The 106,753-nt window shown below is 39.0% G+C and overlaps 1 protein-coding gene across 3 annotated transcripts; it reads right to left on the reverse strand.

Annotated features, from left to right (window-relative positions):
* Positions 1 to 6,260: 6,260 nt before the first annotated feature.
* RBPJ (recombination signal binding protein for immunoglobulin kappa J region) lies at positions 6,261 to 100,756 on the reverse strand. Of its 3 annotated transcripts, none has more exons than XM_010710320.4 (11): positions 100,610 to 100,756; positions 33,829 to 33,867; positions 29,468 to 29,563; positions 19,814 to 19,979; positions 18,090 to 18,264; positions 16,490 to 16,627; positions 16,184 to 16,296; positions 14,839 to 14,979; positions 11,832 to 11,987; positions 11,078 to 11,181; positions 6,261 to 10,967 (listed from the first exon to the last, which is right to left on the reverse strand). In XM_010710320.4, exons 1-11 carry the CDS (start codon positions 100,618 to 100,620, stop codon positions 10,652 to 10,654), a joined length of 1,455 nt encoding a protein of 484 aa, XP_010708622.2. In that variant the 5' UTR covers positions 100,621 to 100,756; the 3' UTR covers positions 6,261 to 10,651. The 3 variants fall into 3 exon arrangements, with proteins under 3 accessions (XP_010708622.2, XP_085079479.1, XP_085079480.1); XM_085223353.1 differs by lacking the exon at positions 100,610 to 100,756 and adding an exon at positions 65,341 to 65,454; XM_085223354.1 differs by lacking the exon at positions 100,610 to 100,756 and adding an exon at positions 65,113 to 65,228.
* Positions 100,757 to 106,753: the final 5,997 nt, after the last annotated feature.

The following is a 106,753-nucleotide window of genomic DNA, read 5'->3' on the forward strand; positions in this document are numbered from 1 at the left end:
GACAGGACTCCAGGTCCAGTATGAAACGAGAGAGAAAGCCACAGGGCTGTGACTTTGTCCTGTATTGGTTTTGTGAGATTAGTAAGGGATCGATGGGAGCAGTGGATATTCAGAGATGCAATGAATGAAGGCAAAACTGAGGGTGATGTTCCTGCAGCTGGAAAGGTAGTTCTGCAAAAAGTGAATACAGGGCTGGGAGAGAAGCTGGAGGGCTGGGTGTGAATGATGAGAAGTTCAGCCTTGTAAAGCAGGTGAAAATAAAATAAATAAAATCGCAATTATACAAAGGAAGAAAGGGCAATGTGAGACCATCGTTGCACCAGTTGTTGGCTCTGAGCTGTTGTAGCCATGTTGTGGATGAGAGAAAAGGAGCTGGGTGCTATGCGTTCCCTCATTCGAGGAATTTGAACTGCACTGTGTGGTACTGCTCTGTTCTAGTCTAGCTGATGGGCTCAGAATTACAGACCTCCAAAGATCATCGAGGCCAACAATTAACCTAGCACTGTGAGCATTACAGTCCTACATTCCCAGAAACCATAGCCCTGCCCCATCTCCAGCAATTTTTGCTAAATCCCTTTCACATAGCTGAGTGCTTGTGTTGCCCGATAGCCCACAACAGGCCCCCTTCCCACTAGCTGGCTTCACTAATAGCAATTTGCGAATGGAGATTTGGTTAAACCACAGTGCCATGTACATTAAATTACTCTGCTAACTCCACCCAGAGCAGAATGGTTTTAAATTAACATAACTTACCAAAATGCAATTTTATAACTGATTCATGTTGCGTCTGCACTCCCTCCAAATTTAGTTTGAGTAATGTTTCCTAATCTGGTGCTCCATAAAACAAACTGAGGAACTTTGATATTTTCCCCATCTGCCTGGGAGCCCAAATGCAGCCATCTGCGCAACTTCAGGCGCTGCTTTGGAGCCAGGAGCTGTTATCTGCTGACGTTGTCCTTGGTCCTCTCAGAGGAACACATTTGTGCTCTGAGTGTCTCTCTGTGGCTGTGGGATCTCTCCATCTGTGTGAACGTTATCTTAGATAGCAGTTGGAAGGGCTTTGAAAAGAAACCGGACTGGTAAACGTTATGTTTCTTCACCTGCCTGCTTAGAAACCTTTTTCTTTTTTTAACTGTTACGTTTCCTATGTGGCTGGAGGTCCCTTTGCCAATTTCTCAGTGTTAACTCTCTCTCTCCAAACCTCTTATCCCTCCTATAACCAGCCTCTGGTTTCAGTGATTTTCCTTTTCCACGTGCAGTACAACACAGTCAGTGCTCTCACACCCAGCTTGCTCACAATAGATCATTGTCAGCAATTTTGCCTGAGTATTTCCAGAAAACAAAAGCAATTGCTCCTGTTGCACTTTGGTGAGCCTTGAAAAGGGATAAACCTTGCAAGAAAGATTCCAAGTAGAAGTGCAGAACACCTGAGGTAGCACTGACCACTTGGAAACCTTGCGTGCTCCAAGAGCCAGTTCTGCTCCAGACACAGCTTGGGATCCCACCCAGTCCTGTTTGTTCTGTAGGTTCTGTTGTCAGCAAGAGCTTTGTCCGGGTAAGGATGGCAGAATAAAGCTAAGCTTGCCTTTCCCTGGGCATTCATATTAATTTTCAACTGTCCGCTTCCACTGGCCAGAGGTGCATCAGCCCAGAATCCTGCTCAAGCGCTTCCAGCAGGGACTGTTGACCATCAACTCATTTACAAAAGGGATGAGGTTTGGGAAGCTGCAGAAATTGAAGTCTCCTACCTGGCTGGTAGGAGTGTAGTAGCCCAGCTTCCCTCATACACAAATCCATTCCTAGGCATTTTTGTCTCCAGATCATTACTGTGGGCTGAAAGCACTGCAGATGATGGTTCCTTAATACCAAATTATTCATACTTCTCCAATGCAGGGCTATAATCCACTCCTAGAACACTGCAGATCAAATGGGAAATAAAATGGAAGTTTATCAAGAATTTTCCTATTAAAATACCTAATTAAAAAGATTTTGAAGGAAATGAACTAATGACAGCAAACCTTCTTCGCATGAAAAACGTATCTAGTCCAAGACAGAATTTGTGGTTTCAGAAGAGAGAGAATTTGGTTTTAGTTCTACGTGATCCTGCTTCAGAAAAAGGACTTAATTCTCAGTTTACCACTCCAGAAACTTCCACTGAAGGGTTACCTGGAAGACAGACTTTAAACCTCACTGATCCGAGGCTTTACCAATGCCCATGAACTGGAAAAAAGCAGGGATACAGATGATGAAACCCTACAGCAACAATTACTGTATTTCAGTGTGATACAGGAGTGGAGCTTGTGTCCATTTTTGCATTCAAAGCAAGTATCTCAATCAGACTTGCTTCTTTTCCAATCCCCTTCCACATCATTTTACTTTCCGTACAGGACCCAGTAAAACAGGAAATTGGTTAAGATCAGATAGGTTCAAGATGATCTCACCTTGGGTCTGAGTTCCCCCAGTAAATACCTTGTACATCATTTGGTATTTTATACCTGATCTTCCTGGCTATTCACCCATTGCCAGAGAACAAGGTTGTCAGTTCTGCTCGAGTCCAACAGCTTATTATGTTTTTATTATAATTTGTCTATTAAAGTATTTCAATTTTCCCCATTTTTCACTATTAGATTTCAGAATTAAGTGTTTCGTAAGTTCAGTCCATCACAGTGACTCCTTAACTAATATTTGGCAGAAGGGTTTCATGAGCAATCATTCCTTGTTTTGAACCAAGATCATCATCGGTCAGTGGAAAAAAAGCCAAAGGACTGCTGCCTATATAAGAGGTATCATTCAGACTTGAATGGCTGCATCTAATACATGACTCAATTACCCACACTGAAATTTCCATCTACCTGGCTTAAAAGCCAGCATTCCCACCCTGCTGTTACTCTGTTTTCTCCTGCCCTACGCAATGGTTTGGTGCTACTTACATTTAACTGAAGGTCTGAACTCACTGTTTCAGCCTCGGCCTGGGACCCGGACAAATGGCCTTCGCTTCAGGATATCATTGCATTGGGATTGTGAACTTTCTGCAGGCTAATGGAAAATGTCTGATTTGCACTGAACTCATCATACTTTGACTGAGAGCACTTCACCAACTGACTAGCATTGAAGCATTTTAAAAAGAGACATCTTCATAGATACGTAAATGATGCATTAATTGAAAATAACAAAATAGACATCAATGTGGTTGGTGTTCACTCCAGTAAGACCAGCTGCAAAGACTGCGCTTGTCACAACAGGACAAAAAGGACGAGGGAAGGAAAGAAGTTAGATTGTAACACAAGGGAAAACAGGTTCACAAACTTCTGAAATACCAAGAAATGAAAGGCAAGGTGCTACCCACATTTCAGACATTTTCTCAAGACAGCTGAAGGAACAAGCTGCAAAGAGAATTTTCACCATACAATTTTTGGAAGTTTTGGCTGCATGAAATCTCCTTGCTGCAAAGATAATCACATACAGGTACGAACTCCACCTAATCTATTGCATTGCCAGCCTAACTTCCTGTGAGAGAAGGATATTTTTGTTTTCTCATTTAACACATTTATACTGGTAACTGCTGTTCTGCATCATTCTACTTATCAGCTGAGAGAAAAAATTGTGCACAAATAGAACTTTATCAAAACGTACAATCCCAAGCTCTGAATTTCATAGGGCACATATATTCGAAAGCCTAAACATTCACCTAACTGGATTTTTCCTCACAGAATAACAAAAAAGAATAATCTTTATCAGCATTACCTGCAGGCTAAATAAAAAACAGGCCATTTTCCTGGACCATACAATTTGATTTTTATATCTATTAAATTTCCAAGCTAAAACCGTTTATCAAAAATTGATTTAAAAATCTAAAGCATCTGAATGTGCAAAATTGGCAAGCTGACCTCAACTTCAGACTCAAGCACTGAGCTCATTCCTTTGGGCAGATCCCAAACACCAGATGTCCCCTCAAACTGGAGCACACTGCAAAGAGAGGGATGGAGCAGCACAAGGATGCTCAGAGCACTTGCACCCTCACACCCACACAAAGGCCAGCCCACATCAGGCCCATCAGAAATAATTTAATTGGCTTGAAACACTACAATTTGTGGTCACTCATGCACAGCACAGACTCAAGACATTTTCACTTGGCAAAGATAAACCAACCTCCTCCCTCACTGAGAAGCTAGTTGCTTCCTTTGTCAATACCGGATTTAATTCTTTTTCAAGAATTAGTATTTGTTTCTTTTCAATGGTTTTGTACAACTTTCTGGTTTGTACTACAGCAGACTGTTGGGCTGTAACACCTCAGCACCTGTACTTAATCACAGTTCTCTTTGTCACTCTTGCAAAGAGATTCCACAGAATTATGCTCAACTGTGAGAAATCCTTGAAAACTCTTGCTTTCAAAGACAAAACATAGAAACACTTAATTAGAACCAAAAGGAGTACAGTAAAAAAATTATTGCTGAATCTCTTTCACGTTTTTTTGTTTGTTTGTTTGTTTGCAATTCCCAATTACTTTCTATGAGGCATCATGAATCCTGTCTGCCCTCTCCCAGTTTCCACAGTCAGATTGCTGGCAATGAGAGCTGAACTGAAACTTGAAGCACACACAGCTAAGAACAAACTGAAAAAGTACAAATACCAGAAAAGACGATTTAAGAAAGTACAAAAATAAATTACTGGGGATTAAAGGTAACAGTGGAAGTTAACAGAACATTTGTCGTTTGGGATTTTTGTGTATTTCCTTGGTGCTACATGGGCAGCCTTCTGCAAGTCAAGAAAGTACATGGAACTAAACTCTGTAACTACACACACACAAAGTACCACACAAATTTACCTTGAATAGAGACCAACAACAGGTTCGAAGCCCTTTGCTGACAGGTTTGCCGTGAGCATGCCAATGGAATTGTTTTAGCACATGCCATTTCACAGCACAGATACCTTGGCTGGATTAGCTCTGAACGGACACAATTCTATCAAAATTATCAAAGTTAAAACAAGCTCTCTTATTGGAATAAATAAACAAACAAACCTTGGGGCTCCAGACAGAATTTAGTACGGATTTTAAGAATAAATTACATGTTTGTGGCTAGTCAGCTATTAAGAGACAGTTTCCAGGCAGAAAACATAGACTGCACACATCTGTGCTTCTCTCCCTAACACAGCTGTTAAGATTTTTCAAGTACAACTATGAAGGCATGATATCAAATTCAGAGTGCAGTATCACCACTTCTTCAGACAGCATAGTTTTCATCTGCAGAAAATGAAGACTTCTTTTTATCAAGCATAATGAACTGCACAATTAATATTTAATACAAGCATATTTTAAAATAAGCAATACACCGTGTAGCTTCTCATACTACATCCAGAAGCATGTGCTTATCAGAAATAAATATTCTTTGCGGGCACGCTAATTAAGCACAGGGTATTGAGAAGAGTAACCCTGTCCCAGATCTGAAATAAAAGATATTACATGTAAACCCCCAAATGAATCCTTTCCTCTAGTCCTACAATCCGACACTACTGTTTTAAATCTGTCTTTCTTCATACAAGATGAACACAATCCTACTTCTTCCAACTCTGCCAACGTGAATGCTCAGTCAGCAACCATTCTTTTCACCAAAGCCTCAGAAAAGATCTGATTTCTTTTCCAGAAATGCCAGTTTATCACTCCAAAAACGGACTTCAACTGTATTTAGAACAGTCCTGAGGTATAACCTGATCATAGTATCTCTGTTTCAAACAGCAGAAGTTCTACCAGCGCTGAATTTCTGGCTGCTTGATAGCCAAGAATTGCATTTACCTTTATATATGTTTCAAAAATACATTTGAAATATTTTTTTATAGACAAAAGAATATGCTTATGTCATCAAAACTCTCCCTTTCTTGCTTCTCTCTACATCTTAACAACCACTCCAGAGCCCACTGTAGTCTTACAATTAAGTTTTGTACCACACCAGTAGTTCTGCAGTGGTACATTTCTGCCACTCCAAATTCTTCTGCTGCTGCGTCCATTTCCCTTCTCTAAGTCCTAGAAACTTTTCTTTAAACTCTCCACTGTGATTGGAAGCTAAAATAAGGTATCAATTCTAGTTATTTCTCTTAACCCTTCCAGAGTATTACCTCGAGAAGAAGGAATAAATAGCTTCCCAAATTTCTATGGGTCTTATTAACAGAGAAATGCCTGAAAGTCTGTATAGGTAAGAAAAGGATGAAAATAACCCAGGTCAGTGCTAATCGTAATAATAAAGTTGCTAAACAATTAAACACGGTTCTTTTTTTCTTATTTAATAAATAATATAAAAAAGTGAACTTTTGTTACATTATTGGAAAAAAACAGCTTCTTATCTAACTCCAGCAATTATACAAGCCATAACGAAACAGACTCAGATTTGGAAGCCAGCTTTTTGGGTGGACATTCCATATCCCGTTTAAGTGGAGTCCAGTGTGCATAGCCTCACAACTACTGATGACTTTTCCACTCCTGGGCTTGGTCTTCTTTACGTCGTTCTGGTTCCACAGATGACCTCACTGTTCATTTGCAACAAGAAACCCCAAAACAAAGACACTCCTTGGTTAAAATAAAAAAAAAAAAAGCCCACAAAAACGTGGCAAAGGTTCAACAGGTGATCAATCGTAACTACTTTGACGGAATCATCATACAGATGTTCAGTTAGGTTTGTCACATCAATAGTAACATGGCATTTTATCTTTAGCCTTGTAGAAAAAAATGCAGCCTGATATTATATGCACATATACACACACAGTACACTTGACAAAAAACACTTACGTGGTTTACACTTCACTTTTATTTAATCCTCAAAACTGCCCATATTGCAGGGTTTTTTTCTTGATGAAATATGGAACTGAGCAGTTAACTCTACAAAATTACGGTAAAAACTTGCTCATTTTTTCTACCTTATTGCTAAGAAACTTTACAGGTGCACAGTTTGTAAAAATAACCCTTTTAAGACTGAATGTATATACATGCTACAGAATTATTATTTTTTTTTAAATGATATTAGCATAGCACCTCCATACAGGGCAAATGCAATGTTGAACATAGAACATTTACAAAGTTAGAACAGCTCCTTTATAACCTCTAAAGGAAAGAAATAGTTCAGTCTTAAAAGGGTTAAGTAGAAACCCTAATATAATTCTTCTAACAAAGCTGCCACTCAATCCCACAGTACAGTGCTTGAAAACAAAGTCAAAAGTCTGGCACAGGCAAGTACACACATTTGTTCAGTACTCATAAACACAGCTGCTTTTGAAATAAAGTAAATAATATGGTTAATTATTGAAGAGATCTAGTTTCAGGATGGACACCTCTATGGAGTCATTTCATCTACAAGTGGGTAGTTTACTTCCCATAGATTATTTGTTTTACTTGGCATTAATATTTTGTATATGGGAATTCACAGATTTACAACTTGAGTTCATGTCTTTTCAGGTAACCATTCTGATCTCACAAGTCTGTGCAATGAAAAGAAGTACAGAATATAATTACTAACACGATTGTGGGATGCCCTCAGGGCAAATAATTAGGAAAGAAAAACAGCAGCAGCAGGTTATTAAAGACTATGCTAGTGTTGAATTCTGAAATGCAGTTCCAAACAGAAGAAAACAAGAAAAGGCAGAGCTAAATCTGAGCACATAATTTGTTTTTTCATCCTACAGTTGGAACTATAACAACATTCTGAACACAGACTCAGTTTCTATGCATACAGAATTAACAGCAGACTTAACAGCTAGACTTGAACAATTATAATTGTTCCATACTGAAACATTCTAAAAGTAGTTGTATCAAAATGTTGAGATATTGTTAATATTATGAAAATTGGTTAACAGCTCACAAGGCCAATAAATCTAACAGTAACACCCCACAGGAAAAAGTTCAGGAGGATAATGTATCTGAACAACAGGACATCTGAACAACGATAAGGATTTGGAAGACCACTTCTGTACTACAAAGTAACTACTGGCAAAAACGGTGCCACAAGCCCAAAGGAAAAACGGGGTTTTAAATGGTCTTGTAAGCACAACTTAGTAATCTGTTTTTCACCCAGACAGCTGTAGTGTGTAGAACAGCAGAAATAAGGCTAGGTCATTAGGTTCTTTACAAGTCAAGGAATATATCTATTGGGCAAAATTATTGCAAATAAACTGAATATAAAAAGTATTGCATTTACATGTAAAAATTTTAAAATAATGAGTATAAAAGCAGGTGTCAAGTGCTGAAACGCTATTTAAAGTATCCTCTGACAAAAGGACAAAAGACTCGTTATGGTTTGCCTATTGTGTGTATATCATGGTTTGTTCTTGAATATCCTTCTAAACTCAATATATGCACCACTTCAATTCTCAGTCTAATTAGCGATGAAAATCTGTGGCTTCTGAATTAAACAGTACTGTAAGATACTTATGTGCTTCAAACAAAAACACTGTGAAATGATTCCTGCCACAACAAGACTAACATGAAGTTTTATAGCATATACACAAGTAAACACATCTGCAAGTAAATGCCAGTAAACAGTTTAAAACAGAGATAAGGCCACAATGAATTCTGCCCTTGGTCACTGAAACAGAGATGAGGTGAGGCAGTATCCACTAGTGCTAAGGACCAGCATCGTGACTATGTCATGGGAGTCTGTTTCATAATACAGCAGAGCAAATACGAAGGCCTGTGGTAGGATACAAGCACGTTTCAGAAGGACAGTGGCACTGATTTAAACTATTAGCTAAATATGTTTTATAACCAATTTCCTCTTTTAACCACATTGTTCTCACATGTACAGTGGAGCACTAAAACAAACAAGTAAAATGGAGCGTCAGAGTACACAAATATGGTGCAGTGAAAATGCTTTAAAATGTTGGTGGGTGTTGGAACTGGAGTAAGTGGTCAGAAATAAAAACCCTATGAAAATGGCCAACAGGTAAGCTTGAAAGCAACGCAGTGTAGGAAGCCACAGGTTCACATTTACACAGCAGTTGTGGCTCATGCTTTAGGGAATAAAAAAGGCTGAACACACCATAAAATTCGTATTTTGGCATTTCAAGATCACACTATCAGAACTTGTCCTACGATTCTACGCCTAGTTCTGAGACTATGAATGAACTAGTGGGATATACTTTCAATTACAGATGAAGCAGGCAGGTCTGCAAGGAGAGCTAAAACACAGCAAAGTCAAAATGAAAAACAAACACAACAACCAACAAAGTCAAAGTGCAAATGAGCCTTAAATTTATGATGGAGAGAAGACTTGAATGTTGCACAAGCTGTTGGCAGGGAAAGAGAAACCCACAGGAAATAAGGATGGGAGGAGTTGACATCTTCATAGTGCTTTTATGATTTTCTATTTGCCCATTCCTACGTAATTAAAGTTTACTTTAGTTATTATGGTATGATCACTTCACAATGAAAGCACGTTCTCAGTACAAGTGTTACACTTAAGTTTGGCCTAATTTACCGAACACTATGGAGAAAAACATGCTTGTTGTGATTCTTAGCCATGGAGGGCATCACCTACCAATCCTATTTGTAGCATATACTTCTCATGATATTTTAGTTACATGCCAACAAGACAGAAGACATGCTGCCAAATGAAGTTATTGGGAACATTCCACTTTTGAAATAAAACATTTAACTTACACTTAATACAAATTATGTACAAGAATAGAAAAACCTGAACAGATTCTGAAACATTTTCAGATGCAATATGACTGTGAAAGGAAGAGGGAGAGTAACCCAGTAACAACCCTTCAAAAACACCAACGTATGCCTGTGACATGAACAATCATTAATATGACTGCTTGAGATGTCACCTTTAAAAAAACGAAACTCATGTAATGTTAGAACCTCATGAATTATCACTATAAATATATATTTAAAAAAAAGGAAAACAGAAATAACTATTAACAATGACTGAAAACAGAGCACTAAAGTTAACATACATTGCATGTATTGCAGGCAAGGCAGAGGCATTTTTTAAAGCTTTTGCACAGACTTCATATAATCTTAAAAAAAATATGCTGGCCTTTACAAGGTTCTACTTGCTGAAATAAAAACAATTTCAGTTCATAAAAAGTCACAAGACTTCAGTTTAAAAAAAGGAACAGTTCCAGCCACAGACCAAAAATATATATACTTTTTTTAAAACTGGAAGAGTATGGTAATTAGATTATACAAGCATGGTCAGGCTTGGAACCTGAATATACTTCGGAGCAAAAGCTCAGAGAACAAAAAATATAAACTATTTGGTAACAAAAGTGTACTATATGTTGTGATACAAAAAAGGTATGGTGAAAATGTACCTTTTATACTAAAGCTTATACAAGTTCCTTGGTCCATAAAAACTATGTTGTGTTCATGTTTTCTAGTTTGCTCAACATGTATCCCAGCCACATTTTTATTTCTTGCCCATTTAAAAAAAAACAGCTGAAAAATAGATTTTCAATAAAGTTCTTATGTTTTGGATGTTTTTGTGTTTTTTTTTTTTTTTTATTGTGGCTTCTATATTTAAGATTAGCACTTGCAGGTAACCAGGTTCGAAATATCATCACCTAAAATGGAAAGGTGTTTTCCCATGAAACCACAAAAATTGTTCAGTTCTCTTGAACGTAGCACTTGAAAGTCAGTTAAAGTCCAAACAAACAACGGTAGTTAGGAAACTACAGTTGCTGTAGATGATGTGACGTTGGTTGGATTTGTGCTGACATTTGTGTAACTTCCCTCGCTGTTTGCATTTGTTTCACTGGAAGCCATGAGGCTTGAGTTGGCTCTGAGGATTGCTCCAGCAGCACTGCAGTGTGGTCGTGGCCCTGGTTCTGGTGTGTATGTAAAGGTAAGGCTGGTGGAGTAAATTATGCCATCGTTACGGACCAAAGTTACTGGAACTTGGACTGGTTGACGGACCCACCTCCAACCCTCTCGAAATGCAGAAATATCTGGAACAACACATAGCATGCTCTCTGCACATCTGAAAAACAGGAGAGTCAACTTAGTAAACCAAACTTAAAGAACGAGCGTACAATATGAAAAACATCCCGTAAAATATAACCACCATAAAAGTAGTAGGAAACACCATACCTGTACATAGTTTCGGCTTCCACATCCCCAAACCAGACACGTAAATTTGGAGTGAAATTCTGTCCTGTAAGTTCCAACATTGCTACATCCCCGCCGCCATTCAACTGGATGAGAGGATGAGTATAAAAGAAGAAAACCCACAAAAAAGAAACACTTTAATTAAGAAGAAAAATACCCTAGAAAAATTCTTTTTAGTGCACATATGAACTCTAAACAATGCTACTGATATCAGTTGGATGAAATAAAAATAAACAGACCTACACAAGTGAACTGTAAAAAAGTAAACTCAAAAAAATACAAAAAGATACAAAGAACAACATCTTCCAGAGAACACTAGGAGAGCTTTAAGTTCTTCAACAGCAGATAGCACATTTTCTTAACACAGTTTCAGCCTCATACTGTTTGATGAGTAAATGGCTGTTTCAAGAGTCAAAATGCTTTTTTAAGTAACCAAAAAAAGGAAGTGAAAGTCCTAAAGATATCACCACCATAGTATTTTAAAAAATAAAATTCCTAATGTACAGAAAAACAATATTATTACTCAAGTGACCAATATTAATAGTATTCATGTGATAAATACACATTCTGAAATGTAGCTGAGAAAAATTATTGCAATGTAATTATCTTACATAAAGCTGGTCGAAATCTTCTCCTACAGTAGCCCACAAAAGTACTATAACATTTAAGTCAGTATGATAAGAATCATCTCATGTGAAAGAGTTTATGAAAATAAACAAACAAATACATCACTTACTTGAAGACTTTCTACAACAGGCACAGGTGTCACTGGAGCATGGACAGGTCCCATCCCCTCATAAAATGTGTACTCTGCTTTATCTGTGCTAATGATTGTCCAAGAAGCTCCATCATTAATCATTTCTTTATTTGGTTCTTTTGGGCATGGAGTGGCCTTAAAAAGAAATTAAGTTTGAAATCTGATCTGTAGAACTGTTTGACAATCAGAGAGCTAAAAAACATCTAATTCAGTAACAATACTATTATTTTCATCATATGTTTCTCCATCTTTCATCTCCAACAAAAAGCACTGAATATTTTTCATTTTATGAATTATACCTGGCCAAGCACCAAGATTTACTTATTTAAAACTTGTTATTTATCTACAAAAAGATGAAAAAAACAAGCTAATATTCCAATGTTTGTTCGAAGACATGGAAGAAGCCAAAATGAAAACCCTGCAAATAAGCTAGAAACTTTTGCTATCTCTGTGTAAATCACGTATCATAAGTTTTACATCTTTATGTACTATTTCTTTATGGCAGCAAAAGCCCTCTGAACAATTCCATTATTTTGCAATAAGAAAATTGTGCATAGGTTAATCACAGACAGAAAAAAAAACAGACTAGAAAACTTTTAATAGCTAAATTCTGCTTGCTTACATAAAGCTTTAGGGGCATCTTGATATACAACCATCCATCCAACCAGTTATATTACTTTACTCTCACATTAGATAAACTTCACAAATCTAACACAAATTGGCTAGTTGAAATGAAGTCAGGATCAAAGCTGAATTCTGACAGACTTTTTATTCTGATATGATCAGATTAAAAACCACTAATATAAAATAGCTTGCAAGACAGATAGCGCAGTGAGGACAGTAACCACTGACCTTTCTCTGCTTAACACCCAACTGATATTTTTATTAGAAGCATATGAAACTTATAAATTACTAGCCCAATTTCAAAAGAGAAACTGTTATATACTATTTTGACAAAGGACATTTTCCTGCTGGCATGAGTGACATGCTTTAACTCCTACCAAACAAAAACAGATATCAGAAGTGAATGAGCCTGTACAATATCCTTGGCTAGCTCCATCAGTTCTGCTAAACACCTGACATGAAGAAGAAAGAAAATGCCACAGAGGGTGATGAGGCAATGGCACAGGCTGGCCAGAGAAACTGTGGATGTCCCATCCCTGGAGGTGTTCAAGGCCAGGAAGAAATGGGGCCCTAAGCAACCTGATCTTTTAGTGGCAACTGAACATGCAGCAGGGGGGTTGGAACAAGATGATCTTTAAGGTCCCTTCCAACTCAAGACATTCTATGAATCTATGACTTCATAAAATGACCAGGTCTGTCTGTTTCTATAAACAGCATCTACTAATGCTGCTCTTAGACACTGACTACACTCTGATCAAGCACGGCATTATTTATAATCCTTTCTGTAGCCTGCAGAGAATGAGTCTTTGAAAAGAGATCTGACTGGTACATTCGAGTAAACTTAATCTCAACTCTTTTTTGGTAGGTTCATGCTGAACTGTTGGCTTTTTATATCCCTTCTGCTTTAAGTCTTCTATTTTTTTATACAGGGATGTTTTCATTCACTCATGAAAGAATTGTGGTTTTTCACTCATGAAAAAGTGGCTCTTCTTCCACAAAGTGAGCACAGACTGGCTAGACTCTACTTCAGAAACTAAACTCAGCAGTCAATATTCACTGAAAGATGTGATTTCTTCTCAAGTCTTGGTCTTCTGGTCCAAGGGAAGAAACAGATAAAATGAGATGTCTTTCCTGACATTGGCAGAAAGATTTTATATTTTGTCATGATTCCAGTTACCAAAAAGTGATTACAGTCTCATGTGCATGTTAACTGATTTTATTCAACAAGTAGAATAAAAAAGAGTGGGGTGTCCTCCTTTCATCCTCCCACGTGGAAAGTTTGGATCTCTTTTCAGATTGGGCTCCACAAGTATCATGATATTAAAGAGTGTTAGTATGTCCCTGCAGTTCCACAGACATTTCCAGCAGCTGTCAGAGTAGCAGGAGTTCCTAGTTCATTCAGTCCTTCCCACAGAATAGTTAGAAAAAGATCAAACAATAGCAGGGCTGACTCTGAGAAACTGCAGTTCCTGTTTCACTGCTTTCTTTTCTTCCTGGCAAAGATCCATTCTGCTTTACAAGAAAATACATTGATAGGTATCTCTGCTATCTCCTAGTGGAAGAAACAACAGACCCTGTCCACTTCTGACCTTTAGGTTATGAATGTTTCCTGAAATACGAACAAAGCTTCTCATATTCTTTTCACTATCACAGTTTAGGATAGAAGTCATCTGAGACTTGACCAATCTTTCTTGCCCCCTCCCTTAAAAACACTAGCTTTCCACTTCCCTGCTTCTACCTTTCTTCCTCTGGAAACTAGACCTGTTCTAAGAAATTTCTGAGTCTTCACCAAGTTCGTTGCTTTTCCTGGAATACAGTATTCTCTCTCAATACCCTTTACTACTTTAAAGAGATCTCTCAGTTGAGATTAAATCTGATTACCACTCTTGCTATTGTCTAGAATTACCACAGTAGAAGTCTGCTAAAAGCACACTAACACACACAAGACTAAAGCAGCCTGCTGCCATATTATGAGACATCAAACCAAAATGCAAGCTATTATTATTTTTTTAGGCAGCTACTCCTTCGGGTTGATTCCCATTAAAGTAACTCACTGGGGACGATTTTCTCCACCTACTAGAGAAAAATTATTGAAGACAGATCAGTACATTCTTTATTGACAAATCAAATTTCTGTGGCTTTACTCTACTTTTTACACTTAGCCAAGAGTAAGACAATTCAACACAGCTAAGTGCATCATGAAAGGCTATAATGAACTCTATTTGCAAATATGAGAATATTTTCAAAAGAAATATTCTCATTCAAAACCAACTACAAAACTGACATTCATACATATTTGTAAATATTTGGGAAAAGTCTGCAACCATGCTTTTCATCTATCAAAATAAGATAAACAACTCACTTGAAATTGGATTATTCTCTCCTGGGAAAGGCACAAATACATTCTCTCAGTGTCTTTAAGGTAAAATGCACATTTATGGAGCTGTGATACTGGATCATCTGCATCCAATAATGCTGTCTGCTTATCTACTTTTCGAATTATCTGTGAATGAAAGTTGTACGCACATTTAGGACAATATCTGTACTTCATTACACTGAAGATTACACTGAAAATTATGTATGTAATGTTAAGTACAGGAAGTGAACAATCATAGTTTTCAAGTTTCCAAGCCTCCTGTTTTAATAACATCAGATTCATAATTTCTAATGATTTTTCATTAAGTACACAATATTACAGTTACAATCAGTACTACTCCTTCAAAACGCTGTGTGCATATATATTTCACCTTTTTCCTCATTCCAACAGCAAGAAAAAAAAAGTCTGAGCTTCAAAATCTACTTCTGGTTTGTTTCTTGACAATGAAAGAACAGTAGGTCAACTATCAGTAATCTTCTACAGAAGCACATGCTTCCAACACTGGTAGTATCAATTACAAACTATGGCAGACTGGCTGCTGAACCAGAGCAGTTGAGAAATAAGGATCTACTCTAAAGGTATTGAGATGGCCTTAAACATAATACTGAAGTACAACAATCATTGGTTATCTTAACAGTTACCTTTAAGTAATATTTAATGACCAACTGAAAAGAACAATTGTTACTGACAAACTGACAGTTCAGAACAAAAAAATATGCTGACTTAATTCAGAGTATTATTTTATTTTTAAAAATTAAAGTATTCCCTTACAGGAGGTGGAAATATGTTGGAATACTGGAATTTTATCTCAACTTCTAGAAAAAAAGTTCATGTGAAATATGCAACATCAGCAGAAGCAGCAGCCATAGCACTCAAAGATTTCTTAGCTAACTATCTTCTGGCTTCAAATCAGTAGAATACTTTTAAATCTAGGCTGAAGTCAAAAAACAAAATTGTCCTACTGGTCTCAAATCCTTTAAGTATTGATACAGAATAATGGATAAAATATTTTGCTACAGTGGGACCTACATCACTGTTTTTAAAAAAGACCTACCTTTTTTTTAATGACAGCTTGCAGATTAACCTACTTTGGTAGGTTTGAATTTTGAAAGGTCCTTGTGCTTAATTTACAAGCTGCCCTTTACTTATAGCATTAATCAGCATATATAAAAATATGCTTTTATTGAAACAAATGTCATTTTCATATAAAATGTGTATTACTAAAATGAAATGTATAAAGTCAAAACTGTAAAGAGTGAAAACCTAATTATAAATTACACTAAGCAGCCACATACAAGTTAACTATAACAGTGGAGAAATTAAACATTACCAGTCTTGGGAGTGCCATGCCAGTAACGGAGCACACAAGTTTGACAGTCTGCCCATAATGAATGTAGCCATCTCTCACTGTGAATTCTTCTCCTTCCGATTCATCATCATCCACTGCATGAAAAAGGAAGTTCCACATTATTTGTTTAACTGAATGTTTTTCTCAGTATGTTTACTCCATCAAATATACACTCGGTAACAAAACAAATCTGTGCTTGGGCACTTAATAAGGAAGAAAAACAAAGGACTTTTTTGTGGGGATGGAGGGAGGGAAGTTAAAAATATATATTCCTTCATTTTTACTTACAGAGGTGAATGTAAAATGCTCCCCACTGTTGTGAACTGGCATGGAAATTACCGCCTTCTACGTGCAAATATCTGGTGCTAACTGTTTGGGATCGAAGTCTATTAAATAGTGCCACTTTTGTCCCTGATGCAATACATACTGCAAGGAATACATACAGACTTCAGATTATAAAATTACTTCGTTATCATTACAAAGAAAAGTAAGAAGTCACAAATACAATAAAATAAGCCGATGAATATTGAAAATCAATAAATAATTCTCAATTATTGATTGAATTACATGATACTTATATTTGTGACAATCCAAAAATAGTTACAAAATTATAAGAGGGAAACATAGAGAGGCTGATCTCCAAAGGCATGCTAGTTCACTAAATTCTGCCACTTGGTCAAATGGGCCAGTGCTTGCCGAAAATTCTCCGTTCACAGTTTTCAAATAATTGATTATTTGAACAGAAGCATTAGCTTACCCTCGAGAAATATTTAAGACTATTCTCAGTGGTCACTGCATTTGAAGTATAAAGAAAAATTATTCTTAAAAATCACAACCAATTGAAATGAAAACAGATAAATATATAAAATTGTAACCATGCAACTTGAAATTTTCTCAGATCTGAACTTTCTCAGGATTCAAGAGGGCAAAAAGCTAAGTCTGTGCCCCTAAAAAAATTCAGCTACTATCACTGTCATCAAAACAGGCACGTTTCTTCTACTGTTGGTATTTACTACTGAAAATGCTTAGTTCATATTCACTGTCCATCAAAACCATTTGTCTGAATACAAAGTCAACAGTGCATACTCTGAGCCCACAGGCATAAACTGCACAGCAACAGACCACCTTTATTCATGTGGCAAGCTAGCAGCCCCGAGATCCACATTCCATAGGTGAATGGGTTCCAGCCCAACACAGATGGAAGAGCCCTTTAAAGCACTAGTGAAGAGAGAAAAACAAACAAAAAAAATAACGGCATCTCTTGAGGTGCTCCAGTGGTAGCAGGTAAAAACTTCGGAGAAAAAGCAAAAATGCTCCCAATACCACCAGAGATATCTTCAGTTAAAAAACAGGGTAAGCAAATTAACCTGGGTGAAATACCATCATACAGATTTCTTAACCAACTATTTAAAAGTGACCGTGCAAAATATATTAAAAATAAAAGTACAAAAATGGCATGAGACAGAAAGAAGGTGGTTGTGACATGAAGAGGTACAGTCTGGGAAACACGAAATATTCCTACCACAATCTGAAAGTTCTCTCTTCACTACTGATCAAAACATCCTAAGCACCAGATCAAGGCAGCTTAAGGGATTCAACAGCTTAGAAAGCTGGGACAGAGCATTCTTTATGAATTTGTTTATAAGGATTTACTCCTCAGAATAAAGGTTTTGGGTGAATCTTTTGTATTTACTAAATAATTGTGACTGTATAAAACTAGACATCATAATCAATATAGGAACATTTTAAAATATATTGCTGGGCATAATCCTAAAATCATTTTTTTTAATTTAAAGTTTCATATTTTATACTGTAGTCACATCTCAATAGATTAAAACAAAATGGAGACAAAATTGCTACAGAAAGAAAAGAACTGTAAAATACTTACAGTCTGCATTTTTCAGCGACTGCTTCTTTTTAGAAGGCTTGGAGATGACTTTGATTCGTTTACTGAGGAACACACCGATGTCATCACTATTGCCATAGAACATTTTTACTGATAGCATGAAGTGCTTTCTCTTGTCTGAATCTGATATGTATAACGTTTTGGCAGTGCAATAATTCTGTGGGTAAAAACATATTATTGTTCCCTTTTTCAAATTAGCTCAGTACAAGAAACTCCATATGTAATTGTGAATGAAAATGGTGTACCAGTTCCTCAAGCAGATCAAAAATCTTTCTCCTCTCTTCCCCATTAATAACATCACTTTTTTTTCTAATACGTATGGAATCCTTCCGTATGGAAATCATTTATAAACTACTTTTTAGCTTTGTGAAGTACAGCATCTTACTTCAGTAATTCAACTCCTTACTAAGACCGGAAAGCAAGTGATTACAGACTGTAGCTGTACCAAAGCCACATCTGAGAGGGTAAGAGCACCACTAAAAGTTACATTCGAGTACAGTTGATATGCACAAAAAATTGCTTGTGTAAAAAAAAAAAAAAAACCAAAAAAACACAAATGAAACACTACCAGCACCAAAAACAAACATTAAACCAAGCTTTACTTGAAAGCATTGGAGAGGATTGGGTTTTGAAATCAGTGGAAAGTTACGAAGATCTAAATGCTTAAGATAGGCAACAAGAAGAGATTAAAGACCTCCAGAAAAACGTCAACTATCTTTCATTTTGAGAAACAAATATATACAAGAGCAGTGTCCACCTTGGTATAACAAACATGTTTCTGAGAAGTTATACTAAAAAATCTTTAAGCCATACAACCTGTAGCAGGATTCTGTGAAATCACGTGCTTAAGCTGCAAGGCAGACATGGCACGTATTTTGTGAAAACTCCTGCAGTCAGTAATTGCTCATGGAAGTAACAAGTCAGTTTTCAGAACCATTCAAAGAATCTGTTCAAATCCAAATAATCTAATCCATGGTGACCTAGCTTGATCACCTTGATCTTCCATGGCAGCAACATTAAGAGTAAATGCAATATGGAATTTAGATGGATTCCATTGTATATTTGGAAGAAAAAAAAAAACAACACACACGCAGTAACACACAAAACATTTCTAAGGAGATGGTGCTACAAATAAAATTGTAGTAATCAGCTAGATAATACTGCATAATTAGACAGCCAGATAAAATGAGCTCTTACGTGCTGCCAGACTTACTCTGGTTGTTTAAGTCACTACAAAAAAAATCTGGTAGCAATTTATATTATTGTACAAAAACTGTACTACACATATAAAGTGGCACTTAATGTATTTTTATGCAAAGGAATTTTATGACCATTTCAGCAGCAGATGTTGTTCAGATGCTTCCTTGATATTATCCATTCATGCAAACCAGTGAGACAGACAAGGAGTTCTGGCAAGCAACCTTACTTCAGTTAACCACTGAGGCCTACCAAATGACCTAACAGAATTGACTGAGTTGAGACCCTACAGATGAAAAGTTAGCACCATGCTGTAATTCCATGAACCACATCCATTGACTCCATCATTTTGTATATCTTTGAGGCTTTTTTTTTTTTTTTTTTTAAACAACTCATTTAGTATCTGCTACAGAAGAACTAAAATTAAAATAAGCCAATGCATGTCCTGAAAGGCATTGCGTAGTTATAATGTCCTTTGTGGAGTTCTTAATGCATTATTACACTTCTACCTTTCCTTCCAAGTTCAGCTGCTGCATTTCTTGGTCACTGTTTCCTATTCCAATGAAGGCGCAGGGTTGTGACTCTTGCTCAGTGCAGCCATCCCGTTCCATTTGCTCTTTTTTTTTCTTCCATCCACTGCCCATAAGATACACACATGGAGGGGGACAAAAGAACCTGAAAATGAAAAACATTACGAAATTACATCCAATTTTTAAGAAAAAAATTAAAACAAGCACTCAAACTGTTGCAGATCCAAAGCTTTCTCAGTCAACTTGCCATACAAGTCAAGTTTATGTATGTATGCTTTTCATTAGCCTTAAAGATTTTCTAACACACAAATCAAAAAAAGAGAAAAAACAAGGAAAAACAGCATTAGATGCCCTGTCACTGAGCATGTTTCCACTGGAAATAGGAAACAAACTCCATCCCTACAAAATAAAAATATTTTTTACCCTCACAAAAAGGAAATTCTCTTAAAGAAAGTAGAGAAGTCTTCCAAGTGATGACAATGTTTTGCTTTTGTAATCAACATGATTAAGACACATCAGTACTACCAAATAATTTAAAGAATCTAGCTCTAGCAACTGCAATTTTTAAATATTTAGGCTTTTATCATTAGCAAAGGAAAAGGAGGGAGTCTATTCTGTTCAAACAAAAATTTATTTTCTGTTTATAAATAAATCAGGTGCCTTCAGCAGTAATTGTTAGATATTATTTATTCTTTAGCAGTCATTCTAGATGCTATTTTAAAGCAAAAACTTCAAAAGAAAAGCATTTTAATGCCATGTATTGGTCTTGAAGTTTCTGCAAATTGTTAAAAGGACAGCCTTAAGTGCTTCTGGTTTTAATTTAACCTAGAGGTGCAGTGTTTTTAACATTATTTAGTTAAAATCAAAGTTGAAAAAGCAAAAGAACTATTAGCATACCATAATTATAAGAAAGCTAAAGAGGCATGAAAGGAAAGGAAAACTGAAAAAGTTTCTTATTCCATTTATTTCACATTGAAGTGTAGTACTTAATTTGACAATTCTGACATTCAATGACATCTCCTACTGTATTCCTGTAAGTAGGTACAACATTTCCAAAATGTCCTCTGGAGCAACTGAATTCATGCGTAATTCTTTAATTCTTAATTCTTTAAACACTATGTAAGCTTTTATTAGCATAAATCAGCTTTAGTTTGAAAATTAAATTTAATAAACTTCACCACTTCAGTCCATCAGCACAATTATCTTTCAAAGACATAAGATGCTTTTTTAAGTAACAGATTTCTAAAAAGAGAAAACCAAAATCCTGACTTAACAGACATAATAAAAACATAAACAGTAAAAATCCATAAAAGTAAATGCAAAGATTGGTAATCATTTCAGTTAGGCCACATAGTCAATATTTATTCCTTGTTCATAAAACGAAAAATAACTTTTAAAGATTTTGCTACAATTCAAAATTTCAGTGGTTATGATAACCAGCAAAAATAGACCCTTGCAGGCAAACACCAAGCAATCTTGAAAAATTTTCACTGTTAATTTATTTGGCACTTCAACTTCTCACTCTTTTTAAAATACATCCAAAATTACTATATATAATATACTATATGGCTTAAATCTCTAAGAAAATCTTTCAAACCACAACACTTTCCATGGTTTGAAAAAAAGATTGCCTGCAAAACGGAATTTATAGAAAGTAGACTTCTATATGAGGTCAAAAAAATCTGCATGTTTGAAAAACCCATTAATTTCATTAGTGGAACTGCTCACACAGATTGCTTTTCAAACTTAATTCAGAATCAAATGCTGTATTTCCTCCATTACAATAATCCACTTCACCAGAGATGTACCATAACAATTATTTGTTCCTTTTATTGCCTTCACACTGTTGTCAAGGATATAAATGGAATATAAAATTAACTATGGAATTATGAGTTAATGGAAATCTGTTTGTAGAAGCAAGTTACTCAAAGTTCACCAAACAATATTTTTTCATGTGCTTATTGCATCAGTGTTAACTATTTGCATTTGATTCTCTGGAGGTAACTATGGGCCAGATGAAGGCTCTGGGATTTTTTTTCCTTCCAATTGAACATGCAGAACACAGAACCAACACAACAGGTAGCAACTTGCCGATTTGCAAAACAGATGTTTCCTGACCTCTCATGAACCTGAAAACCTACACAACAAACTAGCTCAAAAGTAAAATGTAACACTTCTCCAGCAGTTGCACAAGACAATAATTTCAGTAAACCAGTAATGAAGCAAAATGCTGGAGTTTATAGTTATCTGACACCAGAATGCAGTACTTTACTGCTGTAAGCACAAAGTGGAGAAAAGAAGGCTGCAGGATGACCTCATTGCAGCATTTCAATACCTAAAGGGAGCCTACAGAGGGGAGGGGAATCAACTCTTTGAAAGGGTTGATAACTGCAAGACAAGGGGAAATGGTTTTAAGTTGAGGGAGGGGAGATTTAGGTTGGATGTCAGGGGGAAATTCTTTACAGAGAGAGTGGTGAGGTATTGGAACAGGCTGCCCAGAGAGGTTGTGGATGTCCCCGGAAGTGTTCAAGGCCAGATTGGATGGGGCCCTGAGCAGCCTGGTCTGGTATTAAATGGGGAGGTTGGTGGCCCTGCATGTGGCAGGGGGGTTGGAGATTCATGATCCTTGAGATCCCTTCCAACCCTGGCCATTCTGTGATTCTGTGAAGTTGAAAACTACCTCAAACAGAAACAGTAAATAATAATAAATATTTCTTATGAAACAGCATATAACATATACCACTTCCTTAGCTTATTACATGTATTTTTCTCACTTTTTGCTATCCGACATCTGTTCCAGCTTTCTTAGTGACAATGCTGACTGTCTCTGCAGGGCATATTTAATATCCTTATGGAAATCTCTTACATACTTAGCCAAGTATTTCCCTCCCTACTACAGAATTTTGATCACCGAACCAGTAATGCATTCCCTACTTTTCACCTGCACTCATTTCATAAATTACATCAATACAGACTACGTAACCTAATTTCTCTCAAGTGCTTACCAAATAGGAAGGACAATCTTAAGAGAATTTACATTTGCAAGGGAAAGTACACAATGACAATGGCTAAAGTAACAGTAAAGTATCGAAATTTAAGGTGTTTACAGAAACAACATAATTCATATTACATTTTTCAGCCCATACCTAGATGCAAATACCATAGCTGTTGCTAAAAACCCTTTTCTGAAGATCAGCTACTGACGGCTGAAAGTTCTGGACTGTTGTAGGAAAACGGGGGAAAAAAACCCAAAAAGCTAGCACAATGATTATGGCCATATTATTATACTCATCATGTCATGTGTAGGAGGCCTACTTTTTTCTTTGAGAATCTGGAAGTAAGAGGTCCATCAGTTCAAGATAAAATCTTGTATTTATATTACTGGTTAGAAGACAAAAAAATCCCAAACTTTTTTTTAATCAAACCGATTTTCATTTCGACTTTATTCTAAATCAAGACCTTTACATACCTACGGCCACGAGGTGGCAGGGAAGACCCATTAGAAACAAGTTTTTCGTCTTTATAAACTAAGACAGAGAAAAACACTGGAAGACTCCATATTACCAAACAAAGAAAGAAACTCTCACTTAGATCATTTCATGACAGGCTAAACCTACAAAACAAGGAAAGAGCGAGTGATCACAGTCTGAACAAATTTCCTTCTCTGTCACTTCACATTTACAACCACAAGCACTCATGTATAGAAAAGGTTAATTATAAACTTTATTTCCAACAGTTTTCCAAGTTTGAATAATAGCTGCAAGTATTTTATTTCTAATTATCAGAGGGTATTAAATAATGTGACTTAGGTACGTTTAAAATAACTATTAGAGAAAATTTCTAATTAATAAAACACTTTCCATGTAAACAGCATTATAAACGTTCACATGAGAGGTTGGCTTTCAGATACCCATGAAGAGGGAAAAAAAAGAGAAAGAAAATCACCTCCCCAAAACAACCCATGTAGGTAATTTCCAGTATTGGTGATGGGAAAAATGGTAGGACAATGTTTGATGGAACAAATGAAACTATTCTTCCTTCAACTTTTGATTTACAGAGCCTACCTCTTTTTTCTTTAACCACAAACTAAAATAAGACTGAGTGGGAGGCAAAAATTCTTCTGAAGTATTAATCTGACCTGCAGTAAGAAGAAAATGATAGGTGCTAAGGGGAAAGGCAGCCGCCTCTGGTTGCTCTGAGTTTGGTCAGAATTTTTAGTACAAGAAGTAATGGTGGAAAATCATGAAGGATGCAACTGCCTATCAGGATTTATAACATCTTCTTACTAACTTTTCTCTATGCTGCAAGTAAACTGATAACTCTATTTAATCAGCAGTAAAGCAAAAAAGTACATTCACCCATGATTGATTTGGAAACCACAAATATCTATTAGAGATGAACTCTGTAAGCTCTTCCATTAATCAAGTATAGCAACCAGGAATATCTTTTGTGAACAAAACCCATTCTGTGTCTGTTAGTGTTTCTGGACAAGATGCTGATTCAGTATCTCCTATTTGCTGATTTAAAACACAGTAGTTGACAGACTGAGCCAGGATAACACTTTCAGATGCCAGGTCTCCGAAAATACTTCGTATATTTAATGACAACATGTACTTAGTGCTCTTGTAAACTCATAGTTTACCTTATGTAAGATGCTTTCCCTATACAACTTCCAATAATTAAAATGATGAGTAGTTGATGTTGTCATCAATGGGTAGTTGATGCTGTTATCAACTAAGCTGATGTTGTGAGACATTAGTCAGGAAGGATCAGGGGATCTACCTCAAAGGAGAAAAGGGCTTCCACAGAGTGCTGTCTTTCAAGGGCCTAATTTCATAGAGAACTTAGCCAAGAAAAGGCCACAGCATTACCAACTTCATGTTAAGCCACTAAGCTTAGAAACTCACTACAGGAAACAAAAGCAAGCTGGTATTCATTTTTTTCCTGACAGATCTGGTCCATCAGACCAGAAAGTGAATGTTTTTCCATGGCAAGAACACCAAGCTGAGGTATCTAAGGATGCTCTCTTTTATTCCAAATGTCTTCAAGGGAAAAACAAAATTTCTAATGGTTTCCGAGCCTTAACAGTAACAAGCAAAAGTGGAATAGATTTGAGTCTTTGGCACCACCTGGAATATTGTTTTTAATTAGACAATCACGAAGGAGAAAAAAACATTCCCCCAGCCCCTTCAGTCAACTAAAGCCAATAAATACAGAGAAAATATGATATATTAGTAGAGAAGCCATCCTTATTGAACTTACCAAGGCTGTAAAGGATAGCAAGAAGCTAAAATCAGCTCATGTCTTTGCTAGCTACTTCTGATATACTCAGTTCTATTTTCAAACCACAGGATTCTGCTCACAAAGGTTAGCTTTTTCAAAATATCCAAGACCCTGCAAAGGGTCCAGAGGAAGGCCATGAGGATGACCAGAGGGCTGGAGCACCTCTCCTATGAAGACATGCTGAAGGAGCTGAACTTAGCCTGGAGAAGAGAAGGTGGCGGGGATACCTCATTGTGCACTTCCAATATTTATAATGAAATTATAAACAGGAGGGAAATACATTTTATACAAGGGTAGACAAGGAAAGGGGGAATGGTTTTAAACCCCGGCCCTGGAGATGTTCAAAGCCAGGTTTGACAGGGGCAAGCTGATCTAGTACTTGATCTAGTGGTTGGCAATTCTGCCTGAAGCGAAGGGGTTGAAAACTTGATACTCTTTGAGGCCCCTTCCAACCCAAGCCATTTTAGGATTCTATGATAAGACATTCCTGAGGTCATCTTTCAGAAAACTGTGCCTACCACCTTGTCTTCTTTAACTTCACAGTGACAACAGCAGGGAAGATGGTTCTTTGTACCAGTCAGTCAGTTTGGAGTCAGTCAAGGCAGAAATTGTTTGTCAATTACCCACATTATTTTGAGCATGAAAACACTGTCTTCCTTCTTAGGAAAGCAGAATGAACTGACAATATCCATTAAAAAAAAAAAAAGAAACAAATGAAACATAACTAGGTGCTAGAATGCTACGGATAAAGCAGTGGAGCCACAGGGTAAGCACTAGAAAAGGCTATGCTCTCAACAACACAGTGCAGGGAAGGAAAATATTTCAGCAGAAATTGCAGAAGCTCTTACACTAACAGCAAGATGCAACCAGAACATTCTCAAGGCTAATCAGCAGTGAGAATTTTTTTAATGCTGAGTAGCATACAACCCACAAGTACCAATCTGGCTCACAATCTTTGACAAACTACATCTTGGAATCCAAAACACTTCAGTCCTTCAAACTGTTGAATGTTCATGCTGTTCAAACTGTGACCGTTATACTAGTAGGATAACCACTGAAGAGAGAAATCTCAGCCAACAGTAAGTACACATGAGTGGAAGAACACAAGCACACGTCAAACACCTACACTCATTAGGTCTAAAGGTGACCTGAGCGCCTCTATCAGTTGAATGCCTCTGAAAAATGACAGCCACCCAGCATGAAACATCAGACAAAAATTCTTAAATTCAGCTCAAGGCCAGCACTGGGCTTCTTACTACTGAACTTCTTAATTCAACTAAACAACATTAACTTAGGAAAGAGCAAGGCTAACAAGGTGCCCTCAAAGAAGAACCCTCCCTTCAATAGCACACCATTAATTAGGGACAAGTATCAGGAGCATTCTCAATTTAACACAGGAAGTCTTCACTTAAGTTTAAACTACACCATACTGCACTAGATCTGTACAGGTTACAGAGAGCGTTCAGAGTAATTTACTTTATATTCATAAGAACACAGGAAAACCATTATTGCGCTGGACTTTTGAACTGTGCCATGCGAAGTTTAATATGATAAATACTTTTCATCACCTCCCAGTATGCAAAATTTAAAGAGTGGAACAGAAGGTGGATGGCAGTTTTAGACCCTGTATTTACTTAAAGGATACATTACTTGAGAAATAGTGTCTTTTGTGAGTTAATGCTTACTTACAAAGACAGCGCAACATAACTTACTCTTTATGGATCAAAACTTAACTAGATTATATGCATGCCATACTTTGGAAAACCTGGAATTCTGCCTGTTAAAGGGGTAGGCTCATCTATAGAGATGAATACTAAATAACTCACTTCAGAAAAGCCATTTTTAGCATAAAAAGAGTGAATATCTGATAAATCAGTTGAATACAGCAGCCTTAAAATTTTACTAATTCTCCTCAGTCCAGCAATACGAAAAAACAAAGGAACTTTCTGCTATGAATATAACAAGAAATAAAAAAAAAAAGAAGCTAATCAATCAGTTGCACAAAGTGCATAACTTGGGGGCACACAAGGATGCAAACAATAACTAGCATTCCTGTTTATGCTGAGCATCTAGATAACAAGATGCCAATAGTCATGCTAACAGTCTATCAGAAGGAGCTATCAGAACTGTACCAGAGATAGTCTAAAAGATGGTTTAATAAAATAGTGAAAATAAAAATGTTTTAACTGAAAAAAGAATTTTCAGCATATATTCCAAACATCTATTCCATCTCTGTACCAGAAAGGCAATCAGGTCATCATTATATTATAACACACACCTGTTTTCCTGACTTATTTTGCAAAACTCCGAAACCCCCTAAATTTCACTGACATGCTTCCTTTTCTGAGCAGTGAATCTTGTGAACAAACACAGTGGTGCTAAGTTAGACAACTGAATTGTGTTTCATGAAATTGGAGACAGTAAAAATGCCTCATTTTAGTTTTCAAGCAGTGAAAAGCTAACTACTAATTTACAGAGTTATCAATACCTGAAAATTTAGGCAATGTATGTGTCAAAGTGACTACAGCAGCATCAAATGTGGTATACACATATATTCCAGGCAATGGGAATTTAAGGCAGCATTGACTATGAAATCTACATAGGAGTTTCCAAATAGTATTAGCAAATATTTTGAGGCTCTGCCCTATGTTCTTCAGAACATTTGAAGATTTCCAAACTCCAGTGAAACTTTCAATAATCAAAATTAAAAATGTGCTTTATCTTTTTATTTTATTCCTTCTTTTGATGCAATTTGATCTCTAGAAAAGACAGGGCAGGTTTGCAAAATGTTCCTGCTCTCATAAACTGACCCAGAAGAAACAGACTGAAGTTACAAACACGCTGCTTGGAAATTTGTTTTTTTTTTTTTATCAGCTGGCACACATCTCATTTTAGGTAAGTAACATGCTGAAATCATATGCAGTGAGTCTTAACTATGCACATCTTTTTCATTCATTCATTCTTATGCCTTCCTGTAGATTGTTATTTACCCATTATGCAAATTGTAACAAAACTCAAACCACTTTGAAATTACTTGGGGAAAAAAAATCCTCCACGAACAGCCACGAACATTCACCATATCTACTCCAGACTTAAAAATGGAAATTTTAAAAATATATATATTAGGAGTCTTATTTTTTACTATAAAACGATGAGGAATTGTTAAATCATTTAGGCTTCCTCAGTTTGTATTTCTCTTCCCTCCAATATTTGACTTAAAGTTAGACAATAAAGTGAGATCATCATCAAGCTAATCTGCAAAAAAAAAAAAAGTTCAATTATACCTTCAATCATCACAAAAGGTTCTTTCTACTCTTCAAGAAGATGCCTATAATTAAGAAATCCAACCAGTGAAAGACTAGACAAGCAGCTGTACGGTGTACAGTTCTACTACTGAGATGGGAGGTCAAGAAAGGACCCAGCTTACGTCTTCAGTATCCCTTTTGGAAAGCAACGAAATAAGTAAGAACCTCCTTGAAAATCACATCACAGAATCAAAGAATTGCAGAGGGTGGAAGGGGCCTCAAGAGACCAAGTCCAATCCCAATGCTAAGACAGGTACTCTACAATAGGTCACAAAGGTAGGCATCCCGATGGGTCTTGAATATCTCCATAGAAGGAGACTCCACAACTTCACTGGGTAACCTGTTCCAGTGCTCCATCACCCTTACCATAAAGAAGTTCTTCCATGTGTTTGTATGGAATTTCCTATGTTCAAGTTTCAGGCCGCTACTCCTTGTCCTTGGCTATGCACCACCGAGAAGAGCCTGGCCTCATGCATTTGCTTCACACCTCCCTTTAAGTATCTATAAACATTGATCAGATCCTGTCATCTTTTCCCCAGACTGAAAAGACCCAGGTTACTCAGCCTTTCCTCATATGAGAGATGCTCCAGGATATTTATCATCTTTGCAGCTCTCTGCTGGACTCTTTCTAGGAGATACCTGTCTTTTTTTTTTTTTTCTTCAACTGGAGAGCCAAGAACTGGAAACAGTATTCTAAACTCAGAAGGGCAGAGTAGAGGGAGAGGGTCACCTCCCTCGACCTGCTGACCATGCTCTTTTCAATGCATCCCAGATCCATCAAAGCACCATTAGAGCCATTTTAGTCCAATGGAAGAAAAAGCACCCACAGACAAGAAAATCTGTAGGCAGAAAACAGGCATAGCTAAGTTGAATGCCACAATTATGTACCGTGCTGCAAGCCTGTAGCATTTATCTGTACACCTTTCATCTCATTTAATCTTCTTCTGACTACAGTACAACCTGAGGAATCATGTAACGGACATCAGACCACACACTTCAGTTTCCCTAGCTTGCAAATGTGGATGGAAGTCAGAGAGGGACTTACCTTTTTTCATTTCCATATGATTTCTGAGCAACTTTTGCATGGAGTATTAGTACTGTTTGATCACCTCGCTCCTTAAGGTAATTTCGCATTGCTTCCCTAAAAATTAAAGGACAAAATAAGTTTTGAAAGTTCTTTTGGTTTTATTTATAATTACAGTAACTCAAGGTCAGCTTTAGGACAAAATAAAAAACAAAAAATTCACCTGGAATTTAAAAAAAAAAGACAACTGTCTGTATATTAATAAGATAGATGTGGGTTTTTTTTTCCTAAGACAGTTGCTTCCTTTCACTCTGCAATTATCATGTATCAAGACAGCACCGCAGCAATCGTTTGTGGTCATTTATACTTACCACTACATTTTTCAGAAAAAAAAAATTTGTGACATAAAATCATTTCAATGTCCTTCACTACACCACTCTCAATGTTTGATTTTATAAAATGCCGTGCTATAAATACTTGATTAGAACACACTTTCTATATTGGCTGAACAGAAAACATTGTGGGGTTTTTTGCCTTTTTTTTTTTTTTTTAAACATTATTAACTGAATTGATGCTTTTGTCATCCGTGTCAGTTTTCTTTCGGTTATGAAGTAAAAATTTACATTCTTTGTTTGATCTAGATTTCTAGAGAAAGATTTCAATTTCATGCATACAATCAAGTAAAAAAAAAAAAAAGATTAAAAAAAAAGATTTTCTATCATTCATCATCACTGTAGTGACAGAAGTCATATAAAAGCTATAATTACATCAGACACACCAAAAGACATTCCTTGAGAGAAATAAGAAAACAATACTCCCTATCATTCTTCCGTATATCAATCTAACTATTCACAAAGGATCACGCCAAATTCAACAGCCTGGGGTTTAGCTGTGTAAGAGTGCTGACAGATTATTTTTAAGTCCCTGGAGGAGCTTTTTGCAGGTTGAATGCCCATCAGCACACTCATCTTCAAAGTTACCAACCATAGAAACAAACTCTGAATTTAACAGGAAGTCATAAAGAGATTAAACCTTACAGAAGAGGATTTTTTTTTTTTTTTTTTTTTTTTTTTTTTTTTGCAAACTGCACCCAACTGTTGAATTCCCTTTAGACAGGTCAGAAATACCAAAATAAACCAATGTCTTGGAGTCTTTGTAAAACTTTTCCAGTGAAAAAAATCCACAAATTTTTTTTCCAGAAGAAATCCCCCACATACAGTTTCACAGAGGAAAACAAGTAGATGTACTCATTTTTGGGAGCCTCACTGCAAGAAAGACATCGATGCTCTGAAGCACATCCAGAGAAGGACAACTAAGCTGGTAAGGGGTCTGGAGCACAGGCATTAAGAGGACTGAGGAAGCTGTGATTGTTCAGTCTTGAGAAAAAGAGGCTCAGGGGAGACCTTATCAATCTCTGTAACTACTTAAAGGGAGGTTGTAGTGGGCTGGGGGTCAGCCTCTTCTCTCATGTAACCAGTGACAGAACTAGAGGGAATGGGCTCATGTGGCAACAGGGAGATTCAGGCTGGACATGAAGAAATACTACTCTTCCAAAAGAGTGGTCAGGCACTGAAATGGGCTGCCCAGGGAAGCGGTGGAGTCACCGACCCTAGAGGTGTTCGAGGAATGTTCAGGTGTTGTGTTGAGGGACATGAGTTAGTGAGCACTGTTGGTAATCAGTGGATGGTTGGACTGGGTGATCTTGTGGGTCTTTTCCAACCTTGGTGATTCTATGATTCTATGAGAGGACAACAGAGGAAATTACAGCCCAGCTTTGCTAATGATGTTTTGTAAACTCTTGCACTGGCCATGTCTGCCTAAGACCTGGATCAGTGCGCTAGATTCTTTGTGAACAGGAGAATATAGGAGCAAAGATCCCAAAGTTGGATTAACTTGATCTATTTACACTTGACATTGGTAAAACTGATGTTTATCCATGACAGCATAAATTACAAGAACTGCCTTAAACTATACAGATACTATTTACAATCACTGTACACAAATGTTTTAAGGCATAAAATGTATTTCATTGTGAAGTTATTCTTATTTAACATATTAGCTGCATTTAAGTAAGTTAGCAACTTTTCATCTGACAATTTGAAATTTTCTATGAATAACACAGTCACACTAAATAACAACTGTCATATTAAAAACCTTTGGCTTGACTACCATTAAACAGCAGCTCAGCGCCAGCAATCCACTCACTAAAATGCTAGGTGCTACCTAATGTTTCTTTAGCACTGTGTTAGGAACAAATACTGCCTCTTCTATTAATGTGTTGCTACAGCATATCTGTACAATCTGAGCTCCTAAGAGAACCAGGAATGTTCCCCTCCAGCTCCTCCCACTGATAAAAGAAAAACATCGCAATTCTCACAAGGTTTCTTTTGTTATTAAATGACAAACCTCTCCACAAAGGCTCTACTATTGCAATTTACACCTTGTCACAAAAACAACTAGCTCAGAATGAATGGAAGTAGTATTTTTATTGTCAAGGAACTTGTATAACACAACGAAAAAGAAAGTTTCAGCATTTTCTATGAAGTACATGCCTGAAAATATGTTCCATGTTACACTGGAGAGTTAGCACGAGGCTGAATACATTATTAGGCTAACAGGACTGCCTAAACAAAAAAGCAGAATAATCTCACAATAAGTGAATTAAATGCCTTTAAGGGTTTACACTTTTTTTTTTTAAAGCATTACAGAAAAATTGCACTCTTAAAAATGGGTGACTCCTTGTATTTTTAGCATTTTTCTCTTCAAGAGAAAAAAAAACTTAGGCTGCTTTTGCTTCTAGCTCCTCTTTATCAGCACAAAGTTTATATGTTACTGCTTTCCAGGATGGCAAGTAGCTCCTAGATGCATATCCTTTGACAGCAGGAAAATCTACTTGGCATATCTAATAGCTGAAGTCCTGCATATAAAAGAGTTCCTACACTAACTAATCCAACTCATCACAACATAAGTTAAATGACATGACTAGATAGTCAATTATGTCGTTGTTAAATCATAGAAGGTAAATGTTATCATTAACTTCAGGTTGACACCAACAGCTGTTAATGCTCGAAATGAAAATAGATTTTTATGACTTATACCAGTATGTTTAAATATCCCTGAAAATAGTTAAGTCAAAAGAAAACAGTACTGTTTGTTCAATCGCTTTTAAGTCATTACAGAACAGTTTAATAATAAGTTAAATAATCACACAAGCTAATCTGAAACTTATTCAGAAAGGCAACGAGAAATATTCCCAACACAAATGCTTATGTTTTCCTGCCACACTTTACATAAAATATCATAATTTGATAGGATGAAGAGAAATAGTTTCAAACTAAGAGAGAGGAGATTTAGAATTGATAAAAGGAAACAGCTTTTTAGAATTAGGATAATGTAGCACTGGTACAGGTTGCCCAGAGCAATGGTGGATATTCCATACCCAGAGACATTCAAGATCAGACTGGATGGGGCTCTGAGCAACCTGAAGACCAGGTTTTAGACCTGTAGGTGTCCCTGTTCGTTGCAAGGACTTGGGCCAGAAAACTTTTAAGGGTCCCTTCCAACTCAAATGACTCTGTGATTCTATAATTTCATTCAAAAAGATGTAGGCCAGACAAACAATCGGCTTCCATGTTTTTATACAGCAATACTATCACATCAAACAAAGAAACTGCGAATCTTATACACTGCAGAGGATTTTAAACATAGTAGCTCTTTTGATGGGCACAGTTTGTGGCACAGAATAGTAAATGTTTGCACTGACTGTATTATTACAGTTTGATAAGTTCTGACAGCATGTAGTACAAATGCTCCTCAAACAGCCAAGAAGCAGTTGAGGCACACTACTCCACAGCCTCTTTGATCTGATGATGGTACTATTCAATGTTACCTCTGTTTAGGCTTTACCAGAAACTGGTTAAGACCACTCCTTGACAGCACTGTGTTAATTTTGCCCATACCTGGAGCATGACAGCACTGAGATAATAGCCGAATTTTGGCAGTAAAGAATGCCATTTTGTATGGCCTCACAAATTACTTTTACCCAGTAAAAGATATCCAGCTCATTCCTGGTTATTTAAAACTAAGCAGATTCACATCCAACAGAATAATCTACAATAACTGATATCTGAATCCAATACAATTTAAAAAAAAAAAAAAAAAGGCATTTTGATTATCATATTAAACTACTGACTGTTCAAATTTTTAGTTCTGGCTGCTGACTGCATACAACGATTACTTTTTTTTTTTTTTTAAAAAGCTTTCACATTTTAAATTCTAGGATAAACAATTCACTTTTTTTTTAAAACTTGGAAATCCTCTGGGGGATAGAGAAGGTAACTTGAGAATACTGTTCAAAAAAAATGAACTGCTTTATTGCTTACCTGGTGAGCCGTTTCAGTTGAGGTCGCTCTCCAAATTTCCTGAAAAAAGAAGAAGTTGTTAATTTAAAACCAAAATGTTTAGTCATAGTTTTTCAGTGAAATATTAGCCCAATTTTACGATCTCTGAAAACATACTGGTGTATTTTCATTGTAGTTTTCTAGCTAGACTATGCCTCCTTCCAACTGCTTTTCCAGCAAAAGCAGAGGCACTTTTTAATCAGAACAGACAAATTTCCCTGCTGAATATCCACAAATAATAAAAAAAAATTCATTTACATTAGCTGTACGCAAAGCAAGTCTTTCATTTATCTTAAAATTATTTAAAAAAACGTTTCCAGCATCTCCCTCCTGACTTTTTATTACACTTTCTGCAAGTTACTTTTTCTCTAAACTGCTTTCGCAAAGTTAAGATATCACAACTACGTAAATAATCAGAAGCTCTCTGCCACAGCATTAACCAGAACAGGCAAAATTATCTACAAATAGAAATTAACAGGCCAAACTGACAAATTGTCGTGAATTCTCCTTATTAGGGTAACTTCTTAGAAATCTGCTTCTTCTTACTACTTCTTGCAAAAAAGGATTGCAAAGTATTTCATGCGTGTTCATACAAAATTATACCAAAAAATCTCTCTTGTGAAACATAGCAAATTATAAGCAAGAAATATCCTGCTATATATTGAATGCTTTTTAGTCATAAAGTGTTTTCAGGCAGCTGTATTTCCTCTAGTGCTTTTATATCGCTCTTGAGAGAGACTATGTTCTTTATGCAAGCTTTCCAAAAGTTATCTTACGCTAGTTGAGACTGAGTTCCATCAGACAGACCCATTTTCACTAACAAAAAAGTCAGGTAAAAGACCTGCAAAAATAAAAAGTAAAGCTGTAGCAGCAATGTACATCTGCGATGTACATCTGCTCAACCTGCTAAGGAAGTACAACCACAAGCTAAAATGAGGACAAAGAAAAGGGGAAAAAAAAAAAAAAAAAAGCACTTATCAGCTTTAAGACAAACATCTAACAGGCTTAGCTTAACACTTTTCTATCTAAAAATAAACCAGGGCATAAGAGAACGCATCTGCTGCCAGCGCTCGTAAATATCGCCGCAACTTGCCCAGCTCTTTGATACGCGGGCATATCTTTCCCTTTGTGCTTCCTGGCTAATGAAAAACCCACCTCTGATATTTCCCTACGCCAGCGCTGGAGGCTTCCCAGGCCAAGAGCTAGGATGGGGAACTTCTTCTTGCATCATTTAACCATTTGCACAGTCCATCTGCCCTGAATGACTTGATACATTCCAATTTCATTTCAGTAATTCTCCAGATGTGCAAAGTGTAAATACATAGCTCATGTAATTTTCACTGGTAAGCAAAACAGTCTCTGCTAAAAGGCAGTGACAAGAACATTCAGCAGGGTGCAGGGTTCTAAGTTATTTTTCATGTCTCAAGAAATCTGCATTGTGGTCCCTCTATACAGAAGAGCTAAGTAGAAGATTAAGACAAATTAAGGGTGTTTTTTTTTTTCTTTTCAGTTTAAACAACAAAATTAAATGCATCTGAACAGACTTAAGCTCCATTCATATTTTATTGGTGTATTGCTCACTTACTTGCCTTATTTTAAGCTAAAAGAAAACAACGACAAATTCTTGCTGCACAACTTGTCCAGCGGATCTTGAAATTTAAAATACACAAAAACATGTACTTCACATTTTTCTCTGTGGTATGCATCACTGCATTGTCACATTTGTTATGCAGAAAACTAACTAAAAATCCCTAACAGCTTTGAACTTTGGCAACAGCATCAGTTATATATGCATGGGCAGGTGCTATAATGAGAAAGTCAGGCTCCCAAACCTTAATGTCTCCTACCACCTATCTTTTGCAGGCATGCTGACCTTCACCTCCCAGGCACATCAGAGCCACTGACACCTCCCCCCACCCCTCAACTAACAGAAGGTGTGTGCCCCCACCCCTCTGTGCCTCTGTAGTTCCATCCCCTCCATAATGTGGGAGCAGTACATATGGCAGAGGATTCATCTCTCTGTGACTCACCGACTAGACAACAGATTACCCTTAAGCTATTCTCTACAGACAAACAAAACCCCATAGATTAGCTGTCTCACTTTGAGTAGAATGACATTCAATCACTCTGCACCTTTTAATTCATAAAGAAAAAAGTGAAGAGGTGCCTACATGAAGCAAAGGAGGCAATATGCACATGGTACTTGCACCACAGCCAACAGCTCCAATCCAAGATGAGGACACAAGGACAGCTGAAACCACATGACACACAGAAACCACAGACAAGACTGCTCATTCTTTAAGGCAACATCTACTCATGCACAGCTCTGTAAGCAGTAGATTAATTCCCCTTGCAAGTACACTAATTGCAGCCTAAAAAAACTGTACAAACCTACACAGAAACAGAACAGTTGCAATTACTGCAACATAATAAATCCCATCCTCTAAGTACCAACAGGCCCCTTCCTCAGAGACAGCACTGAGTCACACCAGAGATGCACAGGGTCCCCCTGCTGCCCACCAACAGGACCAGAAACCGAGCTCCAGTTACTGTACTGCACCACCATCAGCCACATACCAGCTTCCCCCAGCCTGCTCATCCAAACTGAATTTAATGGTTTCACTCTAATCACCTTGTGAATACAGGCGCTGCCTGTAGCAACATGAATCTTCTGAACAGTCACAAACTGAGTTCAGTGAATCTTTTGCTACTCTTTCACTGTCCATATGGGGCAAGGTAGAACAGGAGGCAGTCACAAATATTTACTGTGATTCAGTTTTTGACTAACTAGATTCAGCTTCTACCTCTTCAACAATGTCACCTTACAGAACATCCCCAGTTGGAAGGAAACCACAAGGATCATTGAATCCAACTCCTGACTACATGAAGAACCACCCCAAATTCAAACTTTATGTCTGAGAGTTGTCCAAACACTTCCTGAACTCAGGCAGCTTGTTGACCTGGGGAGCCTGTTTCAGAGGCAAACCACTTTGTGGTGAAGAATCTTTTCCCAATCCCCATCTAGACCCTCCCCTGACGCAGCTCCACACCATTCCCGTGGGTCCTGTCACTGCCACCAGGGAGCAGAGATGCTGAGCAATGACTGGTCATTGTGCATCCTACCCTTGATATTAATAACCAGCACATTCCTGTACCATCCCACACACTGACATGAACACAATATATCCCATACCAGCCATTATATCCAGATACCAACTTTTTAGTCACACTGCATAACACAAGATAAATAAATAAGACATGAAACAAGACAAAGTAGCAGGTGTATTACATAGGTTGCTCTAAAAGTAATGCCTCCTATTTATTTCCATGGAAATAACAACAGATAGAGCGTACATAATAACACTACTTGATAGAGCAAATTCTCAGCTATAAAATACTTTTTCAACACAGTCACCACCATTAGCTATGTATTTTTGCCAGCAATGAACAAGAGCCACTCATAAAAATCTGCACCAGGGGAGGTGACCCACTGTTTCACAGCTGCTATAACAGTGTTCTTACTAGGAGAACATTGCCCATACAGTCTGTCTTTCATCAGCACAAAGAGACAGAATACTGAAGGAATCAAATCCTGGACTGTACAGTGGATGTGGTAGGACAGTCCAAGACTGGCAATCTGCTCCATGGTCTTCAAACTGGAACATGACCTGGCATTATCGTGTTGCAATAAAGGTTGTCTTTTTCTCTGGCCTGACTCTGGAAGTTCAAGTCTTCAGCTTAGTCAGCATTGTGATGCAGTCAAAGTTGACGGTTTGTTCAGCGACCAGGAAATCCAAACGAATCACCACTTTCCTATCCCAAAAGATAGTGCTTTACCTGCCGAGGTTATCTTGAACTTTCTCTTCAATGGGGAATTGTCACACTCCATGGACCACCGTTTTGACTCAGGCTTGTAGTGGTAATAGTATGTCTCGTCACTGATAGTGACATGATCCAGGAAACTGGTTTAATAGGTCCAGACAGACTTGCGTAAGGTGTTTTCTCAGACCCTGTGTAAGTATTCATGGGATCAGGCATAAAGAACTTGTGATATTTCAATGTTGCTATCTTGTTTCAACAAACAGAAGCCAACACTCAGCTACATACACAGCTGCCTGGTCACACACCACCTATATACATGGATGAGCTGATCAAGAAAGACACTCTTCATTTTGTGGTGCGAATGACCATCAAGAACATGATTTGTTCTATACATTGCTGTCACCACTGCTGAAATGCACCACCCATCATCACACTGTTCATCCGTTACTGGGTCTCCATAAACATTCAGCAAGAATTGATGAATGTCAGTCAGTGCCAATTTTTTCACACAGCAGAATTCAATGACACACCTTTGCTTCATACACACCTCTGTGTCAGACGTCATAGGTCAGACTGCCCCCTGCTGCCATCTGTCACACAGCAACAAAATGTAATGGAATATTGGTGGGAAGGTTCAACCTCTACTGTCGTAACACCAATATCTGCCTCTGACATTGTGAGCCAACATCATAAGACAGGAGGCATTACGTTCAGACTGTCAGAGCAGCTCTCATGCATTTAATTGTTCATCTGGTTTGCTCTTTCCATACATTTTCAATTTGCTATAGATACTTGTATTAACAATACAACCAGAAGTGAAAAAAAACCACCAGTAACTGCCATGCAGAAGGTTTTTTATTTTGTGTTGGTAAGGATTTGTAAGTGCAAGAAACACATTATCAGCAGTCTGGGGCTAAATGACAGACACTGTACAGCTATGACTGCCGCTATTTTAACCTTTCATATGTGACTGGCATGTTAAAATACCAGTTCAGTTATTTCAAGGGTACCTGACAAACTTGGCAGCGATTGCAATCTTTTCCTCATGTCGGATTTTTCTTGGATTTCACTCTTCTGGGATTTCTTTTTATATTTAGCATTACTCTTACTCCTCTGTCTACAACTTGAAAATATGCAGATTGATGGATAAAAAAAATATGAAGGAAACTACAAAGATATCTTTTTCTCCTCTAGTGGTCATTAAACAAGCAAAAAACATGTAATGTGTAGATCTAAGTATAAGCTACATATAACTGAATGTTCACTTTTCTTTCCAACTTTACTATCCATGACTGTTTCAGGTGTGATGTTCTGAAAAGCCTGACATACAGTCAAGTTAACACTACAATTCATGGAACAAATTCAGTGCAAACTGTTTTCCCAACATACTTGCAATTGCAAACATGAGCACAAGCATTAAGCTCGCCGTAATCTTCTGCTGCAGACAGCTGCACCTGTTCAAACTATTATTTTCCCAGTTCTGTATTTTCTCCAACCACCACTTTATATTCTATTACTTCATGTATTTTACTAATGACAGTTTACACGAATTTCACTTGTACCTTCTGCACTACAGAAATAACTTTACTCATACATCAGGACCCAAATCATTCCTCTTTTCAAATCTATCTTTTACATTTAGCAATTCCCAGTTTCTCATTACTTAAACTTCTCCACTGAGAGATGCAAGCAATGGGAAACAAACTTATTCCCTTTACATGCTATACCTGCCTGCCTCTCAATTAACTGTGGAAATAAAGAAGTGCACTAATATTAACCTTGTTTTGTTCCAGCTTTAATATTTTCAGGTTAGGTAAAACAAGACACAAAATACATGGTGCATTTCAAATGTTTTCAGAAAATATGAGAATGTCAAATCCTATTTGGAATCCCCACTCAGATACACCAGATTATAGTTTTCTATTGCTGAAAGGATGGGAAACCCCAGCATTTCTAGCATCTACACAAGAGCACAAACAAAGAAAATTTATCTGTTCCTCTATGACACAACTAACAGTACCCAGCTTTCTTCTGTTGCTAACCTTAACTATTCTGACCTCTCCCCCCTCAACCAGTGACTGCATTTCAAGGCTTTGGAAGGAAAAATAATTTATTAAAATCAACAACGTTCTGCCATTTGGAAGAACAAAACTATGAAAAGATCCCATGCTGTTCCAATCTCAAGTTTGAAAACTGGTGGTCACTAAACTGCTCGAGCATCCTCACGCCTAGAATATGAACTTCGCATTTTCCCAGCACCAGCTTTTCACTAAGAACAAAGTTTTTATAACCCTTGAGAAAGTCCATTCACCTTTATTTACTGAGCTGGTTAGCCTACCAAAAAAAAAAAAAAAAAAAAACAACAAAAAACTTCCACAACAACCAGACAGAGAGACAAACTTGAACAATTTGCCTTAAGAATTCTGTCTTCACTTAGCCGATAGCCTGACATGCTTTTTGGCATATAGCATGGATGTTATTGATTAAATAATGGTCTCCAGAGAGGGAAAAAGAAAAAGGGAGCTGTCATATTTGAATACAGTAGGAGTAACAGCTGAGCAGAGAGTGTTGGTGAGGCCAGCATGGGGGGGAATACTAGGAAGAGAACTGAAAATGGGAAGACATAAGCAGCAAACTGAGACTTGCTAGGTGAGAATGGGCCTGAAAAGCACATTATGGAAAATTCTGATGCTTCCAAGGCATCATAAAAGCCTTGCTGAAAATAAAAGCAAAACGCTTACCCTGACTTACCCTGAAGAACTCCAAAACACATGACAGCAGATATCCCTGTGGTGATACTTGCATGAGCAACTATTTTTGCCTCATGCAAGAATCTTCACGGGTATTGTAAGTTAAGCCCAGCAGGGAGTTAAGCGCTGTACAGCTGCTTGCCCTCTTCTCCCAACTCCCAGGGGAACAGGGGAAGAGGTAAAGAGGAATAAGAAGCAAGAAAACTTGTGGGCTGCGATAAATACTGTTTAATAAATGAAGGAAATGTAGAGGAAGATGAAAGAAAACAAGAGAAGCCATGCAAAGGCAATCACTTGCCACCTCCCACAGGCTGATGGATGCCCAGCAAGCTCCCACACAAAATACGTCTGAACTGCCTAAGTCCCCCTCTCCCTTCCACTGCTGAGCATGACATTAAGTAGTAAGGAATACATCTTTGGTTAGTTCAAATCTGCCTGCTCACGTTCCCTCCCAGTCCCTTGCATACTCCCAGTCTGTGAGGTTGGGTAAGCAGCAGGAAGGCCTTGACGCTGGTCAGCAACAGCTAAAGCACTGCTGCGTTATCAGCGCTGTCTTGGCCACAAATTCAAAACACAGCACCATACCAGCTGCTAGGAAGAAAATTAACTCCAGCCAAGACAGACCCAATATAATGGGAAAACTAAAGGAAAACCACATGTTCTCTGCACAGGAACCAAGTGTGAGATTTCGAACAAGCACAAAGTGCCCATTCTATTGGTGAAGTTTCATTCCCAAATGTCCAGCTGTCAAACCATTTCCAACTGGACCTTCAAACTTGCTGGTGTTTTAGACTGGTAGAGCAAAGGCCTATCATTTTTCCTGAATAGCAAAACTAATTTTTTTTATTTGTCTGGCTCCATGACAGCATGTATCACTGCACTTGCAGAACATTTCATAGGAACTCTTTAATAAACTGTAGTAGATGGCTGTAATCCCTCAGCATGGATTCTGGAAACAATCCACAGACAAGGGTTCAGAAGGAAACCTATCCAAAGAGTTATCATCCCATGGCTGTTCAATACAACAGTTCCAGCTCCTGCACTCCTGAAGCACAAACCTCTCATCACTGTCAGACATGAAATACAACAATCACTAATCCAAGAGAGCATAAGGCCCAGAAACTGACTAAGTGGCAAGTCTCACTTGCCTTAAACAAAGCCATCAAATAATTGGCTTTGAGACACATACAAGATACTTATTAGGGGATAGTGATGATTAAGAATACCAAATTAAACGCATAAAGTTTTACTTCCTCAGAGAAGGTCTGGGGAAAACAAGGCTTGAAATAGAAGGAACCTAATGAAAAGATCTTCAGGTTTTTATAACATCTCTAGAGATGTTTCAGAATACACCAGGCTAGCCAGAAAGAAAGAACATAAGAAATTCCAACCTCTGCTCGCCAGCAACATGAAGTGACAATGAAGTCTGATGAGAGGTTAAAGTTGAGTGCCAGCAACTCTAATTTCTACGGAACAGTTGGTACCCCAAAAGCCATTAAACGCGACAAGAGGGGATAAGAAACATTTCATAAAGGTTAAGCAGTATGCTGCAATCTACATAGCAAGACTCAACTATTCTGGGTCAGCCTCATTTTGTCCTTATATATTTCTAGCTTCTTCATGTGAAAATTTGTAGATTTACTACTTACAACTTAAGCTGCATCAACAATATTAGAAAAAAAAAACAGCAGATGTAGGTTTAAAAACAAGGATTTTTTTTTTCTTAGTGTAAATCTATTTTCCTGTGAACTCATTTCTGTGAGGACAATATGAAAATACTGAAAATATTTCTTTGCACTCACCTACACAACCATATTTTCTCACAGACATTAGAATACAACTCCCTAGAGAAAAGATCATCTATCACTAAACAGCAATATTCCATCTGTTGGTTTCACAGACACAAAGAGAATTCCTAGGTATTAAAGAAGGCCATTTGTGATCCTGCATAAGCTGGCATAGAGAAAAGAATACAAGATTTCATACAGTGGTTTCTTCTATGATTGGTCTGTTAATTACACATTAAATATATCTGTTGATTCACGTCATTTTCCATATTTGCTATTGGTGGTACCTGATACATTTGATTTCTTAAGTCCACCTCATTTCTACTGATGATTATTATTGAGGTTGGAAATGCAGCATTGTTACGAATTGCCAACTCAGTGATGTTCTGGAGGATTGACATCAAAAAAACCAACAACTCAATCACCCCGAAGGACAGAGTTTTTAAGTGACTAATACAAAAGAAATTGGATACATAACACAGTTAAGCTGGGGAAAAACACAGTTAATAATATTCATGTTCAAGTAGAACATTTCACAGTTAACTTTTACATGGATGCAAACAGCAAATAAACAAACAATAAAAACAGTTAAAAGAAGGATGTACAGAAGGAAAATCTTATCTCTTCCAAAACAAAAATATGTTCACTATCCACAAGTCAGCTCACAAAATGAAACAGAAGGCTGTACTACCAGTAACATCCAGCGCTAAACAAACAGCACACAAGAAGCATTAACTAAAAAGAAAGAATCAAAACAAAATTAGACTGTTAACAGATAGGACAGAAATAATTATTTTCTCGGTCACTCTATTCACTCAGCCCATGATTCCACGCATCCTTATTATTCACACAGTTCCACACAGAGTCACTTTTCTCATCCCCCAACATCTCTCAGGCATTTTTCTTCTGCCCTCCACTGATCTTCGTAGTTTGTCATCACATAAAGCCATATAGCCTAGCACAACCTAACCTACACCATGGCTTTATCTACACAGCATTTTAGAGAAAGGAGTTTTCCATTCCTTAGACTACTCATATCCTAAATATGATACGGTCTTCTATCCTAATGGTCTTCTATTATTTCCTTCCATTTTGCAGAACCACAGATGATGTTGCTGTGCTACTTCCTCAATGAAAATATTGCCTTGGCCATTATTCAGTTCCATGAAAGATACATAAAACACCGAAGACTCATTACTCTGCAGTGATGCATGCACCTTAAGAGCATACATTTCTTTTGCTAAGAACATACAGAATTTACATTAGAAGACATAAGTATCTAAAACCGAAGATAGATGATGCATTTCAGAGGCTCTAATTTCTTCAATCAGATCACACATATGAGGTACAGCAGCTAGTGAAAAAGTGACGTGTCTTCCCTGTTGCTCCCACCAACTGCAACAGTGTTCAGAAGCCCCATCCCTCAGAGCCACTGTAGCCATCAGCACCAGGCTTTCCTCAGCCACACAGCAGGCCCCAGACTGGCACACCATTCAGGACAAACGCAAGAACCAGCAGCGTGGCACAGTCATTAGCAGGCTCACGCTTCCACCAGCCAGCAGTACTTAAGCCCTGAACCCAAACAGAGCATCTGCTAGAATAAACGCTGCTACAAAGACTTTGTTCTGAAGTTTGATCTACTTTTAAAATCAGCCATGGTTTTCACATCCACACATAACGTACAAACAGCCAACTTCAAAAAACTTGCTTTGAAATATTACTCATCCACTTTACTGTCTTTTCCTATCCACTCTACAAAAGGAGATAAAATTAATCAAAACCTCACCACTTGACAGTGTTTAAGGGATGTGAACAACACTAGCATTTCTGCTTCTCCTGATGTTCTCCCTTGCAAAGAGCACCCGATGGGCGGTCAAGCTGTGCTCTGGCACATTGGCAGCAAGAAGCACAGCAGACCTGAAGTCACAAAACCAGCAGGATTTTTGACTGATACACTAAGCACTCACTCTCTTGAAAGAAATGAAAAAAGACCCACCTGTTCCAGGGTGAATGCCACCAACCACGCACTCTCACGTCTCTGTACTGCATGATCCTGTACTGCTCTGTATCCTAACTAGTCCTCAAGCACAGGGAACATGTTATGTGCATGTAACAAATCTACTGTACACCACTATATACACTTCTGGCACTATATCAAATAATAGGACATAAATACAATAGAAAAAAAATGGTTCACTTAGTCACGCCCTCTCACTGGAGGTCACTGGTTCAATTAGAAACTCCCTCTCCCTTTTCTGACCTCTTTCATCCTCCCACATTGCTTTCATTATTGTCCTCTCTCATTTCCAGTCCCCATAAAAAGAAAATCACAGAAGTACAACTGCAATTTAAATACAGCTTGCACTGTCATCAGTGAAAAGGCTGAATTCTGAACAACTTAGAATAGTAAGCAAACTCACCAGTTTGCACTAGTCTAGCTGCATTTAGGAAAAAAAAAAACACCTTCATTTAGTAAATATTGTATTCACGATTCTAAAAATCAAAGTCAAGTCCAATTGAGAGAGAACTCGCACAACTGTGCCACAATAAGGCAAGAAAACCAATAACGACAACTTATAACGACAACTTATTCAGGAATCAGAAAGTGACTAAATCTATTTTAGTAGATGTATTTTCCCTGCTTTGATATTTGCTGTAGGTACCTGTTGCAAGAAGATATAACATCTCAAAAATCTCAAGTATACTAAAGAAGTTAAAAATAATCAACTTAAAGCATGTCATCAAAATGGTAGGATGGTGCGAAGTACAAGAAACACCATCAAAAATGACTCCATTTATAAAGATTCCATTAAATACACGTTATTTCTTTTTGACTAATTCCCTGATGCTGGCTCAAATGTTCATGGAAAACTACAATTTGCACAGGTTTACCTTAGCAGCTGAAAGAGTTAACATGTTGAAAAATCAGCATAACAACAGAAACTCAGTCTCTAAAATATATCTGGCTCAGCTATTGCAGCGGCGTAAGGAATGTGTATTATAAGGCTAATTACTTTTATCTTCATCCACTCAAAAAAGAAATGACTTAAGAAAAAATAAAATTAGTGCATGGTGTTCACACAGCCACTAAAATAATGGTAATCTGCTAATACAAAAATAGTCTGAAGCAGAGTTTCACATTCACAGCTTTCATTGACAACTACTTTCCTGAGTGTACAGTGCTTAGGATTCCTATTTTCCCTCCAGCCCTGTAAATTTCCCACTGTATCTCACCTTGCACATTATCTGCAAACCTATTTCAAACGAGAGGTTGATTTTTATTTCTTAAGGAAGTGATTCCATGTCCCCTACTCAACCATAATTCAAGTTACCAGCTGGCCTTTAATAACAACAACAAAACCAATCCCGCTCTCTTGTCCTTTTAATAAAGTAACTTTTAAATACATTAAGAACACAGCTATTGAGTAATAGAACAATGCTTTTTATGGCTACTAACTGACCATGATCACAAACAAATAAGATTTAGTCTGAAGCATAACAGTTTTAGATGCATGAAGAATCAATTTTTAAAAGCCTACTGACTGTTGCTTCTGATGCCTAACATTTGATAAAAGTCACAAATTAGACTCAGAACAATACTTTTTAAAACTAAGCTCCTGCCAATATAAAAACCTTTCTCTACATGATCGTATCTGAGGCTTTGCTCAACCTTCCTTTCTCTCCCTGTCTGAATCAATGTCTGCAGCATCCAGAGAACAGCTTCCTTTCTCTAAAGAGACCTTCCAGCCCATTCCTAGCTGGGTGAGCAGCATTCATCATCTGTGCAGAAGGCAACTTATAAAAAATAAGTTAAGAAACAAAAAGCACAAAATAGGTTCATGGTTTTCTTTGAATTGCCACTTCACAGTAATGCCAAAAGTACCTCGCAGAAGCAGAAATTGTGAATGACTTACAAGGAAGTGGTAAAGAACCATACCAAACTTAAAAAGGAGGAAGATCCTCAAAAAGCCAGCCTAACCTCACTAACCATAAAGGCATGCATGTATTTCTTTTGAACAGTTCTTGATGAAATAAGTGGTTCTTGACAGGGAAAGTCACTGGTCAGCTCAACATTTCTAATTACTGTTCTATAAAATAATAGGTTAATAATCCTGTGTGCTTTTTCTTACCCTTTACTACATAAGCTGAGGAGCTTCATTACTTCAGCGACTGCTTCCTATCAGTAAAGGGCCAAGGAGAACACACTAATCTGTCCCTAAGGGGCTTACACTGTCCCTGGCTGCCAGGACCACTCCAATCTCCTCAACCAGCTTCCACCACACTGCGTGCAGAGCTCAGCTCAGCCCACCCATCTGTCACACCCTAATGCACTGGGAAGCAGGAGACAGAAGGAAAAACAGGAGTTTTGGTTGCATAAAGTTGTTTGCTCATCTCAACAAACTTGATTTAACAGAAGCCAAAGACGACACTCTAACTCTCATAGAGAGGAACTGCGTGCAAGAAAATAAAACACAGAATAATTAAGTTTCCTAAAAGTTAAAAAAGTGAGTAACTCACAGTATTTTAATTCTTGAGTGACTCAAATCCATTGTTAAAAAATCAAAAAAAGTTAACCCTTTTGAAAAGGAAAATGATTTCAAGAAAACAAGTCTTAAACATAATTAAGAGATTAGTAGACTAAGACCCTTAGCTGAAGTTTAGCTTCGCACAGTACGGGACTGTCACCCAAATGCAGCCAAAACTGAATGCAAAATGACAGTGAAGTGTACTAATACCTTCACAGTCTCAACAGGCCCATCAACAAGTTCTTCTGTGACAGCTGAGTCACTACCTCTCCACTGTCTCTGTCTGTATTAGGTCAGGACAAGCAGACATCTACTCACGTCTCAGCTGCCCCAAATCTCAGCTGGACCACGGCTTCGCAACAGCTGCGCTGCTCTGTCACCACCAAGCACAGGTCCCACCAGCCAGCTTCCTTGGAGCTACCCTGACCTTCCCACACACACCCAGCACAGCACCTGGCACAGCTTCCCACACATCAATTCAAATCCAGCCCAAAAACTCCTGAGTGGAGGGGGGGAAGACAAGCGAGCTGTATTGATTCAGCAGGAATGCACTAAGCAGTAGCACTAACCACAATGCAGCCAACAGGAACAGTGAGAGGAGAATGTGACCTCCCATGAGAAAGTACAGACCATTTTATATGTAATTACATAATAAAGAATTTGTACATTGCATTTACTGATCTCACTTTAGGAACTGATACAACTCTCAGCCCACCAAAGCGAAAGTTTCAAACGCCATTTATAGAAGTCTTTACTGTACTTCCATACTTCTAAAGAATACCTTTGGAATATACCCTACCATCTTCTTGCTCCAGCAAATCAGCTACATCAACCTTCTACGTTTTAGAAGGTTCTGTAAAAACTAAAGAACAAAAGAACGCACAACGTCATCATTTCTGTTTCCTCTCTTCTCATTTCTTTTCCTCCTCCAACTTCCATACCGCAGTAACGCTTCCAAATGTAAAATGGAAGCAGCTCCTTCTAGTCATTAAAAGAAAATTACTGCAGTTATGTAAGCTTACATCTATGCAACTATGTCTCATCCACTGCTTTTAGATTTGTAGAACAATTCATAAATAATTATCAGTGTTAAATCAGAGAAGAGGTATCAGCTCATAAGCAGGTTTTCATGCACACAGTGTTCCAAACTGTCAAATAAAATTAGTCTCTTCAATAGATGTGATGACACAAAACCTGTGAACACACATACTTTTCAACGAAGCTTTATTTGGCACCAACCTGTTTTACAAAATTACAGGTTTTCCTCGATTTCAGGCATTTTCTTCTTGCATCACTCAGGAATTATGTGGTTACATTAACATTAACTGGGAGCAGTTGCAAAATGAGCTGTCAGTATCCTAGAATTAATCAATCTCAAGTATATTGTTTCGTAATTAAGCTTATGAATACTTCATCCCATGAATATAAAAACGGCAGCAATAAACACACATTCCAGAAAAGAGGGAGAATTAGAGGCTCTTTTTCACTTTCTAGGACAGCTAAATCATGCAGAGGCCATTCTTAGTCAATCCCCCTGTGCTTGTGCTAGCAGCGTACAGCCAGGGAGCATTTTACATAAACAGAGTATTCTTAAACCTTTAAAGTCACACAAGATGGCAAAATTAGGTGCTAGTCTGCCTGCAATTTATAAAGCTGCATTTTAATAACAAACATATAAAAACATCTAAAAGCTTTGGTGGGTTTTTTTTGTTTGTTCAATTGACTCATGGGTAAATTAAGTCATCGATTCAGATGACTGCCACAGCAATAATAAAGGAGTGCTCCCACACAGGAAAGAGACAGAAACTCATATTCCCAGTAAACAAATACTTGACTTTTAAAAGAAAGAGAGAAAGTGGGCTTTTATTAAAAAAAAAAAAAAACAACACAAAAATGCATTTCTGATCAAATAAGCTAGAAGTGACTTTCAATTACTGCTATTCTTAATTGCATAATTCATTTTTAAAAACAAATTCCACAATGCCTGCTATCAAATACAATAATATTTTTGTAACTGTTATTGTAAAATGGGTCAGGGGTTACTGAACAGGGCAATTAAACTGACACTCCAAAGACACAACTGCACTCCTTATCACACCACATTTATAACAATCAAATGAAAAGTTTAGGTTATATGTCTGAGATGTCAGCAGACTAACACCTTCTTTTCCTTTCCTCTGATATTACAGTATTGCAGTTCTCTTACAGAATTACACATTTCTCTTGTGCCAAAATAGCTTTTATAGGCTATTTTTCATAAGAAAAAGAATCCGAAGAGCACAAAATGCAGAACAGTTATTATTGTCCTTTTTTTTTTTTTATGGAAATTGCGTGAATCATACTTAATTCAAGTAGGCTTGCTTTTCAGGTTTGTCGAGTTTAAACTCCACACAGATGCAAATTACTGGTAAAACTTCTCCCTGAATCTTAATGAGGTACATTATAAACTATGAAGCCAACTTAAAAACAAGAATGTTTTTAACATGAATTTACCAGACCGAGGTATTCTAAGCCATTAGTAGGACATTAGAAGGAAGCTTTCCCAACAGTACTTAGATTCTACACGATCTTGTGCCCCAGTCTGCCACAACACAGATTTCCCAGAAAAATGCTTGTGCTGGCACAGATTTGTGTGTGAGGATTTTACTGCATGATAAGCGTGCCTAAGCAGTGCTGCGAAGGCTCCCAACTGCTGAGTTCTGAACCCAACCTCTTTTCAAAACATTGTCTCATCCTTTCAAGTACATTCAGCCAGAAGGGAAAGTAAATTGTCAAAGCTGTTTTGAAGTACAAAACCACCAAACTTAAGAAGGCATTTTAGTTAGCAGCTACCACTGCCTTACTTATACCTTGCCTGGTTCAAAAATGATAGTCAGCAAGGGAATGCCAAGAGTGTAGTATGTGGAATGCACTGCTTGATGGTGAGATTTCCCTTCTGCCATTCCTGCTTACTGCTGCTCCAAACAGGGCAGATTGAGCTCTCCAAGAAAAATGGGAGTCATGGACAAACGCAATAATTAAGGGCCAGAAATCAGGCAGGCAAGCTGAATTCCTGGGTTAAAGTGTACAGATGCCCACGCAGCCAAGATAAATGAAGAGAAAAAGTTTCATTCTAAGCAAATTCTGGGGGTGACCTATATTAGGAACTGTGGCTTAGAGTTAAGCACTACAGAGAGGCAGGCAGTGTCTTCTTCCAAGCCACTAATGCATTCTGGAAAATACAGACATGCTTATTAGCCTACTAACTGCAAAGAGTCCTTCGCCACTTTCGGTTCCCAGTTTATTAAAAAATTAATCTCATGTTAGAGAACTGATTATCCATCCTCGCTATAATTTTGGAACCCATAATTCAGCTCTGTACATTGCTCTGAGTTCTACAAAAATTAAGGTCTGGGCAGATGTTTCCAAAATATTGATGTCATTGAGAAAGACAGGCAGAACTTGAAAAGTGACCAGCTATAAAACAATTTGTCATTTCCATGTGCCATCCGGACAGAGTAAGCACATGTCTCTGTCATCCCACACACGAGACTTTGCCCGTTAAGGATGAAGAAACTCATGGTATTGTCCCATCAACTCTCCTCATCATACAGGAGGAAAGTTAAATTCATTAGTCCTGCTGTTAGCAGAACAACACGACAAAAAACTATTACTTGGCAATAACACACACAAAATACAGTCTGAACAAAATCCAGGTCAGTTCTGAAGGCACTACAAGAAACTGTACAAACTATCAGAATCAATTTCGAGCATACAGAATACTCTGTTTCATCATCTAAGTCCTAAATGTGTTATCTACATGTTGTTCACTCAGGCGTAAGAAACATAAAACCCTACTGTTAGCTCCACAGTAGGTTACAACGAGAGGGTCTTTAGAACATTAACAACAATAAATTCTGAAACGTAACTTAAGTATTGAGTTGCACACAATTTTAGGGAACCAGCATCAAGTGAATTTTTAAATTAAAAAAAAAAACAAACAACAACATGGGCTGAATACTAAATCTACTTATGACTATAAACCTCCTGTAATAGGGATTAAATTATGTTATGCTTACTAGCACAAAGAAAGTCCAAATTCTGGCAATTTAAATACCAGAAAATTAATTCACTAGGTAATTTTTTTATTTTTTAAATTTCCCTAGTGGCTAACAGGTTGTTGCAATAATTTTGTGCATGTGTCGTTACCTGCCTTATTAGCTAGGATGGTAACTCTTTACAGAGTTGGTATTGCTGTGGAGACAGAGGAAGAACTGCAGGGCTGTTTCTAGGAGGAGGGTAGTGGGAGAAGTGAAATGCGAGCGGTAGGTTTGGAAGCCTGAGGTATCTTTCACTTCTGCTTTGTACTTTTTCCATATACACAGGAAAATCCCTTGGGGGAGGAGAAAGACCAACTTCCCTACAGCTAAAGACATGAACACATGTAAAACAGTAGGCTGTAAGCCTTAAGTGTTTCCATAACTTTTTTTTTTTTTTTTAAGTGAAATATTAGACAAAAACTTAAAAACTGAGGTAGCAAAATGCATTTTTTCCACCTCCAAAATACTGTCAGACAACAAAAGCCAGTTTTACAGAAGTAGGAAACTCACAAGAAGCAAAAGAAAAGATTGGAATGCCATCACACACAAGTATGTACATCAGGATCTACTTCGGTATTTACACATCTCAGCCCCGTCCCCAGCTCCAGTCCTTCCCTTCATTTTCAGCAGTCCTCTTTCTGATGTTGTAGAGTAAAAGTAGCACTGAGGAGGAAGAAGGGTAGAGCTGACGAAGTACACCTGAGGCTCAAAGCCCTCTGCTCCCACTGCTATGGAACACGTGGGTTATGTTGAGTCCAGCAGACCACTTGCTCATCTCCAACAGCAGGATTAATGGACAGCAGAAGAGTAAGAACCAGACAAGACTAGTTGGTATTTCTTCTGAAACACTCTCCTTGTCTATGACTATTTTCAGTTCAGGGGATTTCTGAGCCCAATGCTGACGTCAGGAATGAATACAGCCTTTATTAATAACTGTACCCTCACATGATCTAAGCATGCTGTAGACAGCAAATGATGTATACTATGTGCTTCGGGGTCCAGAGGGGCAAAGAAGAGACTAATGGAGCATTCAACTACAACACAGGACTGCCCTGGATGTACAGGAGAACCCCAATGCAACAAAGCACCCTCAGCATGATCAGAGTTCAAAGGTCATCCCATCTCAGAACTTTTAACATGCCAGCAAAGGCAGTTCCACATTGAAGCAGCACTTGAAAAGCCTGCAAATGACATGGCTCAGCAGCTGCAGGCATTGACCTGAAGGCTGCAGCAGGATGCTACAGCAGATGGGAGGCAAGGCCCGGTGTCAGGTGCGGGATGAGAACACAAAGCTTTCAATAACTGCAATTAGCAGCAAAAGAGGAAAGCACAACGAGGCTCAACTAGTCACTTATTTGTTTTTCAAAAAGTCAATTTGACAGAGCTTCTGATCGTTCCATGCAGTTCTGCTTTGTTGCCATGAATACAGTTCCTTTACCAGATATGTCTAAATTTTAAGAACATAGTAAGACTTTTTTCCTTCACTCTTCACAATACACAAAGAGCAGCGAGAGGACCTGTGAGCTTCAGTTATCCCAACTGCTCTTGTAATGAAAAACTGAACATGGTCCATCAGCTCAGGTAAGCAAGCACCACTGCTCTGAACCTGTATGCCACCCAACAGATGAAGTTTCAAAGTTTGCAAATGAGTACAAGCTACTCACAGGTATGATACCATGCCAGGACCAGGGGCACTTGAAACTCCCAGTCCTCAAGATGTTTCTAACAGTTACAACTAACTGTAGGCACTGTACAACACATTTAGAATAAGGAATCATGAGGAATGAGACAAAGGCAAGAAGCAGGTGGACAATGCAATAAACGACCTCAGGCAGAAGAAAATTTAGTGAATTTCATTACAGATATCTGGCAAAGGAGAAGTCAATAAATGACTCAACTCTTAGGAGAAAAGCATGAAGCTACTTTTGGCTTCCAAGACAGAAATTAAGAAAGCAGTTGAAAAAGGAAGAGATCAGAGTCACAAGGAGCAATGAAGATCTGGGACAAAGCTTTAAATGCTTGCTTCCTGTTTCTACAAATGTAACCCAGTGTTGCAAGTTTGAATTTTCAAAGGTTCCTTTTATCAAAGGAGAAACACTGCAGACATCAAGACTGGGTGGCCAGAACCAATATTCAATTCTGAGATCTGCATGCCATGCCTACTTAAATTTTCTTGCAAAATGAAGAGGGAAGGAGTGCTTCAGCCAAGAGCCAGATTAGCTGCTTCATCAGAAAGTAAACTGAGGCAGCAGTTTTGCTGCTGGAAAAAAAAAAAAACAACAACCAACAGCACCATTGCTGCACATCAATTTGAGCAACACCTTGATGTTAGCCTTCAAAAATGAGTGACGCAACAACGGCAGGAAAGGTCATGAGAAGTGCATCACTAAATCTACAAACTAATAAGGATTCCTTCTCTGATGAGAAAGACAGATGTTGAAGAGAAATAATACAATTGAACTTTAAGTTTTTAACCTACATCAAATCACCCCTGCATGAATACTGTTTCTGAAAGGTTCTGAAAAGGCACAACTAATGCTTGTATTCAACACTGATCCAGGCAAAAAAGAAAAGCTACAGTTTTACTGATAGTTACCCCTTTTAACCCATTCTACGTTGGGATAAACTTTCTGTAGAGTAAATATCAATTCAAGCTGCCAAACAAAGCTGTACAACAAACTATCCGAAGTTGATTCACACTCTCGCACAAACATTTTGGACATTGCTTAGTTACAGAATTTAGCTCTCAAGAACTGCTCTCAGTTTTACTTTGCTTACTTTCAGCATTTCAAAAACAATCCTTTCTCCCATTTCTGTTGTTCTGAAATACATCAGAATACTAACACGGTTCTTACTAATACATTAGTAAGAACAAAGTGTTCCCTTTCTTTCCTACTTTCAATCCTTTCCCTACAAAGGGACTAGCAACAGCTTGCTAGTCCACTCTCAGTCCATTTGAAGTTCTATTTTATCCATCCCTCTTGGAGTAGTAAAAAGATAACAAAACAGTATTAGCTTCCTAAGCACTTCTAAATCATGAAATGAAATCATGAACAGGACTGCAACGAGACAAAAGAGACAAGGGTAGAGAAAAGAAATAACAGAACTCCTCCAAAATAAAGCGATCCTCTACTGTTTCTATCCCTCCCAAAGTTCCTCCCTTCACATCGTTAAAGTTTATGATTTTTCTTTTGGCTTTCCCCATATAACTTAATTCTCTGCACCTCTCTGCATACATGTTCTGCTACAACAGATACTTGGGGTTCTTGAATCTATTTTCTCCCCAATCCTCACAAGTTCTCTACGTTACGGCAGTGAGGCCTTCAGCTGGGAGACAACAGCACAGCAGTGAGAATCACTCTCAGGATCAAAGATACCAATCTGGCCAAACTCTAAGTTCAAAAAAGAAAGAAACAGGGTTTGGACTTAACGAAACATGCAGCTGATGCTTATTGTATTGGCTGAGTCATAACAGTGACTTCCTCGTTCCACAGATAGTGGTGGTGATGCTATAAGCACACCATGAGACTCACAGCAATAGCAACAGCTGACACGACAGATGAACTTGATGGATTCGGAGTAAGAAACAGCATGGTTGGGAAGTTCTCTGGAAGTTCTGCTCTGAACAAATGCAACTGAATACAGAATGCCCAGAAACCGACTTCATAGAATAAAAATGGGAGAGAAAAGAGAGATGTAAAAGCAAAATAAATTGACATCTGGTCACAAAAGTGAGGCAATAACTAAAAACAACAAATAACATATTATTTCAATACGCTTTTATACATAATAACAAAAAAGCAGGGTGAGTCTTAATTCGAGTTAGAGGAAAGGAGTGTCAAGTAGTGGCTATAAACATCTTTCAATTTTAATTTTAAACAAAAGGATAGAGTATAAAGAAAATAATTTGGACACTGCAAGGATCATAGAATCATAGAATAGCTCAGGTTGGAGAAGACCTTAATGATCATCAAATCCGACCACAACCTAACCATCCTACCCTAACTCTAGCAACCCTCTGCTGAATCATGTCCCTGAGCATCACATCCAAATGGTTTTAAAACACATCCAGGGATGGGGACTCCATCACCTCCCTGGGGAGCCTATTCCAGTGCTTAACAAAATAGTATAGTATAGAATAGTATCTTTCATCTAAATAAAAAAAACAATACTGATCATTTCTGAATGAAAACACCTGAAGTCTGGACATTACATAGGAAAATACTGAAGGTAACAGAAACAGTGACCAAAATTGCAATCAGTAAAATCTATGTTTAAAAAGTACCTTAAACAACAATATTCCTAACTTGAATGCCACGCACCAGAAGCACCTAGGACAACTTCTGGTCACCAAAGAAGCCTCTTAACTCTGCAGATGTAATACTAATCACTGCCTAAAAACTTCTGGCAAATGTTGGCCTGTTGTTCTAACTGAAAAAGATGAACTTCTAGATTTGAATTGATGCAATACAACCTTCATGACTATGCAAACTGACAAGCTGAGCGTTGAGTAGTCTACTGATAACTTCAAGTGCCATACAGCAATAAGGTAAAGCAGTTGAGAAACAATCAGTTTTTCTGATTGTACACTAAGTGAGCAGACAAAAATGACTTCGTCCAAAAAATATCTGTATAAATTACTGGATATGTCCAGCATTTTCTTATACATCTTATTTTCATACAGAAATTCAGCCTATATATATATAAAATGATTTTACTCACAGCTCAAGGAATAATTAAAAAAAAAAGAGTTGCCTTAAACTTCCTAGCAGCCTCAGACATGGCTGTAAGAACCTGGACTGTTCTTCCTTTGCTACCACTTGAAGTATGACTTATCACTTCAGCAAGTCAATTACGAGCAGAACTCCTCAATAAACCTTTCTTTAAACACTGTTTCATAACTGCACTTTTGTTTTGCCCGTTAACTATTGTGAAACGCAGGTATTCTACCACTGCAAATAAAAACACAAAAAGTCCTGACGTTTGTTTTAATGCAGCTCAGTATTTCCAGTGCTGCTATCTATGCATGAGCACTGCAAGCAATTTGTTGGCCAAGTTAGTGTTCAGTCTTGATAATACAACATCTGTATTATTAAAACAGATATTTTAATAAGATTTTATGCATTAAGATTCCTATTTCTGATGTCCTTAACAGTCAAAACATTCTTCAGATCTGGAGAACTCATTATCTCCTTTATCTATACAACATATTTACCTATTATACAGACAAACGAGGAGCCCATTCACCCCCATACTTGGCAGCCAAACAACGTTAGAAGTGATGGCAACACTTATAAGTTCAGCACTTAGGCAAAGATCTCTCAAATACCTAAATTTTATATCATTAGGATTCACTTGGTATCACCTGTGCAGACTGAAACAGACTGTCACAATGCACAGTGTGCCATAAGCCTCCTCCCAAAGATGAAGCCTGGTCTTAATACTTCTTTTTATTAACTGCTCAGCAAAGTTCATTACTGAGATTTGTAATGCACGTGTCAACAAAACAAAAATAACATCAATCATACAATATTAAATAAAAATTTGGAATGCAGAAAGGAAAAAAAAAAAAAATCAGTAAAAACAACACTCCAGGACTCAGTGCTAGCATAGAAGTGTTGAGCAGCAGAAGAAAAAAGTTTGGCCAGAAAAATACTTGGACAGAAGAGACACATCCAAAATAGTTTTTGCTATATCCCCCCACACTTCTGGAAGATATTACATTATGAAGGATTTTACTAGTCGTCACTGTGTATCTACTACAAAACTAAGAGAGCGTGAAAAGAAACACACACATGCAGAAGAATACCAGTCCTTCAATAAAACTTTCTTTTCTGACTTCTTACTACTGAAGCCAGTGTTGGCTGGTTGAATCGGAAAGTTGTAAAGTATCCTGAATTTAAAAATAAATACTTACATAGAATGATTTCTTTTGTAGTATAAAGACACAGCTCCAGCACACCATGGCACGCACCACTTTATCTTTTTTCAGGCCCCATTTATCCACCAATCATGCCCCATCCATCCCTTACGTTTCAGTTACAGAAGAGTAGCATTCTTCTAGTGCTTATACTAACACCCTTCACCAAAACACATTAATTACAAATATAGTCACACTTCTTCGCCATGTTTTTTTTAATCATGCAAACTAAACACCTCAGGGAGCTTGACACCTTCTGCCCATCTCTCACCCTGTAACACATCTGCAGCAGGGACAGAAGGTACGACACCGCCTGGTGAAACCCCACAAGCACTAACCAAAGCCCGGCCTCCAACCACACAGAGCAACAAGAGCCAGGCAGGAGACAGCAGTTCTACTTCCACCTCACCTCTCCACAGTCTCTACATCTGATCTTGGCAAGTCACTGGTTTTTTCAACTTGTTTTCTCATGTTCAGGACATGAAGGACTTCTACACAGAAGGCGAGAACAACAACAACACAACCAACTTTAATTATTATTTATTCTATTATGCCAGCCTTAGAACCCTCCGCTGTGGGATAAGCTCTGAGCGAGTGCCAGCCCCCCTCTGGTTGTCCAGACCTTCAGTCTGAAGGCCTCTTTATGCCACAACACTGGTGAAAGCAGTAAACAATTAATAGAGACTCCTCTTACTGCATCAAAATCTGATGAAAGCTTATTTTCACTAATTGCTCAGCTAAGCAAACAAGTTTAACCTTATTTTCTGCACTGGCCATTGCAAATCTATGGCTTGCAAAAGAAGCTCTGCCTGCAAGATTCACTGCTCCTAGCCAAAATGAAATTACTGAGTTAAAATAAGAGCTGCCAGGAAAAGAAAAGCAGGATATTGCCTAGAGTGTATTTTTCACTCTTTTGCCAGACCGTAGTAACAGCACAATTAGGCACCAGTATTTTGCAACATTCGATTCCTTCTCTCAGGCTTCGAAAATTCTAAATTTCATGGCTGCCTGATCAAGTTTCCTTCTGATACCAGGTTTGCTGGTAATCTCCCAAAGCAGCAGACATTGGAAATATGCCACCAGTATAAATGAGAAAAAAAGTGCAGATTAAATGTTCTACAGACTAAGCAATCTTATCACAAATACCAGTAGAAAGATCGTTTTATGGCATGTACAGAAAAATGTCTACACTTCTCTGTACTCACAATGGAAAAATTAAAAATATTTGTGTAGCTACTCACATAACTATAAATAATTAGATTAACACTGACTAGGACCTGCTGCAATACAACTCCTGAATCTCACTAGAAAAATTAAATGAAGTAACAGGTGTAATCTCACACTGAGCAGTCAGAAACTACCACTTGCCAATACCACTTGTTGCCTTTTACCACAAAAGCTGTGGCTTTAGAGCACACTGATTAAATGTCACTTCACAAGTTAATCATACCATTATAACAGAAAGGAGAAAAGATTTACTTCTGTACAAACACATTTGTCTTCGTGTTTTCCTAATTAATAGCCTTTAATCACAAGACTGTACACGGTGAAATCCTGCATTCTTTTTCTTGGTGAAAGAGTTTATCACTGCAAATACACCATTTACACACTGACAAGCACAAGAGCATGAACGTGTGTATCACTATCTGGTTAATCACTCCAGCTGAAGCAAATGAAGTATTTTTTCAGCACAGAAGATTATTTTAAATGGTGTTCCATACACTGCCTCTGAGAAGTGGTCTGTGACGTCGCAAAGAAATAAGCAATGAAAAAGTTTCTTTAGGCTGGAAAGAGCACTTAACATTTCAAAAAATAGCAGCAACCACAAAATACACACAGGTAACTTACAAGTAAAGCACACCACAATCTAAGCAGAACCCCAGGAAATGAGATAATGTCAAACTCTGAATTTAGAGCTTACTTTTCCACAACTCGATAAGAACATCATGACATGGAAATTACTACTTCTACTAATAATTTTTGCTTAAATTTATCAGCTGTTTCTGAGGTTTTTATACTGGAAGGAATGACCTTAAGTTCAGCCTGGAGAAAAGGCCACAGGGTGACCTAATTGCAGCCTTTCAATAACTAAAGGGAGCCTACAAAGACGAGGGGAATCAACTCTTTGAAAGGGTTGATAACTGCAGGATGAGAGGAAACGGTTTTAAGAGGGAGGGGAGGTTTAGGTTGGATGTCGGGGGAAATTCTTTACAGAGAGAGTGGTGAGGTACTGGAACAGGCTGCCCAGAGAGGTTGTGGATGCCCCATCCCTGGAGGTGTTCAAGGCAAGGTTGGATGGGGCCCTGGGCAGCCCGGTCTGGTATTAAATGGGGAGGTTGGTGGCCCTGCATGTAGCAGGAGGTTGGAGATTCATGATCCTTGAGGTCCCTTTCAACCCTGGCCATTCTGTGACTCTGTGAAAACCATACTATCTCCTCATCTCACACAATCCTAATCATTATTTTCTGCAATTTTGTTCAAGATCAGTATGAAAAATGTGCAACACTAGACTACAAGCATGTCACATAAAAAACTGAAGTTCACTAAGTTCAATAATACAATTTTACATCTATAATTGTAAGCTTTAAAAAAACCTAAATAGAGCAATAATAGGTTAAGATAAAATACGCCTAGAAGTCCATCTTCTCTGTTAACGCGCTCGGGAGGCACTGATTCAGCATACTGAGTGCCATACAGGTTAGTTAACAACATGCTTGCAATTAACATCCAAAGCATTTCAGGTGATGAGTACTGCAAATACAGAAAGCGTGTCCCGAAAGTTTTAAATCACGCTGATGTGATTTCTCCAAATGAGAAGCTAATATATGGAATAAACTACATTCTTGATTCTCAACAATCATATATTGCATAAAAACACAATACTTGTTTGTGCTAAATGTGTATTTTATTGATCTAAAATTACAATTTCTCTGTTCAATTTTATATAAAAACAGAACAAATGTAATACAGAGTAGCTACGTAATGCAACCTAACTGCACCCTCCACTAACAACAAATTACCAACTACTAAGCTGGTTTTGCAGGTCTTTACCCTTGAAGACGCTTGCAGGTCTTTCAGGAAGCCTTTCTAAGTCACTGCTGCTGCGGGCTACTGCAGCTTCTTTCTGTATTCTTTTCAAACGTAGAAATTACTTCAGCTCATAATAATGATAAAAAAGATAGAATGAATTGCTACTGCAAAGTAGAATTTAGCAACTCAGAAGGAAGGAAGAGTATCCACCCCCACACACAAACCCGTGGCTCATTTATGTGTCATTCATGGCACAGAATCACAGCTTTCTCAACGCAAAGAGATACTGGTAATGGACACTGCCTTTTACATAGAAGATAAAAACACACCAAGCACATTCCTCAGATTATTTTTACAGAAATCAATCTATGAAAAATTATTTCTTTGAGCTCTGAATCAACTATAGTTAAGAAATGACAAAGAGCAACTTCAAACAATGAGTAAACAAATAAAATCCAAATCGAGAGCTTAACTTCATAAAATTACTACTACTGAAACTGAGCCTTAAAAGACACTTGAAAACATGCTGCTATCGGGAAACATTTCCCAATACCCAGCATTAAGGCACTGACACACTCCTTGATAATGATTTAAATGTTAGTCACACAAAACCATCTACCCATTTGGTTGTAAACGAGTTTTTCCCAACAACCTTTAACACTCATCATGTGTTATGATACACTGTGTTATACACAGTATAATAGCCGCAGTCAGGCTATTACTCAAATCTTAATAAGCACTACATGTAAACCTCCAGTGAGAGTAAAAACTGTAGCCTGAAGATCCTATCCCTGAGATGTCCTTCTGCAGTCTGTCTAACCCAATTTCCAGTCCTTGATCTCCACTGACACATTCTCAGTGAGAACTTGTGCAGCCAAACACTGTGATGAGCCTCAGAACCAAAGAGCAATTCATATCCTCCTAGACATGCCAATCAGCCATGACTATCAGCAATGCCTCTTTTCCAGAAATGTTACCCGATTTCCTTGCAACTGTTTCTCTTGATTCACCCCTTCCCATTCTCATTGTCTTTTCTGTGCGTCTTTCTCCAGTATCATCATTCACCTCTACTATTTCACTGATCATTTAAAAAGTTTTTCTTGCATTCCTTTCCATTCCCCCTAACTCGGCCTAGTACCAGGATTCACATGAAATTATTATCTTACTGCTACCAAGTCAGAAACATACCTTCAACTTCATAACTGCTGTGTTTCGCCAAGTTAACACCTCAGCTTACATCTCCAATTTTTCATACAGACGCCTTGCTATCACAGCTTGGTCTCAGCACAGACAAAACACGGGTCTTTACTCTATCACTGCTTCAGTCTCCTTTCTACCACTGCAAGTCATTACCTTTCAGGACTCTTACCTAAGCATCAGCTCTAAAACGAAAGTTCTCTGCAGAAGATAAAAATAGCCAGCTTCGGGGAACCTGGCAGTATCTACCATGTCACGATTTTAATAGCTTGGATTTTATCTCGTGACCACATCAGCTCACATCAGAACTATTGAAAAACCTTTCTCCATCCTCCAAAATCCAGAACTGACCCTATTCCATTCTTTGTGAACATTCCTCTCTGGACAGTTTTTGCAAACTAACACCAGATCACGTAAACCTTCTTTCACAGTACTTCAGCAGCATCTGCTCCACCCTCTGCTCCAAGCCCCTTACTGGTCAATTTCACCCTAAAATTTCCAATCACACTGTCAAACGTGCAGGTTTAATGAGTTGCCAGTGACATTTGCATCTCTGAACTCCTATTCTGTTGCCCTCGTGGCTGGGAGGGCTGCATTTAACATCCACAAAGCAGCACAATTTTATTCTAAAAGCTTCCTACAAATTTTTCTACCATTCTCATTAAAAACAAAGCAACTAGATGCCTGGCATGCCCAGACCACCACCACTGCACTAAAATTCACCCCATTGGTGCCAACATCTCTCTGTGTCATCACCAACCTGATTCATCTTCCCTTCCCCTGAAGCTGGGTCAGGAAACACCTCTTAACCACACAACTTCGCAGTGACTAAATCAGGCACACAACTTGGTCTGCAACTTTGAAAAGTGGTACTGAAACACTTTCCAACTTTATGGAGCCTCTGGTAAACATCATAGTGATAAGCTTGTTCCGTTATCGGCTTTTTCAGGGCTTCTCCAAAAGCTGTGCGAAAAATAATCCAAGTACTATCTTGCTTACTGCTATTATAAAGGTTTTCACTGATAATCAAGTACGCAAAGTTATGTCTAGCATTTGCCACTTATACCTACCCTTTCTAAATGATTTTAGTTATTTGCTGCTACAGAAATCTTTGCAAAGGTTTTAGGCAATGACTTCTTGTGGTATTGTCTATTTTATAGATCGTCTTATCCCAGACTCAAGTGAGAGACACAGAAAAGACAACTCCACATTTTAAGCCATTTTAAAGTGACAGAAAAATAAACTCTTAAGAGCAGAAATTCTGCCGTGCTTCTGCAGCACAGCTATTCTCAAAGTAATACAAAGCAGTATCACTACTTAAAGTGTTTTGAACTCAAAATGCGCATCTCTGGTTAAATAACATTTTTGTTAATTTTACTGTCTTTAAATGATGAGTTCCCATAAAGTATCCACAAGTAAAATCAAAAATACCTGACAAAAGCCCAAAAGACAATTCTCATATTGCAGTCACAAATTACCCACTTCACTGGAAATTATAGTACAAATACAATTTCAGTTCTGTTCACGATTCACACTTCTGTGTACCTTATTACATCAAGCTCTGATACAGGCAATTTAAGTTCAGTCATATTGTCCACACAAGTATTTTTGATCAAAACACTCCTCGTGCTACAAGTATACAACACACTGCAAATAATAAAACCATAATGTACTAACTCCCTCCAAAAATCACTACAGTAAATTCTTACTGTTCCATCCAGCGCTACAGAAACCACAATTCAGGCTCAGGCATCCAGTTTTCACAGGAAGAACTGTGTTTTTACACTCAGCCTACACTAGCTACAGCAAAGCCATATGCTTTATCTCAAGCTCGGGCACCCGTAAGAACAGCAAGCCTCTCATTAAATTACGATGCAGTATTTGGGTACTACACTCTTCAGTTACAACTTCTTAATTTCAAGCACTTCTTTTTCCTGTTCAATAACACAGCTTTTACAGAACAATCTAGAAAGAAAGTGTTTTCACAGGTTATTTTGAAATAAAATTTGTTATTGGAGAATCATCAGATTTCAATGCTAATATAAACAAACATCTTGGTACCAGAGCTGTAAGCCAAAAACAGTTCATACATAAAAACTGCACGCTCCTTAATGCAATCTAGTTATTATAATCATTGGTCTTAACATGCTTCTTTTTATCAGAGCTAAAAATACTTGACAGTGAGAAAATGAGAATACTTGTTCAGAGAATCACTTAATTTACAGATTTTAAACGATAACTTTGGGATTACAATCCAAAATCATACACAACTGTTTGTGCTCCTGTTAAAATGCCCGTATTCCTTCCTACGGTTCAAATTATTTGACCACTCACATGAAAAAAAAAAAAAAAAAAGATTGTTATTCTCAACATTTTAATGTATATCCAAGAAGGGTAAATGTAACATCATGAACATGAGAACGTCTGACAAACCTATAATAATCAACAAACAAAAGGAAACAAAGCCCAAATATTAGGATGAGTAAACTAATATAAATGTGGAAAAGCTTAATTGCTAACTAGAGCACAGACTACTCCTCACAGCAAACTTTAAAAGCATTTATTTCATTCTTTCAACTCTAACCTCTAAAATAGCACGCTCCAGGAACCATAACAAATAAGACCAGTTTCCCCATAGAACACTTAATTGTGAAAACGTGTATGAGCCGCAAGATGCCTTTATCAGGAGAAATCAAGCAAAAGCTACAATTTAGTTTTCAACAAACAAGAATGAGGAATTGGAAACACTGCTGCAGCCGAATAAAATATCCAAGTACCATAATGCTACCTTCTCCACAAGAACAAAAGCACCAACCACCAGCTCCACCCCACCCCCAAGCAGGCTGTTGCTCTCTCTAACCACATAGCCAATGCTGCAGACAATGTAATCCCCACAGGGAAGACAGAAGGTCAGGGACACACTGTGAAATCATAAAATAAGGTCCACGTTTCAGAAAGAAACAGCAGTGCTTTCACCAGTCGGGATTTCATTTGGAACAAGCAGGTGGAGCATGGACACGGCCTGCTCTTTTCCGGACCGTCCCTTCCCTTAACACACAGAGGGAGGTTGCAAGTGTTCAGCACAGTCCAAAATTAAGGGCACAGCACTTTGAGCAAGCAGAAGTGCAGATGTGGTAAGGGTGGCAATATTCAGCATAATGCTGCAGGTGAGACTCCGTGCTGTATGGCTGCAGTGGGGCTGTTATTATTCACCAGCTGTAGGTGGCTACGAGAGTGTCACTTATTACAGTGACACGCCACAGCAGGCTAGCCATGATTAAGTATTACCCAGTGCGGTTGGAAGAGACGGCAGCTATCATTCATTGTGATCCACTGTGGCTTAGTGGGGTGGGAAGGCTACTACCCTTCACTGCAACACCACGCAGCACAAGCAGGAAGGCAACTAATAAAGCTCCGCAAAGCCCAGAGAACGGGGAACAGCACACGGTACAGAGAATGGGGAGCTCGACACCCTGCCCCGGGACAACGGAGCCCTTCCCGCAGCCTGCCAGCTCCGGCCGGGGCCGGGAGCGCTCGGCAGCAGCGCCCAACGAGGCCGGAGCCGGGGATCTGCAGCGGCTTCGGCAGGCGCTGGGGCAGAGACGGATCCCAGCGCTCAACTTCTCGCAGCCACGAGAGTCTTTGTCCGAGCGCTCCCGGCCGGGGCCGAGGGAACCCGGGTGTCCTCTCCCGCGACGGGGCGGGCTGGGCCGGCCGAGCAGGGGTAACGGGGGTAACGGCCGTAACGGCCGCAGTGTCTCTCTCCGCGGGGAGCGAGCCCTCCGACAGGCAGCGCCCTGGGCCGGCGGGGACCCGGCTCGGGGTCCCGACCGCTCCGGCAGCGCCGGGCAGAAAGGGAGCGAAGGAAAAGCGCCCGTCCCGCGGGCACCCCGTGCCGGGACCGGGCCGGGCAGCCCGACCGCCGGCAGCCGCTGCCCCGGCCCAGGGGGGCCTCCTGCCGTGCGCCCACCCGGGGGGATGCCAGCCCCCCGGGGTTTGCGCCTCAGGGCCCGCCCGGGGACCGTCCGGAGACACGCTCTGACTCCCCCAGGGCGGCGACGGGAAGGCCGAGGGGCGGGAGGCGGGCAGCCGGCGGTCCGGCGGCCCCCGAAGCCGAGCGCTCCCGGCGCGGCGCCGCGAACCCCCCACACTTACCCTGTCACAACAGGCGCCATCTTCCACAAACTCTCGCTAAAACTCCTACTCTCGCGAGAGCGCCCCCCTCCCCGCACCTGGAGCGCGCGTGCGCGAGCCCGTGCGACACGCGCGGGGCGGGGGGGCGGAGGGGTGGCGCGCCCCGCCCACTCAGCGCCCGGGTTCTCCCCTCAGACACAACAGCCCAGGCGTGGGAACCGCGCTGCGCTCGCGAGAACACGGCACTACCTGACGGCGGGCAGAGGAGAAAGCGGGGAATTCTCGCGAGAGCTGAGCGCGGTGGGTGGGGCGGGGGATTCCCTCTGCCCGCTCGTACGTCTGGCTCCTGCGTGTCCCCCGGCCGGCGGGGCGGCCAGACCGACGGGGGGCGGGGGTGGGAAAGCAGCATCGCCTGCCCGCAGGGAGGAAACCATCCCGGGCGAGGAGGAGAAGAGATGGCTGGTAGCGGGCGAGCAAGGAGCGCCAGGTAGCGAAGGCAGCTCAGCACCGTCCAGGAGAACTAGGGGCCGCCTTCTCCTCATCCCCCCCGCCCCTGGGCGGGAGGCGCGGGTGGGCCCGCCCACGTTGTGCTTTGGGCTGCGCTGCCACGTGCGAGACGTCGGCAGGCGGGCCGGGGCGGCTGAGCCTCGAGCTGCGTGTGCAGCGAGGAGCCGGCCCGGCTCGTGGGTCTCCTGCTGCTCCGAGCGGGCCTGACCTGCAAGGACGGCGGGCTGCGTGCAAGGGCAGGTGGGAGAGCGCTGCGGTGCGCTGGGAAGGCAAACTGCCCTCAGATGAGAAAGTATTCTCAGGAGTTCTGCCGGTAGTGCGATATGGGTCTTATGTGCTGGAGTGTGAAACTTGGGTTGGAAACAGTTGGGCAGCGTGGGCTTCCTGCTAAAGCTTACAGTGAAAAAAAACAGTGTTGTTATTCCCAGTAGCACTGCCTGGGAGTGCAGGCCAAATACTCCGTCACTCCTGTTTGTTTCATACCAAACACTCAAAACAGCTACGAAAACCAAAAGAAGTCTTTTTGCAAACTGGGCATAAAAACTGAGTGCAGGAGCCTGGGGCCTATAGGCACAGTTACTGGAAAAATCTGTAAGGTTTCCTACATCGTGTTGTTTGAAAAATCAGTTTTAAACCTGGTTTAATGATTGTGGTGTTTTCTACAATCAAAAACATAAGCTACAATTTTGGTCCCTGCTTGCACTGACCAATAAAGTGAGCCTTGTAATGATGTCTCAGAAGTCTCAGTAGAGATACTCTAAGGGGAATGTATCTGTACAAAGAAGCTGGCCTGGCTGCTCAAAAGTCTTGGCATAACAGGAGCCTGAATTTGGTCCATGTAGCAACACAACCATTGCAAGGTGAGGATCTGATTGTCTGTAAGAGGACTGTGCGTGAAAATTAATCAAAGATTGTATCCTGTGTCTTCATTCACAGAATCACAGAAATCGCAGAATCACCAAGGTTGGAAAAGACCTACAAGATCAGTCTAAACCATATCCCTCAACACAAAATCCAAACGTTCCTTGAACGCTTCCAGGGTCGGTGGCTCCACCACCTCCCTGGGCAGCCCATTCCACAGTGCCTGACCAATCTTTCAGAAAAGTAGTATTCAAGCTCTTTATGCACTTAGTATAACATATGTAACTTCAAAAGCATGTGCAACTTTGATTTAAAAATCCCCCAGGCTCCAAAAAGTGGGTCATTTTTATTACTTCACCTCCATACCTCTGCTGTCTCCCAAATTAGGAAAAAGTAATATATTTTCAATAATACCATTAACATGGTGCTTCTATATATCTTCATGAAGTACACTCTCTTCTGCTAACACTAATCCAGTGAATGTCTCAGATGGGTAAAATCGTGCTTTAAGAGGTTGCTTGGCCACATAGTTTGCTGTAATTCTATTAACTGTACAAACAGCTGTTGTCTGCTATCATTAAAACCATTTTTTCCATTCTGATTTCTCTCTGCTCATTAATTATCAAAGGACATTGATTGGCTCCATGAAGAAGCCACGAAGGCACGGATCTTGTTGAAAGCACAATACATACTGAAAATCCTGTGTTGTTTGTGAAGAGCAACTAATAATCCCTTTAGAAATCTCTTCCTAACATCCTTTTTTTTTTCTTCTTTTTTTCCAAGGCTAAAGAATGATCTCAGTTCATGCTAGCTCCATTCCATTAAGAATGGTTCCTGGACACGTGCCATGGCCTGTCTCTAGATGGTCATTTTCTGAGGCCCCTCTTTTAGTGTGTTTTAAATCAAAATGGAAAATCTAAAAATACTGCACACAATAACATGCCGTGTCTAGACTCTTGATATTTTACAAAGAAGGCATTTGTATTAATAATCAAATTAATTGGATACTGATGCAGACACATTATTTTGAAGAATTAATAATTACAGAAATGGTCATAATTCTTTCCGTTACTGACAGCTACGTTGTAAAACAAATGACCATTGAATTTTTTTTTTCCCTTTTCAGTTATAAACAATCTGCAGTGCGAAAGGCCAGGAATACTATTCATGTCAAAAACAATAGCCTCGAATATCTCGAGGTGGAAAGACAGATAATAAAACCACAGAGGGTTTCTTAGGTATTGTTCATGCATTGAATTTTACTCCTCATTGCTTAAAGTTCTTATTTCACATAGTGCAAGCAATTTCTATTGATGTGAGTGCAAACTGAAAGCATCTCATGCCTCAGGGTACTGGGCCCCACTCGCTTTCTGGTCTTTAATGAATTGTAAACACTTCCAGACCTGAGGTAGAGGGGCAAATGTGAAGACAAAGTTTTCACAATTAAAATTTTTGTATGTGCTACGCAATCATCAGTTGAACCTTTCAATACTAGGTGATTTTAACCCTGCTGATGTCAGCGGGATAGTTTTGAGCCAGACACGTGGCTTCAGAAATGCAGAAGCATGGCTCAGAAGTGCCACTGAAGGATGGGATTCATAAGGCATGGGGCCACACTCCTTCAGCTGGGTACCAGAACCACCAGCTGCCTTTAGAAAGGAAAGGAAATCTCTTCTGCTGGCATTTTGTAAACCATGGAGCCAGGTACCGTCCTGCTTTCTGGGCTCTCTGGCTCGTACAGATGTGGACAGAGCCAGGTCTATGGGTCTGTCTGTCTGCAGTCTGTTCAGATGCCTGCAGCTCCATCTGGGAAGTCATGTGGTTCCCTCATCCTCATGGCTACCATGAGGCTGAAGGAGCTGCCTGCCGGGCTGAACACAGTCTGGCCCTGGCCTGGCAGGATTGGGGAGCACTGGCCGCAAGCTGTAATAAAAGGGCTTGAGATTGCAACAGCCTGCCTGACCAGTCCAGGCCAAACTTTATCCAGCTCAGCTGTAGCTCTGGTCTTCCCAGGCTCATTCCTTTGGGCTTGACACAGTACTGCCTGCCTGCTCATTTGGCTACAGCTTTGAGTCTGGATGACTTGGAGAATGTTAGAAGACAAAAGATCTGCATCCATGCCTGTAGGAGCACTCTGTGTCTCTGAACATCTGTTGCACGCTTAGGACAGTGAGTCCTCTTTCCCACCTGAATCTTGCTTCTGAGAAAAAGTAACTCATAGCACAACTTGTAAAATCCAAGCTATTTAAAAAACAAAGTGACCTTAAAAAACATCGTAGGTAGTAGAATCACACACTTCTCTGAATCTTCAGTTCAGTGCAAGTAACAGGTTTCTCTAGATGTTGCAGTTTATATCTGGTGATGGAAATCACACATTCTAGTAGTACATACTATGATATAACTCTTCTGGAATTTTATAAGCACAGGATGTACAATGTGGTTTAACCGCGTGTCTAGGAAAGAAAATAAACAGGCAGTTGCCCACAGAGCATATCTTACATCTGAGCTTCTGTGTATATGCCAGCTAAAGTTATTGCCTTAACTTCTGGCTGGACAACTAGATGTCAGAAGTGCCTCTGCTGCTCGAAATGGAAGATATTGTTCAGCGTAGCTCTGAGAGTTTGTTACGCTGTCCTGAGATGATAACAGTAAAGGATAGTTAGTGATTTTAAACAAGTGTTGCTGAATAGTTTTCACTTGTGTGTCATAATCTCAGTAGAACAAAGAAAAATCTGAACCTGCATCTTTATGCCAGTCTTAGCCTTAGCACAGTATATCCCAAAAGCCACAGTCAGGCTTGTGCTTCACTCAAGAATGCTTTGCAAGCAAGCACAGCATCAAGCATTTTTAGAATCTAAAGGCAAGATGCAAGAAGTGAGAATAACAAACAATAGGAAGGAAGAGGGGGAGGGAAGATGAGGTTAACAGTAATAACATCATGTGGTTATGTAGGTTAACAGTGTGAACAGCTTAATGACTGACTTCTGTACCCTTTTATTTTTAAACACTTTTCTAAAACACTCTGTTAAGACACATTTTGTATTGAACTTTGCCCCCAACCCTATCCGTTCAGTTATTTTCCATTAGATGAAGTATATAGATGAATAGAATTCTCTATTTGCACTCTGTATATCTGTACTCCTCAGGCTCTTCAAAGAAACAGCTATCCATCTCTGAACTTCCCCTGCACAGTGCTCCTTTCACTGCTGCACACATGGGGTGCCCATCCCAGAGATTTTGTGGCATCTGGTGATCCTCCTGCAGTGGGACTGCCTGCAGTGGTGCCTGGTGCCCTCAGTCTCCTGCTGTTGGTGTGCCCTGTACAGACCTGCTGCACGTCTACTGCACTGAATCCCTGAACCAGAGAGCATCCTGGCAGCACCTGCCCACCATCCAGTGAACTCCAGCTCCTGTATCCACAACCCCAAACTCTGGCCAAAACGAGATTCATAGGGCCACACCTTGGTGCTGCTGGGGCCTCGTGCCACAGGTAGCGTGTGTACCCACCGAACCTGTTCTTGGATTAAACCGCATGCATGGGATTACAGAAGGATTACTGAAGGGGAGTATGGCAGGATAAACTGTAAAAAATCTCTTCTGCTTTTCCAAGACATACAGGAGAACGTGCTGTTCCTTTTTTTATATGGCCATTTAATGTTTCAGTAGAATGCAACAAAGGTGAATTAATTCCATCCCACTGAAATAGAGAGGACAGGGAAGACTGAATTTGTCAGTTAGACTATGAATTATTACAGACAAAGCAAAAAGGAAGATGTATAGGTTATGATACAGCTCCAGATGTTTTATCAACTTTATTAAATACAAATTGAGTTTGCAATGTTATGGTTTTGAACCAGTGTGAAAACAGATGTCTTTGTGCAGAAAAAGTACTTAACCAGAGACACTGTCTCATTTCTTTCGTTTTCATGATGTGTGTTGCTATACTGTCTATGCTAGCAGACACGCTCACACTTAAACCTACAATTCAGTGTCTGAGTGGATTTTTTCAGATAGTCTGCTCCCTCAGAGATAGCCTATTCTGACATACTTCTTCTTTACCTGCAAGTAAAATGTGGTTTTGGGAAGCCACCAAAGAATGAGAACTCATTTGACTCAACAAAACACGAAAGAAACTCAGACTCTTGATTATATGTGTTTTTCTCTTGTATTTAGTGCTTAAGGGCATTTCAGACTAACTATAAAAAGGTATAAAAAAAGAGCTCAGCAGCTTACTCTAAAAGAAAACCACAAACTGCACATAACCCCTTGATAAAATTACCACTGAAAACCTATTTGAAATTATAATCCAACCCATTTTACTATGAACTAGGCAAGTCTAGGTCCCAGACGTAGCCACATGCTCTGCAGAATGGGAAAAAAACTTAGACAGAAATCCTTAACCTGTAATTCTCAGTACAAATATGTGCACACACATTTTCCTTGTAATAACTAGAGAGAGGAGCTAAGAAATTAATTGTTTCACAGAGAGCATAAAGCTAGGTTTCGCTGTTTCGATTAGGCCTTATGCTAGTCCTGGATGAAGAAGTTAAACTGACTTTGCATGTTCGGTGGCTTATAGAGATTGTAAGTGACCTCAAGCCAGGAAGATAACACTAGTTTTTTTTGTCTGTTTCTTTATTTAAAATATTGAGGAAGTTATATATTCCCGAAAAATAAGATTTTTTTGAAGTATTTTAAACACGTGGTCAAAGAACGTGTAATCTTAAAAACTACTTATCTTACAATACTGTCATCTTGATATCTGTTTGGTTTGGGTTTTTTTGTTTTTTGTTTTTGGTTTTTGGTCAAGAACAGTCACAGATTTTAGTAGCTGTGGGCTTTATCTAATTTTCATACCACTCTCCCTCAGAATATCACTTAGAACCTCTGTTGTGCTGTAGCTCTTTTTCCAAAATCCTCATCCCACCTCGCTCGCAAAGAAGGACCATTTCTGGTAGCACTTGATGAAAATAAATTCCATTCAAATTGCCTGAGAATATTTCATTGCTCGGTTCCAGGGTGGCTGACACTTTTGAATAAAATAACCATTTGATTTTTTTTCCCTTGTAGTGCATTACAAGTGACCTTTTAATGCTAAAGTTCATTAGTGCTTGGATATCATATTGATGAGCTTTGCATAAACGAATAGATGAGCAGATAAGGCATAACCAAGGTAATGAGCTTATAGCTGTTACGGAGGTAACTGAAGATATGTCACTGATGCTAATTAAAGAATTTCTGTATAATTTTTTTATTGTCAGTGTTGATTCAGAAGTCACTATCACTGTCACTTCTTTTATCATAACCAGTGTTTCATAGACAGCTGTATCTATTTTTGAAATCCCAGTAGCCAACCATTCTTATTACGTATGACTTCGTCATTTGTTTGTTTTTCTGATCATTACTGGCACTGACCTTGCCAAGAGCTAAGCACATGCATAATTTTATTCATGTGATTAGACTCGTTAAAGCTAATGGGATTAGTCAAGAAAGTAAAGCTACTTCTGGTTAAGTGTTTGCCATTTGGAGCTGTTTGACAAGAAACAAAATCAAGAAACTGGAAGGAATTCAGACTAAACAAGAATTTTCATTAAATGTAACATAAAGAGAAATTCAAACAATTTTTCCTTGACCCAAGCTTGGTACGTAATGAGCAATGGCTGCCACTGTTTCCAAGCAGCTTTCCAGGTACTTAGCTTTCAAAATTGCAGCTACAGATTCCCACAGAAGGGTTCTCACTTCAGAATTTCCTTCATCTTGTTTGCCTTCCATCTGTGTATTCCCCTTTCCCAGTTTTGACATATGAAAAAGGTTTTTTCTACTTAATTTGTCAGGCATAGCACAATTTGTCAGTTAACATGAAGGTGGTTTCACATGGCAAGTAAACAAGAATTTTCTAACGTTGATCTGCCTTCAGAAAAGGCTAGCTTGCTCAAACTGGAGCTGGTTTCAGCAAACTTTACCATGTCTTTTAGGATGACATTTCTAACAACAGATAATTAGAAATACAAATTCTGGCCAGTAGCCCAACAAAGAAGGCTGACTGTAACTGGAGAGCTATGGCACAGCGTTGCAAACCAGGAAAACCCAGAAAAGGTTTTGCTCACACAGGATGAGGAGGATTGCCCTGAATTAAGTAAAGCAAAAGTGCTTGTTGTTTTAGAGGACCTGCCTGAAGCTAGGACAGGGGCTTGTAGGTTTAGTAGGTCCTTTGTGTGAAATTAAGAGATGTCTATTTCAGTAGAGAGGGACCTTTAAAAGTCATCTAGTCCAACTGCCCTGCAAAAACAGGGACATCTACACCTAACTCAGGCTGCTCAGAGCCCAGTCCAGCCCAACTTTGAATGTATCCAGGGACAAGAGACTGTCCTACCTTTGTACTTCATTTCAGGCACTGTGAGGCTGCCTCAGTCTGTGACCTGCCTGTTGAAAGCCTCACAAAAGTATTATAGCAGCCAGAATACTGTACTTAGAGAGCAGATGTGTTTCAGCCCCTTTCTCTGATAGCTATCTTGGCTTGGGCTGAGAGAGGAGTGGCAGGGAGCAGTTACTCTACCTCCGTTCACTACCCCAAGGAAATTCCCTACTGGATCATCAGGACAGTTTTATGGCCATTGGTACCACAGATCAAATGTACAGTGAGTGATTAACTTCAATTTTGAATAAGCTGTTATTTGTTATTTTTGATCTCTGGTGAGATGTTGTGTATACAATAAATTATAAAAAATCTGGCCTCTCACTTATAAAAACAAATACCAACTGTCCTGCTATCATTGTGGAGCAATAAATCTCCCCTGGCCTTGGAAAAATACATCTCTTGTGGACTTTCACCCACTTTATACCTTATTTGCAAAACAAACACTTTTTTTGATTCCTCATAAGTACAAATGATGACAAAAACTGAACGAAGCTACAGTAGTGGCTATTTGTATCTCAAAAGTTAAAAAATGCAGTGAAGACAGACTGCCTTCCTTTGGCTTTTTCTGGGTAGAGGTTAGAAAAACAGCAAATCCACCACTACCAAATCTAGTGCTAGGGGTGGTGGATATTATTAACTCCTTTTTTTTTTCTTTCTTTTTTTTTTTCTAGGAAAGCCACTGAACTATGCCCCAATGCACATGATTTTACGAACGTTAGAGAGAGCCATGTGGTGTTCATATAGTGTTTAATCTTGATGAAGTCTCAGCGCCCAAAGTTTTATGATTAATGGCAGAGGAGGAACATTCGAGTGACAGTTAGGGCTCTGCCAGTTTGTACTGTATATACAGCTGTTACTGCACAGGGGAGGGAAATGTAGGGTCTGGCTGTCTGTTCCAAACAAAAAGAAATGGCACATGCTATTACTTCCAGATCATTGCAGTCCCTGCACCACCATCTGCTGGGGGTCAGAGCAGTTGTCCGGGTCGGCGTCAGTCATGCACAAACTCAATGCCTTCCACTGAGCTGCGCCCAGCAGTACATATTTACAAGAACAATAAAGCAAACCTGCTCCCCGGACACAGGCACCACAATGCTCCATCACATTTCCAACAAAGGGGCACAACGAAAGTTGATATGCATTACAAAGGGGATTCTCAGAGATCACAGCTTTGTGATTTCAGGCCGTAACACAAATTGAAGGGAAGAAAAACTGTCACTAATAAGCTCAAACCTAGGGATCACTGTATTTGTAATTGATGTAGCATCTCTAAAAGGGTGCCTGGCTTTCCACATTTCCCCTTTTCCTATTTACAAAGTCCTACGTAAAGGATATTAATTGGGAAAAGCTCTGACAATAAATGCTAAACATTTTGATACATTATTCTGTAGTGGCGGCCAGTTGGGCTTCCACCAAGCCCAACTTGCCTCTGTCTGCATCTTCTTAGCATGCTATGCCGTGTGCTGGGGAGAGGGACAGAGAGCCCTGAGCTGATGTAAGCCAAGCCATTCCTGGAAACAGGACTGGCACGGCTGTGTCAGCATGATGTTGAAACTGAATGAGCAGTTTTAGCATCTCTTCAGCCCAAAGAACTAGTGAGTAATTCATTTCTTCTGCTAAGAGTGGCTGCTTCAACAGTAATAGTGTGACAACTCCGTGCAAGAGTGTGGGGTACAGCTAGCCACTCATAGTGCTTTCCTGAACCCATGACTGACCACAGACAGGAGACCTTTGGTTTATGCAGTTGGAAGTGGGTCTGCTTGCTGTGCATTAGGGCACAGTGCAGAGGTGTAGAGATAAAGCACAACTTCTCTCTTCAACTTGGGCTAGCTTGCTGCTGGGCTAAGTCCCATTTTCTTGTATTTTATCCAAGGGGAAGCAGTGCAGCAATGGAGCTCAGAGCAAAGACATTTGCATGGCTTGTAACAAATTCAGGAGTATTCAGCTGAGCTTGTTCTTAGCATCCATACTGCTAAAGCAGGCAACAGTGCCAACACAGGGTAAGAAAAGTGGGCAGCAGTCCTGGAAAGCTGTGAAGAGAGCAAGTGGAGCTGGACTGGGAGCATTTTTAAGTGAGGCTCACGGCCAAATAACTGCAAACCGTGCTGTACAAGCAAAACCACAGTATGGACTGCTGTGCTCTCTGCCTCACATAGCTGCAGTGTCAGTCACAGCACTACCACATACATAATATTTGATATTTCATCTGATAATTAGTGGTTTTAGCATGAGCAAACCCAATCTTGTTAGGTCCTATCCTATCCTTGGTTGTTTTCATATTTACAAAACTCCACTCTGGGTATTTTTGCATTAAGCTTCTTGTGTCCATGTAGCATTTGACAGCATCTTGGATGCACACACTTCACCTGAAACATAGCATGGAGCAGAGACCTCCAGGTAGCTGCACCTACATGCTTCCAAACTCCACCTCCTCAGCCTTCCTGGCACCAGGACACCCCGCTGCCAGAGCAGCAGAGCTTGTTCTGAAGCCTGCAAGGAATGTGGAACAGCACTGCTGTGCTTCTTTGCAGTATGTCATGGGACTCAACTGCATATTTGTACTTGCAGAGCACTTTGAGCTGTTCAGCACTGAGTTGAACTGCTCTGGTTCATACTGCAATGAGGCAGTCTTTCAGTGTGGGATCAGAACCAAAGAAAGGATTGTTTTTAATGATCTAGTACCACAGCCTGAGAACAAAGCAATAAGATGCAGAACAGCAGCCAAGGTACATTTTAGGTGTCATAGTGGATGCAAAGTGTAAATGACTTGATGCTTGTAGTTTTGGAGAGAGATTCTCTGAACAGTCTTTTAACCTGTAGAAAATGGATACAAATCTGCCCTAAATGTGTAGGGACTGAAAGTCATTCCCATCAGTAATCCAAGAGAAATATCTTTTTTTCTGTGCCTAGTCCACAGTAGACAGGTGCTGCATGGTGGAAGTCATGCCTTTCAGCTCTTTCTTACACCTCTCTTGGCAGCTTTATTCCAGCATCCACTGTCTATATTAGCACAGGCAGCAGCCTGGGCTTCTCAGCCTGCAAGTCATCCTTCTGGACAGAGGTCAAACATATCCTTCAGAAAATCCTGGAGTAATTTAGAACTGGTTTTGTGTATTCTGTACATAAATAAGGGACTTCAGCATTCAGAAAATATCTTACAACTCCTATGTTTAGTAGCAAATGGAAAACACAAGAACAGATACATTCCGGCCTAGTGAAATACTTTTTTTCTTATAAAAACAAAGCTTTTACCAAATGAACAATTGAACAATTAAACTGGTAGTCTTATGGCACATTCCTGCTAAACCATGCTCTTTGATGAAGCTGGTGCAATAATCCCCCCTCCAGCATATTGTGGCATACTTAAAAAGAAATGGTGCTCTGGACGAACCCTATTCTCAACTTCTATTTCATAAATCTGTCATTGTGTGAACTAGAGAGTTTAGTTTATTTCTCTTAATTGCCTAGATGAAAGGAACTAATGTAATGCCTGATCCTGTGGGTACCCAGTTAGACACTACAGATTAAGAGGCAAATGATGAAATCACACAGCATCCATTGGCTGCACTGGAAACTTTTTGTTTAGATACTTAGGAAATGAGCTGTTGAGAAAATCTTTGCTAAAATAACAGTGGGGTTTTTATGCTATTTTTTAAAATTATTATTATTTATTATATTGCCTCTCTCATATATTGCCTCATCAACATCACCCTTCATCTCTGAGGCTGTACATAGTGTTTTTATAGAGAGTAGTTCTGTGAGTTACCAGACTGCAGGGCAATACAACTTCAGTCCAGATGAGGAACAATGAGATATCTGTTGAATTGGTCAGCACACAAAATACACTGCTTATGCCAGCTTTATTCTTTATGCTGTCTCAGTGACAGCTATGGGAGAAATGGTGATATTTGATCAAACCTGAATTGCACAGGTGCAATGTTTTGCCTTTTTGAACAAAAATAATCCAGTATCGCAATCTGTACCAGTTGAGACATCGCACCAAGTGGCGGTGACATCTCTGGTCCAGGATTAACTGCTTTACTGCCTGGTGGAGCCTTGGTCTGACTTTTTACCCCCAAACCACTTAGATACCATTACTTACATATCTGTCTTGAACTCATTTATAAATTTAATAACCTATCTTCTTCCAAATCTCTTCTCTGAATTGCTTCCGCAGTACTGCCTGCAAGAAGCTTCTAATGCCTAATGGCTAGACAAATGGCCATTAGGAAATAATGGATTCATTAAATATAATTATGTAGCTTTATGAAGCAATAGTTTAGTGATTTGCAGCAAGCCTAGGGGATACATACGATTGTTGTGGACTTCTGGTGCTTTTGTCCTCCGGCCCTTCTCACTGCCTGCTCTACCCACTTCCAGCATTGTATTTCAGCCCCTTGAATTTCCCTGATTGCAAATTGAGCAATAATTCCAAAGTACAGAATACAGGGAATTCCCCAAACAGATTGAAGATGTTTAAAATTTCAGATGGGAGAAAAATATATTCAAAGCTTTTAATGTTTAAGTATATTTCTCTCTATTGTTTATATTATAGAAATCTTCTGAAAAAATTGCTGAAAGGATTGTCTTTTTTTTAATCAATTTACTAAACTTTTGTTTTGCCCTTTATGTTAATTATGAAAGACGTTATTACATTTCCTTTGCACCTTTTAAGCTACTGCACTGTTAATGGCCATGTATGCCCTCACATAGCTGCTCTTCCTGATCATCCGCTGCTTAAACAGGGCTGGAAAAGTAGCACAACAGAAAAACGTTGTCTTAAAGGTCCTGTAGCTTAAGTAGTGAACTAGAAAGAGACGTGGCAGAGAGAAATTGTAGATGGAGTAAAGGGGGGGAAAAAAAAGGGGGGGTGGGGGGGTGGCAGAGGGTGTGGAATGGGAAGGCAAAGAGAGTGATTGTTTGCTTCAATAAATAGAGAGGGATAGCTGAGCAGGCAGCATGGAACTGCTCCCGATCTCTGTTCTGGCACTTGTGGATCTTTTGAAAACAGGCCAGAAGGACATGCTGAATTTGTTGCTCCCGTGTGCCAGCCTTTTCTGCAGCAGCGAGAGAAACCAATCAGTGCTGCTTCTAAAGCAGCTGGAGACTGAGAGAACTGCGGTCCCCCGCTGCCTGGCAGGCTGCAGCACAGGGTCTTCTCGCTTTCCAGCCACTACAGAGGCTCCATTGACAAAATGTGTGCTGCATTTGAAGGAGCACAATGTGACGATGAAAGAACCTTAGAGAGACAAAACAAGGAAGGGGGAGAAAAGAGGGGAGGAGGGAGAATTAAATGGGACTGGGGGAGCAAGCTAAAGGCAGGGTGACAGAATCAAAAGGAGAACGTACTAATCTGCAAATGTGGTGGTAAAAATAAATCATAATCGTCACATTCAACACTTCTTGACATGCTTTGTCAAAGCAGATGGTTGAGATAACAAGATCTGAGAAAACAAATACTTCATTAATGTTCACTCTCACTGATTTTCCAGGACACAGGCAGGCTTGTTTTTGTCCCCCAATTTCACAAGTCATAGAATCATAGAATGGCCTGGGTTGAAAAGGACCACAATGATAATCTAGTTTCAACCACCCTGGGGCATCCGCAACCTCCTTGGGCAACCTGTTCCAGTGTGTCACCACCCTCTGTGTGAAAACCTTTCTCCAAGTCCCCAACAGATCTGTACAGGCATAGCAAACAGGAGAGCTCACATTCTCATCCTTAGTTTCAGAGAGACGGAGGAAGAGTTCAGATCTCTGCAAGCCGGGAGCTTGTGTGCATAACTGACAATCCGAATAACAAACTCAGAATGAGAACAAATGCTACTTGAAACAAAGCCATTTCCCCTCTTATTTGTACTTCATTAAATCAGCAAACAGGAGGTATGGCAGAATAAAAACTGGGGTACTGCTAAAAGCTCAAATCACCATGACGTGCCTGGCTGTGTTGTGGGGCATCTGAGAGGGGCACCCAAGAGCTCGTAGGATGTGTCTGTAGTAGTGTTTTTGCAATCTCCCAGCTGCCTCTGTTTGCTGTTCTTATCCAGAAGGAAGGGCAGGCTGGGAGCACAGGAACTGAAATTTATAACCAAGCGACTGGACTGGAAGGAGCTCCCCTATATCTCCTCCTTACTCCTGGCCTTTCAGCCTATGGGTCCTGCTCTAGCTACATCAAAGTAAAATTTGTGAATCACATACTGAGCACAGAGTCTTCAGCACCAGCAGCTCCACTCTAGATAGCTGCAGTAAGTTGGGAATAACTTGGTAATATAGACTTGCAAAAGAGAATATTGCTTGGGAGAGATCATTAACGCCTACACATTTTCTGGGAATTCTTGGTACTTTCTGAGATGTCAGAGAAGTACACCACAAAAACTAGGTGGAGAAATATGAATGTAATTGCTAATTTCAATAGGCATGTCAAAAATCCAATACAGGGAGAATCCTGTATTACTTACACTGAAAGTGGCTAAGTTTGATTTATCTGCATGTTTGCCTGGTAAACATACTGCTTTGATCACCTTAAATGAATTTTTCTTTCTAACCCAAGGAAGTCTCCTGCCCTGATGACAAGAGTTTTGGAGTTAATAAAACAGCTTTTAAAAATTCTCAGTTATCATTCAGGTTCAAAAAAAATGGTTTCCCTTTGCTCTGTTAAGTTGGCATTTGTTTTCAGTCTTGGGAAATTACTCCTGTAAAGTAGGTTACTGCATTAGTCAGTACAATAGTCTGTTTCTCCAAAGGAAATTTGATTTGAGCATTATACATGGCATCAGTGATCAAGTTGTCTTTGTAGGAATGGTACATAGTATGGGATGAAACTGATTTTTTTTGGAGAAGCTTTTACTAGCAAGTTATAGTATGTCATAATTTTGAAAGAACCTCCAGGTTCTTTAGCAGTTGTAAAATTAAACCACTACCATGTGTCTATCCTCAGAAATCCCCCATTGCATACTAGTTTAAGAATGTGATAGTGTTTACTGCATTATTTCATCAGCTCAGTTCATGTATAGTAGATCATCTTTTTGCATTCAGCATTTCAGGATATTTCTAACTGAACTGTAAGTTTATTTAAAGATATCTTGCTTCAGCTGGAAAAACTTAGCTCTACGTTTTATACTGCAAGGGGAGGTGATAGCTGTGGCTGCAGAAGAACTATCAGCACGATAAAGAAACATAAACGTAACTCTCAAAATACTGTGCAAAAGCCTATTTTGTAATTCTCTGGATTTGTTTTCTCTTTTGCGTATGTCTCGTAGGCTTGCTATGTCTACATTAATGAGTGATTTATCATAACAGAAATAGATCACCATATTGAAGTAGTCTGTGCTAAGAATTCACATGTTCAGTACAAGTCCATCGGGGGTTTGAACTTCAGGCTGCCTTTGACTTGATCCCTTCAACTGACTGTTCTCACCACGTGAGTAGTTTAAACCTCTCCAAAGGCCCACCTGCTGGTTTGGACTTTTACATCTCATTGGAGTTTGGAGTGCATTTTCTGTTCATGGGACATTGCTGCTGGCCTGGCTTCCCCTGGAGAGAAGCTGAAGCTGCTGTATACCAAAGCTGCTCTCTGAACTGAACAAATGCACTACAGATGGGGATGATGAGGGTTTTCTTAGAAAACCACACTACTGCTCTGAACCAAAACATTAATGTATATAAAACCACATACATTTTTGTGACTTTGGGAAGGTACTTATTATTTTTCTAATTAACCCAATAATTTTGCACAGTAATGGTTGTATACCTGCTTTTATGGTTTCCTAGCCAACAAACTTGAGTAAGTTCTCTGTGTTTAATTGTGCAAAGACCAACAACAGCTACACTGAATCTCTATGTAAGCAGAGGAATCCTTACATATATATCTCACACACAACTTAACAGGCATAAACAATATGAAAAATTGTTTTCCAAGCTACATGATGAGATAACTGCAATGAAAGTTGAGAAACTGTTATTCCAAAACTTCCAAAAAAAGAAAGTTTGGGTTTGTCAAATCAGGAAAAGAGGCACACTGTATTGTCTGTGATCAAAGGCAGGACTTCATGAAAACACAAAACTTGAAGAAAAAAAGACTGGAATCATGTAAGCTTCATTTAAGGCAACATGCTTGAAAATTCATTCACTCAAACACTAGATATCAAAATAGGTCAGTTCATCCTGTCTTCTCAAATAAAAAAATAACCACAGTAGTCACTGCTTCCCTCAGCAGACCAGTTTTCACTGTTGGTGTAACTCAGGCAGAAGAAAGGACATAAATCCAGTAACAAGATGATGGTACTTGGGATATTTAAGCAGCTGATATTTTTCACGTCATTCACATGAAAAGTTTGGTTTTGCTGCTAAGCAACATTTCTGTTCCAACTTAGCTTTTATCATAGACTTCTTTTTTTGCCTAAATTCTGAACAATAGGTACAGCACATTTCAGGGTCTGAACAAAAACCAGCATTTTCCTTTCGACTCACTTATTTTGATGTTTAATCTTGCAAAGTGAGCTGCACGCTTCAGACTTTCATTAAAAGTGAAGTCTGCGATCTCTTTCCAAATTTGTCAAGGCAAAAATTATCCCAAAGCATCAATCAAAACCTGGAATGCATCTGATCTGAAGTATGAAAAATTAGTTAGCTTTCATTTGTTCTTTCTTCTCTCTACCAGAGGTGATTACAGGTAATGTCAGAAATGTAGACACGATATACAACATCAACGTATTGACCATGAGATCGGAAATCAGAACTCCCAAACAGCAATTTTAATTTTGCCGATGATTTTTGGCTCTTAGCTGACACCTGAGAAAAGGGATACTAATGCTTCAAAAATCAGAAGGAAAAGTTTAACACAATAGTTTACCACTTGATTTTTAGTTTATTTGAAAGAATTATTGCTGCATTATTACAGCCACATTCATCTGTGTAATTTCTTTCCCTACTTGGGTTGCCGTAGCTCAGGCAATTTTCTAGTGCAGCTCTTGTACAAGCACAAAATCCAGTTTCTGTTAATTCTTGCTTATGTGATCTTTGCATTTGCTCTCAACAAATGATCAGGCACATGTTGAGCGAATACATTTCCAAAAAGCCAAGAGAGAGGAATGTGAAGTGAAGAGTGATTTGACTGAACTCCTAGAGCAATGTGCTGTGTTGGCTAATATTCCTGAATTTCTTCCACAAGGGTCTGATCAGTAAACAGATTTGGTCATTTAAAACAGCAATTTGTCCTCATATTTGAAGTAGGCGTTGCTAGAACTCCATCTCAGCTTCTATTAATAGACAGCATCTACATTTACACCACCAATTATACTCCCATCTGCTTACCTGCCTCCAAGGTTGCTTTGCTAACTGCAAAAGGGAACACCAGCACTTAAATCACAGGCACTGGGGGAATTTCAGGCAAACGCATTCAGCTGCCATGGAGGTGTCTAAGCTCACCAAGAGCTCTGTCATTTTGACCTGGAAGCTCTTTTAGGACCTCTGTGAGTTTGCATTTGCTTTTTCTCAGCTGCATCTGTCAGCCTGCTGCTCACTGCTGATGCCAGTTTCAGCACAGCCACACCTGGGCTCATGAAGGGCTGCATTTGGTATGAGCGACAGCAGCAGTAAATATTTTTTTCTCTCTAAAAGGCAGAAGTTGGAATGTCTGCTATCCACTTCATGCACAGGAATTCCACTGTCCCCAGACCAGAGGCAAAATTTGGCTGGAGAGATGATAGATGTTGCTTCCTAGGGAGCAGGACATTGTTAGGCAGCTGTGGCTCCAAGCTCCCAGCAGACCTCATGCTAATTAAAACCTGCTTCTGGCATATTATTTTGTGCTTTGCCTTGAAATGTCATTGTGGTTTAGGAAACTTACAGAGACAGCCATGCTCATCTTCTGTCCAAGTCTAAGAGGACTCAAATTTACATTTTCCATCTCCTATACTTCCTCTGCCTCAATACTCCTCTTTTTCAGCCTGGTCCTAGGAGAACAAAAGTATATTTGTTTATTGATCAGAAGAAATTATTGTAAAGTTTAACACTTGATTTTTGCTGAACTAGAAGTTTCCTCATAGCCAGACACTAATGATAGCTTCAAATTTGGTTTCAATCTGGACTGGAAGCATCCAGATTTTGAATATTGAGTGTTTTCTGATTTTCTTCCTTCCTAAATCTTCTCCGCCTCTGGCCTGCAACAAATTTAGAGTTGCAGGACTTACAACAACTCTGTGTCACAAACAGATGTCAGTCTTTTTTATTTCAGTCTCCAAAGAGCGCTTGCAGAATCCCCGAGCAATTATTAATAGGTAACCTGATAAGTCACTGAAATCAATACTTCTTATCCTCAACCATTACATTCTCTACTACAAGTGAGTACACAGAGACAGATGGAGCAGGCTTTTACTGTAGCATAGTCTATATAGATTAATTAGAAATCAGGCCCAGTGCAGCTGATGCCAAAAGAAAAAGTCCAAAGCATGAAAAAAAAAAAAAAAGAATTACATCATTTCCTTGTATCTTCCCCGAGGACAAGGGATTGGAGCATATGAGTCAGTCTGAAAAAATGAAATGAAAACAGCCCAGCTTTTAGTGACTTTTCCTTGTTCTTACCTTATTGAGGAGAGTAGGCCAGTGAAAACAAACAGCACAAGTCCTACCATATGCTAGGTTTTATAGTAAGAGTGAAGGCGTGCATGTGGATAGTTTGGCTATACCATTTGCAACAAAGGTTGAGAGGACTTGAATATGGGGAAGCGTGAACTTGTGAGCATAACATTTATATGGGCATATGCTGCCTGCTGCCAGCTACAAAACAGGTAGGCTTTACAGCCAGTGGGTGAAATATTATCAAAGCTCTTCAGAAAGAATAACACATTCCACAGACCTTTCAGGTTCTCAAGCCTCTTCTTTATGCCCCTGCTTTCTGTCTACAGTACGGAAGTGTTGGGAGGATGAGGTAGTGGAGGACTTACACCCAACTTTCTTTGTATAGGGACAGTACCTTTTGTCCACTTGTTTTTAACTTTGCCATTTACTCACCTTACTGTCTGACTGACATCACGGTATCAAATATGCTGGCAAATGACATTTAATAATGAAACCTATTTTTCTGTGAGTGAGAATTATCTGGATTAGTTGTCAAAAATAAATGTCAAATAGCATTGTTCACTTCTGTTTAAACAATGTCAAAGATAATGAAGGCTTAGCTGCTTGAGTCAGGGGTTCATTTGATGGTATCCCTGTAATTCTTTAATATCAAGGATATTCACTGGTTCAGTGTCTCTAAGAAAGTAGTTACATGTATGTCTTTTTTTATTTTTATGTGAATTCATTCTGAGTTGGAAGGGACCCACAAGGTTCATCCACTCCAACTCCTGGCTCCACACATGACCACTCAAAAATCAGACTCTATGTGAGAGTGTTGTCTAAACACTTCGTCAACTCTGGCAACTTTGGACCGTGGCACCCAAAACTGCACACAGCAATCTAGGTGTAGCCACATCACACAAAAAAAGCCCCTAATTTACTATTTTATTCCTTGTAAATTCCTAAGCTTATCTTGCCTATAGTCTGCTTGTTCATGTCTTAATGTGATACATCTTTACTTTGTATCATTACTTTGCATAATTTGGGGCAAAAACATACTGAGGTTTATTTGACTGTATCACAGTCTTGGTTTCCATTTAAAAGTAAGTCTCTTTGTAGAAATATTTATGCCCATACTGATGTCTGAATGTGCAGTCCGGAACAATAGCTGTGAGTAATTGTGATGTGCATCAAGAAGTGCAAGTAGAGATGTTGGAGTTCATTGACAGCTTTACAGAATGACTCTGTGCACCAGGAGGAGAAAAATTGTGAAGACCCTATTAAACGCACTAAAACATTGACTTTTGGAGTAATTTCTTGGGCCTCCTTGCCTCCACCAGCCTACGAGGGGCAAATGGGAATGAACTGTAGGATGGCCATGAGAAACCAGAACCACGCAAGCTTCATGTCATGCTGTGCCTCGGGCAGAGGTTTGCAGTAATCTGACCCTGTCCTCAGCATCTCTTTCCCCGAACTGCAAATCATTCCATTATTATCATGCTGTTTTACCATCATACAAATGCAAATTTGCCCTATAACACAGCAAGTCATATCTCTGATGGAATAGATTTCGCCATCCCGTATCGTGTGTGTGCTTTATACTGCAGGTTCTACGTAAGCCCAAGAAAAACCCTCTGATGTGTACTACTGATTGTTTACATACGTTATCAGAGGAAAAAGAAAACACAACAGGAAAGGAAAGCTGGCAGCTCACGCTGCCAAGAAAGCTGGCAGAGGCTAGATTCACAGATCATTTCCAGTCAATAGGCTTTGTTTTCTTTTTAAAAACAAAACAAAACAGAACAGAACACCCTTCCTAGAAAGTTTCTGCACTATTATTTTTTCTCCATTAGAGTCAGTCCAGAAGAATACTTGCAGTGACAACTGTGTTTGGAACCAAGGGAGGAAATGTTGGAAGATACTTGCAGGCAGAATGTAGTGCATGGCTTGCCAGTAGGCACAGTAAGATATTGTGGATTATACAAGTTCAACACAAGTAATGCTGCTTGGAGCTACGATCACATTTTCCTATGATAAAGGCCTCTTAATGATAATGAAATAATGGATTTGCAATGCAAATAGAAATCAATGCCAAAATAAGAAGCTTAGGACCTAGGCACCTTTCTTGCCTTCAGGTCAGGTTCTGCAATGGGATGAGAAGAGATGCATGCTGGAGGCCTAGGACTCCAGCAGCCTCAGAATTGTAGCAAGGGGAGCATTCCCCTGGTCAGCAAAGGCAGCTCTCACAGCTCTTCTGAAACCAAAATGTTAGATGGAATAGAAAGTAATGCAAGCTTAATGAAAGTCTAACTTGAACTGGGTCAGACAACACAAGTGTGTTTAAATCTGTGCTGTACCAGCTCATCTTCTTGTATCAGCCCCATTGCATGTATGGACAAATCAGGAACATTTACCAGAATGAAATAAAAGTTGCAAGCTCATATTAGCACCTCAGGTACAACAATCCCTGCTAATCCAGGCTCAATCTTCATAAAGTCTCGGATTTTGTTATAAAATTTTTCTATAAGGAAGATTTTTTACTCAAGACTGTTTTGTTTTTTTTTAAATGCTGACTCATTTTTTAAGAGAAAATATTAACTATACTTGAAGAGATGCAACATAAGAAAAAATCAAATTCAAATTTTTATGTCAGCATGAGTATTAGACATTTGTATTAGCAGCAGCCACAGATGAAGAAAAAAGAGACAGAAAAGAAGCCAAAATGCAATCATAGTAGTAAAGAGCTCTAACATGAATTCTGTGTGAGAAGATGCAGTTTATTAGCATCAGCATTTCTTTTGACATCTTAGTCGTCAGGAGCATGAGGATGGTGCAGTGGAAGTAGAGCACTGATAAACTCACTTCATGCTCTGCTATGGTGTCAGAATCCAAATGGAAAACCAAAACAGAAGGATTATCTCCTGGCACTGTAATGTGTAAACAGTGACTTTCTATTCCATTTCCAGTTATGAGACATTTAAGGACAGGAGCACTTCAGGTTTTCTGTTAAATTCTACTCAGATCTATCAAGTACAGATATTTTACTGAAAAAAAAAATTCCCTTTGAAAAGACTACTTATTTTAAGGACATTTTCTAGTTAGAAAAGGAAAAGGAAAATAACAATAATCTTATTCTTCTCAGAAATTGACGTGGAGGAGATCATGCTGTCTGCTTCTGACACTTAAATGAGATACATCCAGGAGACTAAATTTGGAATTCTAGTTTTACCATGTCATCCCTGTATAAAGGAAGACCAAAGATCAGCTATTACACACTGAAGTTGCTCACAGGTTACAGCATATGCAACTTCCCTCTGCTCTCCAAGGTGACTGGAGAGATGTGGTCATTTCAGAGGCACAGGCTGGTAAATCACTTGCTCAAATTCACCAAGACAAGACAGAAAGAGCTGTCAGTGATACAGAGAAAACAAAGTCATGCTTATACGCCAAAATGTCAAGAAGATTATAAAAACTGTAGCTGAAAAGAGAACAAAAAAATGATGTTATTCGGTCAGAACTTGTTAGGGAACTGCCAGTTTCTGCCATATTTTTCTTGTCAAAGGGACAAGCATTTTTTTCTCCTAAAGGCTGATGATTCTAGGACATTGTCATGCAGAAATATCATACCTAGAGGTGCTCCTCACCAATGAAAGTGGAAAAGAAATAACCTTCAAATAAATAGATGTATATGCCCAATTCTTCATCAAGACCCAATCCCGATGTGAGCTACTTCAAATGACAACAATCGTCTGTGCCTAACTCCCAAACTTACCCATGTCTATGAATTTCTTGTGTGCTAGGGAATAGGTGGAACGATTGAATGAGCTAACTCTGGCTGAGGATATCCTGGTTCCCTATTGCAGGCTGACTAGGAATATTTTTGAGTTTTGCTCTTCTGACTCCTTTCCATGAGAAGAGTAGAAGTGAACCAATAGTTAATCATTTTACTGAAGAGCCTCTGCCCACCTTCATTTCATGCTCACGACTCCTGCAGATGCTGGCTCATAGCCAGCACATGGTAATGGCAACAGAACTCGTTTGCATTAGTTCCTTTAATTCACTGTTTCCCTTACAGACCTGAAAAGAGATGAATCAGAAATAATTGCTTGCTTATAGAGTAATACTGACTTGTTCATTAAACCTTGCTGGGGCACTGGATGCAGGCACTTGAATGATCTGGAAAATATGAGAAGAACTTGGCTAGGGAACAAAAGCAGAGCTGATATGTGATAATGGCAAAAACAGAAGTCAAAGCTATATAATACAGGCAAATTCCTATTGAATGCCTCTTTGTCTTGCTTTAAAGAAACACAGAGAAGCACTCAGGATGTGCAGATAAGTAGGCAGTGTTCCTTACAGCAAAGCTGAAGGAAAGAAGGAAATGCTTCAAGGGTTGGTGCCTGGTTGTATGGAATATTGCTGGGCTGAAAGCAGTCAGCAGGAGTTCATCGTGATAGTCCCTCAAACTACTTTATCGCATCAATAGGCAGTAATCAGTAAGAAGCAGCCACAGCACTTTCCCATTGCTTTGTGCTCTTTGAGTGCATGGTGAGATAGGAAGAGGGGCTAATGTGGAGTTTGGGTCAGTAAAGAGCACCGCATCGAATAGTAAGCTCAGCCCACGTTTAAAAAATGTGGAAGGGGAACAAAAAAAAAGGGAACTATGATGGCATGTAAAATTCAGCTCTTCCTCTTGCCTACCAATTAGTCGTTCTGATAAGTAATAAGAAACATTTTTTTGAGTATTTGTTCACGTACAGGGTGAAAGAAATAAAGACAAGTCATTAATGTTACATTCTGAAATTTCTTTGCATCTGCCACTGCTACATTATCAGGGGGGAGGGCTTCCAACCTACTTCATAGGCTTATCAGTTAACTTGGCGAAGGCAAGATGTCTCCCTCTCACAGAAAGAAGTAGCCAAGTACTATACCTTAAGAGAAAATTATATTGGTTGCTTTTAGAGACAATAATATTGGATTAGCCTTCAACCAAGATCTACAAGAGTGCAGTTTCAGCATCTGATTTCTGTTTTTACGAATTTGTGTATCTTTGTCTTGAACTGGATCACTTTATTTCACTGTGATGTTTCATAATGTTTTTGATAGACAGCTTTTACCCCTTACAGTGTAAGGGAACTGCTGTATCGTCTTAAAAATGTGTTGTATGCCAACATAGTCTGCAGTTCAGATTCAGTAGTGCGGTCTTTCTTCAGAATATACTCCACTCCCAGCTCAAGATGGTCCTTTGAACAGTGGAAACAAAAAAAGGACTAGAGTGGTAGTACCATTAGTGGCAAAATGACACACCGACATTTCTGATTCAGGCAAGTTTTTATACTAGTTCACTTTCAGGTGACACAGGACAAGGACACTTATTAGCTGTTAACATGTTGTTAATAACCCAGATATTAGAAAAAAATCCTAGTGAGATAAGTGAGATAATTAGAATCAGTAGAAAAAATTCTCAGCCTATTTTGCTGAGTTAAAACCCATAGGATTGCATCTACTGCACTTTCCTTTTACACTTCACATCTTTGTAGCCAGGATGGAAGCACTACTTCAGAAGTCAGCTAGTTAAGTTCCAGAAAAAAGTTACAATTTTTTTCTACAAATTTGTCAAACCTGAAGAGTTCCCTCCTGTGATGCAGCCACATCACCATACAGTTTCTGTCTGGGAGCCTGCAGCTCCAGAATATCCCTACACGAGCAGTCCTGGTTCTGTGTGTTATTTGGAATCCTACTTAAGCCAAGAGCAAGGAAGCCATGAAAGCCCTGGCTTTAACTTCATTTTGGCCTACACCTCTATCACAGTCAGCTTGCAATCCCAGCTTAAGCTAAAACCTGCCTGCCTTCCAGGCATCCTGCCATGGAGGAGCTGCAGAGGTTTGCTGCTGATTCAGGCCAATGTAGGCCGAGGGTCGTAAGGTTTCCAGGATCCCAGTCCAGCTGGCTTGCTGGACCCCACAACCTGCCTGCAGACCAGAAGCCATGGCAGATGCTAATGTGAATCCTGTTGACTCAACTACTGCTTACCTTCAGCTGGCAGAGACTTTCTTAAAACTGCTGCTGTGATCCTTGCAGATCACTTTCAATTTGGAAATTTTGTGTATGCATATTTCCTTTTTTTTCCCCGCTCTGCCTGCTCAACAGAAAATGTCATAGAATTTTCCTCCCACTCTAATTTGCACATAAACAATTTTTAAAATGCCAACATTCCAACTCTTCTCATATTCTGGTGTTTGCCCATTGTAGCGTAAGTGTGGGTATTTAAACCCCCAAAAGGATAGAATACATTCAAATGGAGATATTCTTCCAAAATTCAGCAGATTGCACAGGGTTACCCTAAGAGATGGAATGGTAAAGCTCTGCTGACATATTCAACCTTCTTTATACCAAAACTGTAGAAAGATCATCCTGTGAAGGGATTGCAGTCTGTTTCCTCCTGTTTTTTTTTTCCTTTCTTTTTCTTTTCCACGTCTTTACTCTAAACAAAAATAACGAACCATGCTGAACAAGAATTGGGAATTCACTAGGTAATTTTTTTCTCCCTGCAGCTCTGGTAATATCAGTGCCCAGCTGTAGGATTATCAATAATTTGGTTAGATGTAATTGTTAATGCTCTATGTGGGTTATTTTGTAAAATATCTCCTTCAAAGGCAGGCAGGTAAGTGCCCAATTGCACATAAAAGAAAAGTCACTGTTGATGCATAAGGAAAAGTGTATGGTTTCCTAACTTTCGAACTTCCTGTGCTCATGCAGCCGAACAATATGGAATTGTGTTGAGAAGGAAAGCGAGTTCCCAGTGGCACCTGGCTGAGTTTGGGATTACACTTAAGGATGTACCTAAATGTCATTGCAGAAGGCTCCAAAGCTGCCATTTGCCTGAATTTCTTGTACTGCATTAGCACTACTTTTATCTGCAGTTGAATATTTATGTTTTTAGAAGTTTTACTTCTTGAGTACCGGGTTTTCCAAACCAGGAAGACCCTGTGGTCACTATGTGGGATCAGATGGATAGAAGAAAAGGAGCAAAGCATCACTGCTTTGTAACTACCCTACCTCTGTGCAGTGCTTCTGAAAAAAATTAAAAATAGTTTCCTGTTTTAGCAGGAAACTTCCTGTTATTCACATATCCTCTCTGTCACCTAATGCGAGGTGTCAAGTTTATGAACAAAATGCAGCGCAACACATCAAGTTTTATACCTCCAAGAAGATGAATCAATTCTAATTTACATTGCTTCATTTGTATGGGCTATGCAAGGAGTGGCCTGAAAAGCAAAACGAGGAAGTTTCTGGATTACTGTTTTCCACAGAAGTTCTCATTATTTTTATATTAAAAGGCTTTTTGTGAAAGGTGAGAAGGTTCTATCCTGTAATACACCTTCAACATGCTGTATGCACTGTCAGTGCTGTTTTGCCCACAGCTGAGCCTTCATGAAGAGAGTCCTGAGTGCTGCAGTTATTTAAGGCTTAAGGCTACAAACAAGACATGGTAGAAAAGGATTTCTTTTGTGTTTGTTAAGGTGGATAGTGATAGGAGAAGAGGTTCCCTATCACTTCCCTAGTGATAAGGAAGAGGTTTAGGGAGGTTTAGGTTAGATATAAGGAGGAATTTTGTCACACAGAGGGTGGTGACACAGTGAAACAGATTGCCCAAGGAGGTTGTGGATGCCCCATCCCTGGAGGCATTCAAGGCCAGGCTGGATGTGGCTCTGGGCAGCCTGGTCTGGTGGTTGGCGACCTTGCACATAGCAGGGGGGTTGAAACTGGATGATCGTTGTGGTCCTTTTCAACCCAGGCCATTCCATGATTCTATGAAGGTGGAACAGAGCAGTGTGCTACAGCAGAGTGGTGTGTGGCACTGTGAGATTACAGTGCTAAAAATTAGGAGACTGCATTATTTTTCTGCCTCTTTAATATTTTAATTTTCTTGGCAAGTGTGTCCTCATTACATACCACTCTTTCCAATCCTGTATCATAGATGGGAAGCTTTTACAGGGTGTTGGTAGTCAGAGGGCAGAAAATATAATGTTGAATGCTCTTTACTGCACAGTTCCTTGCTACAGACTGCAACTGAATTTCCAAAACAGAAAGCATGGAAACAGAGATCTGGCTCCACTGTGCTGTGTTACGTACAGGTGCTGATCCCAGGAATCCAGAATCCTGAGAATCAGCAGGTGTCTGTGTTATAGCTTTTCTGTAGGGAATAAAGTTATAAACCCCAAAGAAGGTGTTTATTCTCAGTCTTCCCTACAACTGTAAGAGGTTTTCTTCTGTCAGCAGCAGCTGTGCACAGGTTAATAGCATTTTAACGCATAAACAAGGAGGGCATAAAAAAGCCATGCAACAAGCACAGGCTTCTTGCAAAAACTCACTGTCCTCTTTCCCCTCTCCCATGGCAGTAATAGATGGAACAAATCTTTCCCCCTTACAGAGGTACACAGGCTTCTCTGCAGGTCATTTTCATTGCCTCTTCCCAGAGTCGTGGCTTTTGCAGTTACACTAGTTTAATTTTTCAGATCTGCTAGGATTTAGGCTGCAGATATTCTTTTGCCTTTTCTGTTTTATTGCAGACTTCTTGCATAGTTACTGATTAGCAGCCACTTTATGGTACTCAAGTATTGATTTTTGTCATGGGTTGCTAGTTTTCTTAGGATTTTATTTTCATAGCAGTAAAAGTCATTGAAATGCCACTATTGAAACGAATTTAAAAGTTTAGCATTCACAAGCATTGGTTTTGTTCACAATAACTTTCATTTTTCTCACTTTAATACACAAACAACCAACTGTTATAACAAAAAGAGTGTCATAACAAGTCCCAGATCTCTTCATTGTTTTCCAGCCTGCTTTTAATTGTCTGAGTGTTACAAAAGTAAATTCAAAAGTTTTGAATTAGCAGCATTTAAAAATCTCAGAGTATCTGGAAATAATAAGGCTTCTACTGAATAGTAGTAGTTCTACAAAGAAAGACCATTAAAAAATGTTAGTTTGTGGCCATTGTATTATACAGTGTTAAGTTTTGGCCTGAGCTGACTATGTTCAGAACTAAAGAAAATAAGGCATGACATTAAGAGAGAAAAAAAGAGTATGCTAGATGGGATCAGTGAAATAGAGGAGCCTGTCAATATAAGAGTGGCAAAGAAAGAAATTGCGATTGTATTGCTGTAGAGCAGGACGTAAACAAAGGCACCAAACTAATGGACTACACACACTTTCAATAATGGGTGTGAATGAAAGAATCAGTAATTCAAGATTGAAAAAGAGGTGAAAAAAACCTCAATTTGAATTTGGGTAGCCACCTGGCATTAAATAACTTAAAATCAAGTGAAAGTTATTGTGTGGCTGGGCAGAGAGAAGGGAAGATTACAGCAAACAGTAAAATGAAACAGCTGAGCTTTCTTACTACAGCTACGGAATTGAGGCATAAAACGAAAGAATACTCAGGGAGAATTTGAACCTAGTAATCATTAGATCAATAAAAAAGAATTCATTTAGGACAACTGGGAACTTAAGAATGTGAAAGCAAGCACAAAAGTGATGTTTTGGCCAAGAACTTCTGGACAGGGAAAATCATTTTTTTTCTAATGTCAGCAGAAAAATTTGTCTAAATGTCAGCAGCAAGAAGAAAATGTGAAATCATCAGCAAAAAGACACATTTATCATTCCTGAACTTCCATGTCACCTATGGCAACTTCTGGGAACAAGATTTTCCACTGGGAATATTATGAATAGTTACTGGCAATAGATTTCAAATATTTTTAAACATCTCCCTGAAAACAAAATATGTCATTGAACGTCCACTCCAGAATAGCTTTCTTTATCAGAGGAGGAAAACAAAAAAGAATGGTACACCTACTTTTGAGCAAGATCCAGGAAGATTTAAAAAAAAAAAAAAAAAAAGGTGACGGGGTAGGCTTGTCAGGTTTTGCTCTACAGAAGCAGTTAAGCAGTTCATCCTAAAACACTGAACCCAATGTAGTCTTATAAACGATTGTTCATCACAGCAAAGCAGTTATGTAAGAGCCCCTTGGAGAATCCTGAATCAAATAAAAACAGGTAGAGAGCTGAGGACAGGTTAACAGCAGCGACGCAAGGAACTAACTCCTCCCACTGGTGAGCACACCCTTTGGTGTGTGTCAATCCATCACTGCTTCACAAGTCTTACAGGGTCCAAAGGGATCGTAGTACCTTGCTACCATAGGGGCTTAAAATGCTACCAATGTCTCCTCAGAGCTGCCCGTGGGTGAAACTTTTAAGAAGACAACAACAGAATGAAAAACATTTCATCTACAGTGAAGCATTTTCCACCCTACCTGAAGGCCAGGGTTGCCTCCTGCCAGCCAGGCCAGGCACGGAGACCCTCACCTGCTGTTAATACCCATCCTGACCCCTCAGGGTCTCATCCTTCTGGCTAATATTTCTTCATTTTATGGAATTGGTCGGAGTTCTTACATGGGATTGACAAAAAGTACCTGTGCTCTTGTTCGGAGAGCTGGTGGGGCAGAGGAGAAGGCAACAATAACAAGTGTCCTTATCTACATTTGCCATCAGACCAGTGCAAGTTACTCTTAATAAGGAAAAGACATTTCACCTGCAGATCAGGGGTAAGTATTTTTCTGCCAACTAATATCCGAGAAGGATGCGTTTTCGAGCTACACTTAAAAGTCAGAATGATGGATTTTAAGAACCCAGTACATAGACACAAGGGATTTTCTTTGGGAATATCTTCTGGATTTTTTTTTTGTTTGTTTGTTTTTAATAAATTGTGCAAAGAGCTGCAAAAGATGTATATCTTACCAAAGAATCTATGCCAGGATCATTAAACCCAAAAGTTAAATTATGGCATTGTTTAAGTCCACAATAATACACAGTTTCTGGGAAAACTAGAATTTTCTTCTATGAGAGTTCACCAGGAAACAGCACAGATTCTTGTATTTTCCACGTGGAAGAAAACCTCAAATAAACTTAAAGGGCTCCTAGAACACCTAAAAATACAGTACCCTTTTTGTACTTTTGTACTAAATTCCCACTCTGTAGTATGCTGGGCTTTTCATCTTACATCCTCATTATCAGATGCTGGTTATTATACAAATTATATATATATATATAATATATATCACATTTATATAACATGTCACATCTTTGAAGAGGAAGACAACAAAAAGCTAACTTAAGATAATGCAATTTGTATTCATTTTGCTGTAATTGGAGACATTCCTGTTTACAGAAAAATACCTTTGAATATTTATACATATATAAGAAGTATATCTATAAGAAGTATTTATATATATAAGAAGACATTTTAAAAATGTCACAGTCCCGTCATATCCTGAGCTACCGATATAACACTCTCAGAATTCAAGCCACTACTGTGTGCTGTGTCACAGGACAGAAACTTTAAGTCCTGTGCGTGTAGAGGCAAAAAAGAGGATGTGCTCTGTCTCTTTGGAGGCTCATATGGGCCACTGAAATAGCAAAAGAGAGAAGGAAGTACTGTTGCTACTCAGCTCAGTAAATAACCAGGATTCTTAGCAAATAGGTACACTGGGCTTTCTTAGGAGTTAACATCCAATCACCTCACCCTCAAGATTGGAAAGCCAAAATCTTAAATCTAAGCAAAAAGCAGGAGTGCCTCAAAAAGAGCTCCACAGAAGTCTGTTGACCGTCAGATGGCCACACTAGGGTTCCAGGAATTTAAAGGTTATGAAAATAAACCCAATTTTACCATTCAGTGTCTAAACAGGACACTTCATCATTACCTAAATGGCCTGTTAAACTAGATGTAAAACTAATATTTCAAGAACGCTCTGATGGTGCTATCTAGAACAGAGACTACCACTCCAACCTTTCAAAAGCTCAACTCCCACTTGTTGGGGATACCGAAGATTAGTTAAAAAGTTGGCTTTTTGCAGTACAGCCTACCTGAATACATGTAATTTAGTAGTGTCCCGTAGTGTCTTTCATAAACAAAGCCCAGATTCACCCTTGACAGGAACTGTGAAAATCTCTTACAAAAAGATAAATGTTTGCTCTATTTATTCTGGGTTTGCTTAGTTCTGGACCTATTACTGCCATGGAAAATTCAGGAACATTTGACTGATTCTGCTAAGAAGCATCTTAAGGAAAAGGTAAATAAATCTCATGCCTATGCAATGATTCAATGGATTTATGATTTTAAAAGCTAAGCTCATGGAATTTTGAACAGAACACAGTTTTTGTTTTGCTGGATTAGAAGAGCAGACATTTTATCAACACACAGGAGATTCTGCAAACTTCATTTGATCATACTGCGTAATTCTCTTTTCTTTGTGTCAGACTGAATTTTGGTGATTCAGAAAATCTGAAGTGCCATTTTTGGATACAAAATTTGTAAAATACTTTTTTTATGTACACATTTACTGTGCACATACCTATGTGCCTGCACCCATGTTCCTTTTGCTGTCATTTCACTGTTAGATTCCATATAAAAACCAAGGAGGTTTTTTTGGATACTTTTCTAATGACTTAGAATACTCACTGAGGCTGAAAACAGGCCAGAGTTTCTGGAAATCTAAATCCTCTTATTTTAATAGTTTTTTAAATCCTTGGCATTTAGCTTTGAACTTTTACCAAGAAAAGTTATATCTTATAAACAATGGCATTTGTTGATTGGATGGAGGACTAGATCAATATTGGTTTTGGCAACTGTTTTTGGCTGTGTTTTTCTGAAGAAATATGCTGGTTGTGGTGTTAAAAAGTTATGTCAGTTCCTTAACATGTGCCTCTTTTTCTTGGAGCATTGCCTAAAATTTAGTTTCCAAAGTTACTTCCAGAAGTCAACTTAGAGGCTGGCCTCCTCTGCAAAGGAAGCTACACAAAAAAGTACTGGAATATAATCTACTGTTGCGAGCTATCACCATGCATGAAGTAAAACGATTCAAGATTAAAGACATATCATAAAACAATGTATTTTTGTTTCACAGAAGCACTGAACCGTAGGCCCCAACTCTCATTTACACTGATTAAGTCTGATTTATGCTGTTCTTGCATTTTAAAAGGAGGTTGAATGTAAATAAGTAGAATGATAGCAGTGAGGTTTTAGGCACTATGGGAGTAATCTGTCTGACACACAGCAAAATACAAGCCACATGATTTCCGTGAATCTGTTCCTGATTCAAGCCCAGTACTATGAATGAACAAAAAACTATCTTTTAGGGAAAACATGCCATTTTGATTTCAAAGTTTCCACTGAGAGGAAATGCAAACTGACAAATTACTACGATTACATTCCGAATTAACATTTTCATCTTATTTTGATTTGAATTTGTTTAGTTTCAGCTTCTGACTGTTTCAGCCTCTGATACAGCTGCTACAGGAAGGAGTCGCTTTGATTTAAAATGCCTGTCCTCAGAGCCAATGGCTCCTCTCAGTATGGGTTGAAGGATGAGGTAGCTGAACTCCAGAGCCAGATAAAATAGTCCTGCAACTGGTACAAAGGTACCAGCATCAGCATAATCTCTCATGTTTTTATCCTTCCCCTAGGTCTTGCTAAAATAGTTGCACCAATCTGGTGATTTAAAACGGTTGCCTAATTACCAGTTTAAATTTAATAGTGGTCCCATATCTATCTATCACTCTCCCATATGTGCCCTTAGTTCACCTATCTGTCTTGGTGCTTAGCCCTCAGTTGTATTCCCAGAAAGCAATCACATTACATTCCAGACTTTCTTTTGCTGTGATAAATAAGACAAACTCCCTCATTACTCTCAAAGAGCAGTTTTCACAATTCACTCAGGTGCCTGCTGTACATGTATAAGTCTGAATTCTCAAGTGTGAGCAAACATTTTCCACAGAGCATCTTACTAAGACTCTCAATGAAGAACATTAATATTTTCCGATTTTAAAAAAGAAAGTCTCTCACCTGATTCATGTTGAAATTACTTATGCCTACATTCAGCTCACTTTGTTCTTCTGCCTGACAAAAGCCTTTGTTGTTGTTGTTGTTAGTCTGATGAAGAAGGCCACTTTACAATAGTAATTCATGTTGTTTGACCCATGACATCTCCTCTGTCTTTAGGTACTTTCAGAAAGTAATTTAGTCTCTCCTGAGAAAGGTATCCTGAACAGGTGGGCTGAATGAGCAGTAAAAGCTCCCATCCCTGTATGTTAATTACAGATGACTTTTGATAATGCTGTAGTGGAAAGTACAGCATCAATCGATTATACAAATAGAGCATTGTATTTTCTCTCCCATGAAAAAAGAACAAAACCACTTATTGAACTTTGCTGTATATTCTGCATTATTTCTAATTTTCCTCTAATAAGCTCTGAATGGTTATTTGTGGTCTCTCCTGGTCATTACTTTTAGCACTGATCTTATTTATAGAAATAGAAGAAACTATAGTTCATACATTTATGATGTCTAGGAATCTCTTCTTCCCCCATCCAGCTCAGAATCAAGGATATTTTCTTCATTTTGAACTTAAAAATAATTATTTCTTAAGGCAATACAAAGCGGACAAAACAGGCCCATCCAATGATAGATGAGGTAACTTTTGATTATGTATTTAGTAATTTTTCCATTAAGCTGTGCTTTATTAAATGTCTTCCCTTTCACATTAGTGTCAAATGTATGTTAAAAAAAAAAAAAGTGCTGTTTCAGGTTTTTTATTATTGTAAATCATTGCTAATGAAAAATAAGTTATAGATGTCAATCTATTATGATTTAAGGATAACTGTTAACTGTGCAACTTAAACTGTTGCACTTCTAATAACCTACGAAGTGACATTCCTTCTTTTTCCCCACTATCACCACAGTTCTACTGATTACTTGTGTCAAATTAAAGTAGGCTTTGTGCACCATGTGGGTAGTTATCCCTGTAATTATTCTGAATTACTTTTTCCATAAAGAATTCAAAACTATTTTACAAAACAAAAAAATTCAAAAAATATACATCAAAATTATCATATTCAGAAAAGGAAGACAGGTAGTACAGGTATATGAAAAAGTTTGATAGCATATGTCAGCTTAGGCAAGTAGTGGAATTTAGATAGTTTTAATTATGTGTTGGCTTTGATCAGTTAAATGTCACTCTGCCAAAAACTAATAGAGAAATTTTAAGGGCAATAAATATTCTGCAATTGATTTTTCTTAGTTTTCCTCGATATGGAGATTATAATTTTGGAAGCCTGCTTTTCTCCCCATTAGGACAACAAGTATAAAGCGATCTATGAATTAAGCTGTTCATGGATTTATTAGTGCCTGCTATGGAGTTTCTTTAAAGATTTTGGAATTACATCTTCCATTCTGCAGTTCTTTCATTATTCCAGAAAAACTTTCTAATCTACACTGAGTTATAACTTTCATCACTAAATCTAATCATTTCCAGAAAAGAAAAAAAAATGTTCTAAAAGTGGCCATTTTGCTGTACTTCACAAGAAAATGTTCAGACACTTTTATAAGCCAGGCCCTTCCTGCAGTCACTGGCAGTGTGCTGAGTTTTGATCAGCGCTACTTTTGATGGCAGGACCTATTATCATTTGAAATGGTATGTAGCAGATACCAAATACTTGGCATTTTACACTAAGTTCAGTCAGAGATCTGAAATGTTCTCATCCTCTTTTACCTGAAATGCTGATTCTGAATTATGATGAGAGTGGAGACAGTTTCCTTATCTCTTCAGAATTTGTCTGACATTTGTGGGAGCAAACTTGTATCCTGGCATGTTGGTGTCTCTGCCTATGACTCTAGATTGTCAAATTTGATCATTTGACCCAAAAAATAAAATTAAAAAGTACTTCCTCCGAAGGCCAAAAAGAGCTTTGTTACTCTTTTTAGTTTTTATTTCTTTTGCTCATTTGCTCAATCTTAATACACGATAAAAGGATTACTTTATCAAGGGTACTAAAATCAATCCATGCTTCTGGAGAAGCTCGCAGTACTTCACGTGTCCTGTCAGTGGTACAGCCATTTCATTGCCAGGCATCCAGTGTACCTCCCCAGTGCATCTCCACATTTAATGCAACAACACATCCTTGCCACTGCTGCTGGGGCACAGCCATGGCCACACCTCATCTTGCCAAGGCAGTGCCCTCACCTGACCCAGCAGCAGGAACAGTTCCCTCTACTTTCATCTCTGTCAGACCAAAAATGAAGCTGTTGGACTTTATATGAAGGCTTTTCTTTTCTGTTGGGATTTTAGGGGAGGCCTCAGATCTCATTTACTCAGTTATAAATTTTTTCATTGGATTGCAAAGCCCTTCTTCATCACGTTATTTTCTTCTTCAAAAACCATGATTTGCAGACTTTCCCCCAACTTTGTCATCCACCCAATATAGAGAGCTCCTCAAATCTTTCTCCCATTGTTTACCCATTGTTGTGGATCATTTTTGAGTTCATTCCAACTGTTATTTTTTTTAAGATAACTCTTGCATGGTAAAAGCAAAAACTGCAGTATGCTAGAAGCTGTTTGAAGCAACAAACAAGAGCAGAAACTTGTAGCCAACTCGCTTGTCTTCTCAGGTTGATGTTATCCTTACTGATTCCTACCACTTAACTCCTCCCTCCTGCTCGGAGGCACAGGACAATCAATAAGATTATCAGTGATCTTCAAGATCCTTATCAAAGGCCTATGAACATGAAACTTCAATTCCCCACCATGCAAAAGTTCAGTCAGCCTGCATACATACATGCTATGGAGGTTTAGATGCCCGTGATCTCACCAGCTCTGGGGAAGGACTCACAGGCAAGAGGGACCAATGTCCCACACGGCTGTGTGCTTGAAGCAGACACCTCAAGAGCAGCCACAGCACTTATCCAGGGAGACATTTAGACTTTCCTCAAAGGCCTAAAATTATAGCTATATGGTTCACAGAGAGAAAATACAGCTTCAGAGCAATCTCCTCATCTTCCAATATGAGAACTCTCAATATTAGTTAGGAAGGGCAGCAAAATATAATTCAATTCAATAAAAACTGACATAGTTCTGCTTTATGGCTCTAGACATAGATCATTTAATTAATTATTCAATTTTTGCATGAAGTTCTCTTCATGCAAAATATAAATATATTGTTAAAATATCTTTTTTTATATCTGTTAAACATATTGTTAAAAGAGCTGATATAAAGTAAGATGGAAGCAGAGTAACAGTGCAGAAAAGTTTAGGAGTGTGTTTAAATAATACAATAAGCACTTACAAGACTTTCATTTGGCTTGGCTTACAGCATCAGCATGCGACGTTCTTGCAGTGCCCTGAATCACTGAGCCACAGAACTGCCTTACCCCATCCCTCTGTAATTCCCAAGCACAGAGGTTTCTGGGTCGACTATGGTATTTTCAGCTTGAAGTGGAAAAGGCAAGCTTTCCAGATCTTTCATGTGCAGTATACTAACTCTATGTAAAAGAGCAGACTTCCTCATTCATATATGGAGCAGGCTATATTCCTCTTTCACTATGACTGTCAGATCTGTGACACAACCTCACAAACCCACTGTAGAGAAATTCAGAAAGATTTTGGAGAAGTCATTTAACTTTTACTGAATACAAAATGCCAGAGACTTGCTTTTAATGACTGAAAGTTTTGTTTTATAAGTGGTCTTAGTAAGAGAAGGAAAATGAGTCATGTGGAACATATATCGTGTGTGAGGCATCTTACCCACAGAAAGGCAGAGGGAATGCAGACAGATTTGCCTGGACTTCTTACAGCCTCGAAGAGCTTTTTCCTCCCTACCTTGCAGGACAGTATATTTCTTTGTTTATGTACAGGAGCAGTCATTATGTCCATCCAAACCTCAACCCAAGCAGGCGACTCAGCATATGACTCGTATGACTGTTTTGAATGGCATTGCCAGTGTGGTGTTTGAAGCCTGCAGTTCACACAGCCCCAGCATCGGCAGCTGTGACAGCTGTCTGTCTCTTCCTCACCACTCCTCCGGGATTCTGTACTCTTCAAACATGGATGTGACAGAGAAGAGCAAGAGAGCATGAATGCAAGGCGATGGATAAAATTGTGAAATCACATGGCCACTTGACAAAATTCACAGAGTTGTAAGAAAGACAGTTCTGAGATGCTAGACAGGACTAGCGTCCTTTACAAGAAACACCCACATGCCTGTCTGTCTTGTAATATTTTCCCCTTTACATAGGTGCCGGGCAGGAGAAGGTTATCACTGCTCTCATTTTACATCCAAAGAACAGCAGGCACTGGTAAGACAACAGCCATGACAGTGCAGTTAGTCAGCCCTTCAGGAAGCAACCTCTGCCTTGCCAATGTGATGATCCTGTTTTCAAAGACTGCTCGGTTGTGGACTTTCTTTTAGTGTTTGAAATTTGGCCTTAGAAATTAGCATGATGTGAAAAGGTCGAGAGTTGATGTGGTCATTGTGGGTGAAAGTATCTAATGGAACAAAACGGATCATCCTAAAGTACCAAAGACTTGCAGAAGTCAGGACAGAGCAAGTGATTGTACCTACATTTTTTGCCAAACTACCTTACTGACTCAACTGACCTTTGAACCATGCTTAGTTCTGCTGGTGGTGATAGAGAGTCTCGCTCACATGAAAAAGCTCTAACTTGGGCTCTTGGGTATGTCAATGGTTCCACTGAAACTATACTGCTGATTTCATAAGCTATTTATTTCCTGTGAATACCTTGGAAAAATTCTTAGAAGAGACTTAAATGAAGATAGTATTGTAACTTGGCAACATCACTTCTAAATTCATTACTGCTCATTTTCTGTTTTCCTTTGTGGAGCTCTGGTGCCTGTCATCAGTAGTCAAGGGGAAACATGGGGCTGTTTTGTTTTATTCTGATTTTACAGAACAAAATCCTATTGGCTTCAGTGTTTGGCCCTAAAAAATTATTGAATTTCCCCTAGGAAGCTGCAACTTTAAAATATTCTGTGTTGATGCATTTTTAAGTCTGCCCAGATGTAATATGCTCACATGAATTAGCCTCACTTTTTGAGTACCTGGAACAGAAAGATTTCCTAATTAAAGAAGATATATTCTGTATTCATCTTTTCTATTGTGATTCAACCCATATTATCCGTTTATTTTTCTTAAGTCACAGATTGTAGAGTTCATTTAGCCACGGTGATTTAACATAGTGCCATGCTGTGTTTGTACAGAAACATCGCAGAAGGGAGATTCCAATGGGATTTTAGCAACCCCTTTCCAACACAAGAGTTTTGAATAAAATTACTTGGCTGTAGGCAAAAGAATTTCCTTTTGGCAGTTTTTCTCTCCAAAGAAAACACAAAAAGTGGAAGTTAAATAGTGATGTTAATAGAGTTTTGTTGCAATAAGAGAAAAAGTGGTATTTTCAACAGCATATATACAGCAGCATCTGACAGACAGCTTCTCTGATGAACCTTCCCTTTATTCAGCCCCTTTCCTGGATTCAGGTCTTCACAGAGCTAATCCCTTGCTTGGACCATGCCTGCCCATCCCATTTCCTTTTCTTAGAATCCTCTATATCAGATGAAGGAGGGCAGAGAGCAAGGAATGAGGTCAATGCTGAGATTTTACTATTTTAAGTGCTAGTTACTAAGGAAATGCTTGCAAATATTAGGGTTTGCTTTGTGTTAAGTTCTAATGGAAATAAAAAGATGAAGAGTGAACAATTCTGTGAAAACGCCACAAGAAAAAAGAACCCAAAACAACTACCCTTACTTCTACTTGGCTGCCATCTGAATGGTGTAGGAAGCACCAGAACACAGCAAGTCTGTCACACTTACTAGAGCCAGGGAAAAAAATGTTTTCTTAGAAAACATGTCAGAAAAATGCCCTATCTGCTACAGGTCTTCTGGTTTGCTTTCTTTTCCTGTGTTCTTTTTCCATTTCATCTTCCCTGGTGAAAGAGAAGAGCAGAAAGGAGGAAATATTTTTCACTCTTAAAAAGAAAACTGAAAGAATGATTATTTTTTCCCAAGAGATGTACATTTTCCTACTGAAAAATAGTTCTTCATGAATAATACCAGTCAGTTCCTGCCACTATCCTCATTCATGACTACAGATGTGGCACTGATTATGACTTCGCTGTCTACAGTCACATCATACCACACCACACCACATCACACCATACCATAGCGGTTAATAAACCCGCAGCCTCATGTGCTGATTTGGGTTAAGTTTTCCTTGGAAGACAAACTTCCAGGTCTCCTTCTCTCTCTGCTGGCTTCAGTACTTCCAGATGAGACAAGTCTCTGCCTGAGTCCCACCAGAGGAGATCCCTAGGCAGGAAGGACTTTGGCCATCTTCCCTTTACTAATATTCTTAAGTCTTCATCGAAACGTCTACACAAAGTCAACTTTAATTGAACATTGGCCAACTCTGGGAAACTGATGAGAAATGAATCTTTGAAAAATCCAAATTAACTCTCGGAAACAACTTGATTTCATCCTGTATTTTATGGATGTCTTCAAGATATTTAAATCGGTGAAGAGACATCTAAACGATTCGGGTGTCATTTTTTTCCTCCAACTGCAAAGTTATTATGCCCTCGATACAAATATCAGATTGGAAATCTGTTGTAACACCATCCGGCACACATGCTATCCTGCAAGAAATCCCACTGCAGAAAACCAATCTTTTCAAGGAAACTAAAAAACTGTATCAAATGGAATTAAATATAATTTTATACTTACATTTTCAGTTGATTGAAACTTTAATTATCCTTATTAAGAATTCATCTCAAATATGTTTCATATGAACTGGATGCCTCTGGATAACCTCTTTTTAGATTTTAAAATAGCAGACAACACAATCCCATCTCTCCTTGGAAATTTCCCAATTTTCCAGTATTTTCTAAATGTTTACTAAAATGATGCATATAAGGGGCATTGAGACCTTTCTTCTTTGCATCCTATTTCTTTCTGATTCCTCTTTCATTATCAGTTCTTAGTGTCTTATTTCTTTTACTATCACACAGGATGGCAACCTGTCACTTCTCACTTGCTAACACCTACATAATGTGTACATAAATAAACCGTCCCTTACTTTCAACTTATCCATACAGTATAGTTAGGTTAAACTGAAGGGGGTCTTTTATCACAAATAACCTAAATGCTGTGCAATAGTTTGTTGCTTCCTTGATTTGTGCGAGTGTAGGGTTAAAAAGTGAAGCTGGTCATAAAATGATCCACACAAAACAACCTGACTGTATTGCAGTGCTGAGTGAAGATACGTAGGTACACAGGTACATTGCTGTGACAGGGCAATAAATACATCTTTGTTTGTCAGTAACCGTAAATATACAAGCCTGTTCATTTGGAATTCAGTATTTGAAGATTTCTTCCCATATGCCCACCATATGTCAGATTAATGCTCCAGCTCTAGAGAATGTCAAGGCACACTGAAGGCAGCTATGCAGTTCTGTGTCAGGCAGATAATGGTACAGTGCAGTGCTGTTTCCCATCCATCTGGGGCAATATGCATTCCTGTTCTGCTGCAAATATGGAACAGAATTATCTCTAAATAATCCATTTATTTCTTTGACTTCCCTTTATCATCTCTGTACATTGACTCATAACTTAGTCTTGTTTCCTTTTACTTCTCCTTTATGCTGTACATGGAAAAAGCAGCAGTACATTCTTAAACAGTACTAATTTTAATTAACAATTCTTATGTTAATTTTCTGTTCCTAATTAACTATGCTTAGGAACTGCTTTCAGCTTTGGAGAGCTGGCTTGCAGTTTTTCTCAAATCATTTCATGCCCCATTCTAATGGCGTAAGGTACCAAAATCACTGAGCACTCTTCCTGTTAAGTGGAACTCCTATTTTAAGTCATCCTCTGCTGGGTGCAAGACTTTCTGTATTTAAAAGTTGGCTCTTATTTTTAGAATCTCACTTAGTATACTGCATTATATATCCAGCAAATACAAGTTGAAGGCGTGTAAGATGATTTCTTCTTCTTCTTAATGCTACTAAATTACATCCCCATGCATAGAAGGACTGATCAGTCTGCAAATGGTCATCACTAGTTTCTCTTTCAGAACCTGGCAGATGTGGGCCACATGTGTAGATGAGGCTCAATGCTCGCTGGTCCATGATGCACTGTTCTGTCTGCAGTGTACAGCAGCTCCTTGCCCCGCTCCACCTGCCTGGACCAACCTTCTCCTCACAGGGTTCACGCTCCAGCCATGGGATTCAATCTCATGGCACTGCAGCTATACTGGTGCTGTTCTGTTAGTAGTACACATGGCAGCACTCAGTAGAGCAAAAGAGCAGATTTGAAATGTTATTTAATATGAGTAACTGAACCAGAGGACATCGCAGAGAAGTGGAGCTGGAAGGGAAGCCAACATATTTCAGAGAACACAGACATGACTCAGAGTCATAGGACCATGAATGCTCAAAGTTCAAGTGTCTTAAACTAAATATGAAAGACTACCAGCTTTTCCATCCATCTCCTCATTTTGTCCTTCTTTGGTCCACTGTTTGTGGTAGTTTTTCTATCAACTACAGGGAACACGAGATGAACTGGGAAAGGAAAAAGTGACTTGCAAAACACTACTTTTCTGCCTTTCAGACCGAAGTATTATTTGCAACAAAGTGATCCTTTGCACACTCAAGAAGTCACACACCACACACTAGAGAGTGACCATTTCATTTCAGAGTTCATTGCATTACTGAGACAGTGCAATAAAATTCAGCATTAAACCTTTAAGAACTTGAGACAGCTTCAAGAAGTATCACTTCTGATCAGAAGACTTCCTGGTCTATGTTCCAACTACAGTGTAAATGGCTAATTAAAATTTGAACTTCCTTCTTCCCCCCTTCTACATTCTCCCTTCTCCTAGCACTGCGATTTATAGAAACAAAAAGAGGAAATCTAACAATTACATTTTTCCAATTGTAGAAAAATTTTTGCTTAGTGTTCCCTGCAGCGTTCTTCACATAACATTCTGGTTTCTTATTCCATTTACACATGGCAGAAGGAAGAAATGATTGCTACATGACCTCAGTGTGCCCACGACATCTTTTACCCAGACAGCAAATGAGGGCTGAGGGCCCATCTCAGTGGCTTCTTGCAAAGGCCCCAGGAGGTGCCCAATGCCCAAGCTGACCTCACTGTCACCCACAATCACATGAATAGTGGATAGCATCATATAACTGATCCTCCTGAGACTGCAGAATTTGCTTACTTCCGATTGTTACAAATCTTTAAGGAGACAAGCACATAGTATAGTAACACTTCCATTGTTATTTCCATCAAGTGATCTCAATATATTTTTAAAGGCATTTTTGTGAGAGAAATACATTTTTAGAAACTGGTAGTTACCTTACCAGAAGCCCTAAGAGTGCTAGCATACCAGTGTGCAGTCATCCTCTCTAACAGT

This window comes from Meleagris gallopavo, chromosome 4 (genome assembly GCF_905368555.1).
Source record: "Meleagris gallopavo chromosome 4, MGAL_WU_HG_1.1, whole genome shotgun sequence".
In the NCBI taxonomy this organism is placed as follows: Eukaryota; Metazoa; Chordata; class Aves; order Galliformes; family Phasianidae; genus Meleagris; species Meleagris gallopavo.

Bases quoted from the DNA above. Each gene is read 5' to 3' on its own strand.
- RBPJ (XM_085223354.1), bottom strand. From the start codon at position 65,132: ATGGCGCCTGTTGTGACAGG. The intron at 33,868-65,112 runs GTAAGTGTGGGG...TTCTTTTTTCAG, and splicing joins ATGGCGCCTGTTGTGACAGG to GAAATTTGGAGAGCGACCTC. The intron at 16,297-16,489 runs GTAAGTAAAAAT...TTTTTCATGCAG, and splicing joins AGCATTTTACATTCACCTCT to TGGATGATGATGAATCGGAA.